The sequence below is a fragment of the Brienomyrus brachyistius genome, chromosome 15 (genome assembly GCF_023856365.1).
Source record: "Brienomyrus brachyistius isolate T26 chromosome 15, BBRACH_0.4, whole genome shotgun sequence".
In the NCBI taxonomy this organism is placed as follows: Eukaryota; Metazoa; Chordata; class Actinopteri; order Osteoglossiformes; family Mormyridae; genus Brienomyrus; species Brienomyrus brachyistius.
Window position 1 is genome coordinate 10742003 of NC_064547.1, and position 144179 is coordinate 10886181.

The 144179-nt window shown below is 42.3% G+C and overlaps 4 protein-coding genes and 1 long non-coding RNA gene across 13 annotated transcripts; 2 read left to right on the forward strand and 3 right to left on the reverse strand.

Annotated features, from left to right (window-relative positions):
• Positions 1–11615: 11615 nt before the first annotated feature.
• Positions 11616–48359, reverse strand: LOC125709222 (arf-GAP with coiled-coil, ANK repeat and PH domain-containing protein 2-like). 4 transcript variants are annotated; one of them, XM_048977472.1, is made up of 24 exons: positions 47802–48357; positions 37459–37516; positions 36714–36833; positions 36438–36491; positions 36141–36199; positions 35511–35694; positions 33771–33815; positions 33540–33635; positions 29532–29606; positions 27671–27783; positions 26859–26910; positions 25089–25189; positions 24369–24474; positions 24059–24267; positions 23441–23510; positions 22689–22783; positions 22402–22595; positions 22093–22188; positions 21629–21721; positions 20469–20671; positions 20002–20111; positions 19767–19877; positions 16526–16587; positions 11616–13922 (listed from the first exon to the last, which is right to left on the reverse strand). In XM_048977472.1, exons 1-24 carry the CDS (start codon positions 47849–47851, stop codon positions 13819–13821), a joined length of 2460 nt encoding a protein of 819 aa, XP_048833429.1. In that variant the 5' UTR covers positions 47852–48357; the 3' UTR covers positions 11616–13818. The 4 variants fall into 4 exon arrangements, 3 of the variants coding, with proteins under 3 accessions (XP_048833429.1, XP_048833428.1, XP_048833430.1); XM_048977471.1 differs by having other exon boundaries at positions 22093–22194; XM_048977473.1 differs by lacking the exon at positions 22093–22188 and having other exon boundaries at positions 47802–48356.
• LOC125709225 (uncharacterized) lies at positions 38792–41227 on the forward strand. Of its 6 annotated transcripts, XM_048977479.1 has the most exons (4): positions 38792–39110; positions 39615–39992; positions 40182–40335; positions 40399–41227. In XM_048977479.1, exons 1-4 carry the CDS (start codon positions 38822–38824, stop codon positions 40454–40456), a joined length of 879 nt encoding a protein of 292 aa, XP_048833436.1. In that variant the 5' UTR covers positions 38792–38821; the 3' UTR covers positions 40457–41227. The 6 variants fall into 6 exon arrangements, 5 of the variants coding, with proteins under 5 accessions (XP_048833436.1, XP_048833435.1, XP_048833437.1 ...); XM_048977478.1 differs by having other exon boundaries at positions 40182–41227; XM_048977480.1 differs by having other exon boundaries at positions 40245–41227.
• Positions 48360–49060: 701 nt separating the features above from the next.
• On the reverse strand, positions 49061–58586 carry ppp1r2 (protein phosphatase 1, regulatory (inhibitor) subunit 2). Its single transcript, XM_048977484.1, has 6 exons — positions 58323–58586; positions 54543–54650; positions 54001–54084; positions 52246–52352; positions 51796–51966; positions 49061–51444 (listed from the first exon to the last, which is right to left on the reverse strand). Exons 1-6 carry the CDS (start codon positions 58454–58456, stop codon positions 51425–51427), a joined length of 624 nt encoding a protein of 207 aa, XP_048833441.1. The 5' UTR covers positions 58457–58586; the 3' UTR covers positions 49061–51424.
• A 13785-nt stretch (positions 58587–72371) lies between these two features.
• alpi.1 (alkaline phosphatase, intestinal, tandem duplicate 1) lies at positions 72372–79659 on the reverse strand. The gene is made up of 11 exons (XM_048977485.1): positions 78741–79659; positions 78244–78363; positions 77409–77524; positions 76729–76903; positions 75979–76151; positions 75729–75863; positions 75458–75533; positions 73817–73955; positions 73431–73621; positions 73228–73344; positions 72372–73064 (listed from the first exon to the last, which is right to left on the reverse strand). The coding sequence occupies exons 1-11, from the start codon at positions 78823–78825 to the stop codon at positions 72793–72795; spliced, it is 1599 nt and encodes a 532-aa protein (XP_048833442.1). The 5' UTR covers positions 78826–79659; the 3' UTR covers positions 72372–72792.
• A 16429-nt stretch (positions 79660–96088) lies between these two features.
• On the forward strand, positions 96089–100226 carry LOC125709229 (uncharacterized). The gene is made up of 3 exons (XR_007382662.1): positions 96089–96211; positions 98851–98948; positions 99449–100226. It is a non-coding gene; the product is annotated as an uncharacterized LOC125709229 (long non-coding RNA).
• The last annotated feature ends 43953 nt before the right edge of the window (positions 100227–144179 follow it).

Genomic DNA, 144179 nt, shown 5'->3' on the forward strand with positions numbered 1-144179 from the left:
AAGTACCTTTGTCCAAAAGTTACAGGAAAAGTAAACGTGTATTGCACCAATATCATAAGTGGTTATATTGCACTTGTTTGTAAAACCAATTTAGACTTCAAACTATGAGAAATATCGAGGTATATTGCACCTAATCATGTATACGAGGAAATAAACACTGTCTGTCATATGTTTGTCATTTGAGAAGAGTAGTCAGCTTCATTACCAACCAACTGGAGAGTCCGGGACATCTTCATGGTTAAAGGGTGATGTTTGAAAGATGTTGGCTTAAAAAAATAAGAAAAAATAAGTCGTGATCTCGAGATAACGAAAAGGAAAAAAGTTAATGCATGTCCTCTACAGACTTCCGTACAAATATGTGAAGTAAAAATTGCACTTTTTAGTTTATTTGCTGTCTGCTGAAACCCAGATAAAATCAAACTGTCTATGCTGTACTGAATTGCATATCATCATGTTCTTTTGCATTGCATCATATGGTGTCGAATCGCATTTGTTGAATCAAATCGTATCGAATCTTTCCGTATCGCAATTGGGGTGAATGAGCGGACAAGTATAAAATCTTGCAACGGTGCAGGCCACTTCAGTAGGCTCAACACAGAAGTACAGATCTACCGTAAGTGCCAATGGCTGTATACGTAATTGTAAGGACATTTTGGTCAGTTTTCTGAGTTTGCAAGTTTAGAGTAAACAAACTGTATGTTAATTGTTGACTAAAGTAATCCTTCCAGACTGCTATGTCACAAAATTGCTTTTGTTCATTTAATTATTTGCATAAACGTAGATCATCATTTGATCTTGGCCTTTACGATTTATCGGTTTTACGTTATTGAATTGAACTTTGGAGTTAGCGGATTAGCGGTTATAAAAGAATTTTTTGGTTATCCGTGCCCAGCACTCTGAGGTAGGCTACACTAGGAACATGTCATTTGCAGTGTGCTCACTGTCATTCACAGATTTCTCGTAACATAGTAATCATGCTGTTTATGCTGTCAGTTAATTAAATTGCCCACAAAAGACTCTAGGAGACTTTCTCCGGAAGGACGAATAAGCAGCCTTTGCTTTATATCCAATCTGTTAAGGCCCTGCCCAGTGCATCCATTATAAGTAGGCTCAGTGCTTCCTCTGTAATTTTTTAGATCAAAGCAGTACAACCATATCTCCACACATACAGAAATACATGCTGGCATTAATCACACACTTGGCTTTCAGGGAGTGGAAAAAGGCAGCATTTTGAACTCCCTCATTTTAATCATTGTTTTATTTGTTCTTTTTTTCCTCTTAGATTTGGCTCTAGCAATGGGACATGCCATGATCCAGTTACTGCAATAACTTTGCTTGGCGGCAGACTGATGTTACATAGCGAATAATTCTGGGAACTGGGCTGCAGTGAGGATGTCATTCTCTCTCTGTCATTGTTAGGCTTCCAATTTAAGATAAAACCGGAAATGAGCCTTAGCGGGTCGCATTGTTTGAAATAACAATAAAAACGAACTAGACGGGCTGTGATCCCACCCATGTTCACTGCATCAACGAGCCCCCTGCATGAGTTAGGGTTCTGCTGTGGCTGGGCGCTGGTGTTTCAGACCTGTCCCTTCTCTGGATTATTTAAAGCTGGTGTTTAACACATCAGGCATAAATATCAATTTCCTGGTCCTCACCAACCGCTAAAATTGCACAAATAAATTTTCAGATAATTGACAGATAAGATAAGATTTCGCTATGTTGTTATTTATTCAACAATAAGAAAGCCAGAAGGCAGATATGAGGCCATTTGTATAATAGATAAAGCTTTGCCAAAATCAGGTCATGCCCCCCCGGACGATGTGCCTAAGCAGTCTTGCTACAAGCCTGGAAAAGACTCACACATTCAAGTTCAGTCCTCAGCCCCAGAGATGCTGTGGCAAGACCTTAAGAAAGCTATGTATAAATGATACTCTCAAACATCAACAAATCGGAGGGATGTACGGAAGGCTGGGCCAAAATTCCTCCAAAATGATGTAAGAGACTGATGCAGTCAGCCATGAAATGAAGAATTTGAATTACTGCTGCGAAAGAGTGGCATTACAAGTCACTGAATCATGAGCTGGACTTAGTGTTTCACACATGGCTTCTGCAAGTAATGACATAGTGTTTCCTGTTATGTGTTTTGTTTCGGGCCTGGTAAGGACCAGATGACTTTTTATGTTCTGACATGTAAACCACTATACATGCTATTCATGTTCTCATAAACATGCAAAATGTTCGTCCCCACAGAATTGTATCTCTGTGATTGGCTCGTAGGTTTAATATTTCTATTTGCTTTGATTACAGTCCTGGGTTGAGGGAAATATGTCTCATATGAACACCTTCCTGAAAATTTAGCATGCTAGGCCATGTACTTTGACTACTTGGCTGCATTTCACTCTTTAGCATTCCATTGTCATTGTCAAGTCTCCACTAGTCAAGTTCATCCATGGAGACCTTCAGGGCCTGTCCTGCTGTTTCTCTGCTTCCCTTCCATTGCATCAGCTCTGCTGTACTTACAGACAGAATCACTTTTTTTTCCCCATCTGCCCAATTTACTTCAGTTTCTGTCAGTTAATAGCTACATGTCCATCTATCAAATGAATATGTTGCACATGCATTTATGTAAATAAATAAACATGACAGGGAGGCACAGTGTCTATCCCTGTTACCTCCCACCTCGGGGACCAGGGTTCGAGTTTCCACCGTGGTTCTGTGTGTGGAGTTTGCATGTTCTCCCTGTGTCGTTGTGGGGTTTCCTCTGGGTACTCCAGGGTTTCCTACCCACACTCCAAAAACATGTGGAGGTTAATTGGAGTTATCAGACTGCCCTACGTGTGCATGTGTGAGTGGATGGTGTGGGAGTGTGCCTTGTGATAGGTTGGTGCCCCAGCCTGGGTCATTCCCTGCCTTGTACCCATAGCCTCTGAATAATAACTTGTGGCTACAGAAAAGAGAGAGTTGATTTGCTTTATCTAGGGAGGCCAGGTGCTTGTTCTTGGCTGACAAGTGAACTTTCATCCATTAGCACTTCTGTCCTGGTGAATCCAAGCCACCTCCCAGTGTGGGAACGTGTGTTTTCTTTGGATTAGTGTCGCATGCAGGAAAAACCCCACCTTTTGGCTGCGGATCTCCATCATGAGAGGAAGACACTAGTGGTGTGACGACTGAAAAAGATGACATTTAATTTAAAATATTTTGAACAAATTTTATCGTTTTCTTAAGGACCAGTGTGTGAGATCAAGGGTGATGTGAATATAATAGAAGCTTGTCAGAAATCAAGTGGGATTATGACGTTGTGGTTGGGTGCTACATTGCCACAGCTTGAGGGTGGCATCCACATCTGCTGTGTGTTAACACTCTCGGCCTCAGTGATGGAGAATGTGGGCTTCTCTGTGGTTCTGGAAACTGCATTACCTCTGCTCACACACACCATACGTTCCCCAACCAGAGGAGATTTCAGAGGCTTAACAGAAACACTGATTCATGCAAAACAAAGTGTGTAGAATAAAATAACCCTTGCTTCTGAGAGCTGTATTTGACCAGAAACATTTGTCCCAGTTGTGGAGCCAAAACATTTTCAATGTAGTAACCAGGGTGGGATCAGAGGTCACTTTGGGTGCCACATAAATCTAAAAATAAGGGAATACTTAAGGTATCTAAATGCTGTAACATTGTTTATAATTCAGGCAGTGGTGGAATTATAAAATCCACATGTAAAATATCAGTTTCTTGCAGCTAAGGTAATGAGCTTACAATAAGTACAAAATCCCCAAACGTCTGCATTACTGCAGTTCTGAGAACATGTGCGCAGCTCAGCAGCACTATGACCTCATTCTTTATCAGTATATCATCAGGTACACTGAGAAACAGTTACATAATAAGTTTAATTAAATAAATTGAGTTTAATCAAAACCAAAATGCAAATACAACGGGGGTGGCCAGTGATGTGGCCAGGATTCAGTCTAGGGGGGACCATGGCCAGCTGTTGCCATCCTCCAGATCCACTTATGATTTGTCCTAAACTGGTGCCCAGCATTTTACATTCCGCTCCAACAAAATGGACTTAAAATTATAATAATGAAACTGCAGGACTTAAAGAACAGAAAACACCTAGGATCAAATTAGTGCTTGATATAGCCACTACTGCTGCTGCATGTATGCGATGGGAGTTTGGCCCAATTTTCCTGTACAGTTGAATCATGGTTTTAATGACCAAGGGGATAAAATATTTTGGTTTTAACGCAAGACTAAAGACTCAGTTTCTCAAGGGTTTATCATAGGTTGATAATGTTTTATAGGTGCTGCCTTCATCCCTGTATGAAACGGCTGACATTCCTGAATGGAATTTAATTTAATGAGACTCGCTCTCTGCTGCCCATCCCCAGCAGCAGGTCATGCCTTTCCCGTATGCGGGAGGGTGGGGTGAAAAAATTCTGGAAATAAGGGAAAAAAATTCACTAGTAGCTTATTAATTCCTCACAGGGACCATTTGAACTTGGATTAATCATCTTATGGAAAAAAAACAAAAGGCTCCATGTAAGGCTTCCTAGAAGGCATGAGTAATGGCCTGAAGGGATGAAGGTCTTAGGGAGTTAACTTACTCATCAACTCTGGCTCAGTTGAAACTGGGTGTCTTCCAAAGGAACAAATCACTACTGCATTTCCATTTATTGTTTTTGTGTTTTATGGTTGGAATAATGTAGTAATGTGTTGAGATATCACTTCTCATCATGTATCAAAGCCTTTCATCTATGTCCACAGCTACTAAGATACTAAGAGCTTGTAGACCCAGTGTGACCACTATCTGCTGCCACTAACTCCTGAGACCAGCTGCACAGTATGGAGACAACAGATCCACTGTGAGACGTATGCTCATGTAGGGCACTACTGTACTCTACTGGGACCTTCCGAGATTGACCTTTGTTATTCCTGCCAGTGTACTGAGAATGGCAGTGCATAGACTTTACAAATATGAGCAATATCTCAGCTGGCGTTCCAGGTGGGCAGTGGTGGCTTAATGGTTAGGGACGTGCATTTGTAATTGAAAGATTGAAGGTTCGAATCCCCAACCAGCAAGGCACCACTGAGGTACCCTGAGCAAGGTACCGACCCCAAGCACTGCTCCCCGGGTGCTGTATTAGCTGCCCCCTGCTATGTCACATATGGGTTAAATGCAGAGAACACATTTCATTGTGGCGTGTCAACAATGACAATTAATCACTGAATTCTAAGATAGTAATAACCAGCAAAAGAACATACGGTGTGCAGTGTACTTTCCTGATTGGTTTAATGACAGACAAGCATCAGCTAGTGTGCTGTGGTTGACCCAAAGTGGATAAGGAGGTGTGGCTAGGACACAGGGCCTTGGCTTGATCAGCCATGAGTGACATGTAAGATTTTGGCAAGTATTTAAATGGGGGCTGACTGTTAGGACAATGCTGGATTTAGATAGGTCAGGAGATTTAGGGACTGTGGAGTTTGGCTAATGTCAAACATTCTTCATAAATCTCCTTACAGCACAGAATAAAAGGACCATTTCCCAAGACCTCCACGAAGGCTTGATTTCACCAGGCTGTGAAAGGTTTTTGTAATGTTTCTGCAAAACTGCTGTTATAACATTAAGTAAACATTAAAAGAATGTTATGTCATGTTTTCCCATTCTATATAAGTACCACAGAGATTAGCTTAGGGCTACTCCTGGACCTTCATATATGGAGAATTCAGGGATGGGAACAAGTCATTTCTAGTCTGAGTCAAATCTCGAGTCAAAACAATGCAGGTCGAGTCTAGTCTTGAGTCCTGTGCCCTGAAGTCTAAGTCGTCTTTCCACAATTTTTGCTGTCAAGTCACAAGTCATCAAATTTGTAACTTTTTGAGTTCCAGTCATGTAACTTGAGTTCCTACTTATGTCAGTTTTTTTTGTGATTAAAACATGCTCCAGCAAAAGCCTGTATAGTACGTCACAGGACACGTTCCTGAGATGAGTTGGAAAGAGTGTCTGCAGACAGTTGTTCTCACACAGCTATTCCATCCGTGTATATGAATGGAGTGATGCATCTTTCCAACGAACTATCTCAGGAGACCTTGCATTCACCCAATTAAAAATACAGACAGCAGAGAATGAATATACGCAGAAATGATAAAATTAACGTTATGGTATCCAGAAGGGGGGGACTAACCTTATGTCTTCTCAAGTCATAGGGTCCAAGTCAGGTCCAAGTTGTTGAGTCTCGAGTCAGGGACTCAGGTCCCCTCCTGTGAGAGAATCTAAAGAGCAGGTAACTATTTTGCTTTAAGTGTGAATTATGAACATAACACGTGGAAGACAATGTATGTACATTTACACCCAGCCAGCCAGCTGGGGCACATTCGGGATTTGATGCAGTCCATTGTAGAGCTCATACACACACACACACACACACACACACACACACATTATGATCCTATGGGCAACAGGGTTGTGCACCATTCAGAAGTGAATAGAGGATGATCTTTAAATTCCAATTCAGTTTGTGAATTTGAATTGAATTTGACTGTGCAGGTTATGTTCTGGCTTAATATTTTTATCCTTTCATTTTTAAGCGTAATTGCTGTAGAAACAAAGAAATAAATGTTTATTATAATAATTCTTAAGCAGTAAAATAGACTGTTAATACTAATTGTTTAATGTATATTTATACATGAGTATTTACTCTATACTGTACTTTGTTTTCTAAATGTACAAAATGGCCAGTTAAAGATGCTAAAATCAGACTTTAACATTCCCCCTAATACCTTTGCTCAGCTCTAGTCCCTGTCCAGCACCCATCTGGTGCATTTACATTTCCTACAAGAACTATGTGTAGTGCTGGGGCTCTTTGAGGAGACAGACAGGTGACAAACAGAGAAAGTGGTTTGAGGCTTAAAGCATGCCGTCAAAACCATGAAGATGACTGTGAACAGAAAGTTAGTGTCCATTCTTTAGAGCTCCATTGAGAAGCATCTTGCATAATTTGAAGACGTGAATTGCTTCCAAATGGTTACCACTCTAGACCGAAGATTCAAACTGTTTTGGTGTCTAGATGTTATCGCCATAAAGGATTTTCTGACAGGAAAACTAGCTGGTTATAATGACTGTCCCAAACTCTTTTCCTACATGGAAATTCCCTCACCTGTTGCTGAAGGTTGCCATGATGTTATTGTATACATCAGTCATCTGTGCATAGCAGAGGATGTTGACCTTTTGCCTACTGAAATGGAAACCCAAGCAGCTTTTCTGAGGTAACACAACTTGCCTGTAAGCACCTATACCAGCTTCCTCTGCACCCGCTGAGTCAATATTCAGTGTAGCAGGAAAGATTTTTAGGCCATAATAGTTCTAATCTAAATGAAAAAAACCTTTGAAGATCTTTTACTGATTGAATGTAACAATGCTGAACAACAATGGGTCATGTGTCGTACAATGAAGCATAATTGCATCTGCCTTTTGATATGGTGTTATGGCTGAACTTTAAGACAAATGTTATTGTTCTACATGTAAGAAAATAAGGAGGGACTACATGAAATACTGTGATTCTTTTTTTGCCGCACATCATTTAATGTTAAAATACACACAAACTATTAATCAGCAGACAATAACAAAAAGATTATATATGTGACACTTGACTCAAGTGCTACAGATTTGTGGGGTTACAGTCATACAAGTAACCCAGTCAGCACCCTATCCATCTGACAACCCACAGAGAGAGCAGGACTGGGATTCAAAGCCCCAGTACTGGAGGTGTGAGGTGGCAGTGCAGCTTCATACACACTGAAATGACATTTATTACAGTGCAACTTGTCAGCTCTAATTTGTGAAACGCTCATGTGGTGTTACTGCCTGCCTCAGTAATGAGTCCTTACTTCCCGCTTTCCCTCCTTATTAATGTGTGCTCTTTTTATTTTGACAGCAGTCTTGGGGTAGCTCTCCTCTCATGTTGGCCCTAAGGGTCTAATGACTTTTGTTTTAATTCGGCAGGCCGTCTCTCTTCCTCTCGATGTCTAATGAGGAGATACACTAATACACACACAAGGTGACCATCTCCACTCTAAGAGCTTATTAGGAGAACGTTGTCAGTGTTTCCTTAAGGAGAACTTCATATTTCTGCTTTTTATTTGCTGTTGCCATGGATGAAGACAATTGTGAAATTGAAAAGCTGTAAAGAGCTAACAGGCTCACTGCTGAAAAGGCAATTGATGTGTAAAAATTGGAATTTCACCATGTTGCTACCTGGCTTTATGCATTATCTGACAAAACCAGTGAATTTTACTGTATGCTGTTTTTCCAGCTCCTCTCATTGCGACACCTGGCCAGTATCAGCACTGGTTTAAACTGGTACAGATTTTCCACATAACCTGAGAGGCTTGAGGTTCTGTTGCATTCCAGATTTTGGGGGAAAAAAATCACTTTCCCCTTTAGACAAGCCTTGCATCTGTAAAGGTGGGGGGCAGGGGATGAGGGTGTTGAAGAAAGTTTGTTTTTCCATCCAAAAATTCTGAGCTAAAATTTCCCAGAAGCTCCATGTTTACCAAGCACGAGAGCACACCAGCCTGGGCCTGTGGAAAAGGTGTTAATGGACCAGCAGCTCACTGGGCTTCTCTAAGGTGCTGCTGTCCCAGGAATGAGAAAAACACACCGCAGAGTCTCACAGTGACATCTTCAGGCCAAACCACTAGCCACTAGGCTGTAAAATCCCCCAACACTCTAGGCTGCCTCTTAACTAGTAAGACATTTACTTTAGTGACTGAAAGAATGAGATCGTGAATACAAGCAGCCAAAATGAGTTTCAGGGTGTCTGACCTCAGCCTTAGAGATAGGGTGGGTAGCTTGGTCATTCTGGAGGAGCTCAACATAGAGCCGCTGCTCCTCTGCATCGAAACAAGCCAGTTGACGTGGTTTGGGCATCTCTCTAGGACACCACATGAGGAGGGGTTTCAGGCATGTCCCCTTGGGAGGGAGATTATACCTCTTGGCTGGCTTGGGAACGCATTGGTATTCCCCTGGTGGAGGTGGAGGAGGGGGCTGACGAGAGGAAGGTCTGGGCATTCCTGCTTAGACTGATTCCCTGCGACCCGACCCCAGATAAGCAGCAAATAATGAATGGATGGGACGGACATTTGCTTTGTCCCATTTGTCCCACATAAGGGCAAGTGCACCCTTGAATACTTGCAGTAATTGTGTGAATGCACATGTAAAGGAGGTACTGTGTAAGTGTGTGAACGCACATGCAATGGAGGTACTGTGTAAGTGTGTGAACGCACATGCAAAGGAGGTACTGTGTAAGTGTGTGAACGCACATGCAAAGGAGGTACTGTGTAAGTGTGTGAATATACATGCAAAGGAGGTACTGTGTAAGTGTGTGAATATACATGCAAAGGAGGTACTGTGTAAGTGTGTGAACGCACATGCAAAGGAGGTACTGTGTAAGTGTGTGAATATACATGCAAAGGAGGTACTGTGTAAGTGTGTGAATGCACATGCAAAGGAGGTACTGTGTGTGTGAATATACATGCAAAGGAGGCACTGTGTAAGTGTGTGAATATACATGCCAAATGAGGTAAAGTGGAAGTGTTGCCATAATTTACCTGGTACTTGGATCCTGGACCAGACCTGATCTTACTTGATCATCATTTTGTGGAGTATTAATCTTGGAATGCTGTTATAATTTTTTAAATATGTAAATAAATTTTAAATAGATGAAAAGATGTGCTGGCCTATGGACACTCTAGCTTTTGGGGACCTCAAAGCACCCCAAGCACATCTATACTCCATGGGATGTTCAAGCCTGGTTCTGATGTACAGCTTGTGGAGACCTAACCCAGGCCCATATTCTATAGGCCAATGGATGATCAAGTCTGGTTCTGATGGGGGGTTAGTGGGGTAGTTATTAGGAACTTTGCTCCACACTCAAGTAATGAGCTACGATATGCACATTTAGCTGAAATGGTGCATCCATTTGAAAGCAGGACGGTTTGACCCTTCTGTGTTCCTCTGCCTGCTGGTGCGCTCTGCTCACAGCCGTACTCCAGGAGTGTGGGCTCAGTGACTCATTTTTCATATTTTTCTTAGGAAAGCACAGCAGCTGATTCTGTACCCAAGGCTGGAATGAAGTGTCCCACAGAGGCCAGCTCATTCTGGGGATAAAAATGATTCCTGGTGTGAAGAGAAGAAGGACACAAACGGATACCATCCTGCCACGTTACCTTTTTGGCCACATTGACTAAGATCTCACGGCATTATGGGATGCTGTAGGCCTGCTTAATAGGGAGGGAGAGGATGATGATCACAGATCAGCCAGCCAGAATGGTGCTGGTTAACAAAAGGCAAGGCAGAATATCTTATGTGATTATGGTACCAGTTAAACATTTGACTTCACTTGTTGGAGAGCTGGTTGTTTTCACAAAATGTTTTAGATGCTTTTTTTGTAAATAGCTGAAGTATAAACACATAACAACAGAAAGATGTGCTTTAAGATTTACTGCTCAGGACAACTCATTTCATTGAATACTTCGTGTTGATTGCATTTTGCCGTACGTGACCAGTGAGGCTTTCTTCTGCTGTCTGTTCAGTTTGAAGGTCCAATTGATATGACTCATATCACAGGGAAGATGGGAAACAGAGCAGCTTTTGTTGGCAGCCCTGAAAACTATGGGATAGTCTGCAGAGCAGAAGGCCAGTCGGACATTTATTGTTTCATTTTGCCTGGAAGGTGACTTTTGTCCTTGAGGTTACAAAGAAAAACACTGAACCCCCTAAATATTAAGAGGTTGTGATGTGTTTACTGTTTTGGAGGGAGATGAAAAGTGTCTTGAATTCCATGGAAACATCATGGTTTACAGCAGCAGGGAAGGAGACGGCGTGTCGATTGGCCCCCACCAAGGCCGGCATTGCGCCAGCAGTCTGATGCCACTGCTATGGACAAGTGGTACTAATGGGTCTTGGCTGCCTTGTGTGGGGGGGGGGGGGGGGCGGGGGGGCTGCACGCACTTCTGCTTTGGTGGTTTTTCCCTCAGCTTGGTGCTTACCACAAACTTATATGAAATGTAGCCACAAATGTCCAGCAAGCAAGTGGTGGCGTGCCTGGCCTGTTCACTGCATTTTTTCCTCATTCGTTATGTGAAACTGCCCAGTTACCAACTGCCACAGCATGTGAATGTCACATCAACAACTGTAAAGGCATCAACAATTAATGACAGTTCCCTTGCACTGGCTTTGGAACTTAGTGTTTAACAGCAATCACCTCCTTCGCATTTTTCCCCACAACATTTGAGTATGAGCCCCTTTGTGGTTTTTAAATCTGTACAGCTAGCAATAAGCACTTAGACCCGTTATATGATGCCAGAGTACCCACAATGCCCTGGGCTGCGAGAGCTGCCATCCTAATGTCAGTAAATTAGATAAAGGGTCATTGTGCTGAGCTGTTTATATAGTGCATAGCCTTGAACTTGAAAATGATGATGCAATGCATGTCTAAGCCTGCTGCAGCCTGTCTGCAAAGGGAGCATGCCTAAAGTTACTAGAATAGCAAACATCTTCAGCTTTGCTCCGAGACCAATAGATTCAATGTCTGAAAGAAAACAAAATACTTGAATTTAAATTTACAGCCACTGAACTGTTTAATTGACTAGTACATTGTCAAGATCTTTTGTTGCACAACAAAAGGTTCAGAGTAATTACTACTGGAGTGTTTTTCCTGATAAATTAGACAAATCTCTTTTAAGGAGTGACACTGGATAAATGACATAATCACATATGATAAATAGATGATACATACTTGGAAAGGGATGAAAAAGATACCAGTACGATACCAATAAGAACTTTCAAAAACAGTATCAATGACCCCAATACCTCTAGTATTTATTTAAACAAAGCTTTCTTCACCACAGAGTAATATAAACATTATTTACACAATTTACATTAAAGAGAACATGCGCATTGGAAGACTACTCAGAACCACCCATGGAAGCAGATGAATGGGACTGATCTAGACCAGGAGCCAGCTGCTCTTTTTGAGGAAAATGAAGGCCTGACTTGCACCCGAGATCAGTGGTGGGATGAATTTCTTAGTGAATAAATCATGATCGACAAAGTGATTTTCAACAAAACTCCCAACATGGTACCTTATTCAACGCATACCAGGATTGCTACACTACACTAAAAGTCTACTGTGGATTACAATTTGACACGTACATACCTGTATCTTATTACAAAGATGGGTTGCAAGGGACCGAGATCACTCTAGCTAGCATTACTAGGTTACCCATATCAGCGTGTTAATATAATGAATAAATGTTGTTTTACGTGCACATTAAATGACAGGCTGGAAAAGAGGTGTCGAGTTGCCAAAGGGCTTCAAGCGAGAACTACATCAGACAGCAGGGTTTGGGCTCATGCCCCAGGAAGCAAGTGAAAACAAAACTATACGTGATGATCGGGAACGAGACACAGGTAAACCAAGCATTTGGGCTCTGCGCTTACCCTCGGCACGGCCATTTTGCATACATGCTGTTCATTTAGTCTTGCACTGTTCATTTAGCCTTGCACTGTTCATTTAGCCTTGCATATACGCTTTGGTTCCTTGATCCTGTGAAGGCGGGAACCTGCATGGGAATTCACCAGCGTTGAATTGTGCGTTTCTTATAGCAGAGACTGGGCTGTCAGCCTCTGGCTCCAAACGGTCTGGAAACTCTCAAAACCGCCTCCACAGCTCTGTCCCGCTACAGGTACAAAGCGTCGAGCCTGAAGACCACGTGCCTCTAATAATGACTAATGCACATACCACCAATTATTAAAATATCACGTACTACCATTTCAGGACTGTGTACTTAAACAAAAAGACTGTGATTACTTAAAAAGTACATGCATTTCACTCTTTAACCAGATACTGAAAATGTCAAAGCAATACTAACACTAACTATAAAAAAACACAAGATGGATTGTGTTTCTTCATAACACCTGAAAAATATCAGGAATGTCTAAAGAGAAGATTGGCAGTAACATCATATTAATATGTACACAAAATATTACTGACGTATGCAATTCGAAATTGCTGATCTCAGGCCCCTGCTGATCAGTCCTGTAACGGAGCCTTTTCACATAAAATATTGTACCTTTCTTTCAAAAAAATATGGAGATAATCCTATTAATATGAGTTATGTAAAAAAATGAATACTATAACACACATAAAAAAGCAAAATACTGGAATATGTCCATGCCCTGGAAACCACTGCATGGCTTATTGGAACCTGAAAGCGTGATTCAAAGGTGTAGATGGCTCCACATTTTTTAAGAGCACCTTTGCGTTCGTACACAGACACCATGGATACAACTGCGCTGGGAAAATGGGGTCAAGGATTTCATGACGTGTACCTGCAGTCCTCTGAATAACGAGCTTGAAAAAAAATAATCATCCTTCACTCTTCCAGTTATGTAAATGTTATAGATCATAATAAGCAAATGGAAACTGATTCATAGTTAATAGCTCACTGTAACAGACTTTGATGAGACCGTAAATGTTTAAACAATACAAAAGCAGTTAATTGTGCTGTAAAATGACAGAATAAGAGTTATCTTCTTAAACTGGTAGAATATAACTGGAATCCTGATTAGAAATTCGCCTTTGTGCAATGAATCAGTATCAGTTCCCTGTCCGTTTAAACTGGAAGGTCCTCGACCTTGTGCTGAAAAGCAGGCTTTCTGTCAGATGACATTAATTGCTGTGAAAGCGAGACACAATCCCTCAGGCTACCACTCCCTCTTCCCCCAGGGGGGCCCCGGGCACCTCCGGGCCCCACTCAGAGCCTCTGGGAATCATGCGGCTGGAAGCGGTTCAGTCGGCCAGGATCATTGGACGCTATGTGTGAAAAGTCTCGGAAGATATCCTGGTAGGTTTCATCCCCTGCAAAAAGGAATGAGAGGGACATCAGCAGAAGGTTCTATGCTGAAGCAGTTCAAAGTGTCACGGCATGCACACAGAGAACTAAACACAGACATTGCAATAACAATCAAGCCTAGGAAGGCAGATGCACGCAGACATGCATTTAACGCATTAAAAGCGACAGAGAAATCTGGCCGTACCTTTGAACAGGTGAAAGCAGCTCAGGAAAGAAAAGCAGAGTTAAACTGTGCAAAAGATAAACCTGGCAGCCAGTGTGAAGCCTGAGCAAAACAGTGCAGCAGTGTTCATGCACCAAATGCTGAAGAAGATGCAGGACAACGGAGAGAGACCCCCATGATTCAAAAAAGAGAACATGACAGCATCTATACGAGTTTAATCAGTGGCATTGCTTAGTGCACAGTAACAGCGAGAAGAGGGAAAGAACGACTCGCAAAAAGGTCACTTCTGTTATCAATCAAGTTGTATTTAAAGTGCATGTTCGACGTACAAAAATACAGGTGCAGTGGCCTAAGCATTCAGAAGGACAACAGGACAGAAAAGGCACAAAATCCCACAGAACAGATCGAGAAACAGAGCTGAAATGGAGAAATTGGAAACAATAAATCAACCGCAAACAAGGTCCGGCACTCAAGAGGGGTAGAATGAAAGCCTTTGTAACAAACATGTCACTGTATACGGATGTCATCCATGTTCACACTTCTGTTAAAAGGTGCTATTTTAACATGAATCGTCTTAGAAACACACACACACAGACAAGATGAGCATATGACGTCTACGTACTGCTGCTCTTTCTAAAGAACATTAACTGCTTAGCCCTGATTGCTACCAAGCTATCAATAATGCTTCGGCTTCGCGGTACTGCCTGCACTTGCCAAGTAGAGCCGGAATGTGTTGGTACCAGTCACTTGGGCAAATTACATACAGTGCTCATTATGACCGACATGTACACTCCCTGCTAACACTGCCTGCTTAACTTCAGGAGTGGCTGCATCTCCTGAGGGACACCTGCTTGTCACCAGACATCCTCAAAGCATTCATTTGTCGATATCTATTTAAAATATATTTATTTGCCTCTACGTATTTGTATTTTGGTAATTCAGAACAACATTCAAGAGTTCTAAACATGGCAGAAGTGTAACACCTCTTTTTTTCTATGGCTCAGCAAAGTGCAACATATTACATACCTATAACAAGAATCTCACCATTTTTCTTTATAACACTTTATATTTATGCTACATATGCTACATACACACAGATCACATAAGCATCTCTCTCTATACATATCCTTTCATTAATAACAGAATAAAAAGTAACCATTCTGAAAAGCTGTACACTTAAACAGTTCCAAACAATGAACTCTGTGATAAAAAAATCAAAGAAAAGGCTGCTATATTGTACACTGTTGCTACATCAACAAGAAGCCCGGACTTTGGGATCTGCTCGGTATCCTTGCGCTTCCTGTGGACCGTCATTCAAATCGCATACCTGCCACCTTGTGGTTATTGTTAGTATTACATGCTATTGTTCTGCGCTCCCTCTGTTCCGTATTTGAAATGGATTCTCCTTTTTTAATTATTACTAGCATAGAAACGATCTGACCCATTTTGGCAGTATTCACACTAGCAGATATAATCAATAATACAAGCAATCTGGACATAAAATGTAATGTGTCAATGTCATCCATCACTAGCCATGTGTACTAGTGAGGGTCTCGAGCCTATCCCAGGAGGTATAGGGCGCAAGGTAGGGGTGCTCGCTGTATGGGATGCTGGTCGGCACACGCACATATGCACGCCTGCACTCAGTGATGACAATGTCTGATGTCACAATTTGTATATCTTTGCATAAAAAAGCAAAAAAAGTTCTAATATACATCATATAAAAAATAAAGGATAGGAATTAAAGGAATAACCATCTCCTACCACTGTGCAAAGCAAAACCAGTATACAGTACTAATCATCATAAACTATATAAACTACTTATCATTTACTCTGAACGACTAGTTTCAGATTCCACTATAATCCTACCATATATTTCTTCAGAAAGAATGAATGTATGACTTATGTCTGCATTATTATAAAAAGTAAATTAGCTTTTAAGGCCTTCTTAAAATTTTAAGATATTTGTATTTAAAAGGAACAGAATTCAAACAGTAAAACTATAATTATTTAGAGTTAAGACGAGTCAAAAAGACTAGTGATATTACGATGTTGCATACGAGAACAGAAGAAATGTGTCTGAGATCTGGATTTACATTCCCACAATGCAATGCACCTGCACTTTCATGCCCAGAAACATGAAGGAGGGAATAATCTTTTGTTCTTGTGTCTGGTGATTCTTACTGGCTGTGGCCAGCTGACCTGAGAGACCTGACCCATTAGTACGAGGTGTGGATGAGGGACACGTTCCTGCTCGACTCGTTGATAGTGCAGCTACTACATACGCAGACTGAAAGCCAGCAGGTGGGCTTGGGGCCTGAGTGAAGGCTGCCGGCCAGCTGCCACATCCCTGCCTGGCTTAGGAGTCCTCCAGCTGCAGGCTAATGAACTCCTGCATGCACTTCCTGTATTGCACTTCCGTGGGGCTGTTACTGTTATATTGACCTGACTGTCCATAGGGACCCTCTGCCTCCCGCATCTCCTCATTCATCTTGGCCAGACGGAGCCTGTTGGGGGGAGAATAGAGTCCCAGGTCACGACAGCATGCAGCACAAAGACAACAACTTAAAAATCACTGAAAGCACACAGGAAAAGGCCTCATTCAATTACAGATGAGCAAAAGCTGTGCTATGTCATGTCAAACCTGGGCAAATGATGCATTTACATGTAGCCCATGACTACATATTACACTCATGGCCAGAAATATTGGCACCTCTGCATTTACGTTTGAAAACATAAGAACATAAATTTACAAATGAGAAGAGGCCATTCGGCCCATCGTTTGCGGAGAACTTAACTAATAGCTATTAACTAATAGCTCAGGTTGTTAAAATGTTATCTAGCTCTGATTTAAAGGAACCCAGGGTTTTAGCTTGCGCTGCACTAACAGGAAGACTATTCCATACTCCAACTACACGCTGTGTAAAGAAGTGTTTCCTCAAATTCGTTTTACAATGTTGTCCAAAATTTCCACTTACGGCCACCAGTGCTACTATTTAAAGTAATACTGAAACAGCCGTTTGGCTGAACAGCATCTCGACCCGTTAGAATCTTATACACCTGGATCATGTCCCCCCTTAGTCTCTTTTGCTCGAGGCTAAACAGATTCAGCTCAGCTAACCTCTCCTCATAAGACATTACTCTAAAACCAGGAATCATTCTCATCGCTCTACGTTGCACCCTTTCCACGGCAGCAATGTCCTTCTTAAGGTATGGTGATCAAACCTGCACACAATATTCTAGGTGGGGTCTCATCAAGGGATTATATAACTGTAAACGCACCACTTCTCCGAGAAAATTGTTGCAATTACCAATGCTTTGGTATTGTCATATTTATCTCTTTTTGGCACTGGAAGAAAACAAAAAAGCAGAGTAATAAAAATAAATCTCAGACATTCCACACAAAACGTCAAAAAAGGATGGGACAAAATTACTTATCAACTTAATACTTGGTAGCACACCCTTTGGAAGAAATATCTGATTTTAATCGATTTTAAATGACCACTCTTCCTTTGACAGCTGCTCCAGGTCTCTCAGATTTGAAGGGTTCCTTCTCTCAACTGCTGTTTTTATATCTCTCCACATGTGCTCTATGGGATTTAGATCTGCAATCATTGCTGGCCATTACTCTCGAGTGAATTGTCTTAAACCATTTCTGGGTGCTTTTTGAAGTATGCTTTGGGTCATTGTCCTGCTGTAAGACCCATAACCTCCGGCTGAGACCCAGGTTTTTGACACTGGGGCTTACATTGTGCGTCAGAATTCTTTGGTAGTCTTCAGATTTCATAATACCTTGCAAACAGTCAAGACTACCAGTGCCTGAAGCAGCAAAGCATCCCCACTGTGTCAGCAGTGAGGTCCTCCTGGGTCTCCTGCCATAGTGTCCTGTTCCATTCAGATGGCGACGGATAGCGTGAGCCGTACCCTGTGCCTGCAGGTCATCTTGAACTTGTTTGGAAGTTGATCTAGGTTCTTCATCCACCATTCCAACAATTCTTCGTTGTAACATTTCATCAATCTTTCTCTTTCATCCACGTCTAGAGAGATTAGCTACAGTGCCATGGGCTGTGAACTTTTGTACAATGTTGCACACAATGGACACAGGAACATTAAGATCTCTGAAGATTGACTTGTAGCCTTGGGATTGTTCATGCTTTTCTATAATTTTGGTTCTCAAATCATCAGAAAATTCTTTGCTTTTCTTTCTTTTCTCCATGTTCAGTGTGTTATACACAGACACTCAAAAACAAGACAAAAACGAGTCACTTTTTTCCATTTTAACTGGTTGCAAGATTTTCATCCCAGCTGCTTCGCACTCGGCTGCGAACTGCTCCAGTGAGAGCCAAAGGTCACGGTCCGATGAGGCCAACAGAACCACATCGTCTGCAAAAAGCGACCTAATCCTGAGGTCACCAAACCGGACACCCTCAACGCCCTGGCTGTGCCTAGAAATTCTGTCCATAAAAGTTCTAGAAAGAACTAGTAGAAATTCTGTCCATTGATGCTTCTGTCCCCACCTTCAGCCACTGCCCAGCTCGCATTGCACCCGACCCCTTTGGCCCCTCCTACAGGTGGTGAGCCCATTGGAGGGGGGACCCTCGTGCCTTCTTTGGGCTGTACCCGACCAGGCCCCATGGGTGCAGGCCTGGCCATCAAGCACTCGGCATCGAGCCTCAGCCCCAGGCCTGGCTCCAGGAGGGGGCCCCGGTGACCCGCGTCCGGGCGAGGGAAAACGTGCGTCCATGTTTTTGTACATCATAAGGGGTCTTTTGATGATTTCTTGCAATTCTGATAAGGTGCCAATAATTTTGTCCAGGCCATTTTTGACGTTTTGTGTGGAATGTCTCAGATCCGTTTTTGCTCCTCTGCTCTTTTGTATTCTTCCAGTGCCAGCAAAAGAAATAAACATGACAATACCAAAGCATTTGTAATTGCAACAATTTCTGGGAGAAGTGGTGCGTTTTCTGACATAAATGCAGGGGTGCCAATATTTTTGGCCATGAATGTATGTGATATCAATGCGTGAGGCTTGTCAGAGATACAAGACTAATATTCTGCATGTGTCTGATACCTCATGAAAAACTACACTTCAGGCTTCCCATAGATGTAATCAGGTTATTCCATATCAAATCACCCAGAGGGTCCCGGGTCACCCTCTCAGATTCCCAAATATCAGGCCCGTATCTCTAATAGCCCTGAAACTACAGCCCTCTGAAATTTTAATTGATTTTACATATTTTGCCTAACACGTCTATCGGTCCAGTTTCAGACATTCACAGCTCCTTCGATAGGGCATCTACAGCTTTGAAACTTTGTGACTAGGGCTAACTTTGAACTCAAAAATGTAATCAGATCAGCTGTTTGAGAATCAAATCAGCTGTATACTATGTACTATTTGGTTCTGGCTCCATGTTGATACCTAACAACATCATAACATTCTCCAACATCAACATTCTCCATAAGTTTTGTATAGGAGCAACTGTGAATTTTTTTAAGGGGATCTGAAAGGGGGACCTGGGTGTTTTTATACTTAATGATTCAATTTTGTTTTTTAATTTTTTTCTTCATTTATGACATAACCTTGTTCTAATTATATTAGATCGTGACACTAAAAAACTATGATAAAGAACCGATATACATCTTAATCACCGCGCTAAATAAAACTCAACCTAATTGATAAACTTACAGTGTCACTATGTCGGCATTGGCTGTGTCCACGGCGATGGACAGGGGACTCCTGTTATCCACATCCAGCGCGTTCTGACTGGCTCCCCTTTTCAGGAACAAGCACACCTGCCTGGTCCAGACACAGTTAAAGTGATTACTGTGTTCCCGTGTTACAACTGCATCAGCATAAATTTCTCTGCATGAGCAGAGAAGTTCATGACAGTGGGCACTGCGGTGTGGACCCGGCCGCTCACCCGGTGTGGCCCAGAATGGTGGCGTGGTGTAGGGGCCCTCTGCTGTAGGCGTCCGGCTGGTTCACATTGGCCGCGTTCTGGAGCAGGAACTCACAGGTGACCATGGAGCCCTGGTGAAGTGAAAGAGGAATCATGGTACATACGCACAGTGCGTGAGCACATGGACAAACACGCACAGCTCACCATGATGCAGGGTTTGGGAACAGACTGACACAGCTAAAGGCCACTTTGATTCAGGGCATCTCAGAGGATCTCAGTATTTATGATCCGTCGACTGTACTCATCACTGTGTAAGCCTGTGTCACTGTGTAATATATGCTTTATGTATTATGTGCGGGCACACACACACACACGCACTCGCGCACACACACAAACGCACTTGCGCACAAACACACACAGGCACGCGCACACACACATGCACTCACGCACACACACACAAACGCACTTGCGCACACACACACACTCACCCCCTGCACCGCCATGATTAGCGGCGTCTTCCTGTCCTCCTCTGCGTTGACCCAGTTGACCTCGGCGCCATGCGCTATAGCCTCAGTCATGTCTGGCAGGCTGCAGGCGTAGGCGGCCCAGTAAAGCTGCAGGCCTGGGGAGCATGCCTTGGGTTCCTGGGGGACAGCAAGCCCTCTCCCAGGCTGCACTGGGCATGCAGGCTCTGGCAGACACACAGGGAGCAGCAGAATGGCTGCGTTTCAGTGTCCGAGGGAAAGACGACCTACCACAGACCAGGAGGTTTCCTTCACTCTGCACCAACTGCCCCTTCATCAAGGTGCACTTCGTGAATGTTCACTCGAGAGATTTTTAAACTGGACCACACACAAATTTCATCTTTCCAGTTAAAGATTACTAGATCAGTTTTCTATACCTTACGTATACACTTACTGTATATGGATCTTAACATGACTATACCATAACTTGAGTATTTATGTTCTGACTTGTTAAATGACAATGACAAAGTTAAAGAGGACAGGTATTACACAGACTATAAGACTAGTGTCATTCAGGGTACAACACATGGTATTGGTTCCATGGTATTGGTACATGGTAATGCCTTGATAATCCTATGTAACCCTCTCCGATACTGTTCCCCAGAGATCCCATAAATGCTCTGCAAGCTCTTGGCTTCAGCAGTCCGATGCGACCAAACCGATGGACCAGAAACAGCTCATGCTTTTTTGGGGTTAATCAGAGTCATATCACTGGTGACGCGTGTATGATAATTACTTTTGATTATGAGCTTGAATGTGATGGATTCATTCTGGACAGAGCCACCTGTCCCATTATAAATGGATGTGCACACTTACAGAACTAGGTTATTTTGTGTTTTATTCCCCACCCCCCCCTCACAAAGTGTTTTTCACTGGAATTCTGCAGGCCACAATATTATACTAAAGGTTGGAAAAATATGTGACATGATTCATTTCATTTTCTGACATCATAAAAGCCTACAGGTTTAAAAGCGGAGTGTAGGCTTTTTTAGATACATTGTAAACTGAATATTGACAAATCAGAAGCTCTTTACTCCACAAGCAGTGTTTGCCAGACATCCATGTGGTTCATGATGCCTGATTATGTTTAAAAATCAGGGCACTGAGAAGGACAGAACCGGCACCTGCATCAGGCAGACTGGTCGTGGACGCAGTGCAGGCCCACATCTCCCTGCTCCTCTCCGTGCTGTTCTGGGTGCCGCAGTCTGCACTTTTAACTGTGACACAGGAGAGAGGTTGGCCCCATCAGATGGCTGTACAGGCTGCATGACAGCGATACCCTGGCTTCCCAATCCAGGAAACCGGGAAATCTTCACACAAGGGGAACAGGACACATCTCTTACCCACTCGAAACCTTGCATTTCAGAAATGCCCCCTTTCCTCGTGGCTAGCCAGCTGTCCGCGTGACATGGACGGCCATTTTACAGGCACGCCACGTTAACAGGATTTTGGTCATAGGAGGATGAGAGATGAGCAATGAAAGCAAGAAGCAGGAGGACGCAGCACCCTCATGGCTGCTTGGTACGAGCCGCACTAGGGCCCTGAGTGGAGAGGGTGGGGGGGAGGGTCACATCCCTCCAGTACTTACTACTGCGCAGCTTGGAGGATGCGTCAAAGTAGGAGAAGAGAGAGTCTAGCTCATCAGGACAGAAGAGAGCCTTTTTGCTGGATTCTTCACTGTTGGCTGCAGCTACGCAGGGGTCGCAGATCAGGGGGCACGGAGCGAAAGCAGGGTTAGTAAAGACGCAAGAAGCGGGCTAATGGGGGGGGGGGGCACTGGTGTGGGCTACAGTCTCAGAAAGCTGCTAATTAAGGACAAGGAGCCGGCACAGAGAGAGGCTTTCTGAGAGGGACACACAGGGAAGGACCTTCATTAGTGACAATTAAAGGGGCTCACCTGAGAGGTGGGAAGCCGGACGCAGGATTGGCGTGGGGGGAGGCGGCCGGGGGGGCAGATGCTCCGAGCTGCTGCCCAGACTCTTCTCCCGCCTGCTCAGAGCGATGATCTTGGACCTCTGCGCTGCGATCGATGGTTTCAGGACAAACCTCTTGTCAACGTACTTTGCTTGGATGTAGGCCTCGACCTCCGGCCTTAGAGTGACGGGGAAAAGGGAGGAGTGAAGCGCGAGAGAGAGACAGAAAGGCGGTGGTGAGGTTACCTGGAGTGAGCCCCTGTGAGGTTACCTGCAGTCGCCGCTCGTGGGCTTGCGGGCCCCCAGCTCTTCCCGCCGGGCCTCGTATATGTTATTGATGACATCGTTCCCCAGCTCACACATCACCTGCAATGGATATCCACCTTTGTTGAGTGAGTGTGTATATATGTCTATACAGTAAGAGCAATAACTGTTAACAATCACAATAACTGACAGAGAACCTGTAATAAACAGGCTTGTTTTGTTAATGAGTGCAGCCATTATGCAGCACGGACTGAAGTACATTGTAGAGGGCGACTGCTTTGCCAAGGACGATGTCCAGCTGGGCAGCAGCACGAGTGTGGAGGGCGGCCAAAACTGCCCCTGCCGGGGACCCATCTGTCAGCACTACACTGCTGGGGGCCCATGTGTCACCTCTAAGCTGCCAGGGGCCCATGTGTCACCCCTATTTTACCAGGGGCCCATGTGTCACCCCTACATTACCAAGGGCCCATGTGTCACCCCTACATTACCAGGGGCCCATGTGTCACCCCTACATTACCAGGGGCCCATGTGTCACCCCTACATTACCAAGGGCCCATGTGTCACCCCTACATTACCAAGGGCCCATGTGTCACCCCTACATTACTAGGGGCCCATGTGTCACCCCTACATTACCAGGGGCCCATGTGTCACCCCTACATTACCAGGGCCCATGTGTCACCCCTACATTACCAGGGGCCCATGTGTCACCCCTACATTACCAGGGCCCCGGGTGTCACTCCTGCTCTCCCGCCTGCTCACCTTCAGCAGCTCGGGCTCCCACGTGTCCAGCGTCAGGGACCTCACCTTGGAGAAATGGACACCCAGGCTCCTGGCAGACATGGGGGCGGGGGGGAGGGGGGAGGTGGTGGTTGGAGTGTCAGACAGCTTGAGGTGAAGGGGACGGTGGCAGCAGATCATCGGTCAAGTGACACTGCACTACAGTGTAGCCGTCCCTAGAACATTCATTATTACTGGAAAAGGAAATTCGATATTCACCAATACTGTGAAATGTGAATTAGCTATTGGGTGATGAGAAAGGCTTTAGCCAATCATGATTCTGTGATTACAGCACCTCAGCTGTTTACATTTTTTTTTATTCTTTACTGACCACCAGCCAATGATCCATCAGCTTAATGGCAGAATGGCACCCTCTGAATTATCATGCTGCATTGTAGAAATATACATTTTTGAAACAATTTTTCTCATCACAAAAAAATGAAATTAACACAATTGCTGATTTGTGGTATTCTGACTGTTCCACACATGAGGATATAGGGTACTATTTTTAAACTGCATAAAATGTGTTAAATGAGATCTACTCCCCCATGGACACTGGACAGTCCCGAGTTGCCCCTCCCTGCCCCAAGCGCAGCGTACCGGTGGATGCCGGAGCACTGGATGCACAGTGTGATGCCCAGGTTGATGCTGGCCCAGCGTGGTTCAGCTGTGCCACAGTCGCAGCAATGGCTGTTGCCGGCAATGGTGAGGACCTTCTGCAGGGCGCCATCCCCCTTCAGGCTCTTCTCCCGGGGTTCGCTGCTTGAGTCCAGGCTGCCCGTTGATGCTGAAGACCTGCTGTCCAGCTTCTGCGCAGATAAAGCACCTCGGAGGTCAGGTGAGCGGGGAGGTCATACAGTAAGGGCAATGGGGTTAAGTATGGGTGCGGTGCCCCTGCCTCCTCACTCACATCCACATCGTCCCCCTTCTCCCGGTATGCTGTGGCAATGCTGTTCTGCACGGCTTTGATCCAGGCCTGCCGAAGCTTCTCTGAATCTGCCTGCATCATGCAGCTCCTGGGAGATGGGGAGGACCAGCAGAGCTCGCATTAAGGGGGCTAACCATCGCCCTCAATAACACTCTTATTCTGCACAATTCTGAACATCTCATATTTTAATTGAAGTGCTTTTAATTTATAGTACTACTGAATAATTAAACACTTAAAATACAGTACTGTGCAAAAGTTTTAGGCAATCAAAACTCACATTTCACATAAATCCTGGTCCCATATATAGATGAGGACAGAGACAGGACTGAGACTGGCCACTGTTCACATATCACTCAAACCCTGGTCCCATGTATAGATAAGGACAGAGACAGGACTAAAACCAGCAACTGCTCACATTTCACACAAATCCTGGTCCCATATATAGATGAGGACAGAGACAGGACTGAGACTGGCCACTGTTCACATATCACTCAAACCCTGGTCCCATGTATAGATAAGGACAGAGACAGGACTAAAACCAGCAACTGCTCACATTTCACACAAATCCTGGTCCCATATATGGATCAGGACAGAGAGAGAACTGAGACTGGCCACTGCTCACATTTCATTCAAACCTCGGTCCCAAGTACAGTTGAGACTGGCCACAGCTCCCTGGTCCCACATATTGCGGATGCCACTCACTTGGTCGGGGACACCACCTCGAAGCAGAAGCGCCTCTCAACGTCCTCGCAGTACTTGACAGTACATAGCCGCAGGTCCTCTACCACCACCGTGGGGTTATCCTGCGGAAGAGGGCCAAACCTTCATAAGTACTGGCACAAATATGAGCAAGCTCCAATAAATACTGTTTTTTTGTTATCTTGAAATTAGCCAGTAAACATGGGTAGTGTATATTTAACTAAATAAATGAGTAGTACAAAAGTTACTAATAAAAATGAAGACATAATACCTATGTTCTGTGGCAGTCTGTTACTATACTTTATTACTACACCATTCAGCCAAAACATTATGACCTCCTGCCTAATATGCTTTTAGTCTTCCGCGTGCAGCCAAATTAAAACAGTTCAAACTCGCCAAGGCACAGATTCCACAAGACCTCTGAAGGTGTCCTGTGGTATTTGGCACTAAGATATTAGCAGCAGATCCTTTAAGTACTGTAAGTTACAAGGTGAGCTGTTGCGGATCAGAGATCTAGCACATCCCATCGATACTTGATCGGGGTGAAATCTGGGCAATTTGGAGGCTATAAATACACCTTGACCTCTTCATCATATTCCTCAAACCATTCCTGAACAATTCATGTAATGTTGCAGAGTACACTATGCTGCTGAAAGAGGGCACTGCCATACTGTTGCCACGAAGAGGTGTACCTCATCCACAATGTCATCTCGATAGGCAACAAGTGTCAAACTGAATGACAACCTATTCCCAGATGGTTTGACCACCTCCATCTAATCACTACTCCTCCCAGACCACCAAGCTCCACAAACCTTCAAACTCTACCCACCTCTCCACAAAAATCTTTATTAAATGCTCAACTTTATCCAACTTGTCTCAATTTAATAAGGCACACCAGATCTGTGTCTGTGGCTTTCCTTTCATGTGCCACTGGTAAGTGATACTGCTTCAATTTTGGTGCAATTTGCCTCAAAATTATTGCCAATTACTTTTTGAGTTATTGCAAAAACAAGATATGTGTTCATGGAGAGGGTGGTCTGGTTCCAAAACCACACGTATTCAATACACATTGGCTACAATTAACATCGAGTACAATTAACATTCACATGAATGTCCAGACCTCGGGTTTCCAAGCAGAACATTTCCCAAGCATCAAACTGCTGGTGCATTTCCTTGCCATCTCTTCCCCAGGCAAAGAGTGCACATGTTCCCAGCCGTCCACATGATGTAAAAAAGGATTCATTGCACTAGGGTGCCATTCTTCCATTGATCCAAGGTCCAGTTCAGACACTCACGTGCCCATTGTAGGCACTTCAGATGGCGGACAAGGGTCAGCATGGTGATTGTGACCAGCCTGTGGCTACGCTGCCCCATATGCAGCAGGGCGCCATGCACTGTGTCGTAACACATTCCTCCAGTGACCATCACTAAAATTACCTATAATTTGCGCCACAGTAGACCTTCTGTTAGCCACCCAACACCCTTTGTCTGGTTCATGGTTCTCGCCTCTATGGACAACAGTCAATAGATTCTCACTGTGCCAGACCAACAGCACCGCACAAGCCATGCCATTTCAGAGATGCTCCGACCTAATCATCTGGATAAAAGTATTTGGCCCTTGTTAGTCACTCTACTACGAGTAATGACTGTTTGCTTACAGTCATATATTCCAAAACAAGTGCTGTCTATACGAGATCATCTGCGAGTGTAATGTTTTAGCAGTGCAACACCATTTCAAAATTACAGAATGAGGAAAGAAAGCATTCTGCATACCCTGTATTTCTTCTGGTAAACTAGCTGATTGTTCTGAATGGAGAACCAGCGCCTAAGAAGAGAAACATTACTGATGAAAATAAAAAATCATACCATTGGCATTCAACATTCAGAAAACAGCCTCAACGGACCAAGTCAATGAAATCAGAAACATCAAGGTTAAAATAACCTGCAAGTCAAGGGAGAGATAATTTCATATACGTCTCAATTTAATGTATATCTTTGACCACATACCTTTGTTTTGGGCAATCAAACAGGTGGTCCTTAAATGACAGAGGATTATGCAGCGTTCTCATGTTCAATAACTACTTAAGACCTGTTAAGACCACACTGACCTGCAGTATATTAAGCGACTGTTGCTAGGCAGGATCTCTCTCTCTCTCTCTCTCTCTCTCTCTCAGTTTTTTCATAGCAGTCACTGATTATTATAAAATGGAGATTTCCCTTATGGGGACCGGGTAACATGGAGAACATGTGACAAAAAGCTACAGCTGCAAGCTTATAATCCAAAACTTGTAATGATACATGATTACAGCTCCTTGTTGATTTAAGGGGACATGTTGGGCTGTCAACAGCAACAGTAAAACTCCGCTCTGTTGCTATGTTTTAGTGTGGCCCATCCCTGCTCTGGCCAGGCCACCAAGATGGATCTCTGTGACTCAGCCACTATATCGGCACCAGTGCTGCTTGGAGGACATTAGGAGGAGGTCTACCAGTGGCATGTAGTAAAGACCTCAGCGGTAGTCCATCTGACATGGCTCTCTCCAGGGCAGAAGTGTGGTGGCCCAGGGCAGACTGCAGCGTCCTCCTACCTGTTCCATGTTTTGAACGCGTTGCTGGCCCTCTTGAAGAGGTAGCCCTCCATGGCAATTCCATTGTCTGCATCCACATTGTACTCCAGTTTGGTGTCGTCATTCGAAAAGTCCTGGGCGCCAGAGAGATTGTGCTCAGGATGGATTCAAATGTGTAACAAAAGCTATATATAAGAGTCGACCTCCACACACAGAAGCAGTACGTGCCAGTCATCTCCATTAAGAGAGTGACTAACTTCACTAACTAACAGATCACACCACAGGCAGGGCCAAAACTCGAATGAGTGCATGCCCTCCACATGCCACCTGCAGCCTCTCCCTACTGATCAAGCCACCCCACACAGGGATAAAAATGGCGTGGACGTTCTAGCCGAACCCTGGGCACGACGTGGACGTGTCGCCTGAACCCCGGAGGCACTCTGTTGTAGCCGAGCAAACACGTGTGAAGGTCACCGCTGAAGGTGCCTGACAGCAGGCGGCTGCCTCAATGGCTGCTTGCTGTCAGCTGGGGACCTTCACTGCTTGGTGACCAGTAACCGCTCCTGCCTTCCTCTACTCTTATTTTAAGCTAAACCTGCGTTAATACACTGACTATTTAAATAGGAACCCAGTTAAAGCTAAATCAGTAAAAAACATTAACTGGTCAAATAGCAGATGAATGACCAGGGCATGACCAGCAGTGCAGGGCCCAGTTATAGCTCAAAACACAGGCTGCAGCTTTTTAATACAGCCCTCTATGTGCTGGGCCTCTCTCAGTGCACAGGATATGAGGACGAGTGGGGTGCGTCATATGACAAGCATGAGGGGAACAGGAACGCCATCGCCCCCCCTATGCCACTGCCAAGCCCGACCAGAGAGCAGAAATCGAGAGAGAGAGTGAGAGATAAAGGGAGAGAAGGAAAGTCTTACCTGCAGAGCAGCCTGAGCGAAAGTGGAGAGGAAGGAAGGAAGATCAGTTAAAGACTGCAGATATGGGGAAAGAGAGACAGAAGGTGGGGGGGGGGAACAACACCAAAATAGCATCTTACAGGAAGGGGAGGGCAGGAGAGAGACTGCATGTGTGGTGAAGGGCAGCAGGGGCCAGTCAGCCAATGAGGAGGAGCAAGCAGCATGCAATCGGCCAATCTGTGCCAAGGGCCTAACTCGGCGCCGCCCCCATGGGACATCCCTCCCCCTTAAGCGCTGGGTAAAGCTCACGGGTTTCAGCCAGACCACCTCCACCTCGGCATGTCTCCGACTGGTACCGGCTTGCGTTCGCCGAAGGTCACCGGAAGGTCAAGGCCGCAACTTGACCCTCCCACTTTAAATGGACCTCTCTGGCTCTGCGTATCAGTTACTACAGGCAAAATCTGACTCATAGGTGAGAGTAAAGCAGGGTAAATAGCTCTAAAAGTCAATTCCTGCATCTGGAATCAAAATCATTCAACACCACAAAGCTTCACTCTGTGCTTCCATGCAGTATATTAACAGGTGTCATACTGCAGACTGCAGCTTTCACTTAATCCATGCTTAAAACTGATAATTCGGTCTGTGGTTATTGGGTGGGCTTTGACAGGAGGTCAGGTAATTCAGATGATGCTGAGACAAAGGTCACATGGCCCACCAACCACATAAAGCCCCGGCACGTCATCATGCTTTCTGGAAAATACTGCAGAGCACGTGAGGAAGCAGAGCTGGGCTGTGTCTGTGTTATTCCAGCGCCCAGTCGGTGATTAATGGGCAGCGAGGCGCAGAAGAGTCACTCCACCGGGGGCTATTTTTAGGCCCTAGGCTAAGCCGGCATCTCACCCCCAGCCCCTGCAGCCCTGCTCCTGCACCAGCATAACGGCAGTGTGATCCCCGGCCAGCGGCAGGACAGTACCTTCTGCTGGATGGTGGAATGTTTCAACTCCATGTCGAGCTTCTCCTTGGCTATGCTGATCACCAGCTGGTCCAGCTGAAAGAGGATTTTGATAAAAAAATAGAACGGGGCTGCTGGAGAGAACGAGGGCACCTGCTGTCCATCACCGGGTAACATGAGCACACATCCTGGCCAGCTAGTGTAGATAAGGGGTATGGCGATCTTTGAGGATTATTGATCTGCGGACCTCATACTGTCTGATGAACATGCCCACTGCAGCAAGTGATTTAGAGTGAGTAAAACTTGTGAACGATGCGAGGCTCCCATCTAGCCAATGTTGGACTTGGAAGTCAGAACGCTGGAGGTTACAGACACTTAAAACATGTTTTACAAAGCAAAAGAGTTCATGTGGTGATAGATATGGAGAGGCTAAGAGGTACACTGGTTTTCACATAAACACACAGATGCTTCCCAACAGAAAGCAGAAATAGCATCTGTTTACAAAGCAGGCTGATTCTGATGCCAGACGTGAAGAACAGCAGAGCAGGAAGGTTGTCACCCACGTCCTGCACCATTTTGGTCACCCCAAAGAAAGAAACAGACTCAAGTCAGTTTAATGACGCACGCAAAGCCCGTTAGTAGCAAGTCAAATCACTCTGCGCACGTGGATCTTTAGTAGAAGCTTCAGGAAGCAGGAAGAGTGGCGATAACATCTGCTGGGAAAATGTTTCCCCTCTTTCCAGTAACAGCTGAGCAAAATATGAATATGAATAGCAGAGAATCAGTTTCATGATGCCTGTGAGTCTGCCGGGAATTACCACTCTGAACGCGCCAAACATGAATAAAACATGACAGAGAAGCACATACACTGAGTATGACCCCATGAGCAGCCCAATCAGGCAGGTACTCCTCACTAACCAAACTTATCTACCTTCAGCACACAGCGCTGATACACACCAGGGCAGGGGTGGTATAACAGGACAGTTTCCTATTCCAGCTTAGTCAAGTATTTAACTCAAATAAATAAATAAATAAATAAACAAACATTTTACCAAAAAATGTCACCAATTTAAAAGGTAAATCGTTGAATATATTTATGTTGGATATATATAAATGTCAGCAAACACTAACGTTCAGCATGTTAGAATGCAGCTGAATCCCTACTCAGATGTACTCAAAGCTATTTCCAGGTTCATTACAGACGACGTCAGAATGATCCAGAAGGTCGAGTCACAGGACTGTCTGGCCCCCAGCTCCACCAGTGCTAACGCTGAGCCCCTCTGGGGGCAGACACCCACCTGCTGACAGCTCCTCAGCATCTCTGTGTACACTCGCCGCACCTTCTTCAGCTTCATGGTGAGGGCGTCTGTACGTGCCGATGGGTAACACTCGTGCTCTTGGGCCGTTCTGTGACAGTCACCCATGCCAACAGCCTTAAAGCCAAGCACTGGCTTTAAGTCCACCCCTCCTCACACACCAGCCCTCCGTGACATCACTTCCCTTCGCGATACGAATGCATGCACGTCATAGTTACCCACGACTCCGGATACTCATTTCCTACTGTTCCTGAAATAATGACCACAGGCAGTCTGTGACTGATATGCTAAGCAGTCCTTGGCAGAGCGTACGCTGGGGGGGGGGGGTCCATGACACCCACTCCCAGGGATCATTAGCACAGCAGGAGCCCTCGCAGTCGGGGGTTTAAATCGGAGAGACACACACTCTGAGTGCTGAGGGGTCCCCTCTCCCCTCAGGTGTTACTGTACCTAATAACAGGTGTTTTTGGGGTTTCCCAAACAGATCGATGAGGTAGTTGTGTGAACAGCTCGGTTGCTCAGTATAGGAAACACCAGCGCTCATCGCTGACAGGGCCCTCATTAGATGAGTAACTCCCATCACCCTTTACCCTGACACATCCATGGCAACCAAAAGAAAGCATCTATCCTTCATACACTATGGCCTGAACAGAGTGCAGCATTAACTGCAGCATAAACCCTTAACCCAGCATAAAATCACCAGTATTTTGCTAGCCTACGAAACAGCACTCAAAGCACATGACCCTGTTATCTATGAAAATGATCAATGGTTCTACTTACAGTAAGACCAAGGCTACTCCCTCCCTGCAGTAAGACCCCCCCATTTTACTTATATCATTAATCACAATACGATGAAATTACAGGGTGGTCTAAATCCAAGAACAGTTTACCTACAGAGTTCATCATCATACCAGGCACGTAATGATGAAAAGCTTGTTTTACGACCTCTGGAAACCTTAAACGTAAGTTATAAATTAGGAACATAAAAGAATAGACTGAGTGCCTTATGGTACATTTAACCCTTCAACAGGGTACAGCGTGAGCATAAAGAAGAACTGAAAAACTGTGATGACAGAGTACAACATTGCACAGTTCTGTAAACCAGGGATTTTCAACCCACGGGTCACAAATTTGTGATTTCCTTCTGAGATCAAATGTTACTGATACCTACATAGTTTCTGACTGTATATACACACAAGCTCCAGTTCACTGTCAAAAAAACTGCCCCATAGGCACAGTGGGGTGCATATAAAATTTCTAAAATGAACCTGATACCGAATTTAATAAAACTAAACACTATCCTAGCATTTTAGCTTTAGTCATAAACAGATATTTATCACAACGCTAGACTAGTTATGATCATGCATTCAAATGACAAAGAAGCTGACAAAAAATGACAGTGATCTTTTCCCCCGGACAGCCCTCTCATCACCCCCACCCATGTCAGCACTCCTCCCACACCACCCAGCCTCAATCTCCAGCAGGACTGGCCAGTATCTAATTTTCTGTCAAGTCTCAGAGGGTAGCTGGTTATTAGTATTGGTGATATTACACAAAAATACATTGGCTATTGGTATATTGGTATCTGCGATATTAGACAAAAATATATCGGTTATCAGCATCAGTCGAAATTCCCACATTAATGCACCACTAAGAATATGATGGCTACTGAACTGGGACTGTCACATCAACTTTGCCAAACATAAAGGGGCAGGTTCCTGGTTTTAAACAAACAACCTATTTACAGATGCAAGATATACTAAACGCAGATTTAAACCACGTCTACATTTTATGATAACATGCGTTTTTCTGAGCCATCTTTCTGTCACGTGGTGTAACACAGTTGTGTCACAACAGACAGGTGTGTGTGTGTGTGTGTGTGTGTGTGTGTGTGTGTGTGTGTGTGTGTGTGTGGGGGACACTCTGTGTGGCTGGATCAGGGTGTGCTGTGTGGTACAGAGGTGCTGCCTACCTGCTAATTGGATATAATTTGAGCTGTGCTGCTGTGTGGCACAGAGGTGCCGCCTACCTGCTAATTGGATATAATCTGAGCTGTGCCGCTGTGTGGCACAGAGGTACCGCCTACCTGCTAATTGGATATAATCTGAGCTGTGCTGCTGTGAGGCACAGCGGTCCCGCTTACCTGCTAATTGGATATAATCTGAGCTGTGCTGCTGTGTGGCACAGAGGTGCCGCCTACCTGCTAATTGGATATAATCTGAGCTGTGCTGCTGTGTGGCACAGAGGTGCCGCCTACCTGCTAATTGGATATAATCTGAGCTGTGCAGCTGTGTGGCACAGCGATCCCGCTTACCTGCTAATTGGATATAATCTGAGCTGTGCTGCTGTGTGGCACAGCGGTGCCACCTACCTGCTAATTGGATATAATCTGAGCTGTGCTGCTGTGTGGCACAGCGGTGCCACCTACCTGCTAATTGGATATAATCTGAGCTGTGCTGCTGTGTGGCACAGCGGTCCCGCTTACCTGCTAATTGGATATAATCTGAGCTGTGCTGCTGTGTGGCACAGCTGTCCCGCTTACCTGCTAATTGGATATAATCTGAGCTGTGCTGCTGTGTGGCACAGCGGTCCCGCTTACCTGCTAATTGGATATAATCTGAGCTGTGCTGCTGTGTGGCACAGCGGTCCCGCTTACCTGCTAATTGGATATAATCTGAGCTGTGCTGCTGTGTGGCACAGCGGTCCCGCTTACCTGCCCCCCCAGCTGCTTCATGAGTGGCTGGAGTTCGCTGAACAGGTCGTAGCCTTGATGGAAGAAGGTCAGGTGGGCGTACATGAAGGACAGCATCTGAAAGGCAGAGGACATATTGCCGCAGGCTGGACTGCGCTGGAAAGGGATGGGCCAAGCCTCTGGTGACTTACAGGGTGTCCTGCGTCTTCAGTTGATTGAGCACAGACTTGGAAGGCAAATTTGCCTACTCACCGATTTGAGGATTTCAGACCGCTTCTTAGACTGCAGGACATTGATCTGGGAAGGAAGGTCAGACATGGGTGAAATCCATCTTTTGTTCACTTCACAATGACACTGCCGTAACAATATGCAGAGGTACCAGAGAAAAGTAACCACATGTGAGGACAGCCACCTGCTAACCTCATGCACCTCAAACGAGTGGCATCACACATGGCATGAAGAACAGGAAGAGGAAGCTCTGATTACTGCTACTCTACATTATTGCCATAATTCACAGAATATGTCACCAGCCACACTGTGTGACTGCATGTTAAATCCAGCATGGTTTCTAATAAAGGGTGTGCCAGACCTGCAGGAGCACAGCAGGAGGTCTGCAGCACTCAGCTGGAGAATGGCATGATGCAAGAACTTTAAACTGGTCCATTTCCTGTTTAAAATATTTATCCATCTTGCCAGTCAGGTTAACAAAAGGTGTAATAAATTTCAGCGAGGGGAACTCCGTCCATGACACTCCCTCTATGCGGCATGTGCATATTCCACCACCAGGGGGTGCAAACAACCAGCTCTTTTTGGACAGTCACAGGCAGAAATGTTCCCCCCGTCCCACACACTAAACTTGTGACTGCTGGAATTATAAAAACGTTATACAGGAGGCTGCAGGCAACGTGCACTCCAGGGCCATATAATCTGTTGGATATTGTACCATGTCAGTTATTCAGATCAAACTAGGGTAATCCATTCATTTCTTACCTCACTATTAATAGCTATCCTTATTTTCATTGCTAAAAAGGAAAACATTGGGGTAGCCCAGCCCCTTAAAGACATTTAAATACACATGAGGGTTGGAGAGCCAGGAGCAAACACGAGCAGTAATAGACATTAATCAACAATCACACTTCCTCTTTCAATGTGCGTGTCACTTTTTTCACTCTATTATTAAGAACAGTACAGTCTTAGTCACAATGCTGCTGTGCAAAAGAGGATCCTTTACTTATAAACACTTTGCTGTTTATTTCCAATGTAGTTTTTTCTTCTCTTTAGACATTTTCCGAAAGGCAGAAAAAGCTCTTCCTGGCCGAACTGTATACAACTCTTCAAAAGGTCACCGGGACGACCAGCCAGACATCACCCTCTGCCCGGCGTGATCCGGCTGAGCGTAAACCCCTCCGCTGGGGCTGCAGCCGGAATGACTCATCAAATCGGATGCTGAAATGCGACGCAGGACTGGCTGGAACTGTAACTGCGACTACAGGCTAAAGCCCTAGTGCAGAGCTGGCCAGGTCAAAGGGAAACTTTACTGTATCACAGAGAACTGGGTTAAATTCAAAAGTAGACTGAGCAGGCAGCCAGCATTTTCACAGCAAAGCAGCAGACAGGAGAGACACGGGGAGCAGGGGAACAGGGCAGGGCCCTGGGGGGGAGGGGGCTGCAGCACCTATGTGAACGGCAAACATTACGCTGTCACAGACAGCCCCAATGCTCATCTAAGCTACACCAAGCGGAGGAAATATGCATGCAGCTCTACTTGCTCTTAAACAGGTTTACTGCCAGCAACCTGACACAGGGATACTTATTTACCCCATGTCTAATTATTGGAGTTTCCGCATTGGATTCAGTTAAAACTGCTTTTTAGCTCTAGGGAGAAGAATTTCTAAGGAAAGGGCTCCCAGCCAGGGGGGCGAAAACAGACCCGAGGCAGGACATCCACCTCCCCCAGTGGTGGAAAGGCTGTGTGGCCCGGCGCGATGGCACCTGCAGGACGTAGTCCAGGACCACGTGGCGGAAGCACTTGCGGGTGGCAGTCAGGATGTTGGTGGCCTCGTCCACCTCATGCTGCTTGTTGCGTGCGGCCTGCGCGTTCCTGGCCAGAGCTGCCTCCTTCTCCTCGCTCACCTTGTCAAACTGCTTCTTCGACTCCTTGAACTTCCTGAGGTCCCTGCAATGGAACCGATGTGCTCTGGTCAAGGCAGGACGCACCTGTTTCGGGAACGTGCTGTGCACCCATGGAGAATAAGCACTAAACTGTGAATTTATTCAGCCGCAAAATACTGCCAGCAGAATTCAGCCAGCAGCACTTAGCCATCAGCATGGTGTGGTGTGAGATGAAGCACTATGGCTTGTTTGCTCAAATGAGAAGTGACAGTGGTTAAAGGATCAAGGAAGCTTCCCCCTTATTTGAGAGACTACTGGTTCAGACATGTGACGCATCTCCACAAGCAAACCTACGTGGGCTTTACTTTCCATTTAATATGCCAACAAAATCTGTTTGGTTCAGCTGGATTCCAGCCATTACAATCAAAACAGACCTGCTACCTAAAAGATGTCTGAGAAAGAAAGAAAGAGCTACTTAAGCTGACAGGTAGACATAGTTATTTTACTCACTCTTTTATAAATATCTGAAGTTGGGACTTCACAGACCTCTGGGCTTGGTCGAATAAAATCTGAGGAAGGACATACATTCATGTGAGCCAATTTATTCATTCCTGTCCTCTAGAGCAGATGTACTGGATACAGGATGGCGCTGCTCAGGTAAGCATCATCCCACAGGCTGATGAGATTCTCACATTCTTTCCCAGAATGCACCTCCACATTGACAACTGACAAGCCCTGCTAAGACCACATCAAACAAGCCAAGATCAGCTTTTGGGGGGGGGGGGGGGAGACGTGACATTTACTTACCGTGTAGTAGTTGATCATCTCTTGCAGGCTTTCCGCAAACTTGATCAGACTTGACTTGGGGGGGGGGGGGGGAAGAACAGAATGTTTCAGAATGTTTGAGAAAATAACAACAAATCCCAAATGAAACCTGTGACACATGGGCTGGCGAACTATAACACCACATGTGCAAAGAGGGTTCAAAGTAAAAAAACCAAGGCTTTCCCTTAAATACAGAACATAAACGTCATATTTCTATGAAGGGTCACCAGTAGAGGCCGGAGCGCAGTGCTGTCTCACCTCGATGACATCGTCTTTGGAGGACTGCTGGGCCAGCTCCCGGATGCCATTAACAAACTGCTTGTTTGCCGTATTGTAGACCTTACCAGCGTCGATCATTCCGATGCACAACTTCACCAGCTGACAAAAGCAAAAAGAAGACGGGCTTTTGACATTCCGCTCTTGTCCCAGTACCATGTTAAGAAACTGAAAAATAGTTTGCGGTTAATCATGAGCTTCCTCTGACATTCTGGGACATCAATTTTTAGACATGACGTGAATTTTACATCTCAATTCCGATTTCCTTGCACATAATCACTAATTCCGACTAATCGGACCCCCTGAAGATCTGAAGAACATACTGCCCAAGGACATGACTGCCTTTCATTCTCTTCTTATGTGGGAAAAACACTCTGCTAACTTTTACAAGACTGTCTGTAATACTCTGCTATTTTGCCTCACGTTTGGATTTCAATCTTTAAATCAGTTCATACGAGGCCAAACGAAATGGTGCAATACAATCTTAGATAACTTAACGGCCTGTGGTATATTTGCTTGATTTGTGAGTAGAGACGTAATACTAGTTTAATAAAACAATGCTTCCTGAACAGGGCCTCACACTTCAAGGCAAATGATCCTGGGCTGTTGGCGCATACAGCCTCTTTCTTGGTCAGAGCTTGGAATGTGGGGGGGGGGGGAGGGGGGCCTCAATAATTTGTCCCAGTTGACTTTCCTCCCACCACCAGTGATTCATCTGTGAACTCACCTTGTCCAGCTTAGATTCCAGCTCACAGACATCCCCCTCCACCTCTTCTATACTGGCCCTGTAAGACGAGAAACGGCCAACATTGTCATGATAACAGGAAGTTTTCTCAGAGATGAAAGCCTCACTGTGCTTGGGTGTGGGAACCCTGGCCTGCTTTCTCACGGTCACGCTGGCTAAGCGATGTCCTCAGAGCCTTTATGGAAAGAACCAGCCTGCAGCCCGTCTGCATTCTCACCCAACCAGAGTACAGTGCAAAGATCAGCATGGATCTTGCTGAAGATACACTTGCAGACTTGTTCCCGCCCAGCTTGGTGACCAAAATGCTGTATTGTGGAGTCACAGCAAAGACAAGACAAGACAAAAACTGAACAGAGGCAAAACTGCGTCTAAAAGAAGATGCTGGCCCAAGGATCTCCCTCGAACAGACAACAGAGGGAGTGTGAGGATTCAGGATTAGTGAGCTGTCAGTAGGATCATGACAAAACAGCTGATGGCTGAATGGATCAGCACAGGCTTTCACTGAGTTACTAAGAGTGAATTCCAGCTGGGAATTATAAGCAAATAGTCCCATCAATATCCAGTCCCAATTCAAATTAATTTCTTTTCTTTTCAAATTAAGACTAATTCAAAAAGACAAATAATCAGTAATAGATATACTGAAACAAAGCTGAAAATACAACATGACAAATTGCTTCAGTTTGACTATAATCTAGAATAGCAAGAACAATACACTGAAAGCAGAACTGTCCGTCTTTGTTATGCAGCTTATTCATATGTCAATCTTTTAAAGCGGTACCTGTTCTCCGTGAATGTAAATAGTCAAATTCTGTCCATACTAGCAACTCTACAATCCAACAAAGAGATGAGAGTAGCTTGGACGTGAGCATTAGCTACATTGTAGATATTGAAAAGAAGCTGTCAACCCATATAAACAAAAAGCATGACGATCTAACTGAGCTAACATAAATCTGAGATTTAACATGCAGAACCCAAAAGTAGGCTGATGGCTTAATGACTCCAGGCACCTGCAGGGCATCAGGGGTTGGCAAAGGAAACCATTTGCTGTCACCTGCTACATTGGAAAGGCAGTCTGACCCAGAGCAGGGCCCTCATGTCCACATCCATTCAGCCAGAGTTTACAGGGAAAGGTGGTCTGACCCAGAACAGGGCCCTCATGTCCACATCCACTCAGTCAGAGCTTACAGGGAAAGGCGGTCTGACCCAGAACAGGGCCCTCATGTGCACATCCACTCAGCCAGAGCTTACAGGGAAAGGTGGTCTGACCCAGAACAGGGCCCTCATGTCCACATCTACTCAGCCAGAGTTTACAGGGAAAGGTGGTCTGACCCAGAACAGGGCCCTCATGTCCACATCCACTCAGTCAGAGCTTACAGGGAAAGGCGGTCTGACCCAGAGCGGGGCCCTCAGGGCCACATCCGCTCAGCCAGAGCTTACAGGGAAAGGTGGTCTGACCCAGAACAGGGCCCTCATGTCCACATCTACTCAGCCAGAGTTTACAGGGAAAGGTGGTCTGACCCAGAACAGGGCCCTCATGTCCACATCCACTCAGTCAGAGCTTACAGGGAAAGGCGGTCTGACCCAGAGCGGGGCCCTCAGGGCCACATCCGCTCAGTCAGAGCTTACAGGGAAAGGTGGTCTGACCCAGAACAGGGCCCTCATGTCCACATCTACTCAGCCAGAGTTTACAGGGAAAGGTGGTCTGACCCAGAACAGGGCCCTCATGTCCACATCCACTCAGTCAGAGCTTACAGGGAAAGGCGGTCTGACCCAGAGCGGGGCCCTCAGGGCCACATCCGCTCAGTCAGAGCTTACAGGGAAAGGTGGTCTGACCCAGAACAGGGCCCTCATGTCCACATCTACTCAGCCAGAGTTTACAGGGAAAGGTGGTCTGACCCAGAACAGGGCCCTCATGTCCACATCCACTCAGTCAGAGCTTACAGGGAAAGGCGGTCTGACCCAGAGCGGGGCCCTCAGGGCCACATCCGCTCAGTCAGAGCTTACAGGGAAAGGTGGTCTGACCCAGAACAGGGCCCTCATGTCCACATTTACTCAGCCAGAGTTTACAGGGAAAGGTGGTCTGACCCAGAACAGGGCCCTCATGTCCACATCCACTCAGTCAGAGCTTACAGGGAAAGGTGGTCTGACCCAGGCCAGAGCCCTCAGGTCCACATCCACTCAGCCAGAGCTTACAGGTAAAGGTGGTCTGACCCAGAACAGGGCCCTCATGTCCACATCCACTCAGTCAGAGCTTACAGGTAAAGGTGGTCTGACCCAGAACAGGGCCCTCATGTCCACATCCACTCAGTCAGAGCTTACAGGGAAAGGTGGTCTGACCCAGAACAGGGCCCTCATGTCCACATCCACTCAGTCAGAGCTTACAGGGAAAGGCGGTCTGACCCAGAGCGGGGCCCTCAGGGCCACATCCGCTCAGTCAGAGCTTACAGGGAAAGGTGGTCTGACCCAGGCCAGAGCCCTCAGGTCCACATCCATTCAGCCAGAGCTTACAGGGAAAGGTGGTCTGACACAGGACAGGGCCCTCAGGTCCACATCCACTCAGCCAGAGCTTACAGGGAAAGGCGGTCTGACCCAGAGCAGGGCCCTCAGGTCCACATCCACTCAGCCAGAGCTTACAGGGAAAGGCGGTCTGACCCAGAGCAGGGCCCTCAGGTCCACATCCACTCAGCCAGAGCTTACAGGGAAAGGTGGTCTGACCCAGGACAGGGCCCTCAGGTCCACATCCACTCAGCCAGAGCTTACAGGGAAAGGTGGTCTGACCCAGGACAGGGCCCTCAGGTCCACATCCACTCAGCCAGAGCTTACAGGGAAAGGTGGTCTGACCCAGGACAGGGCCCTCAGGTCCACATCCATTCAGCCAGAGCTTACAGGGAAAGGTGGTCTGACACAGGACAGGGCCCTCAGGTCCACATCCACTCAGCCAGAGCTTACAAGGAAAGGGGATCTGACTCATTTGTGGTAGGACTCTTTATGCCCTTTCCTCTGTGACTCAGAGTAGGAGCTCAGCAGTAGAACTCCTTTTCTCCAAATGCTTTCCCCCTTGACTCTGCCTCAGTGGTAGGACTTCTCCTCTTCATAGACTGTTCCTTGTGGCTCTGCCTCAGTGACAGGGCCGCTCCTCTCTGCACCCTTTTCCCTGTGACACTGTCCCAGCTGCATGACTCATCTCTGCAACCGTTCTCCCATAACTCTGCCTCAGTAGTACTACTACTCTACTAGGGGTGTAAACATGGATTGACGCATCATGATGAATTAAATATTACAGTGGCAAATGAATGCATCAATCTGTAATGTTAGTCAGTTTTTTTGGGAAACGTAAAGATGCACCTACTTCCAGGTCGTCCGCTCTCAAATTCACCTTTTACAGGTAGACACACAAAGTAGGAAAGTCAGCACAATTAAGAACATTCCTCAGGATACTTGGTTAATAATATTGGATAATTAAGAACCTGAATTTGAGACAAAGCCCTTATAGTATAGCTGACCACATCCGTCCATCCATCCATCCATCCATCCATCCATCCATCCATCCATCCATCCATCCATCCATCCAAACACTTACCCTAGTCAGGGTCACGGGGACCTGGAGCCTGTCCCAGGCTGCTTTAGGCACAGAACAGGGGCACATCTTGTATGAGATGCCAGCTTTTTTTAGTCACAGGGCAGGGGACACCCTGGATGGCATGCCAGTCCCATCACAGGGCACAAACACACAGCCTTACTCACAATCATGCGATACAGGCAATTTGGAGATGCACATTAGTTTAATTAGTCTTTGGGCTGCAGCAGAAAACCCACACAACATGAGAACATGTATGCAAACTCACACGGAAACACCTGGAATGCTCTCCTCCAAAGACCCCACTCCTCCAGGACATTCGACATAAGAAAGCTGACCAGCGTCGACCAGGACACTGGAGCCCTGGTAATCTAATAAAGAAATTCCCAATGTCAGCACTCCTCAGAGCCTGGGAATGGGAACAAGGCACCAGTACGGGTGTGTCTGCACTGTCCCACTATGGCGTGTGTGTTTAGGCTGGGAAGCAGAGTTATTCTGAAACCTCTTCCTTGACTTTGATTGTTCTGCATGAATGATGTTTGTATAGTTTCAGTTTTCAATGCAGAGGTGGTGCATTTTGCTGAACTGTACTATAGAAAAAGTGTCAAAACCACAAATCTAACGTATCGTGACATCCACATTACCACAGCTGAGATTCACAGTTACCACAAAGGCAGAAGAAACAGGAACCCATTCAAGGAACCATGTAACCTGGAATTATGTCTGAGCCATAATTTATCTAATCTGGCTACAAGCAGATGACTCGAGATGGCTGATGTAAAGCTTGACCTTCAACTCAAGTCCTGGATGAATAAAAAGAATTAGCCTATTGTGAGAATAAGAAAAAATACAAACAGTGAAACTGAAGACCTAGCATGAATTTCTCAGCCAGGTCTGTGATCATTTGTCAGAAACAAAACAGACGCTTTCCTAATTTCATGGTACATGCTGGGGCTTTGGATACAATCGACACTGTGGTTTTATGAAAGAACAAAACACGTGTTCTCTGAAGAACAGCCTTACAGGAACCTCCAGTTTAGTGTGCGCAGCTTCCAAAAAATGCCTTTACTCACTGAATGTCAGCTTCTCAGCTTCCATAAATACCTTTCCTCATTAAAACCAGCACAATAACTTGCCACCTCCCACTCACATGCAAGTCAAATATGATAGAGTACACACAGGTGGGTGGGGTGTAATTTGATTCTAATTCTGCAGAATCGCATTAATTTAATTATTTGTAAACGGAGTCCCAGTAAACCTCTATGAATGGTCATTCCACTCCCCCGTGTACTCAAGCATGTCCTCTGTCTTACTGCTCACAGACTGGAGCAGCATCCTGTAAGATCAGCACACACCCAGAAATGTGAAATTCACAAAGAACTGGTAACTCCAGTTGACGCCATAATGAATTCCATGTTCTCAAAGCATTTTATTGGCAGGAATAAAAAAAAAAAAAACAAAACCATAAATTAAATTTAAGTTTAAAGCTGATCTTCCTGCGTCAACAACTGGTAATTAAAACAGCTGTTCACCTGCCCCTACCAGGCGTGGCAATTGTTAAGCAAGGTAAGCATTGTCTGGTAGACAATACTGAAGCCTGTTGAATATGATCACTCTCCGAAGAAGCCCTGACATTGCACCTCATAAGCCGCAGGTAACTTCCAAATGCAAGCATGACATCATAAATCACTGAGCCACCACTAACAGGGATGACAGCATCAATGTTTGACAGCATAGATTCTCCTATGGATAAGAAACAAAAACTACCACTAGAACCTGTGTTGTTGAAGATTTCGGCCGATAATGATATACTGAATTTTTGACTAAAATCACTGACACCAATACCAGAATTAACCAGTGATCTTCACATTCATCAACATTCATGTCCCCACCCATGCCCTGTGGATGGAGGCATGCTCATCCTGAAAGGCTCCCTCCCCATGAAGGGAAAAACGCTTGACCATGCTAAATCAGGATTACTCTGTATTCAGTGATGTCCGTCCACCGCACTCACTTAGACGTGCTACGTAAACCTTGCCAGAAGATGCACCCAAAGCCCCGATAGCTGCCAGAAGCCTTCCCCTAGGGAGAGGAGCACTCCAGCCTGCACGGTACCTTGGGCTCAAGCCTCCATGCACTTGCCTGCAGGTTTATAACAGCGTGAGTCATCTGACCATATGACATTTTTACACTTGCCCGACCTCTTAGCAGTACTTCACACACAGAAGTGCATTTTTAGAAGGAGGGTAACCCAAGAGCACCCAAAACTGCCCTAGGTTAACATTCTCAGCTTCTCGCCTGTTTTTCCTGGCACACTGAACCAATCACAGCAGTGTATGAGGAGTTTGCGCTTTGTTTTTTTTTGCAAGCTGGGCAGTCTGTCACTGAAGCTCCTGGTAAACACACTCCAACAAGCAGCCTCCCCTCAGCACCATGACTTCTACTAAGTATCTGGCCCAGCAGTATCACGAAATATTATAAGTGTATTCTTCATTTCATGTTAAGGCGATAATTCAAAAACTGTTTCAAGGATCATTTTCAAACTTTGTGAAGGGATTGTATGGGTGACGAACTGGAAATATGAGGGGAAAAAAGAGAGAGAGATTGCCCCAAAACTGAAACCAAACACAGTGATAGCAAAAGCAGTTTTGACACTATTTGGGGTTTTTTTTTTCTCAAACCTTGCAGTGGCATTGTATGGGGGCCAAACGTCAAACCCATCAAATTTTGAGACAGATCACCCCAAAACTGAAGCAATACTACTTAGTAGCAGCAAAGGGAAGAGTGAAAGCAGACGGCGTTTGACCATGTGAATGTGATAAGTTATAAGGTATTTGATGGATCTTATCACCACTTGAAAAAACATCATATGAAGATCTATAGAAATAATGTAATTTTCAGACAAATTGCCCCAAAAATGAAGCAGCAGTGCTCTGTGGCAGTATAGCAAGGAAGCAGTAGCTGCAGAAGACACTTGGTTGGTTGTCTGGCTGGTACCTAATTTGTCAGGTCATCACACCATCCAACCTTTGTGTGACTAGTCTTAATGTAATCAGGTTCACCAGATCTGTGCCTGTTCGATTAAATTCCCTCAAGATAAATTTTACCAAATGCCAATATACCCCACTCTACATACTCTTAAAAATCTAACTTTTATTAAGTTCCCCCATGATAAATGTCATGATTTCCTCATGACTGCTATCAAAACAATTTGAAATTGAATTTTTCTTGAATATTCAGAAAATCATCTTATGCCCCACAGTTTGAGAACCACTGACATGTCAAATACTTTTTGAGTCATTGCAGCAACAAAATCAAGTGTCTGAGGCTGCTTTTCTCTCTGTATCACTATGCAGAACTGCTTTAAATTTGATGCACTTTGTCTGAAGATTTGATCAGGTACACATCTGCAAGGTCTGAAAAAGGTCTGTCAGTATATTTAATCATGCTAGCAAGATCAAATGTCTGAAACTACCCCTTTTTTGCTATCACTATCAAGTCCAGATCGTCACTCATAGGACGTGTCTGCAAAGTTTGTAAAAGATACATAAAATACTTTTGAGTTATTGTGTTCACAAGACCAAGCGTCTTCTACAGCTGTGCCATCCTAAGCTGCCACACAGTGATGCCGCTTCATTTCTGGAGAAAATTGTTTCAAAATTAAATCAGATGAAGATCTTAATCAATAATAATAGTGAAGCAGTGATTAGATCCATCAAACACTTCTTATCACCTTTACAAGGTCCAATGTTGTCTGCTTTCACCCTTCTCTTTCCTATTTCCCATTCAGGGAACACAAACATGAGTCAGCTAAACTAGGTATTTTTCCCCATTTGCAGCTTCAGACACATGAAAACAACATGGGGAAAAATGCCGTAGACAGCATTCTATCAATACAGTAATATAATGAAACATAATACAAGTCATAGGATTAACAAGGTGGGTCACACTGCAACCTCACACCTCCACAGCTGGGGTTCCTGGCTACGTCTGTGGAATTTGCATGTTTCATTTTTCTTGGTCCATGATATTAGAGTATTTGGTGTCTCTACATTACTAAATCTGTACCAATAATGCAATTTACAATTAATTGCTACATCGCAATTCTTTTTGTCACGATTTTTCGCCAGTATGTTTAACCTTTGCACTGAATTATTTATGGCATCACCATTTAATACCAGCAGATGTAGAGGAGAACATTTTCTTTTACAAGCTTTTTTCCAACATCTGCTGATTAAAAAATAGTGGGGTAAGGGATTGTAGTAGATCCGAGATCCATAAGGATTATTAGATTTGTTATTAAAATGATTTGATTACTGAATGTTCATCTGAAACTTTGGCTATATGAATCCATTCATCTTCCTTAGGCACTTATTCAGTGCAGGTCAACAATGAGCCTACCTTAAGAAGCACAGGACAGGAGGCAGGGGATATTAGGACACACACATACACACACACACTCTAAAACATGCTTTGGGCAATGCAGAGATGGTAGCCTACTTCATCCAGATAGCTGTAGGAGACCGAGAAAATCTGCACAGGGTGAAAATTTCCAAGAATATACCACCAACCACAGGATTGTAGCTGACTCTGTAGGGACCACACCTGTCTGTCTCAGACATGTGTGGGTGGCAGCCCTCCACATAATGGAAGAGCACTGTGTGTGGTCACTCTGTCACTTTAAAGCATGTAGTACATTTCACATTGATTACTCAGGTTTGTCTTCATTCGTGGTTTCATGATGCAGAATGTTTTCCAGCTCTCACTACTGTATTATGAGCTGAGAAAGAAAGCTACATTTATTCCATCAAGACAATTCAACTGACTGGAGTGAAAGCCTACCAGGACTGGTCCTGAACACATTTTTCTTGATAGAGATGTAAACTCCAGATACTGTACTAGTCATTTCAATTAGCCAATGGCAAGCCCAGCTATTACAACATTTGGATTAATGGTTTGTAATATTTCTAGGTATCCCATGCAACATCTCATAAAATGCTGTATAAATTTAAACATCACAGGAATAACTGCACCTTCAAGAATTTAATGACAAGTTACCCCAAACGTGGATTGTCAAACAAACAAACAAACAAATTAAACCCTAAAAACAGACCTGTAGATGTTATGTATTTCATATAAATACTTCATTATACAATGGAGGTTTGACTAACAGCCCTTCGTCCACGATTCTTGCTCTTTCTGGGTTTCTAACATTTGTTCCTGCTTTTCTGAGACAGGATGTTGCAGTTGGATATGCTACTGGAGTTTTGGGCCCAGGAGAGCCAGTACTTAGTCATGCACTGAGAAGAAGAAACTCTGAATTCATGTGCCTGAAGATGAGGCACATAAAACTCACCCACCACTGCAGTTTATCAGATGCCGGAACCTTGAAATGAATCCCAATTAGGCCGGCACAATGTGTGATGTTAATATTGACACTGCATGTTCTGCACGTGGACATTCGCAATTATTCTTGTGTTCCCTCGTAATTCCTTTGCAATTGTTTTTGTTCCATCTATAAGTTTTGCACTTGGAAGTTGCTGTATGACACATGAGATGCACAGAAAGACAGCGTGCTTGTGTTGTTATTGGGGCGGGGGGGGGGGGGGGCAGTTTAATAATTCAATTATGCAAAACAATTGAGAAGGAACATGAAACTGTACATAATAGTATTTTCCAACCCTGTCCCTTTAGGGCCTCTGTAGATTTAGACTACAAAAAAATCAGATATTAAAGAAATATTTAAGACCATCTAAATAGAACTGACACTAGGCAGGCATTTTCAAGCTAGTTAGTGACTTATCAGACAGGGTTTAATAAGACTAGACATGCAGGAAATGTATACTGCTTTCCCAGCTGTATCACCCATTACTTATGTAGCAGTTTGAAGACAAATTAGCTAACTAACAACCTTAAAGCTGCATTTGCCTATTCTGATGTGCTGTCTTGCTTGTGGTAGATGTCACACTGAGTCACGTACAGAAAAAAACTGTGACACACAGCACTACACACAGAGCTGCAGAGTTACACAGTATTATATAGTGTCACACAGCTCACACGGCATCACACAGTCACGGACTTGCATACGTACAAAGCACACAGCATGTCAAACATGGAGTTACACAAGGAGTCACACAAAGTACCACCCAAAGTCACATATGGTGTCATACAAGGAGCCATACATAGTACCACACACACAGTGTTCCACATAGAGTCACACACAGAGTTATACATGGTGTCATACACATAGTACCACATAGAGTCACACATGGTGTCATACACAGAATCACACATAAGACCACACATGGTGTCACACATAGTACAACATAGTACAACACCCAGAGTCATACATGGAGTCACACATAGAGTCACACACAGAGTTATACATGGTGTCATACACATAGTACCACAAAGAGAGTCACACGTGGTGTCATACACAGAATCACACATAAGACCACACATGGTGTCACACATAGTACAACATAGTACAACATCCAGAGTCATACATGGAGTCACACATAGAGTCACACACGGAGTTACACATAGCAGCATACACAGTGTCACACACGGCCATGATCCCGCAGCAGTACCCCGCCTCTCCCTCCTCCTACCCCGGATTGTCACAGCACCCAGCTGGACACGCAATCCTTCCCCAAGGAAGCACCGGCCATTTAGCGGCGGCCCGATTCGTCACGACCGACACCACGACGCAAATCCGCCCCCGAGAACATGGAAAGCAGCGGCCTACCTGAACCGAGGGGAATCCTTAAGGCACTCCTCAAAATCCACCGTCACCATCTTTTAAGAGAAATGTTAAATGAAGCAGAGGAAGGCGGGACGCTCTTGCGCCGCCGAATGTGGAGCGTATGTGGCGGAGAGGCTGAGGGGAGCTACGGGGTTATCGGCCGCTAGTGCCACTGCGACTCAGCCATCCTTAGGGAAAACCGGTATGTGGATATTTCATCAAATAAAGCCGCTTGTTCCTTTACGGAGGGCCAGTGCGCTGCATTTACCCCGTGTATCAGCTAGACACCGCAATCCAAGCGGAGAAACAGCCCTCGCTGACAGAAACAGCTAGCTAGCCTGCAGAGCTGCGGGCGGTCCCGTCCACGCCAGGGCCGGGCTCTGGATCCCCCGCCCCCTGTGCCAAATAGCCCAGTCACGTTCACACAGAAACACGGCAAAGCGCCGTGTTAACACTGTGACAGCCTTTAGAAGTGTCACGTTTGCCAGATTCTTTATTATTTAAATTGGGAAGTGGTCTTAAGCTTTGTCATTCAACTTTTAATTTTGCATTCCTTCCAGCTTGAAGTCAAGGCTCCACATGTTCGTTAAAACACCACCACCTACTGGGCGATCGAGCACTCTGCTAGCAATCATAACCAGTACCTTTTCAAGAGGGGCCTTTCCTCTACCGAGAGGGACCACCACCCTGGTCGGCGAAATCTCCAGAGGTGGATTCCCCGCCCCAGTCGGCCAAATCTATAGAGTACGACCTATAAATAGTAACCAGATTCTCCTAGTTACAAATATCTTCACAGGGGGAGTCATTCCTCTAGTAATCAGTACTTTCACAAGAGGAGTCTGGCATCTAATAGCCAGTAACTTCACAAAAGTTGTACCCCTAGTAACCAGTACCTTCACAGGAAGAGTCCTAAGAAACATCTGACCTTTATTCATTCATCATTCATTTTCCCATTGAGGTAGACAAGTAGGTGTGTGACACTGCAGGTTAGGAGTCTATGTGAATGTCCGGAATGTTGCTGGATTGAATCCCATGGCTGGCAGTTAGGTTACTGAGCAAAGTCCTTAGCCAGAAAAACTGCTCTGCAACACCGTTCTAATTGCTGATCTTGAGTTCTGACTTGAAGCTTCACTCTCTCTGAATATATGTATGTGCCTGATAGTAGAGCAAGGTGTGATATATGAAAATTCAAGACATGCTTATGTGCTTGTACATTAGTGAATAAAGGATCCACTGCATCAAATCCCCTGCCCAACCAGGAGGAAACCATTTCATGACACTTTTATTAATGAAGACAAAAAACACACATCCTATAGTTTAGGAACATGCCAAATTAACAAGCGAAAATAGCGGTAAATGGTAAATCTCAATCATTTTGGAAAACAGGACCACAAGGTAATCGTTCTTAAACTTTCTTCTAGAGAGAAAAAAACATCCTGGGGTCAAACAAGCAAGGCAAACTTATGAATACTGCCTGGGGGGGGGGTTAAATATTCTATTGTTAACTTTTTGATAATTATGTCTATTGCACTTGATGGTCAGGGATATAAAATTTAATAAAAAAAAAAAATGAATTTATGGATTCATCATTGTCTTGAGGTTGCTGTTCAAGGTACGACTTTGATAACATGCAATGGCTGCACCACTCCAGAAGTTCTGGTAGCGATGTGTAAGGGTACATGTATATCAGCCTTAAAAAAACCCATCTGCCTTAAGCAGGTTCATTCCCAAATTACACATACACATCTTTCAGATTTATGTAGCAAATGTGACATTAACTACACAATGATCGAAAGCATTTTTATGTTCCATCTATGTAACATTACTTAGGATTTTAACCTAAAGATATCCTCTTCAAGACTAACAAACAAATTCAAAATTCCTTCCATCTGCACACAGCCATTGCAGCATTCTAAACTCCAAATTGTATGAGGTCCTTCTCCTGGTCTTTGGGTACATAAAAGTGTTCAGTCACTGACTTTGAAAGACGAGAACTTAAAATTGCTGCATGTTTTATCTTTTGCTAGGTATACAGTTGGCCCTCCATATCCACGGGTTCTGCATCCATGGATTCATCCAACTGCAAACTGAAAATATTCAGAAAAAAAAATTCCAGGGAATTTGAAAGGAAAACTTGAATTTGCGATGCGGAGAGCGCTACGCTGAATCCACGCAAATGAAGCGATGTGTACTTTTGGGTGTTGTTTGTGAGTGATAAGACATTTGTGTCTGGGTGTGCATGTGTGTGTCTGTGTGAGAGAGAGACATAGAACAAATTTATATTTCCTATTTATATTTCCTATATGTATTACAGTAGTATAACTGTTTATATTGTGCTAAGCATTACAAGTATTCTAGGGATGATTCAAAGTGTATGAGAAGATGTGTGTAGGTTATATGCAAAGACTACACTATTTTATATAAGAAACTTGAAAAAGATTTTGTTATCCGGAGGAGAACTCGGAACTAATCCCCCGTGGATACCTACAGCCAACTGCACCTTCATAATTTCTGTTGATCTGTGAAAAAACTGAACTTTGGCTACAAAATAAGAAAGGGCATGAAGACTCCAAAAGGAGACCATTTATAAAACAAATGTATCCCGAACAAGGACAATGGCATTCTACGCAAACTACCCTTAAGCAAATACAATCTTTCATTGAAAATAATCATTAAAGTAAACAATTTACAGAAAAACAATATTAGTAGCATTTCATCATTTCACAAAATTCTGTCTCATCAGTAGTTCAAGCAATTTCGGGGTGCAAGTCCCTAATGCCTTCTCATAAATTTGGAAAGCTAACATAGCATTGATTCAGTGTAAAACACTGGAAATTATGGCCACCCTTTGGGGGGGATGATGCAAGTCACAGGGTTTCTACAGGGCATTTTTAAATGGAACACAGCTTTTTTTGTAGCAATGGCCAATTTGTATTTAAAGTACATTTACGAAAACGTAAATATTCAAACGTAGATCAAGCCTACGTAATTTATGAAAAACTGCAGAATAGCGGTTCTTTGTACTTCAGTGTATCAAGCTAGTTTTAAAAAAGCGCATTAAATGGAGAAATAAAATGATTTATTACTTTTCCAAGAGGTTTTGGCCTGCAAAGTTTAAGAAGTGGCCTGTTTACAATGAAAAAGAATAGAAATGAATCTCATTAAAGAAAGAGTAATGAAGAAAGCTTATCTAAACACACAAAGAAGATCTCAGGTGGAAAAAGAATCACAAATGGTGGTTCTGATGGTTTTAGAGTAGGCATCAAGAAAAGAAAAGAAAAGAAAAAAAATTAAATAATGAACACCCAACTCCCCAGTTCGTTGGTTTGCTTGGCCTTACCAAGCAGCTCTAGGACCAGGTCTTCAGAAGGCAAGGAGAAACAACTGCTGATGAAGTCCACTATAGGCCATCAGGTCTCACATTTCCTGACAATACGGGAATCACTCTTGGCAACAGAATAAATACCAGTCAGGTCAATATACTTTCACTTGACGGTTATTCATGAAAACAAAACGCAGATGGCAGGGTTGTGAGGCGTTGTGTTCTTTGACCAGCTCTGAAGCAACTACTGGTGTCTTAATGTTTCACAAAGCTGAGTTCAGGACACAGCAGAGCAAGCCATCTTCTAGGACTCTAGACTTTCAGCTGTAACACATTGGGGGAAGAGTGAGTCAAACAATTTAAACTCTACGGTATACAACAAGAACACATTTCTCTGAAGTATACATATCAGTCCTGTCTTCTGTCAATCATACAACAAAATCTAATACCTGATTCTTCAGCTCCAATACTTATGTGAACTGGAATACCTACTTAATTACCAGTATAAAAGTACAGACAGGTGTACAGTCATTTACATCTGAGTTATACGATTCAGGACTTGTACTTTGAGATAGCATGCCACACAGAACAGCCAGCTAGTCTTATCTGAAATTTGAAGACATTATATGGAAAAGCCAGGTATAGTTCCTTAACACATATTTGGGTTCAACTTACCATCTTGTGGGGGGTCTACATTGATGTCTTCAGGCTCCGTGTCATCTTTCATTTCCTCATCTTCATCCTCCTCTTCTTCTAACTCGTTGGCGATAAGTTGCCTGGCCAGTTTAATGTTCAGGCCTTCATTATAGTGCATTTTCCTCATCATCCGAAATTGCTTCTTTTTTTCTGAAGAGCAAACACTGATTTAGTTGGTAAGCTCTGAAGCGGATTCAAAGGAAGAAAGCCCACACACCACACCAGTCTGACATTCACTGCAGTGTTTCCCCTACCATTATATTAGGGGGGGGGGGTGGTTAGCACTGTTGCCACACACCTCTGGGACCCATGTTCAGGTCTCTGCCTGGGCCACATGTGTGTGGAGTTTGCATGTTCTCCCCATGTCGTCGTGGGGTTAGGGTCTGCTCTTCTAGTGTGACCATAAGGGGTCGTGAGGTCATATGCTACCTTGCTCCTCCGGGGTAAGCTCTTCCTCCTCCTCCTCACTGCTCTCCTCCTCCTCCTCTTCCTTCTCTCTCAGGAAGCGTGGTTCTGATCCCTCTGCCGCTGCCAGCCTGGGAGAAATGGAAAGCAGACGCACAAAGCTCTGAGAGTGACGTGCGACCCACCAGATAGGATCCCGATTCGGAATAAAAGCAGGTCAGATATTTCTGCGCGACCCTTCGCCCGTTTGCTCTCTGCTGCTGGGTAGAGTGTACACCACAGAGGCGCTTCTGCACCAGCACCTCTTCTCCATAGAGGGAGAGCGGTTCTGTGTGCCATTCAGTATGACATTCGCGACCGTCAGGGCTGCCAAAAAGATAAAGGAAAGAGGAAGAAAAAAAAAAACACTATTCCAAAATCCCTGATGGATCACAAATCTTAGACCAAACCAACTTTTGGACAAGCCAACCAGCTGACACCCCCACCCTGCAAGCCAGGTCTTAATTTCTCTAAACGTCCAACCCAAATGGAACACCATAGAAGACACTGGACCCAGCAGAAGCACCCACTTATCTGAGAAGCAGAGCAGGAAGTTGGAGGAAAGGAGAATGAGGCCCTAAATGGTAATGTCTTACAGTAGCCTATAGTCAACTCAGCCTGTTTAACTGGCCGAGAAGAAAACAAGCTGTGCATCAGGAAGACGCAACGTTACGATTGAGCTAGATTGCTGTGCTATGTTTGGCAAAAAAAAACAAGACAAAAAGGGACAGTCCAAAACCCCAAACATCTAAGATGGTCATTTTTGAAGCTATGAGTTAAGATGACTACCTAAACTAATAGTGAAAAGCAATCAAAAAATACTGCATCATAGTAAGCTGGCTACACTAAGCCAGAACACAAAAAGTGGGTCAACATCTTATCTGTGACCATACTTTTATAAATTGATGAAGAAACACATACACACACGCACTTTGTTTAAAGAAAAACAGATGTGAAGAATAACCCTTTCTGGCCAGACTAAGAAGCTGGACGAACCTGGCAGCCTTAGGGCTGTAGCACACAGCACCCGTCTGAAACATGGATCTGCCGAGGCCTATCTGAGCATATCGGTGCATCACAAGCTCCTGCAGCCGATCCATAAGCGCACACACAAACAAACACTGTTGGTTACTATTTATACGAGCAGTTCAGGACAACCAGTCAACATGATGTCTACAAATCCGCAGTGCCCCTAGTCAAATATCACAATTTGTACTGACGTTCACAGGACACAGACAAGGAGAACTTTAATGTACATTTTTAGATCTCCAAAGCACTTTTCCTACAAATGAACAGAATGGTACATTTCTAAAACATTACCACCTTCTGCATCACTCTCATTTTGGCCTAAAAAACAGATGATTCCTCTTCTGTTATTGATCAATAAATGCTGCTGCTGTTAATTTTGACAGTGGTGTGTGGATCAGCTGGTTAGGACTCACTGGAAGGTCGCTGGTTCAAATTCCTTGGCTGGCAGAGTGATGCCATCATTGGCCCCTTGATCAAGGCCCCTAACCCCAAATGCTCCAGTGACTGGATGACCTTGCTTTCTCAATTATATGTTGTTTTGATGAAAACATCTACTAAATACATTTTTTTTATGTAATGAGAGGTCCCATGATTGCATTTGATCTGTACAACATCGACATAAATATTTATCCATGAGATCATTGCAAGCTACTGTCATTCTCCTCCTGCTAATCTGAGATCACAAAGACAGCCCATATTTAAAGCACTTACTTCTTAACTAGGTCATCTGCTTGGAGTGCTGCGTTTGTTTCAGAGTCGCTCAGTGCTCCGTCGTCATCCTCTTCCCCCACCATCCTGGAAGAGAGGGATCATGGGGAAGGTTCCCATAAATAATTAACAATGTCCCCTCTGCAAGCCCTGCAATGCCAGCAGGGACAACCTTCACAATGGGATTTGCCCTTGGATTTAGTTACATGTTTGTGGATACTTTCTTGCTGGGGGCAGACGGAAAGGGATATGCAATATCCAGGGGACTATTCACAAGATCCTAACGTCAGGCAGCTTTCAGGCTCCAGGAGGGCGACAGGTTAAGATGGCCTCTGCATCTTAGTTGAACTAAATAGCCAAGGTTATGAGTCAGCTGATCTGCATTACTACATATATTGCGTTATCTTGAAATTACTAAAGAAAATAACTTTTAAAGAATCTCCCCAATAAATCATTTCTTAGCAGAAAGGAACCATCAAAACAAATACAACAGAAAACATCCGCCTAACAGCATAACGTAATGGCTGGGTTTGCTGTCCACTCACCTGTTATATGGTGTGCTGGGCTCATCAATCTTCATTAACCCATAGTCCTTATCCGCAGGGTGATAGGTTGCCAGAATATTCATTTCGTCCCATTTCTGTGACTTCTTTCTGAAATAATGGGTCAGCAAAAAAGTCAGGAATAATTAGGGTAGTTATTTCAATATTTACTTCTATCACTGAAGCTGATTTGTATAACCCTCAGTTCTACTCAGAGACTTTGAAGAACTCTCTCTCTATTAAAGCTTAAAACAGAGAAAGCAGGGCACATAAAACAATACTGGGATAAATCATGGGATGATCATAGTCATAGTCCTGTTATATGCAGTGCCAGTGTCTCGGCGCATGACCCCTGGTGTTCCACCTAGCACAGACGCGTCCTCACACTGATGTGCCAAGACTCGAACACCTGCTACTCCTGTTCTCACCCTCGCACTTTGTCAATACCATCACAGACCCCACCTTCCAAGGGCTCCGCACACAGCCCGATCCACTTCAGGAGAGTGCCCACTCGGGTCTTGAATCATCCCAGCCGCTGCCCCCTGCACTTGTCAAGAGTGAATAAATCTAATCGCCGGCACCATAATCCGTCTCGTTCCCTGCCATCGTCAGCCACCTTCACATTGATCATAGACAGATAAGGTGTCAGCTAGCAGGACGTGGTGATTCGATGGATCACAGCTTGCCACAGACTGCTATGACCCTTCCAGGTGATCGAGGGAAACCAAACTTTTGCCCTTGGCTTTGCTGTAAGAGACACAACTGAGACAGGTTTTCGTGCAGAATTCACAGCAGTAGGGTCACAAGGGAAATATGTCTGTTAAACTGTATTGTCTGAATAGAGCTTAAATGTCGAGCTGGTATCAGGTCCCAGCTTAGAAGTGCGTCTGAGCTGGGCTCAGAAGCGGCCCTCTGCATGTTCCTGGAGACAGGCAGCCAATGCAGAGCCCAACACAGCTGGTCATAACACAGTCAGCCACCACAGGAAAGGGACCTTTATGAAACCTGGTGTGGCTTCATTTAGTGGAACAGTACAGATCTTTTCAGGGCTGGTTCCTCCTCTCAGTGTAGGCCAGACCAATCAAAAGAAGAATGTGTACACACACACACACACACACACACACTTTTTTCTAATTACTTAGACATTGACACTACAGGGGAACAAAGAATCTTCTGCACTGTAATCATTATGGTACTAATGTATCTCAGTGAAACCTAAGTTTGGGTGGCGTGCGGCTCTGTGGGTTAGAACTGGGTGCCTATGATAAGAAGGCTGCCAGTTCAAATCCCCTGGCTGGCAGAGTGAGGTCACCACTGGTCCCTTGAACAAGGCCCTTAACCCCAATTATTCCAGGAGAATTTTCTGACCATGAATATTGCTCTGGATAAACGCATCTGCTAAATAAATGTGGATGCATCATCCATAGCCATATTAAAGCATCAACAGTGTAAATAATATTACTTATCCTTAATATATATGTATTAAACATTATAAGATGAATTACTGAATTTCAGGGTTGAACCACAGAGATCATTTTGACTCAGGAGTTTTAACACTGAAAACGTAAACCAAAGCTGAAAGTCAACAAAAGCAATGTAACCGTAGGCCTCAACAATGTGATGGTAATGTTTCAATGGAGAGAGGGTAGGCATCATTTATGAAGCAAACGCCTGACTGCCACTTCTGAATGCCCCAGCCAGACTGAAGGCTTAGCTGTACAGTAGTAGAGTCTCAAAATTTCTTTGGCGTGCTGCCAGGACACAAACAATCCCAGTAATCAAAGTGCTGGAGCATCTTAACAAGGAATCATACTCCTGTATGCATGAATTCTGGGAAATGCAGATTCAGGAAATCATTTGCCAAAAAACAAGGCTTCTGGAGAATGCTCTAGAAACAGGTCAGAAAACAAGCAGGACAAGAAATTCTCTGCAAAGAGAAAGGCTGTAAAAAATATAATCAATATTCAGAAAAGTCAGCATCTTGACCCAGATGCATGCAAAGAGGGTCTTGGGAGGTCATGAATTTGAACTTGAAACTATGAACTGTGTCCAGCTAAAGTGGCAGACAGTAGGGACTCAGCACCCTTTAGTGTTCATCATAAGTACTGAGGGCACAACAAGCCAAAAATCACCTCACGGGTCCAGAGTATAGGTATATTGCACCTGCCACTGCTATATGCAAAGAGTAAACAGTAAACCTCACTCCCGTGGTCATGTCAGGAAGGTGCTCAGTAGAAAAAAAAAACATTACGGTAAATTCCATATACCAAGCAACCATCCCCCTCCCCCAAGAAAAAAACAGCTAAACAGATCAATCAGCCCATGAGGCTGACATTACTGTACCATTGTGTATAAAGTTCCTTGCTTTTCCTTCCTGGTCATGCTGCAGTAATGTGGTTTATGATTTACCATCGGCCCAACCTAACAGATGCAGGTCCAAATCCTATACAAAAACTCCCAAAGTAAAGGTTAAACAATGCATTTTGAGATACTGCAATGTGTGAGGCATCCAGTTAAACTCTGTTCTCAACTCCCCAAACAATCTGAACTGAGCCAAAAACTAAAGCCCAGGGGTACTTTGATAGCCATTACATTCCCATGTCTAACTGTTTAGAGAATCCTCAGAGACCGACCCCCCGTCCCCTACACACACACACTGTCTATTTTAATATCAGATAGGGCAGTTGGGAAAAAGGTGTCACCGCAGATCTCTATTAAGGCAGGCATCTCACTAACACATTTTTGCTGTAATAGTTGTGGTGGAAGCCAGAAGAGGGGCTTGCACACACAACAACCCAGTTTAGCAGTGCCTCCGGGAGCTGTGCACCTCCACTGCTCGGGGTGGCGAGTGCCTCAGCAGGCTAAGTCTCTGTAACTATAATCGAAAGATCTCTGGTTTGCTCCATTGGCCCTTCAGCAAGGCCCTTAACCCCCAACAACAAGGGTGCCACACATTGGCTGACTCTGCCAGATGGGGTAGGCAAAGAACAATTTCGATATACTGGTACTTGTGCAAATGGCAAATAAATTATTATTTCTCCATATTGCCCATTCATTAAAGATAGGGCGTCATTAGCTTAATAGAATTGTCTCTAAAAAATGCGAAAAGCTGTCGGAACAAAATCAACCGCAAGAGTTTGCACAAAGAGCTTGGACGCTGGACTGGTCTGAGTGACACCAGTGCAGGCTAGGATCTTGAACTTCATCGCAGATGGGATCCAAAGATCGCTACAGCAGAAATGCGCAGCGACAGATCGACAGAAGTCAAGAGGGCTGCTGGAAACCGCCTTTACTGCACACACCCAAGGTAAAAAATCGCGACGGCATGTCCCCAGCGGCGGATTATAAGAATTAAGCACAAATGGACAACAAGTTAAACGACCATATTTTATAACTGGAGCTATGGTTTATGGGTCTGGTTGTTGAAAAATACAAATCACAGTACCAATGGTGCTAAAGTTCCCTGCGTTAGCTTGGCAGCCGTCGACCTTGTTAGATTTACGTCTCGTATACGACGAGAAAGAAAAACGACAAGCCCGTGTTGCAAAAGCTTGCAAACGTGAGTAGTAAATGACTCTCCACCCTCCCACACTACGGGCCACCGTGCAGCTTTTAATGACCATATACAGGAAGCTTATGACTACTGACGGCTACGTAGCTGGGGAGCTAACTGGCCAAGTTACCGATACAACATATAATCGTAATCTGGCTAAAAGTGTATCATTTTCTTGTTATTTTCTTAAATAGCCGATCGACTACTTAAACCTATGTAAGGATACTCACTGCTGATCATCTTCGAGTGGACCGAGTGCCACCCGCTCCGGGCTATCCAGTGGCGGCACTTCGGGTCCCGTTTTGACGTTAGTCGAGCTGTTTTTGTTTTTCAAAATGCCTTTAATTGGTCGCGGAGCTGCCATTCCGTCTCCGAAGGCGTCCTGTCCTAAGTTTACAAGCCGCGTCGCTGGTTTAGGCTGTCTGACACATCCCGGTTACCCAGCCGTATGAACGGCGCCCGTTTGAGGCTACACCCCGCGTACCTAACATCGCGAGAGTACGAACGAAAGTTGTAGTGTCGCTATGACGACGCGCCATGCTGTAGATAACACGAATTTGCAGCCATGTTGGTTGTGGCTAAAATGGGAAGTGCTTGGTGAAAAGTGTGAGAAAACCACTGCGTTTGTTCCGGACTGTTACTTAACTGGCAAAAATGTTAGCGCACACTTCTATGGATGTAATTACGTTTTGCCAAAATTGACCAAATAATAGGCAGGGCATTTTAATTAAATTTTATCGATGTTTTATCTGCAATCCCGAATTTGCAGTATTTTTTCAAAAACTCTCAAATGTTGTGCCATGTGTTTGTTTTTATTTTATTTTGTAAAAATAACTACGTACTGGTGTAATAATGAAACCCCCATTGTGCCTCCGTCACAGTGCACTTTTTTAAAGTGATGTATGCAAGGATAACGATCAGCGAACTCATTAAGCTACATCGCAAGAATGTTAATGTGCTTCCATTCAGACAAAAAAATTTGTTCGTTAAGAGCATGCCCTGCTAAATAAAAATTTGCACGTCACTAAAAATAAAAGCAAAACTGGAAATATTGAGGGTTCTTTCATTTTGACAATTAAAATAATTTTCATTGTTCAAAACCATGTGACAGCAGTGCTTAAGGGAATCGGTGGTTGGTTGGGAGTCTGTGTGCCTGTGATTAGAAGATCGTTGGTCCGATGCTGGCCTTGGCAGAAAAGTCATGGCCCTTACCCCCCAGCTCCAGGGGCACCATATACTGGTTGACTGTGTACGTAGTGATAGGAACAGCTCTTTGAAGGATGCCAGATCTTTTGGCTCCATTCTTTTCATCAGGTCATCATTCTTTTTTCTTTGGGGGCAAGGTTTACTATAGTTATCTGTGAAGTAATTACTAAGATAACAGGGTAAGATTTAGATCAGATTCAGAGTTAGACATCCTACCAATATAATTTTGTTTCACATCTGTGGAATAGGTTTATCGGCACTATATTACTGGTCTTGCCAGACCTAATGTCAATGACCTGCATCGTAAACATTATACAAAGTGATGCCATATCCTCCTGCTTTGTCAGTGAATTTGCTGCTTCATATGAACTGTGTTGTGTAAATAAAGTTGCCTTGAGTGCAATTCATTCAGCTCTCAGTATTAGAAAGCTATTTTTTTGGCACAAGAACCTTGGCACCATTCTGCAATCAAGAAACCTAATGCGAGGACTACCTCATCGTCTGTTCTCATCGTTCACATGAAAGGGAGCCACTGAAAAGAAACAGTTTGTTTGCAAATGTTATGTCACTATGACCCAGTGCTGTAACCCCCAAGCTTGGACAATAAAATGTTGTAGGCAAAGAGAAGGATTCCAGTGTAGCTGTGCTCATACCTGTGTAAACAGCAAATAAATGGTTTTCGTTCTTTCTTCAAAGGTTTCTGTGTTGTGTAACTGCATTGATTTTTTTCTTTATGTCATTTCAATTCAAATCTTAATTCAGCATTCTGTGGGGTGTGGCCAGTTCTAGTCAAATTCCAATTAATAAATTAAATAGGGATAATTCAGGAATTCTGAACAACCCTGGTACATAATGAGCTAACCGATCAATCTTGCCATGTATTCAGTCACATTCTTTAAGGTGGGATGGTGAATCGCCCCTTACTACCAGCAAAGACAATAGCATCTATCTAGAGAATTGAACCACTCAAGCAGCAACAACATTTGAGACTGTGCCATCCAAGAAGTTGTTGGTTTAAATGCTTGTTTTCTGGTGGGAGACATCTGGTATCCTCTGAGTGAACACCTGCTGATTCCAGTGTGGTATCCCCAAGCCATGGCTGAGGAGAGATATAACATCACACACCAAAGAACACATACTGCTGCAGAGCTGGCTCTGAGCATGTGGAAGATGTGATGCTTGCAAGTCCTCGGGGGGGGGGTCTAACATTTTTCCCTTAATGATGCTGTGCTGAACATTCTAGTAATTATTTTATTATAATTTATTTCTGGCCACCTCCTCCTCTTGTTTGAATGCTTCTTTTAAGAAGTGTTGCTACTGTACCATATATTTAAAATAACAGGTTATTTTTTATTGTTCTTAATTACATTTCTTAATTTTGTGTGTTGTGATTTTATGTGTATATTTTTTACATTTGCTTATGTCTCATGTGACACTAATGTAACATATTTCACCACTGAAATGCATGGAATCAAAGTTCCTGTTATCTGCAGTCTGTGCTTTAAGTCCCTTTGTTAATTATCAAATAACCAAGGGTTTTGGGAAACACTTGCAAATCTCATTCATTCTTTACCTACATTATTTTGTCCATTATTCGCTAAGATTGTTCATTATCGGGAAAGACACTCCTGATCAACAATGCATTAGTAAAGTCAGAAGACAGGCAAGATTCTAGAAATCAGTGGTACTCAAAAATAGGCACACGGAAGACATCACCATTATTATAATTAGGGGATAAACAGCAGGTTTAGATAATGATGTATAAATCCATGTAACAATTTCATCTCATATTGTTTTGAGGCTGAGTCCCAGTAAGGGTCCCATCAGAGACTGGTTCCTCATGTGTAGTTCCTCATGTGACAGGGGCATCGGAGGGTTGAGGAAACCCCGGCACTTTGTAGGGGCTCCAAACCTTACTGTCAAGAGCCCTGCCAGGAATTTCTAGTTACACCCTTGGTAATACATCGAGTGCATTTGAAATGTTTTTCTCAGTGGGTCTCTACAAGCACCTGGTGTTCTTAAATTGTAATAATGATCCCATAGTGATAACTCATAACACACCTCTGTTAAACTATCAACGATGCACCGAGAGTGAATTAAACTGTCAGAATTCAGTTCCATCAACTACTGAAACAATAAAGAACAGTTATATTTTATATTTTGTACAGTTTTATTTTGTGTTGTGCAATTTACAACGTACTCATGGATCATAAGTAGATAAATATAATGCATCAACATTCAGAATAAAAATAGATGTACAGAAATTCTTTAAAGCACACATCTTAAGAAGGAAGCACAAAGTGGTAGACAGACTCGTTTATGGATTAGTGGAAGAATCAGTTAGTGTACATACTGCATTTCCTCTGAAAAGAGGGGATTAAGACTACAGGTGGATTTTTCATTACATAGGTTATACAACAGGCAGAAGTCAAATTCACAAAATGCATTTACCCCAGTCCTGTAACGTGAAAAAAATCAACTACATGACTGAGTTGTAGTGTTGATGCTGGTAAAATAACAGAAACAAAACATACTTGTGTTTATGCATTAATTTTGAACGGACAATCAATTTGAGGCATTGAAGCAGATTCATATCTTCAGTGTAATACACATAGTTGTATCCGGATTGGTGTCAATCAATTGCTTATTTTATGTGTGTGAGTGTTCCTTGAGATGGACGATACCCTATGTGGGATTTCCCCTTCTCTCTGTGCCGTACATCTTTCACATACGCTTAGGACAACCTCGCACTATATAAGTGATTTGGGAAGATGGACTGAGAGATAGATGGGTGAGATGAAAAGTGAGGCTGGAGAAGTTTCTATCTGGAGAGTAAGCAGTGTTGCCAGAAGTTGCCAATGGTAAAAGGCAGGGGTGCGAGGAACATAAAAACAATTTCAGCTAATTTCTGGTTTTACACAGAGCCGGACAGGGAAAGCATGAATTATAACAAGCCAGTAAGGCTCCCTATGCTATTGCGATAGATAATTTCAAATGTTCTTTACAGTGAAACACTTTCAGGTGTTACCTTACAGGTGCGCTGGCAACTGGAATACAACAAAAATGTGGGTCCATCCAGTGTGCTCCGAGGACTGCTTTGAGAAACACTGGCTTAAAATATACTTGAAGTGTACCTAAAGTGTAGCCTAAAGTGTTTAAAGTGTTTTGGGGGCATTTCAGAATACTGTTCAAGTACTCTGTTCACATTTCATTACAAAAAAAGAACTTGTTACTCCAAGCACTGCAGTTTGACATCAGAAAAAGTCTAATTCTTCTGAGGTTTCCAATGAGCTATAGGTGAGCCATGTAGCCGTAACAGTTAAAAAAAAGTAGAGCTCACTTTAACATTTGTTGCTACCTACAGTGCCGAACAGGCATTATATCTGAAATGGATTGTTTGTTTTTTTAAATAAACACAATATATTTCTGAACTCTGGAAGGTAAATGTAATTCACAAATCAAAATTAATCAAAATAAAACAACGGTGATGCAAACATTTCTGGAATTTTTCTTGGAATAAAATGGAATGATCCATTATTAATCTATGCAGGTTTATCTAAAAAACAGTTTAATATTTAACAAGGGTAGTCGATGTGTTCTGAAGTCCGTGACCGCCTGTTGTTAGAATGTTTTTTTTATTCTTGATCATAGGCAGAGTCCCTGTCCTGACCAGCGGCGGCATTGTTTTCTACGCGTTATATGAAAAGCCTATAGAGATATTCATTCGTGAATCACTAATGATGACTGTAACAATAAGTATGAATAATAATTTCCGTTTCACTGTTCATTTTCCATATCGTTTGCGATGCAAAAAAACGAGTCTAATTCATGCAACAGCAACGCACCACACGGTGGTGGTATTGCACTATTTATTTTCTCAAACCAGTTCGCCATTAACATCCATCCATCCATCCATTTTCCAAACCGCTTATCCTATTGGGTCGCGGGGGGTCCGGAGCCTATCCCGGAAGCAATGGGCACGAGACAGGGAACAACCCAGGATGGGGGGCCAGCCCATCGCAGGGCACACTCATACACCATTCATGCATCCTACGGGCAATTTAGCAAGTCCAATCAGCCTCAGCATGTTTTTGGACTGTGGGGGGAAACCGGAGTACCCGGAGGAAACCCCACGACGACATGGGGAGAACATGCAAACTCCGCACACGTGTAACCCAGGCGGAGACTCGAACCCGGGTCCCAGAGGTGTGAGGCAACAGTGCTAACCACTGCACCACCATGCCGCCTTCGCCATTAACAAACTTTTGCAATTAGGTAATCGCGTGGAGCTATTTATCTAGCTAACAGAAAGACTGCTTCTTGAGTAGTACATTGGGTGAAATGGAACTTAATAAAATACACAGAAATTTCTTGTGTTAAATGTTTATTTAGTATCTTTAAAGATATACTTATTCAATAACGCTAGAAATTCAGAAATACGTGTTTCCAAAATTGCTTTCGCCTTGTGTATTTAGCCCCTGAAAGATCTAGGCTGATGGTACCAGGTCTTCACCTGCATTCACCTTGAAGCTTGTACTATTCACTTTGCATCCGAGTATGTTTCCATGCGGAGTAGAAATGTTTTGAGTTATTGAAACAAACACCCCCCATCTCGCACAAAAATAACGAATGTGTTTCATTTTACAGCCTGACTGGCAGTTTTCCCCGGAGACTTTCTCTAATCATTGCATAATACGCCTCAGTGTAATAGGATTTCCTCTGGCAGAGGGGGCTCAGTTAGAGAAAGTGTCAACAGTAACTGCTGATAGTGTAGTTCACCGCCTCTCTTGGGGCAAATTTGCCCTTTCTGTCAGTCCGTAAATCCCTTCTACTCGTGCAGTCCAAAGTAAACAGATGAGTGCCTGAGGTTGTAATCTCTGCAATCTATGCTTGGATTTCTGCTCAGTAGAGAGTTTCCAGGAAATGCTGATTTGTTTCTTGAATGCTTTGGAGAAATCTCTTGACGTGAATGTGGTTACATTTGTCTTGTGCTTTCAAGCCTGATCTGCTGGACAAGACTAATGACCGACACTTCATACATTCCTATCAGGAAATACAGGTGGAAAAGGGCAGAGGGGAAAATCTGTAAACTGTTTGGATTAGACTCAGGATTTTTATGCTTATGAATAAAACCAATTTAGCTTTAACTGATTCTCCCTGAAGGTTTTGCAGAAAACATGATCGTTCTAGTCTAATCTTTTGGGTGGCTGTAATTAAACTTATAACTTGTAAACTATTAGAATGAAATGAAGTTAAAACATCTGAATATGAATTTCTGTTATATTCAGCACAGGGGTGGGCGATATGGCAAAAATATCATATCACAATTTTTTTATTAGAATCACAATCCATGATATAGATCACATTTTTTTTATTACAAACCAACTAAACTGAAATGCATGTAGTAGTAATTGACAATTTTACCAATTAACAAGTAATTCTACCCTTACAAGAAACACCGCTTGTGGCATTATAATTAGGGATGTAAAGATACCAAAACTCACGGTACAATAATAACGCAATAAAAAGTTCACGATAGGATACTTAATAGAGAAAAAAACTCTTAATATTTAATAATAAACATGTTTATTTATATCAAATTAGTTCTTCCTTTTAACATAAAATGTTTCTGCTTTTCTTCATTAGTGAAATATCCAGCTATAACCTTAAGCCTTTGCCAGAACTTAGCAGTAATTTACTAAACAATGCATGTAATTATAAAACAAAAACAAGCAGTTAGTAGTTCCTTTATAAAATATTAATTATTACTGCAACAGCTAGATCTTTTAATCAAAGCACAATCTGCAATCCAGAAGTAGTGTTTTCTGCCATTTTTCCGCCTGGTCTGTTTTCACTGCGTGAAATATAGGCCACGCCCATACACACTAACACGCTAAATAATGCGTAAAAACAGTGCACGTGTAACACTTATGAACCTACTTTGGGTCCACTTAGTAGTGCTACTGGCCAGTTCTATGTTCGATGGAAGTGGTGGGGGAAGAAATAATGACACCTCAAAATTTAGAACAGCAATCTTTAGTAAATATTAATCGTACAACATGAAGAATCGTGAATACATTTACATTTAAATGGAAAAAGTAAATCTACCTCTTTATAAAGCATGGATTTAAATATTGTTTCTTTTGGGTTCGGAGTGCAGTGGTTAAATCAGTTATTCCTAGTTAATCCTAAATGTAAATCTAGTTATATCCTGGTTCAGTTCTGCTAATTTTTGACTACGCACAGATCGTATAAAATAATTATTTTATATCTTTTTATAAAAGTCCTTATTTAAATTCTCTATCCAGTATCTTTAGCACCTGTTTATCTTTCTAGTAATAATAATCGATCCTTTATTGTGCCCGTGGGGAAATTCTTTTTTACGCCTCCATCAACTTGCTCTTTGTAGAGCAAGCAGTCCGCGAAGGGCAGCCACCTGTTGGGGCTCCTAGGAAGCTGGGGTTAAGGGCCATATTCAAGCACCCACAAACGTGCTGAGGCTGGGTTTGAATGGGCAAACTCAAAATTCAACGCGTATAAAGGGTGAAGTAGAGCCATTTTTTCTTTGGAACTAATTTTTCCTATTCAGCCGCACTGCACACTTTTTTTTCCACAGCGCAGCTGACCTGGGACCTGTATCACAAAGTAGGATTTATTGCTCATATATCTTATTGGATTTCAGGTTATTTGGGCTAAATGTACGTGAATGAAGATACAATATAAACAGGGGTACTTTAAATCTGCTCAATGTCTATAGCCTGGGTTTTTCTCTGATACCATATGTTTGCCAGTTCTTCAGTTGTGGATTTTCAGTAGTTGATGTATGTGAACATTTACAAAATGTAATATCAACTGATGTTTATCAAGGATCGGATTCCACATTTATACCCATAAAGGCAGGAATCAGTTTGTCTTTCATTGGTCGTTTTTTTTTTCTTAAAGTGCTGCAAACAGAATAAAATGCATTACAAAGATATTGCGTGACGAAAAAAAACTCCGAGCCATGGGGTCTGGTGAATAAAGCAAGCAAGGAAAGAAAGAGTTCAGCTCTGTAAATTTTATAGCTAAATTTAAGAGTTGCCAGTTTGGCTGTTTCTTTTTTTATTGATTCACATCAGCCTGCAAAAACTCACCCAAGGGAAACTTTTCTATGTAATAACAAAATTGAGAAGGGACACTTTACGATGAAAAGCCTATTTGTTTGTGAACAAAAAAATTTTATGGTTTTCTAGACCTTTCATGCTGTTGACTGAATTTTTGTGCAGGTTGTAAAATGGTAATATGGGTAATACCTTTTTTTATTTAATACCTTTATTTTCCATACTATGATCTAGCTGTGCCAATACAAAACTTGAAATTGTTAATAAGATGGTGGGTTTTATTGTACGTTTTGTGCTTTCTAACTTTGAAACTTTGAAGGACTTTGTCTTTAACTGGTATGTTTTTTTTGTATCGACAGCAGTCTCAGTTCCTGTAATGCAGTGGTGTTTTGTGTGTTGTGAATCTCCTTGTCCATAAAAATGAAAATCAATGCTTGTGAATAGAATACCACCACGACTGGAGCCACTGCAGATCCGCTGAGGTGTTTCAATATATATCACTTTTCTAGAACCATGTTTGAAAACCGCATGGTGACATCGATGTCAGTGCGACATGTGTTCTGAAGCTTGGAAACAATGCCCTGGGGTGTCATTGTAGACCTTGTCCACATAAGCGAAAATATCTGAGACAGACCCACCCACACAATTCAGATCAAGCTGATCAGACTAGACAAGCACATTCAATCTCTTCCAGCATTTTTTGATGCTGACTATTCTATTGAACACAGATACTGTGTCTGTTTCAGTGACACTTAGTTGATTGCCCTTGCAAAAGAAAGAACATGTGCGGAGCATAAATGTCTCTTCTACCAGTTGCCAGATGTTCTGTTTTGTCTTTTTCTTTCTATTGATGTCAGCAGTCACAGGGCACATATTTCTCGCGATGCTGACGTCATGACGAAATTGCTCCAACGTTTATGACATTCAAAATGCATGGGATTTGGTGGTCCATTTTTCAAGAGGAAAACCTCTGTTTATTATTGTCTGAAGTAAATTGTAAATTACATAAAATAATTCATTCCATTTCTCTCTGCTGTCACAATCTGTATGCCTTTGAACTGACATACCTTTGGATGTATCAGTTTAAGTTGTTTCTTTGTGTTTGTAATTCTAACCATCAATCTATTGTAGTATGAGTAAAAAAATGTGCATTATTTTCATGTGTTTTCTGGCAAAATGGCTAAAAGTGTTGATTTGAGAACAAACTGCAATGTCAAACATGCTCTTCTGTACAACTCCGAATGCTGTAAAGGGAGGTATGAACAAGATCGATGCCTTTCACAATGGATGCCTCAAGAAGATCTGTTGTATCGTCTGGCCCGACTAACTATTCCAAGAAAGCAAAGAGACAGAGTGTGGTGCTGGAGATCAAACGCTGACGCTTAAGATGGCTTGGCCACGTTCTCAGACTGGATCAGAACCGTATACCGAAAGTTGCTCTGAGATGAACACCACCTGGAAAGGGCAAACAAGGCCGGCCTAAAACAACCTGGTGGCGATAAAAGACCCGAAGGAGATGGACCAAACATAGGGTAAAGCAGAACATGAGCTGATGGAGGCAAATCACCCATGCCCTATGCTCCTTTAGGCCTGAAGAGAGGTAAGGATAATGTACTGATTAGAGTGTGTTGCTGCACCAACCACATGACAATCCACACCAGGGATGAGAACCTGTGCATATGAGTGCAGCCATGTGGCAGGTGATACCTCAGCACCGCACTAGTCCAAATGGACCAGTGTGAGGTTTTTTTTTCAGTGGCTGGAGTGCCAGTCTTTCCATCAACCCCAAAATTTTCCTGTAAATTGGAGGACCGCTTTATAGGGCTGGATGTAGCTTGTAGATTAGCATACCCATGATGGTTAAGGGCCTTGCTCAAGGGCCCAATGGAGTAGAATCACTCTGTGCATTCATGAGATTTGAACCATCAACCTTGCAGTTACTGGTACAGATCCCTAGCCTCAGAGACACCACTCCATCCACTGAGTCTATATGAAGAGGATTAATAATAATATAATTACTGCTGGTGCCCTCTGTCTGGGGCAAAGTAAGATTGGCTGGCAAGTTGGCCCCCCCTCAGAAGCTGGTGCTGAAGGCCACCACCCATGTTGCCAGTAGGATTGACCGGTCCTGCTTCTATGAATATTCTTGTGTCCTTGCTCTTTAACAAAGAATTTTCCTACAGAGACACCTAGAGGAAAACTACTGCGTTATGGGCCTAAGTCTTATTCAAGTTCTTTTATAAAAATGTGTTTGCATTCTTGTGGAAAAATTTACATAGGTACGAAAACTGAAATGTTCATGCAAACAGTAAAATTCACATTTATAAAACATTGCTTAAATGCATCTTGCAATTTTGTAAGTCCTACTTATTACCAAATTAGCCCCAAGTATCATGTGCATATACTGTGTTCGTTACACCATTTCATAGACAATGGAGCCACCGGCATGAGGAAACAAAGGAATTTCTCAGAATGAGAAGTGCAGACTTTATAGTGTCTGAGGTAGAGGAACGCCAAAACATTTTACTTGGTAGTACATCTACCAGTGTGACAAAAAAAAGCTGAATGGCAAAATTTGACAATGATGGAAATATTTAAAAGTGGACTGATTTAAAATCAGGCACCAAAAACTGCATTGCAGCACACCGGCGCAGTGTGTTGGATGAAGGAGGGGGACCCTTGACAGGAACTCTCTCTGCTTTGGACAACCGATTATGCACTATAATTGGAGAGACATCCCTTTCAGGAATCATCCCCCATAGAGATACGGATGTGACATGTGACACAGACATGATGGGAAAGACCTCTGCCATATCAGATTTATATTATAAATGTCTCATCATGGGGAGCCACCATTCATTGCGGGACACGCCTAGTAAGGGCTCCCACATTTGACCTCAGTATTTTAAAAACCCTGGATCCAGCCCTGGTTATATATAAATTCATTCATGTAAAACAGTATGTCGCTTACTCAGCCCAAATGTTCAATATTGGTTGTTTATCAGATATAATAAAAATATCTCCGTATTAAAACGTATTTCACCAAGCGCTAAAACTAACCATTAATGACAATTCGACGCACATTTCTATCTGAACTCTAGATGTCGCTTTTTTCATTTCCTCCAAAAACGTTTGCGCTTCCCGGTAACATTAGTAAATGAGCGAACTTTTTCAGGATACGTTTTTCTTTGTAACTCCCAAAATCCTTGTGCAAATGTGCGCACAAATATTTCTCGTCTTTTTCGTTCCTAATCAGCTCCATGGTCCAAATCCGAAGACATACAGTTAGGTGAACTAGCATTTCTAAATTGCTTCATTGTGACTCTGTACTGGATAAACAATTATGGAAAATGAATGGTATAATAGATCATTAATCAAATTACTATTTTTTTTTTGCTTATTTCTAAGCAAAATGACTAAATTAAAATGAGGGACTTTGCATCTTGGAGGTACAGAAAGTATTGCTAATATTTCCAGGAGCTCATTGATAGAGTGAACAAAGCCTCTGTTGACAACCAGCAAATGTAACAACTCACCGTGACTCTACTCCGTGATCTAACATTCAGCATGTGTACTAGGAGAACTCCTTTTCTAATTAAGCCATTTGGTGAACACATTGGAATGAAATTCCATTTGCCTCCTGACATGTAATGATGATGTAATTTCTGTATGCTATATCACCAGTATTCCCCAGGGTGCAGGGGCTAGTTTTGCATAGTTCTACTCAACATAGATGCCCTCTGTGACCTGTGAGCGGACCAGGACCTGCTGCAGGCTCTCTGGGCTATATAAACATCCTAGCTCCAGAGTCAGAGGTGTGGAGATTACAGGTTCTGTAGCCCCAATCTGTCAGCATTGTGGCTGAAAGGTTAGAGCAGTTGCAGCTCATGGTGACCATGACCCCTAATTCCAGCACTTTTTGGACTTGTCATAGCTTTGGCTACATGACCAGGTCTGGTAACAAATCTACTGCCTCTCTCAGTGTTACTTGTTAAAGACGTCAAGGAAGGAGGGGCAAGTGACCTACAGCAGCATGGGTGTAAGTTTGATTTTAACATTGGCAGGCACCACATCAACCCCAACCCCCCCCCCCCCCTCCAAAACACATATCCTCCCCCAGTCTTGGTAGGGACATGTCACTACTGATTATACCCAAATGTACTCCCTAGTACTGGCTGCCCATGTTTCACCCCGGAAGCCGTTGTGTCCATAAATATCCTGCCACACACCTGTAGAGGTGGGGACACTCTGTTTGGGATGGGGGGGGGGGGGCATACATTCTCCTTGTATTGTGTGGATTTACTCTTTACTCTTGTTTTCCCCTACAGTGCAAAGTAATTTTTAAATTGCTCAGTGTGTGTGCGTGTGTGTTTGTGTGTGGTGTAGATTATGTTTATGTTACATTGTGGGGACCAAATGTTCCCCACAATATAATAACAACCTGTTATTTTGACTTTGTGTTATTTTTTTAAGGTCCCCACAAAGATCCGTGAATTTAATCAAAAAACTAAAAATGCCAAATGTCTCGTGTTTTGCTTGTAAACATATGGTCACGGTTAGGGCTGGGTAGGGGTTAGGGTCATCATGTTGAGATTAGAGTTTTCCCCATAGAAATTAATGGAGAGTCCTAACAAAGATATAATTACAAACCTGTGTGTGTGTGTGTGTGTGTGTGTGTGTGTGTGTGTGCCCTGTGATGGACTGATATCTTCTCCAAGGTGTTCCCTTGTCTGGTGCTCTACACTGTGCTGGATAAGCAGGTATGGAAAATGGATGGGTTAATTAATACAATGAAACGACTAATCTTTATCTTAATTCCAAGAAAATTAAATCATGTCATTTAATAGAACAAAACATTGGATCTTGATACAAAATTATATATTTTTTGTTATTGAAGACCGTTTTCTGCCTGACAACTTTTCCTAAAAAAAATTCCAACCACACCGTTGGTGTTGGTGTTTACTCATTCAAGTTCAAACCTCACATCTGTTCAAGGAATTGCAGCTTTAAAATAAGCCCTTCATTAACTGGTATGTAGAGGTAGAAGAATCATTGAGTTATAATGGGGTTTACAGCTCTATTACAGGCAGTTAAAGGCTCCGGAAAATCCATGATCAGAACCATATTTGCAAGATTCCATAAAGCCTGTGTACCATCAAGTTGTACTCAGGATAAATTTAAACCGGCAACTATATTTAAGTTATTCTTTTGACACAAAGGCACCACAAACTGTACTATTCAAGCAGAATTTTGTCAAAGAGACTCTATTGAATATAAACATTAAAAAACAAGCCAGAAGGATATGGAACTCTCTGCACAATATGACAATATTAAACACAAATACATCACAAATACATATGTCAAAAATTAATTTGTTAATTAATTTGTACAATGGAACTGGGCATTCCCACTGTTGCTGATAATATTCAATTACAGATATTTTGCAAGCTATATCTAGTGCAGAGGAGGCATGGTGGTGCAGTGGTCTCTGCTAGCATTCCATGTGTGTGTGGAGTTTGTATTTTCTCCCCGTGTTGTTGTGGGGTAGCGTCTGGGTACTCCCCACAATCCAAAAACATACTGAAGCTAGTCGGAGTTGCAACATTGCCCGTATGTGCGTGTGTATGGTATTGTGAGTCTGCCCTGTGATAGGTTAGTTCCCCATCCTTGGATGTTCCCTGCCTTGCACCCATAGGCTCCAGGATAGACTACAGCCCCCCCAAACCTGTATAGGACAAGTGGTTCCAGAAAATGGATGGATGGATGGATGGATGGATATCCAGTGTAAGTCATTTCAAATACAAACACATCCTTACTGCTTTACAATAAAGAACTGCTGTAAAGAAAGAAATAATACCAAGAGACACAAAAACTTTTATTATTCAAAACATAATATTGTACATCAAATGGGCATAAAAGGAAATTATATATATATATATATATATATATATATATATATATATTGTATCCCTTTTTGTAATCATGTTTATGAATTATTTAAAAAGTAAGTTACCAAAACAGATCCAAAAAATTATACTAGTTTCAGTCTAGATTACATTCTGATGTACAGGTTGTGTTTCAATATCTATTAAAGTGATATTTATAAATTTCAACAACTTAAACATTCATTATTTCTTAAACATTCATTATTATTAATGTCTGTATGTCTCCCATGTGATAACGTTGGTCTGAAAAATATCATAAACATCATGTAACTATAAAAATGCTTGGTATCTTGCAGAAATCAGAACAATTCAAGAGTTATGAGGAAACAGAATGGATCAAGTCACTTTCCTGAGTAATACTCTCCATCGAGTATGTTGATTACCTCCAGGAGTTTTTGGATGGTGCGCTGAAGGCACTGTCTCTGGGAGGGGGACGATGGTAGCCGATGTCATGTAGGCACAAGCCACATTATGGCAGCTAAGCACAAGAGCAACTTGGGGTGTAAAGGTTCAGCCCCGCTGGGGCTCACCGAGTCAGAGGGGCAGTCAGCATAGGGCTCCAGGCAGGCTGCGTAGGCCAGCACGTGGGCAATGTAGTTTTGCTCCTTCACCCCATGGATGAGATGGGCCATGGGGCCCTTGGCGTATATGGTCACATCCTCTCCACCATGTGTCTCGGAGTCCAAGGGGACCGCAGCCTGCTGCATGTACTCCTCATCCACTGGTGGACAGATAGACAGACAGAAAGAGGATGAGTGTGTTGTGGGAAAGACAGGCCAGCAACAAATATCTGCACATGAAAAGCTAAAGGCTAATACCTGCATATGAAAAGCTAATAGCTAAAACCCTCACAGATCCGTGTGCAGAATCAAGCACAAACTCACAGTAATCCACTGCTGTGATGTTCGCTCGTGTCCCATTGATGTGCGTGTACCCTGGTCCATTAGCATACAGTATGCTGGTGAAGGGCATCATGTCATCTGCGTTCTTGGGTGCAAGACCTGATTGACGTAAGAGTAATACAAATTAAGCTTAAGGAAAGCAAAACACAGATACAACTCTGTACACTTAAAACTAGGAGCTCTACCAAATATTGGATTTCCACGGGGGGTATTTCCTCCAAATGTGAAGACATGAGAGTGGTCAGCAGTGACAATGGTCAGGGTGTTGGACTCGTCTGTCAGCTGGGAGGCGATCTTCACTGCACGGTCGAACATCACCACCTCAGTCAAGGCTAGCTTAGCGATACCGTCATGATGCCCATGGTCGATTCTCCCTCTTAATTCACAGAAAATAAAACCTTTTACATTTACCCATTTATGATCTTCCCCTTTCAATTCATACATCACAATTGAAATGTTTTAAAACCTCTCCTGTGTTTTTGTACGATTTTAACAGCTATATCACATGATACCTTACCTAGTTGAACAGCCATTTGTACTGGTTCCTACCGTCATATCATCCGTAAGATACTTATCTTCCACAAAGAGGAAGAAGCCTTTCGGGTTCTTGCGGAGGATCTGAATGGCTTTCTCTGTCATATCGACAATGGACGGGTCTCGTGTGCTGTTTCGGAACAGCTCAAACTTCATGTCCTTAGGCTCAAACAAGCCTGAAGCAGAAACATGATCACTGTGTAAAGAGGACCATCGAGGCCAGGGACTGGCACGTCACCCAATTCACGCACCACTGGTAGTGTGCAAGCTGGAGAACAAATTAACTGACTGTCGACAAAGGCAGTGCACAGGCCACAGGAATTCTATAAGCTGTAATTATCTATACATAACATGCGACCAATTTTGCCCAGATATGAGAAATATAGTGCAGCTCATTTACCAAATTAATACTGTCATATTAATATTAATACTGTGTGTAAGACTCTTATCTTTGTATCGCATGTGTAACAGGACTGAGTCAGTACACATGCTATCTAACTGGACACCGTTCAGACTAATTAACTTCGCCTAACATGGCTACTGATCAGTGTTTACTTTAAACAATTTGTGGTCTTTCACATCCGCGGTAGAGGTGTACTTTTGGTGAAGGACCTGAAAATGTGGGATCAGCTAAATGTTTATAAAAGATGAAGGAAAAAAAGCATTTACGAAGCATTTCCTTTCTGCACAAAGACTGCCTTGTGAACTGTGATATATAACACTGATTTAACATACACTGCTTCATGTATCACCTGTATTTGGATTATGGGTAACCAATCCAAAATATTTGCACAATCCAGAAATGTAACTTGGATTGACATATATATATATATATGGATTATTAGGTACACCTGCTTGCAAATGCAAACAGGCTGCTTCTCCAAATAGTAATCAAGTGACTGCAGCTGAATACATAAGGCACACAGACAGGGTCATTAAGTTGAGGTGCTGTTTGGCTGAGCATTAGAATGGCTTGCATGCCTGATATAAGCATTTTTGAATATGATATGATTGGCGGTGGCTGACGTGGTGCTTCCAGCATCCCAGCAACAGCCACCTCCCTATGATTTACAGTGTCTAGAGTTTGCAAAAAAATCATCTAATGAATAAAAAACATCCAGTCACTGGCATTTCTGCGGTTGAAAACACCTCATTAAAGAAAGAGATCAGACGCGAATGGCCAGACTTGTTACAGCAAACACAAATGCAAAAACAATAGTTCTGTACCACAGTGCTGTATAGAGAGACTGATCTGCTCTTGAAGTAGTTCTGGAAGATCCAACCCAGTGCTAGCTAGGTCCACCTAATATGGTGGCCAATGAGGGCATATGCCACAGCAAAGTGTTCAGGGAATGTTCAGAGAATGTTCAGAGCCTGCATTTTGCCCCCAAGCTTTATTCACACATCAATATACTGTATGTGTCTTTAAAAAGCAAGAGGAGATGAATGAATTCCTATGCCTTTCATTATTTACTGCATTATTGTAAATTTGCACAAAGATATCAAGATACTTATGTATTATGTAAAGTCATGTTTTTTTTTATTCTATATTGTATCATATTGTCCTTTACTGTCATTTGTCCTATGCCCACATCCATCCCCATTTCAGAATTTCATTGTGCTCCCTGAACACGTGACATCATTTCATTTCAGAATGTGTCATGCTGCATGACTTTACCCATGAGGTTGTCCGTGGATGTCACATCCACGGCATCAAACTGCTCCTTGTGCCAAACATACTGTGCATTCCTTGACTGAAATCCAGAACAAAGTATTATTAAAACATAAAACAGGACAAACTGAACATTAATTTGCAAATCACTTTGGCCTCAATAAATAACTCATTCATTCATTCATTCATTCATTCATATGTTCTGATTCAGTACTGGGTTCTATTGTCCCTAAACACACCATTGAAATGAATTAATTCAAAATTGTTGCCGAGTTACCTGTCTGGCCTTCAGCCAAGCATCTATCAGGTCCTTTTTGTCCTTTCGGTCCCCTTGGCGGGAGGTGGAGGTAGGGTACTCAGGGTCAGGTGTCCCCTTTGGGGTCATGTACATGCGACCCCCACCCAGGATCACCTAAGGGAGACGGGAAGTGAGCTCTGGGATTGTCCTCTCGCACTCAGTGACTGTGTCAAATAGAGTTCAGGTTAGAGTTAGGCTTAGCAGACCACAGCGCTATGCATCTTCCTACATCAATGTCAGTATTGGTGACCAGCTGCGTGGCGATGTCCGTGCAGCCTTGCCGCCGGGCGCTGGAGGGCATGTCGGAGTCGCTGTACCAGCTGCGGCTCACTGAGTGGGCGTAGGCAGCCGCCGGCGAGGCGTGCTGGACGCGCGTGGTGGTCACGATGCCCACCGATTTGCCTGGAGGCAGCAGCCACGTGGAGACAAACAGATGTCTCAGAGACTCCCCGACTGTGGCCATATGATCCTGTGCAGCTACAGCAGCGCATGACGTAATACACTCAATACCGTCAGCTGAAAGTTTATTCAAAGCAGCTCTGAGCAGCTGGCGAACCTCTTACTGCAGATGCAAAGTACCAAAACTCAATTAATTGCTACGCTAAATATGCAAGTGGTTTAAAATAGCTAAAATCCAACCATGCATCTACCACCTGTTTATCCAGCACAGGGCTGTGATCTAGCAAAAAAACTGTTAAAACTTATGTGCTAATTTACAGTGTCTTTTATGCAAGTAGGTAATATAAACAAAAGGATGGGAGAATTACTGTAGGGCATCATATCCCAGGTATCATATGTAGTATGATTTCCAGAAATCATATGATCTTAAATAAGTTTGACTTTGGCCGCCTATAGATCACTACATATACACACTGGTGTTGGATGCATATGTGCATACATGTATACACCTGTGAGAATATACTGTATCACTGCAGAGCAGTATGCAGAGAGTAGGGTAAGCGAATGCGAATGGGATTACCTTGCGCTTTGGCGCGGTGCAGCACGGACTGCACCTCATTGCCGAAGGTCGAGTTGCACTGGTATGGCACAGCGGCAGCGCTGAGACCCACTGTCTTGGCGTTGGCCTTGATGCCACAGTGGTAGGCAGTGGCTGTGCTCGCGCTGTCCGCTACCTGCTTGTCCACGCTGTATGTCTGCATGTACGGCAGCATTAACAACGCAATATATAAAATCATAAGAATCCACTGTGGCGCCGTGGCTGAGCCACTCTCCTTTAACTGCGTATAAATTATCCATCCGTTCATCCATCCATCATCTTCCAACCACTTATTCAGTACAAGGTCATGGTTAGCTTGGAGCCGGTCCCAGGAATCACAGGGCATAAGGTTGGGAAGCATCCTGGATGAGATCCCAGGTTTTTTAAATCAGTGCAATTTATATATTATCCAAGTTGTAATTTATAAGGGCCAAGCTTTCATTTCTTAAACTTACATCTCTTTAATTTCTCATTGAATAATACAATTGTAGTGTTTTCATGACAAAGAGCCTGTGTTAAAGTGACAGGAGACATGAATCAGGTTACTGTGAAAGCAGGATAAACACACATGTACAGGCACACAGAGAAACACTCATGTACTGATTTACACTCAAAGTCAAAGCGCACTTGTGAGCGTCTGAGGATCGGCCCGGCCGGCTGACCTTGGACAGGGCGAGGTACGGAAAGGTATCCATGGCCAGCAACGTCTCCTCCCCTGAGTGACCCTCCATCTGCCCCCGCAGAATGCGTGCCGCTGACACGGTAGACACCCCCATCCCTGCAGCAGAGAGGGGTAGCAGGGGCTCAGCCACAGGCCATGCTAGTGGCCTGAGGCTGCCGCTCATATGCAATGGAGTGGCACTCTGCCCTCCTACGGAAAGACGCATCACCGGACTTCTAAGTTCCGACATCCAAATGAGTTCATTCAAAACCGCTCAAAGCATACAAAACATAAACACTGGAATAAGGACTAAGAAGTTCCAGGTCTGTAACCATTTTCAGTTCAATACATCATTTCTAATTATAGACTCAACAGAAATTCTTTCTAGATAATTCTCAATAAAAGCAAAGATCCCATTAAGGAGTGCCTTTACAGCATGGTCTAAGAACTGATGGCACGGGTAGTATGATAGTGCTGAGAGACTGGATGCTACATTCAGGCTCAGTGGCACAGCAATCCTATCCCTGTGCGGCTGATGGTCTAGGTTGAGTTTTGGTTTAGTGTTCAACAAGAATAGCTCTACGGTTTCGTAAAGGTTGTGTGACTCAAGGGTCTGATCACCCCATTGAAAGGAAGTGAATCAGAATCTTTGTTCTGATTCAAATTTAGTTATCTGTTAACAGTGGAAGCCCCTGTTGTTCCAGAATATCAGGTAGCTAGCTATTTTTCGGTTAGATAGATAGCTTGAGTACTTTCATCAGTGTTGCAAAGGATATCAAATAGAACTTTAGACTGGTCTAGTATTTCTATGTATATGGCCGCTGGTGCATGGTTACCATCCCCCAAGAATAAGATGATGTTCTTAGCGCGATGGTCCAGTGGACGCAACTTCAGCGCAGCCTGTAGGGTCTCCCTGGCCTGGGCATTCCAGTAAGCTGGTTCTCTCTCCTGGGTATCTGACAAGAGGGTAGGAAGCAGTCGTCACACACCCAGAGCAGGGTGACCCTAAGCAGCAACATAGCAGTGTCGGAAGCAGTCGTGAAGTACTGCCCCTACAGGCCACACCAGAGCCCAGCAGCAGATTCCGGAAGGTGACCATACTGAAGTGAATACTCTGAATAACATGCTGCAGAGCTTAACTTAAAAAGTGACAAAAAAACTCCAATAAAAGACAAGCTTAGCTACCTGATTATATCCTAATGTTTCACAGAAGCAGGATGAGAAACAGACACCCAGCCCGCAGCTGGGCAACGTCACAGGGATACCTGGGAGTCCGGCACGTGCCCTGACAAAACACGCCCTACCCCTACACACCACCTGACGCTCTCCTCACCTGTGAGCTGCACGTTGCTGGGGACAACGAGCAGGACGCAAAGCAGGAGAAGCCGATCGGGGCGGCAGCTCTGCGCCGACTGCATCGCTTCTGAGAGCCCTCCTACAGCTGCGCAGGACACGAGTGCCTCCACAGACCTCCAGCCTGGCCCTTTTAAAGCCCGGGGTGTGTTGAAAGAGAGGCCCCCAGCCAGCTCATAGGCTCAGGACAGGGGAAGGGGAAGCCGGCCGGGACCACACAGCACTGAGACACTACATGCTTGGAGGCCTTTTGTCTTTTAGCACCGCTTTCCTTCCTCCGCGTGTATATTGTTGAAATTTGCATGAGGCTTTGATGTGGTTAATACTCTAACGTGTGTTTCCATGCTTCAGTTAATTTCAGTGCAAAAAGACTGGCTTGTATTGGCATGTGCCTAAACTTTGGCACAAGTCTCTTTTACGATTTTTTCTTAAAAAAAAACAGTATTATATGTCGGCAAAGGCAACTATTTTATCTCTGTATTTTTAAGACTGAATCAACATTACTGAAATGCTCTCATTTCTCTGTATTTTGTTAGAAATATATTTCAGATCACCTCTGTGTATTTCATGCAGTAAACTCACATTTGTTTGCTGGGAAGCTCATTGTTTTGCATTCTTTTCTCCTGAGATAATACAGACTGAGTGGCTATTAAACTAATTTACGCAAGAACAGCCTTTTATGTGTGAAAGTAGTGGGCTGGGGCCAGCAGGTCCTAACTGGAGCCGGAGAGTCGCGCGTGAGCCGAGATGGTAGCTCTGCGTCTCTCCTGGGGAGGACGTCAGCGCCACTGCCTGTGAGTCAGAAAGCTGAACCGTGGCCCACGAGTCGTTTGGAGGCATATGTGGTCAATCATGCCGTTAGGGTAAGAAGGAAAGTCCCCCACGGGGGGAGGCCTCACATGATGTGGCCTCCCTGCACGAATCCAAACACAAAAAAGGGAAACTTAACACCCAGCGAACTGTCCTGCCAGCCTGATGTTTTTTCACAGGATAAATTTAGTAGGATGTAGCTAAAGTGAGACACACAGAGAATACAAGACCCCATTTAGTTTATGAATTCCAAGCATTACTTGACACATTTACAAAAACGTGGAGCAACTTTAAGGCACAAAAAAAAATGTGGCATTACACATAAGGGAACCTAGCTTACCGTGTGAATTAATATGCCACTTGGGAAATCCCATCAAGAACATATAATATAATTATATTATATATAACATATAATAGATTTAAGGTGCCCCTTTACAATAAGGCTACCCTTATCAAGGGATTATGAATGGTTTATTACCAGGATATTAATTATGTTGTAACATTTTGTAAATCATTACTAGACAATTAGAAACAAGTTATACCACAGTTTTTTTCTTATTAATGAGTCACTACCATTTATAAGTGGCAAAGCGTAGCCTTATTGCAAAACTGGTACCTAGATTTAATATCTTTGACTATATTCTTTATCTTTTATGCCAAGTTCAATGCTGAATGAAAGATTGTAGGCTCGCTTCAGAACATGAAAAATATGTAGAATACTACCCTTATGTTTTTTATTTATTATAAGTATTTTACTACAATCACATTTCATATGAAAGTTCAGTATTGGGTATAAGTGGAAAAGTTTAGTCTAAAACTGTTCCCTTCAGCCATAAAGATAACTTGTGTACATTATTAAAGGTTCAGGCTAGGTCTACCTGTGCCGAAGAGGCATAAAGAACATGTAGTCCGGCAACTCAGTTAAGAGCAAGACCTTGTGAGAAGTCAAATGGAGAGGAGCGCTCAGCAAACACACACAGATGTCTATAGTTTTATGGCTCTCTGGCATAAAACACTAAGCAGCGAGTTGTGAAGAATCCAGATAAAGCTTAATACAAAGAGGAACTGGAGTTAAATTTAAAACATTTTGTGTGCTGAGCACTTGCTCACATCTGACAGAAGCGGGCAGATGCCAGAGCAACTGCTCAGTAGACGTGTGACACTGTCGCTCCTGCAGGTGATAACAGTGACGGGGAGACCCTCACGGACTCAGGGCAAACGGCACAAGCGGAGGAAGTGTGAACTTCACTGTGTGTCCTTTTCAATCTACATACTGCTGTAGGACAAGAAGGTTTGCTAGACGGTAGACAACTGTGTGTGATGACATTAATGTAGACCTCTACTCAGCTGACAAGTTCAATTTTGTTCATTACCTGTGGACATTTCATGTACTGACTAGATAAAACAGCAGAATCGATTATCTTTCAGTTTATATTTCATGCCTACAAAGAGACTGCGGAATGGACGTCAATCTTTAGTAACCTAATACCTTCAGTTGAACTTGCTGCTTTGAAAAACTTAGGATTAGTACAGATTATGGCAAAAATTTCCAAAGGCATATTGTAAACCACATACCAAGAAACAAAACACAAAATACCCACGTTTTATTACTTAGAAAACAACATAATTGCTGTTTGAAGTGGATTCCTGCTAATATAACGAGCAGAATTCCCTGAATAAGTGACATGCAGATTACTGTTCTGTGAGATGTGGTGCACTGGTATTTATAAGATTAATTCACAGATCAGGATGACTTACCTAAAGCTACTGTGCCAGGACTGATCTCAGCAACCACAATGAGAAAAAGTCTTAGTCCAACGTGCATCCTCATTTTTTTCCTTGGTAGAGAGTCATAGATGTGTCAGTCTTGCGTCTCTTAATCCTCTTGTTTGAATGCTGGTTCTGCCTGTTTTTAAATGTCAGTACGATAGCTGCCAATGTCTTTTACTTCTGGGGATTACAAAAGAAATTAACGACAAATGCAAAGCTGCTTTTTGCTTTCTCGCTTGTCCTTGGGAGTGAGATGGGAGCAGGAACTAAAAACACTCGCCCATGACATTCCCCACATCTGTGTCAAAACTGACCCTGTAGCCTCAACGTGCGTGACTAGCCACTGAAGCTGTTTTCTTTGCATTCTGAAGGTTAGAGATGTATGTTTTTTTGGGTACGGGTGTCTCAGGGCACTGTTATGGCAGCTCACGTTAGAATGGGTGGGCAGAAGGCTTACCTGGAAACAGGGATGGGGAAAACCTGGCCCATGGGAGCTTTGTAGGAAAGCAAGTTTTCAGAGATGATTTTTCTGAAAAGAAAGTAGATGCCCCTCCCCCCAGGACACTGCATAATTTTATCATTCCATAATGATTTTGAGTATTACATCTCTTTTATCATACATATATATCACTTGCGGAAAGACTTATGGTGTTTATATATTAATGATTAAAGCTGGTAATTTGATGCATCAGTCTGTTTTCTGAACCTGCAGCTACTTGTTCTATTTAGGGTCATGGGGGGGGGGGGGGGGGGTCCAGAGCCTATCCTGGAAGGTACAGGCACAAGGTAGGGAACAGCCCAGGATGGGGTACCAACCCACTGCGGAGCACACATACCAGTCACACCTACTGGAAATTTAATAACTTCAATTCATCTTAACATGTTTTTGCACTTAAGGAGACCCCACAATGACACGGGGAGAACATGGAAACTCCAACCATAGGACCCTGGCAGAGATTCAAACCAGAGATATAAGGCAACAGTGTTAAACACTGTGTCGTCACACCAGCTCTAACTTGATGCAAATTTTACTATATATTACTTTGTAGATAAGACTGAGATAAATAAATCATTGACTTATTTGTCATAAAGAAAAGGCAAAGGTGGTGTGTGACCTAGTGGATTAGGATGTTGTGTTTATGATTGGAAAATCACTGGCTCTAATCTCAGAGACGTCTGAGTGCTTTCACCTTTGGACCTTTGAGCTTCAGAGAAGTGGATCTGATCTCTAAGTACTGTATATGTCGAGCAGACTTCCATCTCTTTCCTTACTGCTTTTCCTGATGAGTTGTACACTGCTTTGCTCAACATTACATGTGCAACACAAACGCACCAACAAAAGTCAAAACATCATTGCAACTCCCTATAGTTTCCTGTATTTTCCTGTATCCTGAGTTTTCACTCTCATTGCGTCCCCTCGGTCCAGAAATCTGGGACAAATTGCATCCCATATTCATTCAAAACAGGACACAGTATTTATTTTTCAATACGGGATCATGTAATATACAGGACGGGTGCAAATTCTAATCGTCACATTTCCCAAAGACTTAATTGCATGATTACATGTTCCTTTTACATAATACAAAACAAATAAAACAGATGTTCTTATTTACAGCACATGCACAGGATTACCTGCAGTCAGTAAGAACAGTATTTACAAATCAAAGTGTTTTTAAATCTTGGCCCATTCACTCACAGCATACCAATTCTTTGTCCACAAAACAACAAGAAACACGAATGGGTTTTTCCTGTCTGATGGCTCATGTTTTGAGTAGTTAAACGTGTATCAATCATCCTTGTTTTGAGCACACACGAGAGCGCACATAATTGGAAAGACTAGGTGAGGCACTGCTTCTCTGGGGGGGTTTAAAAGCATGTCATATTCCGTAACTATCCAATCAGCTACTAAAGAGAGGGTGATGAGACATATATTGAAGTCTATTAGCTTAGTGAGGCAGAATTGTTTCGCTTCACTGAAGTTCCTATTACTAACCTTAAGGTGGTGCTGTTTTGCACAGTACTTTGGCAGATATTCTTTGAACAGCTGCAATCTTTCAGCATCATATGGAAATGGTCACTGTGATTATACCTTGGCATTAAAATGATATTTTAAGTGGTCTCCAACCTTTTTTACAATGATAGTTACTTTCACAAAGAAAATACTCTAGGGAGCTACTGAGTCGGTGTGGGGGGGTCACCCTTTGGTAGATTTTATCTATCGGGTGGGTTGGTCACCCTCATGGGTGGGGGGGTGTGAAGGTATTGTGATTGACTACGACTGGTTGGCAGTCACTGTATTATGGGATCATTATGTGAATGTTACATTTTCTTTTCTTGAGACTGCCACTGCACTGGACGCATACTGCCACTGCACTGGACGCATACTGCCACTGCACTGGACGCATACTGCCACTGCACTGGACACATACTGCCACACTAAGGCAATTTAAAGATACAGCTTCGCCTAACTGCATGATTTTGGATGATTTTGAACTGCAGCAGGAAATCAGAGAACCCAGAGGATACTTGCACAAACTCAGGATGAACATGCCCTAGATATAGCATTGCTTAAATTAATATTTATTTAAGTGTATTTTGAATGGAGAAAATGAATACAAGCCCACATGCGGTGCATAATTGTCCTAAATACTGAAGAATAAAAAAATACGGCAAAGAAGTTACAGGTAATTTTTTCTTCAATGTCACTCATGCATGTCAGGGTGATGTTCTTTCCTGTGACAATATTTGAGCTCCTCTGTGGGTGCAAACAGTGCAACTGGTCAAATAGTCAAAGGGCTTAAAAAAGCAGGCGCCTCCAGACCCATGTACTTCCCAGAATCAGTCTCAGGTCCAGGTTGGACCTGGCTGTCCAGCAGGTACGGAACGGAAACGGAGGCAAACTTTCATGCTTCGAAGGTTTATTTCTGGCTCTCTCTTTTATAAGACAAGAACTTCTGCAAAGCGATAAATGATATGTCATGGTCCATTAGCTTCTCCATAACAGTGTTCTGAATCATATGCCCAGGAATAGGAGGACGTCACTGGTAGGAAGGGGCTGCCTGTTGGCTGCCAGGGATAAGCGAGAAAAATAATAAACCTTCTCAGATAGGAGCAAGTAGGAATAATGCAAATCGGCCACACAAGTTTCAGGCTACAGTTTTCCAATTACCGGTGGCCTGCAATGACCCCTGATGTCAAATGGTTAAATATGTACAGAAACGTTTACAGTTCTCCAAAGCATTGGGATAAAAACAGATTCAGTCATCTCACAAAGATCTTCTTTGTTAGTCGTGGGCAGATGGAAAATCGTCAGTATGATCAAAGCATCTAAAACTGTCCCGCTCAACACAAAAAACATGAATGTCTTGAAGTTCCCTGCAGATGATCTTTTGAAGGATGGTTAGTGAAGTAATGCATTCCCTCCTCTGGGCATGCACTCTTATCAAATGATGAAAAAAAAATATACGTAAACTTCAAATAAATGCATTTAAAAATAAAAATGTTTGATGTGTGCCAAATGAAATTCAATATTTCGGAAACAGAGTAAATAATGCCCACAAGCAAGCAAAGAGCATATCTGCTGTGTATGTGGTGTTTTTAATAAGTGAGCTTTCACCATAATTATTCCATTACATGTTTGTATAGTTTGTATAATAAAGGTGGGGCAGGCTCAGAAAGGCTTTGATTCACCAGACCAGACATGTTTTTTGGTTCTAAATAAGGGACCAAATTTCTGAACTTCTTCTGACTTTGTAAACATAAGTGTGCATGGGAAGGCACTATCCCTCTGGGGAAGGGAGTCAGGTGACCATGATTATTTGGGGCAATTCGGTTCACTGGTGCATGTTCTTGATACTAACAGAGTAACATGGAATGGAAGTGCCTGTTTTTCATTTCTTTTGTCCTGATATGTTTTTTTGCTTGCTTTTTCCTTCTTTTCCTTCCTTTTCCCATTGAAGCACCACCTTAATATTTTCGTGTTTCCTATGTTGATTTCCCACTCCTATCTGGGGGGGGGGGGGGGGCTTGCTGTCTCAGGCAGCATCATGGACCCTGCCATTCCTATCCCGGAAGGGAGGGGGGGGGGGTATCTCATGCAGCACCACTGCCACTGCATTGCTGTGTAACTGCATTGCTGTATAACTGCATTACTGTGTAACATCCCACGATGATTCATTATAAGGAATTCCATTCTGTAGTTCTGAACAGTGAATGACTAGAATCCTTTCTGAGTTTGTCATAAATTACTTTATAAATTTATATTACTGGTAAACCTGTTTTGGGATTGTTGATGATCACCAAGAAGTGTTACGATTATATGCAAGAAGATATTACAATGTACAATTTATATTTTCAGCTTTGTTGCCTGCATGAACTAATTCTCATCAATAATTGAGCAATAAGCAAATTGTACAGTGCTTTAATAAATTTGATAGAGAAAAGGCAGTGTGCTCTCTCTGGGATGACGAGGTGACTCCATGGCACAGTGTCCCCAAGTGACCTGATTGTCATTCCTTGTTTTTAACTGAATGGGTTTCTTCTCTTGATGGAAACCTGATCCAGGTTCTTGTACGTCTGTTTGTTTTAATCAGCCCAAGTTCTTCAGCAAGTGTTTGTTTTATTTTGGATGACTTAATTGTACACCACGAAAGTTATAATACCTCCTGTTATTGTGTTATTATTACTTTTAAAGGTCTTTCAAAAACTTAATAGAAAACAAATATTAATACAGGCTTCTTTGATCATGATGGTTTTAAAAAACGTCTCATTATGCTCCTAAGTGAACATTATATGGGTAGAAAAGCCATAAAACTGGTCATTAGAAATCACATGGAAACTTCGCACGGTTTGTACAAATTAAGGAAAAAAGACAAAAAGTGACCTTTACCTAAAATGTAAGGACATGGGATGTTTTTGCACTGCCAGAAATAAAATCACAAATGCATTAGGGAAATAGGTTCCCAGCAAAATGAGGTCAAATCTAATAAGCTCTTTTAACACAAGGTTATGGAAGAACCAATCAGATTTGAAAGTCAACCAGTAGAAGAGAGAGGATCCCAGTTAGATATTTCCACACCTCCCAATAAGACACGCAAGAACACCTCAGCACAGAATGGAATGTATGCCAAAGTAGGCAACTGTACTTCACATTCGGGTCCCGGGGTAAATGCAGACAGGAGAGCAAAGCACTGCTTCATAGGAGAACTGCCAGGACTGACCCACCTCCACCCAAGTCGCTCATTTCTTTAATATCCAGAGGTACGAGAAAAAAAATCTTCAATAGAAAAGGGTGCCAAATGGTTTAAGAATACTTAAAAAAACCTTACATACTAATATGCTTACTGTGGTATTATCTTTGCTGAAGTCTTAAAACTTACATTTATGACACCAATAAATAATGGCCAGAATTTAGACTCATCTGAACTAATTCCTCATTATTAATTGGCAATTTTTTTCTACCGGCATAAGAAGTCAAACAAAAGCACCACACAGAAGCTTTTTTAAGGGGCTTTTGCTCAAGCTGCTAACACATACAGTAAAGGATCACTCAGTACCTTTAAAAAGAGGCACTTTAAGTAGTTTGGGCACAAGTGACAGGTGCTCCCAGCCTACCCCTCTGCACGTGGAAGCTTTGTAATAACAATAAAAACAATCCAAGATATTTGTTGTGGCTTGTGAATAAGCATAGCTCTCCTGATAGTTATCATTAGCCTGTCTTTATGTTCTTTCCAATAAGAGCTACATGAATGAACAATAATATTTACATTTTGTCAACACTTCTTAATTATAATGCAATGACCCTAATGTGGATATGCAAGGTTTTTTTTCCCCAAATCCAGATTGCGATCCAAAATCAGTAGATCAAGAGGCACCTCACTGGTCAAGCAAGGGCAACAGGGAGAAAAACACAGAATCTAATACCGGAGACAAAGAGCAAAAATGGCTAAATCTGGCAATAGTCAGGAACGGAAGAGCAAGGTAACAATGGCTCAGTGTAAACACACAGTACCTCACAGAGGTGAGTGAGAGCAGTGAACCAATACAGCCAACCAAGTAACAAGGTCATGAGCTGCAGGAAGGGTAATAATCCGGTAAGGCAGAGCGTAGCCAGGCTGGCTAACCAGGGACTTCAATGCATGTGGGTAAAGCTATGCAAGTCAGGTTTTCCACAGGCACAGTCCCACCAATGTCTCCCGAAACAACCCCTCTGTAGTGTGGGGCAGCCATTTTCAAGATTTACACACTTGAGAAGCTCATCTTGACCAAACTCTCCGAATTGTCCGTGCCTCCTGGTTCTGCACTTTAAGCAATGTTCGGTCCAACATAAACATGAGGTTTCACAGAACTGGGAATGGTGACTGTAGAACTGTCATTTATCAAAGATCCGTCACACTCTTTTGTGCATCATGGAAGGCCGCTAAAAAAATAATGGAACAAAGCTGAAAACTATGTAAACAACCATCAAGTAAACAAAAAAAAATGGGCAAACAAAAACTGCAGACGGTGAAACCCAGGATGTACACGAAATGCTAGAAACAGCAACTAAACGAAACCAAAAATCCTGTTAGATGTTGTTCTGCTTAAAGTTACTTTTAGTGAGGGTGACATCATCGCCTCCTTCACATTAGTACATTTGTCTTTCTTCAGTCCAGATAATTAGAAGGGGAATTAATCCTGACGCCATCTGATGATCATCTGTGTCATTAGCTAAGTAAATGTTCATGGAGATTTAACAATCTCCCTACCCAGGAACCAGCTATGTCTTGTGCCTGACAACAACCTAAACTCAGCATCTATCTGCAAAAAAGTTATTCCCCATCACTATCACTTATTATTCATTTTCTATTCTGGCCTAGAGTTCATATTATAGCCATATTGCACAAAATTACAATAAAAACAGCCATATAATAATATTATTATACTGACAATCGAATAAATGTTGCTTGAGGATCAGGGAGCCATACTACTGATTCATTCCAGTTTGTTCTGCTGCTGGGCAACTCCCAGCTACAATTAAATGGGAAATGCAGCTGAGATTCAGGTCATGGTCTGAGCTGCAGTGTGGGAGGTGTGATTTCACAGACGAACCTCATTAGAAATGCTTCAGCTTAAGTTAAATTGCGGGTTTGTATATAGGAGATCTTTGCTGCGTAGTTGGATGTAGACTCCTCTATGTAGGGGAAGTAGGCATCTGACTATTTACATAGAAGATTAAGCACCAAAATTCTGCAAGATTTAGTTATTAATAATCATGTTATGATCAATGATAAATGATAAACACATTTTGAGTTTCCACGTATTCTAATGACATTTACATAAACACGAACTAATGACTATATTTTTTAACCTATTATTATTGGATGGCCATATGAAGACTGGGGATGTTGCAATGGATTTCCGCATACTCGGATAAGCTATGAACCCCATACAGGGGTAAGTGAATGCAGAAAATGGTTGACTGGGCCTGTTGTGTATCTTCTAAAACCATCTACTACAGACAATGTGGGATGCATGCAGCTAATCAAAGCATGCATGTGAGAAAATGCCTTTATGAAAAAAATCTGCCTGGTATCAGAGACAAAAGCTGGGTTTAATGTTTGTATTCTAACTGTCATGCAACAAAAATCACACTAACAATGTTAACATTCCATGGTTGTCCCACAAAATACATTGGCAATGTTGTCTATAAACATGCTTATTCTTGTCAGACAAGTATTGTCACTCAAATTGGAGGAAGGAAATGGTTGTTCTCCTTGCCATTTATCTTCAGGTTTAATTTTTTTGTGAAATTTTAAGTGAGACAGAGATGGGCTGTTCATTGAATTTGAACAGAAAGAAAGTCTTGAATTTTACCTGCTGTTTCTTGTTGGACAAAGTCTGCAATATAATCATTGCAGCTCTGTTTAACTAAATACTTTTTGAATAAAAATGTTACAAAGTGCATGCATAGCACATTTATTTACAATGCATTAATTCTGTTATTATTGTTATAATTAAAAGTGCCGAATGAGCGTTGTCATCATGTGCTCTTATGGACAGCATGTTTCCAGAAAGTTCCCTCACCTTGTTTCTCTTTTGCTTATATTCTATTGCATTTTGCATTTAGTGTCCTACATAAATTATAACACATAAATTGTTTTGGCATTTTCTTTGTTGACAAAAAGAACTACTGACAAAGGAAGCATTTTAAAGTTCAAATTAACGTGGCAAGATTTTATAAAGAAAAATGGCTGGAGGATACTGGGCAGGAAGAGAACGATATGGAGCCATTCACACTTCAATCTTATTCGCAGCCATGTACTGTATGAATAGCAGATCATGCTGCTATGTAGTTTCTCACCCCAGGCATCTGCACAACATAGCAACCCAGTGCCCGGGCATGTAAACCGCACAGTGAGGAACAACCGCTCTTTGTGATGTAAATATGAACCGGAGCTTACATGCTTATCCAAGCATGACACACACTGTGTGAGACCCCAGAGAGGTTAATGGAGGAGGTGTGCGCTGCACCAGAACACAGGCTGATCACAGGACGGACAGAGGATCCCATTGGGAAGAGTTAGAAATCAGTGTTGGATAAATCATCTGGGGACAGATGTTAGTGGAGGAGTTTTAAGCTGCACTGAAAATGAATCCCGATCTTATGGATCCTGATCTTCATGGTTGTTCAGTAACAATTCAAACTAACATTACATGGTGCATGCTTCATTTTAGTTTATTGACTGGCTTTGAAACAAATTAAAAGACAAAATTGCTGGTTTCATTTTTCAGTGATCTGAATTTGAGTAATGGTAGATCTAAAGCCTAGCCCAGAAGATCCATTATCTTTAAAATCCAGCTCTGAAATTCTACTGAGAGAATCAGTTATCATTATATCCATCCATCTATCCATCCATCCATGCATAGTTCACTGCAAGTAAGAAAAATTCTGTAAGACAAGTAAGTTTTTTAAATGATCTTTTTCACTTCCATGCAAAACTGGGATGTCCAGGAAAAAGCTGATAAAACACTGAGCTATAGTTAGGTCCATATATATTTGGATACTGCCAAAGGTGTTACTATTTTACCTGTTTACTGAAATATATTCCAACTGAAGTTATACAATGGGTATGGACATAAATTGCAGACTCTCAAATTTAATTTTAGGGTATCCGCATTCAAACTGGATGAAGGGTTTAGGAGTTTCAGCTCGTTAACATGTGCCACCCTCTTTTTAAAGGGGACAAAAGTAATTGCACAATTCACTTAAAAGCTATTTCATGGACAGGTGTGGGCAATTCCTTCGTTCTTTCATTATGAATTAAGCAGATTAAAGGCCTGGAGTTGATTTGAGGTGTGTTGTTTGCATTTGGAAGATTGAGGTCTGAACATATAACATGCGGTCAAAGGAACTCAGTATGCAAGTGAAACAGGCCATCCTTAGGCTACAGAAACAGAAAAAAAAAACAATTCGAGAAATTGCCGCAACATTAGCAGTGGCAAAACCTACAATTTGGTACATCCTGAGAAAGAAAGCTTTGGTGAACTCAGCAATGCAAAAAGGCCTGGACGTCCACAGAGGACAACTGTGGTGGATGATCGCAGAATCATTTCCATGGTGAAGAGAAACCCCTTCATAACAGCCAAGCAAGTGAACAACACTCTCCTGGAGGTCGGCGTATCAATATCCAAGTGTACCATAAAGAGAAGACTGCATGAAAGCAAATACAGAGGCTTCACTGCAAGATGCAAGCCACTCATAAGCCTTATAAGCAAAAAAACATCTAAAAAACCCAGCACAGTTCTGGAACAGCATTCTTTGGACAGATGAAACTAAGATCAAGAAAAAATTATGGAGAAGGGCTGGAACAGCTTATGATCCAAAGAACACCACATCATCTGAAAAACATGGTGGAGGCAGTGCGATGGCCTGGGCGTGCATGGCTGCCAGTGGCACTGGGTCTTTAGTGTTTCTTGATGATGTGACACAAGATGGAAGCAGCTGAATGAATGTTGAGGTGCTCAGAGACATCATGTCTGCTCAAATCCAGCCAAACTGATTGGGCGGTATTTCATAATACAAATGGACAATGACCCAAAACACACAGCAAAAGCAACCCAGGACTCTATTAAAACAAAGTGGAATATTCTCTAATGGCCAAGTCAGTCACCTGATCTCAACCCCACTGAGCATGTATTTCACTCGCTAAAGACTAAACTACAGACAGAAAGACCCTCAAACAGCAACTGAAAGCTGCTGCAGTAAAGGCCTGGCAGAGCATTAAAAAGGAGGAAACCCAGGGTCTGGTCATGTCCATGAGTTCAAGACTTCAGGCATTGCCTGAGTATTAGTATTAGAACTGAACATTTTATTTGCAGTTATTTTAATTTGTCCAATTACTTATGAGCCCCTGAAAGGAGGGGATTGTGATTTCTATGCAGTTATTGTTCTACCCACCAAATTAAAGCTGAAAGTCTGCACTTCAACTGCATCTGACTTGGTTCTTTTAAAATGTATTCTGTTAATGTGCAGAAATTAAACATTGAAAAACTTGGTCTCTGTCCAAATATTTATGGTCCTGACTGTATGATAAGAAAGTAGCAATTAAAAATATAAAAATAATAAAAATTTGAAAAAATTTGAATCTGGTTAAAATCCAAAGAGGACGACATGAAGATACAGCAGGCACTTTACACGCCTGTGGATGATCAGGCCCAGCTGAGATATCAAACGCAGGGTAAAATGAGGGAGATTTCACTGTGGGTCAATAGCTTAGGACATGTTACTGTGTGCAAAATCAGTTACTTTTAAAAGTAACGCTGGCAAAGCCTTCGGTAGTGGTTGCTCATTTAAACCTTATTTAAAGCAAAACATGAGATTTGTAGAGCAAGACATTATTTTATACGAAATGTGTGTTCTGTACCATTTCATATTCATACCCAATAATTATATGCAATGAAAAGTTGCACCAAATTATGACCTGTTAGTATAAAGGACTTTTATGTGTCACCTTTACTGCTTGTAGCTGGCAGTTTAATACAAGTTCACCATATAGCATCAACGGCTTGTGGGATGGAGTACTCAAGCAGTATGGAGAAATCCTCTGAATGCACAACATTATTAGTATTATATAAAACAAAATTAACAAAATGCCATCCTTTGGAAAGAAAGAATCAAAAAACACAGTTATGGGTGCCTAAAATGAATGAATTCCAAACCTCATACCTTTGGGCTCTCATAACAAAACAATGTTTTTATACAGATCAGGGGTCCTTCATCCAAAATTAGACAGCTGACGATCTTTACTTGGGTGTCTGCAGGAATGCTTCCTACACTGAGCCACACTTGTCAAGTGGCATTTCCCTCCCACTGAATTCCTGTACTTCGTTGGATCCAAGCATCTCTGCGGACTCGCTTGTGTTCACTGTGAACCCTTAAGAATAAAGTGCCAATCAATAGGAATTTTGTACAGTAAGTATGAATCAAAGTATGAATCACAGAATTCACTGTAATATAGTCAATATATCACATTACAACACATATACAAAAAAACTGAATTTTAAGTAATTTTATCTCGTGATATCATCATAAAAACCACAGTAAATGAATCAGATAAGCAGACAAGCTGCATGTTAAACCACATGCTTATTTGCCTGACCCTTGCTCAGGGCCCAGCACATCCTTATCAAGCCTTTGACAGGAAACACAGGATTCGCTTATAAGAGATTATTGTAGCAATGGATTCACATGCAAGCAGTGCTAAACTCTTTGGTGTTGAAGCCACACCCCATCTGTAACTTTCCACATGAATGTGTTCATCTGCTGCTCACTGGAAACTCATCCATGTCCTGCAGATTTGCTCTTTATGTTTCTGACAAAATGCATTAAGTTAGTGCCATGCCAATATCCCCCTCTGGTGTTGCAAAGCAGCAGATTATTATGACTGGTTTCTCGCTGACTTTTCTGGTCATGTGGCCATGCAGGAAGTCAGAATAACCACATTATTATTCTCTACTTTATGCAACAGCGGCCCCTGCAGGGCAAGAAAACAGCAGTCATTTAATCCATCCATCCATCCATCCATCCATCCATTTTCCAAACCGCTTATCCTACTGGGTCGCGGGGGGTCCAGAGCCTATCCTGGAAGCAATGGACACGAGGCTGGGAACAACCCAGGATGGGGGGCCAGCCCATCACTGGGCACACTCACACATCATTCACTCATACACCTATGGGCAATTTAGCAACTCCAATTAGCCTCAACATGTTTTTGGACTGTGGGGGGAAACCGGAGTACCCGGAGGAAACCCCACGACGACATGGGGAGAACATGCAAACTCCACACATATGTGACCCAGGTGAGACTAGAACTCAGGTCTCACAGGTGTGAGGCAACAGTGCTAACCACTGCACCACCATGCTTCCCCCACATTAAATCCTTATATAATAAAAGTCTATTGCCTCATCCATCCATACATCCATCCATCCATCCTTGACCACCCCAGGATCATAGTTAGCCTGGTACCTATTCCAGAAACCAGACGGCTCCTATATGAATGGGTGCCAAATTTATTTTCTTTAATTTCGTTAATTCTTCTTTGTATTTTATTGAAATAAATAAAAGTGATTTTAAGCAGAAACCAATTTCTAATAATAGCTTATACTTTTATTACTGCAGCATTATTGCATTATAACAGTAATAATACACAATAATTATCTGTAAATTCATTTGAATTTATAACATTAATTCATTTAGTTAATAACCAGGCTCCTAGTTTACCAGAACACTAAACAGATAATGGAGGTGGGAAATAATGTTATTCTGATGATAGTGACGTAGTTAGGGGTTCCTCCCCTCTTACATCAATTGAAGTGCCTAGGCTTGTGTTACAGAGCCTCTATCTTGCTTAGCAAAACAATCTACTTGTGAATGACTAAATCCACCCATACAGCGCTAATACCCCCTTGTGGACACACAGTGCACCAGCAGGTATGACTCTTTAAGGACCCTTCAACAACACATCGCTGCAACCACCAGACGTTTTGCTACAACAGAAAATCATGAAGTGATTGAATATATTGTTATTCCTGGTATTGTAAATTGTGGGTATACCTGGCTTTCCCTGTGTATGACCAGCTGGTTTTCAGAGGGCGTGGCCTCACACCCCCAGGTTTGTGGGTTGATTCCCACCCCTGTTTCTGGTAAGTGGTTTTGGAATAAAAGGCACCGTCAGTGCAAGCAGCAGGGGGTGGGGTCATATACTCCAGCAGCATGACATGTATTCACTGCCAGCTAAAACAGCTGAACGACTCAAAACCAGCTCACTTGAAATTCACAGCTGATGCATCTGCTCTGTGGGTGAGGACAATATCAGTGTCAGGCTGTGACACACAAACGGGTTCTTACACCTTCGCAGGTTTGCTACAGTAAATCCAGCCAATGGACGACTGGACAGTAGAAACCTATGAGGAGGCTTAACAGAGACACTGGGGGTGTGAGACACCAGCTAAGGATCTTATTTGCTTTTGTTCCTGTAGCATGGTGGGTTTTCTAGCTTTGGCAGCTGACGCTCGTCTTACATTTAACCGCAAGGTGACGTTCATCTTCCCTCTTTCAAACATTCTTCCTGGACTTATAGTGACACACCCCCCATCCCCAGAATTCCAGGTGCCGTGTCCCTCAGACACACATGCTGCACATGCAGCGTTTCTCATCATCCTAAGTACCTCTGCCTACAAGAAATGAGACAGCGGCGGTGACAGAATTCAGCAAGGTGTCAGTAGCACTCTGTTACCATTGTCTCTGTTACCATGGTCTCTCTTACCATTGTCTAGAATGTGATACAGCACATGAGGCTGGTGACAAAGAGTAAAAGAAAAACAGAACTAAGACTTTTACTTCAGGGCACCAGCACATATACTAATAATCACTTGAACATATAAACTTAGATCTTTGGGGTGAAAACTCAACTATTTTTCAGCAAGACATGACATGACATGAACAGGGGCGGCATGGTGGTGCAGTGGTTAGCACTGCTGCCTGGGTCACATGTGTGTGGAGTTTGCATGTTCTCCCCATATCATCGTGGGGTTTTCTCCAGGTACTCTGGTTTCCCCCCACAGTCCAAAAACACGCTGAGGCTAATTGGAGTTGCCAAATTGCCCGTAGGTGTGCATGTTGTGAGTGAATGGTGTGTGAGTGTGCCCTGCGATGGGCTGGCCCCCCATCCTGGGATGTTCCCTGCTTCGTGCCCATTGCTTCCGGGATAGTCTCCGGACCCCCCGCAACCCAGTAGGATAAGCAGTTGGGAAAATGGATGGATGGATGATGACATAAACAATGAAATATAATCGATGTATTAAACTTAATGGTATTATCAGTGGTGCCTGGCCAGTGTCATCAAAGGCATATTTATGTATGTGAAGCATTATTCTGTTAGAATTTTTTTCTTGAAGTGAAATAACTAAAATGTAGATACATCAGGTCAAACAAACAGTCTGTTCTTTCTGCAGGGTGCATCACAGGTGAACAGGGTAACCGGTCCAACACATCAAAGTACCATGCAGGAAACTGTCAGTGGTGCACAGTTTTACTGGGCCCTTCCAACTCCCACTCCTCCACCCGCCCCAGTGGCTCAGTTGACTCTGTCCCCCAGGGTTTGAGGAAGTCCATGGCCCAGGCAAGCGGTGGCAGGCCAACAAGCTCAGGGATGATCAGGAGAGGCTTCAACTTAATTATCCTCCACACCCCAGACTTACTGCAGAGGCTGGTGCCCGACTCCCACGCCAAACTCCTTGAGGAACACTGCAACAAAGCGTTTGAGGACAGGAACTTTGCTCTGAAAAGCCAGCCGCTTCATCAAAACTGGGCTGTGGAACAGATGTTTATAGTAAGCCATTAATTTTTTAAGACCTGGGGGAGATAGGGGAAGTAAATAAATTTCTGTCCTCTTTTACACCGTTACACCCGTGGTGAGACTCTGAAATACAATACACAGTGTTTCTCTCGGAAGCACTGTACGACTCCAAAGAGCTTTGCGACAGCCCAGTGTTCCAGATAATAGACAAAGACTATCCTCTGAGTCCTTCAAGGAAGCTAAATGAGCTACTAGGCGTTACGTTTTAAAGCAAGAGTACTCTGCGGTAAGGCGTGCGAATCTAAAGGCAATTTCAGACAAAGCATATTAATTCTGCAGCCATGAATATGACGGAAATGTTTCTGAATTCTATTTAAATAGGTGTCTGTTTTGGCACTTTTAAAAATAAGAGATGAAACATTAAAGCTCATTTCTGTTTTTTTTGAGGCAATGCAGACTGTCAGGGAGGTTACACATATGTAGGCTGCTCATATATGGTGACAAAGTTTGTTCTTTGTTTCGCTAATTGGTTTTATTTGCACATTTGGTCTGCAGGCAAATGCCGAGCAAATACACCTCTTTAAAAGAAAACAAGACTATTAAAGCCTTTAGAGAACAATTAATGGCTGCAGAGTGCTGATTCGGCTTTACCGTTTGCATGCTAACACTGTGAGCCGTGTCTAGTCATCTTCCAGGTACAAGGCCCTCACTGTTCATGACAAAGTTACCGCAGCACAAAGCTGGCAGCTGACTCGGCGCGGGGTGATGCCACCGTTACTATCGTTACTTTGCTTCTGTATGGGAAAATAAACACCTTATGTCTTCTCAGGGTAACATATGAAACCCTCTGGGAAGCAGGAAGTGCACCCTTTTGCATTCTGTAAACCGCCGGCGGGCACGCCACCTTCCAAGAAATGGAACCAAAAACACCGCTGTGCATTTTCTAGGAAATGGAAGGAGATGAGAAAAGGATCGCTCACATCCATAACCACTGTTCAAATATTATTTCAGAAAAAGCCCGGGCATCTTGGAGCACGCCACTTGCTTCCAGTGCGCAAGGCTAATAGTCCGGCTAAAGGCTATACATTTGCTACCAATTTAAATCCAACATCTGGAATTTCAGCTCCGTCATTCTCTATCCTAAAATGAATTGGCTGCATGGGGTACGATCTCCAGGACAAACACCTATTGAGGCGCTTGACCCTGATGATCCGAATACTGGAGGTAGTAAATAAACACAAAGCCGGGATGATGTTTAAAGATACATGAAACCTGAAGGAGATCTTGGAAGGAGGAGGTTTCTCCAACCATTCTTTGAACTCTGCGTCGCTCTGCTAGACTTTTTAGAGAAGCCTATCATTATCAAGCTGTTTTTCTGGATTTCCATTAAAATAGAGCTTGTTCATACAAACTTTGAGGTTTGAGGATTTTGCTCGACTGACTGGGTGGCTTTCGTGGGGGAACCAGTGAGGGACATGCTGGAGAGAGACCAGTAGCCACTTTCTAACCTGCATTGGCCTGGAGCGCATGTCAGTGAAGACATATTTCCTGGCATTGAGTACAGGTCAGTGGCCAGAGTGCTACTCTGAAGGAAAAACATGCTCATCTTTACATTCGATTTTAGAAATCGGCAATATAAAGATATGGATTTTTGTTGCACTAACAAAAACATACCCCTTAAAAATACCTCTTATTTCTAAATGCAATAGCACAGGGAGAGATTTAGCATTTAAGAGGGGATTCTAGGCTTAAAGAGCTTCAGGGAAAGTCCTCTTTTATACCTTCAGATTACTTCAGTGAATATGTTTAACCTGCACATCTCTCTCAGTTCCATCACTGAAATGATCCAATTCTATTTTATTATAATGCTTTCATGTATTTCTATATTATCAGTGACTGTGGAAATACTTTGCCAAAAAAAATTATGGCTAGCCAATGTTTCTGATGCTTACTGACACATATGTGTTGAATCTGTGGAATTAGAAAAGATCTTGCATATTAAAATACATACAAGGGATTGAGGGGCCTGGGTTTCAGCTGTTTCGCTACACTGCTACCTCAAATCCAGCTTTGAGACACCTGTTGAATTAAAGGAAAGATACAGCAACCACTTCTAAAGGAGCAGGTGATTTTGGGCGTATTGCTGAGGTGATTTTGGATTTTCCACCCATCGACTTTATTTCAGTGCCCATCACCTTCTTTCTCCGTTATGCTGGACGACTATCACACTTTTATCACACGCAGCTTAAGTCGGCACATTAAGCTAAACCTGTTGCACTGCAGTCAAAGATTTAAAAATAAATGAGACGTTTTCCCTCACACTGGTTACACAACAAAACAGACCTGCTTGTTCTGGAATGTGTCAGTTTGCCTAACTTTGGTCTCTCCACATGAATGTCTGTAGTGCCCATGTTGCCTTTTTGCTGTGGTCTGTCAAGCCGCAGCATAATTGGTGATGTCATTCTTGGTCTAACTGGTTTTTTTTTCTGAGACTGTGTGAGAGACATTAGGGAATTTTGCATATTTTCTCCCAGCATGACCATACTAGTGACACCTGGGTGTTTACAAGCAGTGCCCTTGCATCCTCAGCGTGCCGTGTTCCGTCCAGCTGAGCCGCCATGAATGGGCGCACATGGCTGACCAGAAAGCTCACCCAGGGGCTCTTCCCACAGGCCTTCCAGGACCTCTCTCAGGCCTTGCACAAGAGCTCCAGAAGATGGCAGGAGCGGCATTGCCTCAGACAGCAGTGGAAAAACATTTAACACCCGAGGTTGGTGCGTCACGCCGTGGCATGACAGCTGTTTTGTGTCAAATGCCCTTAATATGGCAATAAACATCCACAAATTGTCTACTTATGGCAGGCAAAGGTGAGAGGGGAAGCCAAAATTGGTAGCATTGTGTCATTTCCCTGCCATCTCGGTGTACTTTCCCAATGTGATTTTTTTTACAGACATATTAGCCTACAGACAATTTCCCAAAGAGTTGTTAATATCCTTCATGTTAATGCGGTTTCGTTGCACACAATGATATCTTAAAGTCAGGCGAGTACAATATCATGTTTTTTTCCTTTAGCTGAAGAGAAGCACAAACGTCTGGAATATTCAGTTTTGAATTTCGGATTAATGATGAATTGTTGTGTACTAAGACATGTTTATATCAAACATTGCACTAAGGATGTTAAGAACTTTTTTGTTCATTATTAAAATTGCTTGATTTGTTCTTGTAAAGTGCCACTTGCATCCACTTATGAGAAAATATCTCTGTTCACAGCTGAAAAATGTAGTGAAGCCTGGCAGCATGTGAGCTGAAGAACCAAATGGGCCTTTCGTGCTCATTTGCCTTGATGAGGACGCTGAACACATCTAGACAAGCCTTATGTTCATGCTTTCGCGGTCGGAGCCACAACACTGAGCTTAATCCATTCCAATTTCCCTTCGCTTTTCCCCAGCTTGGGGTAATCACCAGGGAATGGCCTTCAATGCAGCTAACGCTTGATGAGGGAGAAGCAGCTTTGGGGGTCCGATGCTTAACACTGGATAAGAGCGCTTATCGTGTTCTTAGCTCCACAGGGCTATTATTCACGGTCCCAAGATTTTATGGCACCGGGGAATGGTTCCAATTACGACGTCGTCATCCAGGTGAGAGTAAAGACCAATTCTAAGGCTTTATTATTATAACTTTCATCTGAAAAAGATTTGAAGAAATGAAGATACCAAGAATAATGAAAAAAATTCAAACTCTATTACTGGGACTGTAAACTGTATGCGTATTTTTCAAGTTAAAGGTGACTGCCCCGGGAAACCCCGGGGGGGCATGCTGCCATTTTATTGTTGCCCTCTCTGCACTGTCAAAGCCTCACTAAATTGTTTTTTTTGGCATAATAAATGGGCCGCCATTCCAAAGCTGCATCACTTCCAAATTACAGGCAAACCCCTGTTACCTAGTAGGACGAAGGTGCCTTTTGCCAGCCAGGGTAGCTAAGATGCCACAAATGCTGTTCTGGACACTTGTGAAGCTTTCAAAAATGTTCCACCCACATTTTGATGCTTTCAAATCCAAATGAATGCTGTAATAAAAAAAGAATATGAAGTATGTCATTTGTTGAAAGCTTCTGAATTCTGCTAATAGTTTTTTTTTTCTGCAGCCTAATCACCTCAGGGCTTAAATAGGCCTCTTGGTAAAGTGTGAAGTGTTTATCACCAGCTACCAGAGTGTGAGCTTCGGGAAATTTTGAGTCTAAACCCTTTGGGTTTGTGAATTTTAATTTTTAGCAGACAATACAGACAAAGAAGACTCTTTCAAACCAAATAAATACCTGGTTATATCTTGTAAATACATAGCTATGCGTTCATATTCCTGGAAGAAAAAAATATGATTCATTTTATTAACCCAAAAGGCAGAATAAAATGGTCCATTCTGTATTTAACCAAAGAAACACTGAAAATAGTGAATTATTTTCTCAATTATAGCCCCACTGAGGAGTATGCTGTTTTCATATCCTCCTGTGGTTTGCAATTGCAAGTAAATTCCTTAATTACACTTCTGGGTACCGTATAGTGCGTTGTCGCTTTTCATTCACAACTTCAAACCCTCCAATCGTAAAATCAGTTTGAACCATAAATGCAAAGACATTACTCAGCATATTCTCACAGTATTTCCCCAAAGTTTGTTGTACCTCTGTGGATCCTTGTCATGCGTGCATGGGAAAGCACAGTGAAATCCAAAGAATCAAGGTTATTTTTGATGAAAACCTAGCGCTTGAAGATGACCAGTCGTAATAAGTCTGAGGGGTCTCATTTGTTCAAATGCTACAGGCCAATGTAATGGTTTCGTCCCAAACAGCAAGTCACGAAAGAAGCTTGTGAATTACATTATTTAGCCTTTAGGTAATTCTGCTAATGTTGGCTTAAGCATGAATTTTTTTGTTCTTTATATATGATTGACAGTCCTGGATGGGTATGTGCATGACTGCTGCAGACTTAATGAACTTAATATCTGATTCCTCCAATTAGTAGAGGATGGAGAAGTTCATTTCCTTGCAGAAGCACTGAGTTCCTATCCTATTACTGGCCTTTCAGTACTTTCATTCTGTCCTGTTCTTTTTTATCACTAAGAGGACTGACTTAAATATCATACAATGTTTCTACAGCATAATTTTTTTAATATGAGCTTTGTAAGAACAAGATGTCCTATTTTTTACATACCAAGGTGTTTTTGTCTTTGAATTCTACATAAAAATGTTTTAAAGGCCTTTTAAATTACACAATTGTTCTCATAGGAACAAGAAATAAAAAAAAACTTACTCTGAATCATGCTGTAATGCTGCATTTTTTAAGTTGGGAGGAAAAATGAATGGAGAATTGGATTTGAATGGCTCTCTGTGGATATTCATACGTTTTGCAGCATTTAAATGTTCCTATTCTGCATGCTGTTGGAACTGATGCATATCCCTTTATGACAGATGCAACATCCATGTGTGTTGTAAATGTATGATTTCAGTGCACTGAATTTGGTGTCCTGCAATGGCTGGCATCCCATCCAGGGTGTCCCCTACTATGTCCCATCCACAGTGTCCCATCTACAGTGTCCCCTGCTTTGTCCCATCCAGGGTGTCCCATCCAGAGTGTCCCCTGCTACTTCCCATCCAGGGTGTCCCCTACTATGTCCCATCCACAGTGTCCCATCCACAGTGTCCCATCTACAGTGTCCCCTGCTACTTCCCATCCAGGGTGTCCCCTACTATGTCCCATCTGGAGTGTCCCCTACTATGTTCCATCCAGGGTGTCCCCTACTATGTCCCATCCAGGGTGTCCCATCCAGAGTGTCCCCTACTATGTCCCATCCAGAGTGTCCCCTGCTACTTCCCATCCAGGGTGTCCCATCCAAGGTGCCCCCTAACATGTCCCCAACCATGTCTCCTGTGCTTCCAAATACAGGTTCCAGGCTCATCAATGGATGTATGGTTGAGACCCAAAGCACAACCGAATTGAATACTACAATGAACATGCAATGAAAATTGAAAGGGTTCCAAGCACTCGAGATTATACGTTTTCAAGATGATAACATGCGGAAAAAACAAATATTTTCCTACATAAGACATTATCAACATTATATCATCTCTCCATGTGCTAAATAATACTTCCAAGATCACAAGTGATTTTTTTAATGAAACAATTTTAACTTCTATTAGCAATTCAGTATCTAAACAATTTGTTGTACAGGAGTTGTTTTATTTTGTGAGGACTGTGTAGATAATTGACTATAGTCTCATTATCATTACAGTTAACCATGGGGATAACAGAATTTTCTCAATAACAAATACAGTCCTTGGTGCGGCATACTGTAACATTAGGAATCCTGGGTAGGATATTGCCATGGTTCCTTCTCTTAGTACTACAGTAGTGAAGAAACCATCTGGCGTTTTGTATGTACGTAATACTTTATTGTATTAATTGTTATGGTATTATGTAGATAATAGGTGCGGTGAATCTACAGTATGCTGGTCATTTCAAGCTAATAGTCACTCAGTGCTTTCTATGCCCACACCCATCTCAGAAAATGACAAAAAAATATGCCAATGCAAATTACATTAGCAACCAAAGTGAGCCGAACCCAAACATCATAAATATAAATGATGAATTTGGTCATTTTTATGTACAGTATTGCCGTACAATGATGCTATACAAAGGCTCTACGGGCCTATGGAGGGCTTTGAATGGAAATGAGGTGTAAAATCCATTACGATGGGCAGGGCTGTCACAGCAATGGGTGTCTGTGTCCCTAACCCATGAGCTCTGAAACCACATAAATGCCTTGGCTATTAACCGCTTGAACTATGTATGTCCTGTATAGATTATAAACATTTAATAGTCATTCAATAGGCTGGGATCATTTTTGGTGGGAATTTGGTTTGGTGTGAATCGAAATGGTTGCTTGGTTCGAGAACCTGGAGTTGGAAAATATGACAGCATTTTGCCCCAGTATACTTAACTCATAATCTCCTTTCCAGTCTGCCAAAGGCTGCAGTTTTTCTCAAGGATTTTTTAATCAAATTTGGTGTGAACTAAACGGAAACCAAGAACTCGCTAAAAGACACCAACGGCTGTGGTGAAACATAAGGAACAGAAAAGAACTGCAAGAATGAGGCAATGACATAAATTAAACAAAAAATACTGAATTAGCTGCTGATTTGTTCAAAATAATAAACTGAATTCTTTGTGGGAGTTAAAACTGAATATTTATGAAGTGTTTATTGTTTGGAAAGAGAAAGCAGTGCTTGTGCAGGACAAACTAAGTTAGCTTGCTGTGTGGGTGTGTGTATGTGTCTATTTAGTAGGCAGATAAAGCAAGCAAACAGGACCTGGATAAATAAATGTGAATGGCTGTGTTAGACGCCATCAAATGCTTAGCGAGCTGATTGGTCAGTGAGATGTGGACCCACCCACAGCTAACGTTTTGTGCTCAGGTGATTGATTTGTGCAGGAGATTGGTCATGGGTGTGGGGCTTATGGGGGTTTCAATGGGTCTAAGGCCATGCTTTCCAAATTACACAAGTATAGTTGGGGGGGGGGGGGGTGACGGAGATTGTCTGCCTTCTTTCCCTGGGAAAGTTAGGGAAGGATCAACAATACAGGGCAGATTTCATACTAAACGTTAGCTTTATTGGTTTAACACGGCTCCAACGGAACACCGCGCCGCAAGAATTCAATGATGAAGCCTGTCTCTTGTTTGGCTGCCAACTTGGCAAAACTGTATCTCTGACTGAGACTACACCCATTTAATAGGATGATATGTCAATGAGTTCAAAACCTTCATAATCGCTTGTACAGAGGGTCTGAAAGTCGGGAAGCTCGGAGTATTTTAGGTTCACCGTTTCCGAGGTTTATTTTCATACGCGATTTCCTTTCTCACATGAGAATCTTCTATTATGAGCAGGATAATATATGACATCTTGTATGTCCAGCTGCTCTCTCCTCACGTCGCTGGTAGCATGGCGCTAACCTTTAGCCAGCAGGGCCAGCGCAGCGCTCTCCGCACAGCGTCGCGCCCATCACTGCCCCTGAGCCGGCCTTGCAGGCTGGAGGGCCCCTGCATTGTCACGCTGCCCCATGTATCAGCATTCGGCTCCCGCTCTGCGTGACGTTTGCCCTTTGGCTTTGTTTAAAAAGAAGGAGCTGTGACAGGGTGCTTTTCTCCATGACATCTCATGTAAACCGATGCTTTTCCTTTTAAAAGGTCACTTTCCAGGTAAGTGCAAAGTAAAAAGCCAATGTTTATTTCCAATCCAGGAAGAATACAACACTTTTCCAGCACGACACCCGCTCGACTCCCAGGCCAGCCTGCTGCATTCACCATTAAGATGACATCAATAAACAGATTACAGCAGATGTAACTGACACAATGGGGTTTCATGACATTACACGGCAACTAACAGCTTATTCCATACAGCAACATAATCAATGACCGGATCTGGCCACTGATTCAAATATAAACCCTCCTCAGGGGAGGAATGATAGGAAATTCTTTATCCAAACTCCGCATCAGGGCCCATTACTTAGCTTCAGTGAATAAAGCTGGTGTCATATTCAATTAAATCATCTGCCTCAACTTAACGGTAAGTGTTTAACAAAAGAGGATTAGTACTTCAACAGCAAAATATAGCAAACATGGAATGTTCTTCTCAGCTTCTCCTAGCTCCAATTTCTGTTATGTTGCATGTTGCAAGTACATAAATACATGTTCTAATTAAGGCAAAATTCATATTTGCCTTGCAACAGTATAAGATTTTGTGAAAAACCGTTTGTAAATGAAAATGTGCCTCTTGTCATTGGTTTTTGGCAAAGGGCTGCATTGCAATATACGTAATGTAGAATGCATGTGGTATACAGCTGACAGGTAAGGTACAGGACAGATGGGGACAGGCCATTGGTCAGTAGAGCCAGGGTATCTGCTCATTTGCCCTGATGACTGTCAGAGCAGCTGGGTGACTGAGAGTATGAATGGATAAAAGGGAAATGTTTTTCATGGAGAGTCACATTCATAAAGGGTTTAGGAGCAGTGTGGCCGGACTGCGAGTGCTGGTAGGAATTCTACTTCCCAGATGCATTCTGGGACAAGCCCATAAGCTTGGCCGAGCATTAAGGGAGATAGCAGGACAGTGGAAGCCAGGGTTAGTAGTGGGGCACTGATTTCCTGACACCCTTCCTTGATCTTCAGGGAATCAGTTCATTGTTGTCAACTATCTTAAATGTTTGTAGGCTGACAGTGTAAGGAATGGATTGCATAGGTTTTTATTTTGTGTGTTTGCACACAACAAATGGTCCATGCAACATCTTTTTGGGGGGAGTGGTCTCTGGTAGGAACCTCCTTTTGGGGGGAGTAGTCTCCGGTAGGAACCTCTTTTTGTGGAGGGGGGTGTGGCTGGTAGAGACTTCTGTTTGGGGGCGGGGTGGTGTGGCTGGTTGGAATCCCTATTTTGGGGGGTGTGGCTGGTAAGAACCTCTGGGGGGGGTGATTGATAGGAACATCTTTTTGGGGTGGCGGGTTTGACTGGTAGGAACCTCTTTTTGTGGAGGGGGTTGTGGCTGGTAGTGACTTCTGTTTGGGGGGGGGGTGGTGTGGCTGGTTAGAATCCCTATTTTTGGGGGTGTGGCTGGTAAGAACCTCTGGGGGGGGGTGATTGATAGGAACATCTTTTTGGGGTGGCGGGTTTGACTGGTAGGAACCTCTTTTTGTGGAGGGGGAGAGGTGGCTGGTGGGAAGCTTTTTTTTGATGGTAGTGGGGTGGGCTGGTTGAAAGATACACAAGCGACTTAAATTATTGTTACCCATGTAACACACCACTAAATCCTAGGAAAGATGTATTCACTTGTATCCACATAACGTACACCTGTCTACAAGGGCACCCTGTGGGTGTGGCAGAGGAATCTACAAACCAACTGGAATGTAACTTTCAGTGTTGTGAGTCTTTGGATCTTTTTACTTGTAGTTTTAAGAATTTACGATACATTTAGAATAGGCAGTGTTAAACTATGTTATTAAGGCTGCACTGCAGAAACATTGGCAACTGGAACCTGCATAGTTTTAACACTTTTAATGCTTTGAGATTCTCTTGCCAGTTCTGTGTGTGCATGTAACAGTTCATCCAGTTAAACTCTTTAGAACTTTTGTTCTTAAAATGGTAACGCAGTGCCCTCAGAAGAAGACTCTGAAGGGGAGAAATTCTTCAGTCATCACATGTGTCAGAACAAAAACTGTTATAATCAACAGGTATCTGCTGTTTAATTGCTTTTTCAGTTTACCATCGACGAAATGTGTGATTATTTCGAGATTACAAGTTGAAACCAGACAAACATAAACTGCAAGCCCACACACATGCAAAACTAGGTGAGAAACGTTTTAATAAACACACTTATGTCGAAGTAAAGATCTTTTATTTCCCTTTAAAGCGTTGTGACTGCCAAGAAAGCTTTAACAATTAATTGCTGAATGTCTGTCGAATGTCAAGTTTACTGTCTTTTATGTTTGGTAAAATGTCTTTGTGCCTCAAGTGGAGACCTGAGTAGTGCTGAAGGACAGCACCTGTAACTACTGAGAGCAGAGGGACACAAAGAGGCGTGTGTAAGCCGCTGATTGTCATCACCACTGTGCGGGTTACTACACAAATATGTGGGGAAATTCCTCTTTGGAATCCATAATCATAGTGAGGAGGCTGGCATTTAGTCAGCCTAGGTAATTCTTAATATATGTTGCCGCATGTTATTCTTGCATGGGCTGTTTCCCTGTTGCAGGAAATTCAGTTCACTGACAGTCCATTAAGGTCATCAGAACCAGTAGTTCAGCTGGACACAATGATTCAGTTGTACTCCAGAACCAATGCATTCCAGAGTTTTCCAGCGCCAGTGGTTTCAGTAGTTCACAAACATCAATCAATTCAAGACTTCACTAGGACCAGTGAATTCTGGACCTTCCTAACACCTACAATTTCTGGTGGCATCAGCACCATAGATTCTGTACCTTTACCGCACTCTGGAGTTTACCAACACTAGTTTCTACCAATCACCTCCATCCCCCCCCCCCACACACCCCCGAAATAAAGAGGTTCTTACTAGATCTTACCCCATGAGAGCACAAGAAACTAGAAACTATACGTAAGAAACTAGTTCTGTAGAGAACCAGATGCAAATCAGCCCATTCCTTTTGTAAGTCTTATTTATACGTTTCTATAACCTTTTATATTTATATTTCTTTATAGTTTTATTCTTGCTGTTTTGCGCTAATTGGTTGGCATTCAATTTTGATTCAATTCAATTTCAGCACTTCACAAACCTCAATCGAATCAGTACACCAGAACCTATGGACTGTGGAGTTGCCAGCAGCAGCAGGTTGTTGGGTTTGCCAGCACAACTCTATTTAGGAGTTCACAAACATCTGCCGCTTGAGTTCACCAACAGTACTGTTTCAGATTAATTTTAAGATTGGTGACACAAGTGGAATTGTAAAGAGGCCCATCCTGCAGATAAATAAGGCAAAGCTTGTGGAAAGTTTAAGCGCTTGAACCTTGCATCTTTTCACAAGTTTATATGACACAAAGCTGCCAAACAAAAAACAGCAGCTTGCTAAATTTACAGGATGAAAATTGAAAAGGTGGATCCCACCGTTTGATTTTCATGTGTCCATTTATGAATTTAATATATTATATTTAAATGTAGATTTTGAGGTTTTTCAGGTACTCTGTTCATCATATGTTTCACCTGAAACCCTATTCTGGAAAAGTCATTGGGGAAAATGTTTACATATGAACAAGTAATATACAATAGCAGAGTATGTTAAGGTCCACTCATTCAAGGTGTCTGGCACTTTAAACTGTTTGTCAACTTCTGTACGAGTGAGAAAATAATGAGTTCTGCTGAGGGCCAGATGTAAATGAACCCATTCTTCAACCTGAGCAACATTTATACCCCCGAAAAACAATATACTATAAACTATATGAAATGCAGTACCTTAATGACTATTCACCCCTTCAATGGACGGATCCATCAACAGGCATGAAGAGGGGCCATTAGGGATGCAGTTAATTTAGGGGGCCTGGGCAAGTACACATTCCAGGAATCCCCCTCCCCCTCCCCAAAGTACTCGTTTCACAGCAGGTATGATCATAAAAAGCACATGTCTTTCAGCATTTCGACGGGACCGTACTGTTCAACAAAACAGTTGCGCATTTCACATTTCCATGTTTACTGCCAACAACAAAGGATTTCCACTGCCACCCTGGGAAACTAAATCATTATTTCGGCATTAGTGATATGAGCACTTGAACAATTTTCTAAACATCTGTGGTCTTGGAAAGCTTACATTCACTTTATGTTTTCAGCTCTTTGTGTGAAAGGGAATGCCCTTACAAAACTTTATATTTATGCCATATACATATATACTATTTTAATTATATTAGTGTTGCAGTTAAGCTAATTTAGTAGGCACTGAAAAATAAATGATACTGGTCTTGTGTGATATAAAATGAACAGGAGTTCAGTGGTCTTCTCCCCCAAGGCCTAGATCAACAAAAACAGCTCTAGTGGTCTCTCGGTTGAAATCTTGGAGTAGACAAACGGCCAATTGACCCTGGATAACTTGGAGGAGGCAAAAACCTTTGCAGTCAGCCTTGAGGTTAGACGCAAGAGTTTGGAACACGGCGGAATCCGAGCTATGATGTTCACCTCAACACTAACTCTTAGCTGGGCTTGGGTTCAGAGAGGCTGGATTTAGGTGGGCATGTGGTCGCTTTGACGTGTAGCTTTTCAGCCCCGAGCACTTTCCAGGGCAGGACGAAAGGGATCCTAGCCCCTGAGAGCAGGAGACTTCGTAAAACATGCCCCGGAGTATGTGTGCATGTGCGGTTTGCACTCTCTGGGCGAATCCAGTGTGATGTACACAGAAGTCGCTAACTCCAGAGGATGGTGATCGCTCTGGGTGCAGGGTGACAAAGATGCTGTCCCGTGTTACCATACTAAAGCCATTAAAGGGTTCACGGTCTAATGATAGCCCTCTATTACCAAAGTGCCTATCATGAGTCAGGGCTGGGCAGATCTCTGATCGTTAACAGCTGGGAAGAGCCCACAGCAGGACATAAATTTCCCTTTGTGGAGCAAAACTCAACAAGAGCAGATCCAAGCTAATTTCCCTAGACAGCAGTGCCGCGATTACTGGATTCCCCCACCCATCCCAAATTCTCAGCCTTTTATCACCTGCTTTCAAGCTGTGGTCTCGCCAGTAAAATTCCCTGCCTTCTCCTTTAAATGCACACTGTATACATTTTTAGGGCAAACTTTAAAAATACTCCTCCAGGCAGAAATCTCACATACCTAAGGTATGATTGACCCTGAAATCCGACTATACCCTCTACGGAACTTACTGGCACCCACATACACGCTTGGCTCGGCGCCATCGTTTCTCTTTGAGCTACAACTCAGTGGAATATCCCGGGGAATCCCGTCATTACCTGCCCAACATCCACGCTTCCCGCTGAGATTTTACCATGAGCGCTAATATAATTTCTCATGCAAGGTAACTGCACATCTCTATTTTTAGGGCCAAATAGCACTCAGCATCAGGACCTGCAACAAAAATAACTCAATAAATGTTAACAGGGAAACTTTAATACGTAGAGGGCTCTTGTGTGGTCTCTGTTTCAATAAAAGTCTAATTTTCCACTCAAACACTGGAAATTATTTCCATAGCAATGGGTTTAGAGTTCCCCAAGCCTCTTGAGGGCAAATCCTTCCCCTCAGTCATTTCCAGAGTCTCCCAGGAGAACCCCACCACCGATGACAGAGCCAAGTACTCACTCACCTTCACAAAACCCTGAGTTATCCTTCACGCCGTGAAGAGACCAGGAGGGTCACTGTCAGCTCTTGCCGAGGCCTTACTTAGCCTACACATGAGACAGTATTTATGCAAATTAGGCAGCAAATGGGGCATGAGATTCAATCAGAGCTTAACATGAATAATGGAAAGTCAAACAAAGGTACTGCATTTATGCTTTACATTTTCTCTTGACTCTCAAGTCATACGTGAAAATTTCAGTGATATACCAGTACAGTGTAGTGCTGCCAATGACAAAACCTTGAACTTTTTTTTTGTCTAAAACTAGAGTCACTTATTTAATCGTTCAGGGGAAAAAGAGTACAGTACATGTTCACGATAATTTTTAGCAAGTTGCACTGATTACTTGAGAAGAGCATTAAGCGCTCAGAGCCGAGTTCCAAATCTGTAAAGACTTTCAGTTTCATTCCAGGCCAGGCAATGCAGATCACCAGCCAACATGGGAACTGAACGGTGGAAATATGAATACAAAATCACACTTGAGGAGGGGGGATGAAATCCCGCCCATGCTGCTCCTCTGATTACTTTATTACTGACTCATTGCTGCGTGACTTACTTTGGGACCGTTGTGAATCATCTCTGCTCCGACTTGTGGCTGATCCTGTAGCTGACCCGCGTGACCCAGTTGGCTCCCGTAATTGGTTGTTATTAATTCTGAAGCGAAAAACTGACTCATGATGAAACTGAAATTGGAAAAACAGCTAATTAAATATGAGACATGCTGGATGATAATTATGAAGCATCGTACTGTAGTACTGCAGTACACTGCAAAGAATTCTCTGAAATCGAATCCTACTGCATAAACCACCTATGGATATGGAGCAGAAAGAAACTGGAACACGTTTTGAGAGAGATCTGTATCTCATTAAAACATTGCATGGTTTGTTGACTTAAATGTATTCAAATTAATTAAAATAAAGCAATATTGTGTGAAAGAGCAACAAAAGAGATCAGATGTATTGCTACTGAAACCAAGCAAAATTATTAATTTATGAGCTGCATTTTCACATGGGTATAGTAGGCGGGTCGACTAGGCATAAAATAACTTTCTGAGCTTCCTAAAATGATCAATGTTTTGATTAAAGTCAGCTTTCTCCAAATGAACTTGCTAAATGTGGCTTGACAAGACACAAATGCCCAAATACATTTTTGCATGAGGTGCCATTGCCACTTGGATGATAAGAACTTAAACCTTTAGCTTTCATATGAGTCAGTTACCCTACATTGAACATCTCCATTAGCATTGTTAGGAAGTGCTATCGTTAGAGTGGTAATGAGCTTAGCAAGTAGTCTTGCACCACATTCCAAGGCCAGTAGTTACTCAAGAAAGACATGTTGCCACTATACACGTTTTTGCACACCAGCTTTAGAGTGGTATAGCTTTACTAGCACTACTAACAAATTACACTAACAAATTCACAGACACAAACAGGAGTACAAACAGGTTCTCACAGACACAAACAGGAGTACAAACAGGTTCTCACAGACACACGCAGGTGTACAAACAGGTTCTCACAGACACACGCAGGTGTACAAACAGGTTCTCACAGACACACGCAGGTGTACAAACAGGTTCTCACAGACGCACACTGTCTTGATCGGCTGTTGCTCCTTAACATGCTCATTGTGATTCGTACAGATGATCATCAGCAGGTATTGAAGCAGATTATCTGTGGTTTTCTTTCTTCTTTTTTCCCCCTCTTTTTTTCTCTTTTCCCTCCCTCTCTATTTCCCTTCTTCTCCCTTTTCGTTCTTCTGTCCCCCTCTCTCTCCCTCTCCCTCTCTTGAGGAAATAAATAAAAATAAATAATTAAATAGAAATAAAGTAGTCCTCCACAGAGGGGGGGTGGTGGAGGGAATATATTAAAAAAATAATAATTGTAGGTAGGTCAGAACAGGTACATACAGTCATTATTTAGGGTCAGTTACTGTTTGTCTTGGTATATAGTATGTATTTACTGTACTATTCTGTACCTCGAGCAGGAAAACTGCTGAAGCCTAAAAAAAAAAAAACTAACAAATTAAATCCAGACAACATGGAGTAGACAGTCCCTGGACAATATGCAGCTTGCAGATTACAGTTGTTAAGCTCTGAGACACTAGTTTGACTCGTTGAACAAGCTGAGCCAGCAATTCATCTTCATGAAATCAGCTGTACAAATCACTGTTTTATTTCTATCAAGACAGAAGAACAGTTTGAACTGTGGTTGGGAACACATGCAAACACAATACAAAGAGTTGGAGACCGAAATCGAACCCATCCATGGTACCTTTGGGGGGAGCATAATGCAAGAGCCTAAGCTAATGTGTTAGTGACCAATCAATCCTCAATGACCTCAAATTCACATGAAAGCTACTGAGCCACAGTACTACTGTAGGACAGCAATTATAAACCCTGTTTTGAGACTGCTTGCTTTTACTAATGTATTAAGCTATAAATGAGTATTATATAACAGATTAAAAACAGAGCTGATAGCCAGATTAGCAAACAGCTTGTGGGAATGTGACACACCTGCTTTTCTGATTCCATATCCGGATCCATGTCTGTTATATATCACTCGGCTCTGTTGATCTTACTTGACATGTTTAAGACAGCCCAAGGACAGCGTTATTAAAAAGAATAAAAAGGGTGGGGCAGCTACAGCAATTATATCTCTGTGGTTGTAGGTCCTTCACTAAAAGAGTTTTCTGCACATTTACTCTACCACAACATCTTGTGATGAAAACCACTTTTCATGTATTGGGAACAAACACTGTGCTCTAAGAAAGTGAGGGGAATTTGTCCCCTTTGATCCCCAGCCAGGAATTTTCCTCAAACGGATGTCTTGGAAAATCACAGATAACTCATTGACCGCATCAACTCTAGTAGCTATCCTGTAGTTTGGATACCTGCAAATTTATGGTCACCCGTGCGCAGCCAAAGCAAGGTCAGGATGTGCAACTTTCTCCATTACGATGAAAGCTTAAACCGTCGCATGAAAGAAAACATCCAATTGGGGATCAAGTGACAGAAAATGAGGTTTATGTGGAAGTTATTCTTCCTACATTCCAAACTTCGCAGTATATTTGCTCCGATGCCCATCACACAAACCCTACCAGTGGAGAGGCAAATAGAAATATGACTCTTGTATGTTTTCAAGCTGAAATTTCATTTGATTTTAAAAATCATGAGCAGTGCCATTTTGAAATATGCATACAAGTCGTACTTGTTGCTCTTCCAGGGCTGACAGATATAACAGCTTTGAGGCAGCATGGTCTGTTGAATTTGGATTAAAGCAGCTCAGATATTAAGCAACGGAGCACCGCTTATTCGAATTTTGCAATTAATTGTCACTGTTGACACACCACAGCACACAGTGCTGGGCAGCTAATTCAGCACCTGTGGAACAGTCCCTTGCCCAGGGTACCTCAACGAGGCCTTGCTGGTCGGGGATTCAAACCAGCAATCTTTCAATTATCTTTCAATTACAAGTGCGCGCCCCTAACCATTAAGCCACCACTGCCCACCTCCACTTTAGTTTATGTTTATATAGTGTCTTTCACAGCGCAGTTGCCCCAAGGCACTTCACAAAAATGTGTGAGAACACATTGTCATATAACCACTAAATGATACAGGGGAAAAAGTAAAGAGGAAAAGAAAATGGATGAGAGGATGCACAAACTCTGCAGGAATGGGAAAAACACCTCGGGGTCAAGGCAGTCACGTAACCAACCAGTGCTGATGTCAAATATTACTTAAATGCTGCTGCTACTTAAAAAATATTTTCTTTTCAAAGATAAACTTTCAAATAAAGCCTTAGTTTATTAAACAATAAAAGCAAAAACTCTACCTTAGCATTCCAGCATTGTTATGATGACCAAATTGTCTCCTGTACACCACCGGCAATGTGAGACGAGTTTGATTTGGAACATGTGACCCACCAACATCATTTCCTCCCCCACTCATCAGACCACTAAGGGTACCCCTAAGGTGCTGATCTTCAGGTGTCTCCATGAGCGATTTTTCATGGGGGGTACAAATATATATATATGGGGTACTAAAATGGCATTTATGTCAATTTTTTAGAATTGTATCTATCCAGTAAAGGTGACTCATAGCATGACAAAAATACTTCCATAGAAAAGTATATAGAGAAACTATTATTCTAAAACCCAAATATACAATATGCTGGATATTTCTGCAGATGTGTTTCATAGTCATGCAAATATATTGATATATGTTTTATGAACAGAGGATAAACTGAGTCAAATCCTATTTCCAGAAACATTTTTCAATCAAGAGTGAAATGGGTAGAGGGATCGTTAGAGGGATCTTACATTCGAAAAGCAATATTGAATGATGTATATGTAATGCTGCCACATGGTTAACCTGCCGGATCTCTGACCAGAATTAGCAGTTTGAGGATGGATGGATGGATGGATGGATAGATGGATGAATGGATGGATGGATGGGTGGATGGATGGAAGCTTCTTCTTACCTGAAAAAAACTTCTTACCTGAAAAAAAAACTACATTGTTAGAGTCAGAGGCTGAAAAATCCAGACCAAGATTTTGTTTCAATTAACCAGTTGAGTTTTCTGTGTGTATGACTTTTCATACTAAAGTGGTTGGTTGATACAAATTCTTGGTCTGGATTTTTACTTTGTGAGCTTGAAATATCCATCTCTGATCACAGAATACTCACAGAATAGCAGCATTTACTTCTCACAATCAGCCTGAAGCCATTCAGTAATTCACTGTGATAGGCATTCTTTATCCTGTATTCCTGAAGTGTTTTTTAAACTTAATTAATAATTAGTTTGTCATTACTCTGAAATGATTGTCATTTTCAAGCTTTCAGAATTATTTGCAGTTGCATCATTTCTCAAAGTTCCAACATGAACGATTAATTTCCTCTAGAGCGGGATCTGACTTTTTGTTAGATATTTGACAGAATATGAGCATCTAGTCTTTGCACTTTAATGCAATTGATCTTATTCAAATAAGTGGTGCTAAACTCATGAAGAACTCTTCCATTTCCTGAGCTCCAAAGGACACAAAGTGCCATTTAACAGCTATAACACAGTTAACAATTACCTGTTGTTATGATTTTGAGAACACCCCCCACACAGACAAACCACCAGTCCTGTACAGAATTCCGAGGACATTCTAAGAAGTAAACAAGCTTTTCTGTGACCACCAGTTGCCATCATTATAATCAGTTTGGTCAATTGAAGTCAGAGCCAATTACACGACCAAAACGTAAGGTACCAATGCATGACTCAGCGGTTTCTTTGCACAAGCAAACAGCATTTTGTTCTTTAAACTTGATTGTTTTTGTATCCTGAGTAAATTAAATGTGCTAAAATCTCACCATTCAGCCATTTTATCAATGAGCAGATAATGACTCTCAAAATGAAATCGTGTACAGTATCAGTTCTGACAACAGAGTGAAGATGATTCACTAGCTAGAAAATGGGGAAACTGATGTAGCCCTAGGTTCAACATACAGGCATTCGAGAAATGGAAAAGGAAGCATAATCCGGGGTGGGGGGGGGGGTGTTCTGTATATTTTATAATGGTGTGGCCGTCTTATGACAGGATGTGGGCTGAGATGGTAACACATGACATATAGATACACAGAGAACGCCATAGCGCATGCTAGCCTGAATGACAAAAGGGCAGGCAGGGGGGCACTTTCTCACACCTTCCAAGTGCTCCCATCCTAACACGGCCCCGCACGCTGCGTCGAGTCGGGCCGGCAGATTAAATTAGCCATTGCGTGAATAAGTCTCAATGTCTTGGTACAAAACAAAGCTGAAAGACCATTAGCTTGGGAGCCGGGAACAGAGATGCCTTGATATGATTAGCTGTGGAAATCGGCGACACGTCCTGAAAAGTCACCGTCTCTTTATCGTCAGATTTCGGGCTGGGGGGGGGGGGGGGAGGGGGGGTCTTTTGAAGCGATACTGGGAACCCATCTAAAAGTGAGCAGTGACTAATAAAACTAGATGAAGAAACAGCCGTGGGCACAGAAACAAAAATGGCCATTGAAAGGCATTCCAGGCTCGGTGAAAGTGACATTGTTCCGGCCCTTTCGTGGGCACCAGCAGGGGGACACTTCCGAAAGGCTCGCGGTGACGGCTGGGTCAGGTCACGTGCTGCTCCAGGCCACTGGGAGAGTGGGGACTTGGGGGGGGGGGGACTAAGGCTGCACAGAAAATACCACTCAGGAGCTTTGAAGTGAAAGAAAGCCACCTCATCGATCACTGATTTCAAAGGTCTTTCTCTGCCCATTATTGCAAACGGACCAAACCTTCTCGCTTTCTTTATAGTCCAGATGAATCTCTTACAAGCCACCCCCACTCTTAAAAATGTGAATATACCAGCTTGGGGCAGTCAGAAGGAGTAAATAGCGGGGGGCAATAACAGGGAGGTTATTAAAGCTTTAACATGCTTCATGAGAGCAAAATGAGAATATTATAATCATATATCAGCAGGAAAAACATGCATCTTCAGGTTAATACAAAGTTAGTTTCACACTAGACTGGGGTTCTCTGCGGTACTCCTGCCATGCAGCAGCACAGCATGCGGACTCCCTGCATCCTAGTTCTTTGTACTTGCGTATACCGTTAATATGATATTAAATAGCGACTTACAACTTGTATTTCAAGTTATGAACGGCCGTTTGGAACGTAACTCATTCGTAAGTAGAGGATCGTCTGTATTTGTAGAGAAGAAAACTATGGGATAGTATGTGTCTTTACTTCAGGGTAGCAGGGAACAGGAGTGTTCTTTCATACTTTTCATTGCACATCGAGACCCTCCTCAGAAATTACGACCAGCAGCATCATTTAAATCGCACATGAACTGGAGCCTTGCTGCCTGGTCTACGCTTCCTGGTCCCCTCACTACCTGGTCAGTAACACTTCCTAGAATTCCTCAGGAGACAAAGGTGCCATTGATCGGATAAAGTATGTTTTTAAACTCTTGTTCCAGTTACCAGATCCCACCAACACTGCACAGCAGCCTTACAGGTCCCCACACTCTTTGTAACATGAGCATCACCCAAATACATATGATCCTGTTGAGGTTGGTGCCTCTGTACTATCTTGGACAGCTTAACTCTCCATCACTCTCATGAACACTGAAAAGTCTAGTTTCCAATGGCTCCAGTGGACAGGTTCATAGTTCATGGACCTTCTACCTTCACTAGCTTCACAGGTTCAGCTCAGTCCTTAGCCAACTGTCCCTCTCCTCACCTGGAGTTATGGGTCACCTGCTGTTCAACTTGTGCCCCTCGCTTCACCTTAATCATTTTTATCCATCCATCCATCCATCCATCCATCCATCCATCCATCCATCCATCCATCCATCCATCCATCCATCCATTTGCTGTAACTACTTATCCTGTTCAGGATCACAGGAGGTCTTGAGCTAATCCCAGAGGCTACAGGCGAAAGGCAGGGAACAACTCCAGATGGGCCACCAACCTATCACAGGGCACACTCACACCCCATTCACTCATACACACTGACAGGCTCCCATGAGCCTCAGCGTGTTTTTTGTACTGCGGAGTGAAACTAGAGCACCTGGAAAAAAAGCCTCAGAACAACAGAGGGAGAACATGCAAACACCACACCAACAGAACCCTGGCACAGACTCAAACCCAGATCCCAGAGGTGTGAAGCAACAGTGTTAACCACTGTGCCACTGTGCCTCAGGGAAAAATCCAAAATTATACAAAAAAAAAAAAAAATCACAAAAAAATGAAACCTGGGAAAGCTAAGAGAACCGTTTCCCGCATTCCCGACTAACTGTGGGAAACTGCGTGGTGGTAGTGCACCGCATAAGCGGGAAAGATTGAAATGTTGATTGAGGTATCAAAGCGCAGTTTATGCAGACAGTTGTGTAAGCTGGCATGAAACTCTGTGGAACTGAAGGATCTGAACATGACTTATATGCTTAAATGATTAATTGGGGATAAAGTCATTTGGTTAAAAACAGTTTGGGCCTTGCTTTCGTAAAACAATCCCCCCTTTCAAGTATGATTAGTAGGAAAATAATTGCTAAAAAAACTTCTGTAAACACTGAAAACCTGAAAATGTGCGTGGTGTTTTTCACCAGAAGCAAGAACAAAATCCCAAATATCTCACAAAGTACAGACAAAGGTGTAGTAATGGCTCTCTTAATTGTTAATTAGCAGAGTAATTTGACAGGTAATTTGCAAATCCCATGTGTAAGAATTACAATGCATTTCCAGTGAGACATTGTTAATTAAAGAGGTGTCCATGTGCAACTGACATCATTGCTATTTAAAATGTTTACCAACTTGCAGATAAATCAAATCCTCGTAATACACCAATACATTTTTTTAATTCATATGTGGAACCCATGTTCTTGAGGATTGTGTGCATACAATACAAAAATTACATATTTGCACAATAATTATGAAGAATAACCTCCTCCCTCCATTTTCCAAAATGCTTACCCTACTGGGTCGCGGGGGGCCCGGAGCCTATTCCGGAATCAATGGGCACGAGGCAGGGAACAACCCAGGATGGGGGGCCAGCCCATCGCAGGGCACACTCACACACCATTCACTCACACATGCATTCCTATGGGCAATTTAGCAAGTCCAATTAGCCTCAGCATGTTTGTGGACTGTGGGGGGGAAACCGGAGTACCCAGAGGAAACCCCACGACGACATGGGGAGAACATGCAAACTCCACACACATGTGACCCAGGCGGAGACTCGAACCCGGGTCCCAGAGGTGTGAGGCGACAGTGCTAACCAGTGCACCACCATGCCACCCCTTTAAGAATAACCTACGAAATCATTTTTCATTTAATGGTGAAGAAGAATAGCACAGGGAGCCAAGTACATGTGAGTTTGCAGAGGAGTGTCTTGTAAGAAGCTCCCTTGCGCCAACAAAATCCAAGCTCAATATCCTATTCTTTGTGGTTTGGAGCAGGTTATGACTCCTGAACTTCGGTCACTCTCTATAGTGTGGTCTAATTTTCTTGTGATTACGATTTAGTGCTTTGTTAAAAATCAGCACAGCCGAGATGAACGTTTACAGAGGCTGCAATTACTTAAGGTCCCAGGGTATCTCCCAGTAGGATCTTAGTTCATTTCCCCTCAATCAGGTAACACTGGGGCTCAACAGCATAATGACCCCAGGAATATAGTTATTCATACAAACTGTGCTGAGGTCTAAATTTCCACATGTCAAAAAATGAATAAAACCTGACTACCCGTGTGAAACTTCCATTCACTCATTAGGCATTTAAGTAATGGGTGAGGCTGGATTTTACGACCAGATGAGATGCCGAGCTATTGGTAGAGTCTCCAGACATACTTTACTAAATGGAAGACAATCTTAAGAATACTGTGTTTAAGTAGAATGGACAACATGAAATCAGGAAACATGGGACATAAAAGTAATAGATATAAGCTACTTGTGTTTTTTAATACCTCAGAATGCTCTCCATGTACCCACATAGATAGATAGATAGATAGATAGATAGATAGATAGATAGATAGATAGATAGATTCACACACATAGGGCAGTGTGCTATACAGGACTAAACACTTAAGTCCATCACACTCCTCCGCTTCCATGTGATGCTGAACAGCTGTATGGCCCTAAGGACAATGGACCTTCTGATTCTGTCTGTTCTGCATGACAGAGACGCTGAACATGCTCTTCTGTTTGGAGAAGGTGGTGTGCAGAGGGTGACGGTCATTGTCCATCATTGAGAGCAGTCTGCTGAGGGTCCTCCTATCTGCACCTGATGTCAGTGACTCCAGCTCCATGCCCACCACAGCCATGCCCACATGTCCAGTCATCCAGTATTCCTCTTCCTAGTGCTGCCTCCCCAACATACCACAGCATAGACAAGGACACTGACCATGACAGACTGGTAGAACATGAGCAGGAGTTTGCTGCAGACATTGAAGGACCCCAGCCTCCTAAGGAAGTACAGCCTACTCTGCCCATTCTTGTAAAGTGCTTCAGTATTGGCAGACCAGTCCAGTTTACTGTCAAAGTGGACCCCTGTGAGTTCTAAACAAATTTCGTTGTATTTCTGATAGAATGACAATAAAGTCTCTTTATTATTATTATTATTATTATTATTTATTGATTTTTTATTTTTATTATTATTATTTATCGTATTGCCAAACTTCAGATGTGAAATAATTTTCCTCTTAAAATAAGGGATTTCACATATCGGCCTATTTTTTACTTTAAAATGCTTTTTAGTTGTTATATAAGTTCTCGTGCCACATAATATTTTTTAACCATTCAATAAACCAATGTTACCTACCTCAGGAAATGAAATAAAATGGAGAATCGTGAAATTATTGATGACATAGGACATCTCCATCTTATGGGTCGTAAAAGGTGAATGTACAGTTATCACATTAAAAGGCCCCACTTACTGTAGGAAACATTAAAGTGACAGGATTGGACAGAACATCCAGTTTTCAGAGCATGTTGTTGTGCCAGGAGTACTGAGGTTATATAAGACAAACATTAAAATGCATGTAAATACTGTGTTACAATTAAAATCTGATAATCAAGTATTTACCAGTTATTTATAACTCTTCTTTTATGGCATAGTACTTGCAACATAATGATGGGGTTTTTTTAGTACGATAGGAGTATAAGCATTAACATTGTCATGACCCATTGTCTTTCCCAGTTGCTGTAAAGGAAGTATTTAAAAGCAAAATCCATTTTTGTAACAAATCCATAGTCACCTATCTGTGATCTGTTTAAAAATGGGGTTTTCTTCTTGGAGCTGTGTAATGTGTTTGGACTGAGTGAAAGTCACCCATATCCAATATGGTCTTTTCATGAACACAAAGTAGTTTGGGGGCTCCGGGGGCAATCAGCGTACAATGTGTCCATAATGACTAGCATCTGTGTGAGGCCAAAGTGATACAAATATGATGGGTAGGAGTGCTCAATTTCTGCACGTATTTCATACTGATTATTGAAATGACCTGTTGAATTAAACTTGGAGATTGTCCCTGATATGCATCTTTCGGGCTGTGCGGTACGTACTTGTGTGAGCACTTGTATGTGTGGGAGCTGGCCAGATGCTAAGTTGCTCCATGGGGCGATCTGTCTCTTAACCAGGGTACGCGGCTTTCGGACCAAGGTGGCTGGAGTCAGTTCAACAATGATTTCATACTAATTGGCATGAAAACAAACACACGCTGTATTTACTGATACCAATCAACTGATAGTCGATCTAACACTGCAGAGGGGATAAGTACCTTGATGTTTTGAAACTGTGGTACGTGCTTTATCAGGCATCTTCTGGGCCACCCCACCCGACAAAGCGAGCAAACTGACGGGGGCCCAGCTGATCTCCTAATGGGACTATGATGTGGCCGAAGCAATGCCTGTACAGGAGTGGGGGCTGCTGTCCATATTCCTATAAAATCTGCTTTGCCTTGTGGATCAGTAAAATTGCTACTGCAGATGGACAATTTCACAGTAAGTAAAGGCCACTCTGAGTGGAGTCACAGTGCCTATCGAATACTTCATAAACATTCAAACAACAAACTTCACAAAATAAAACAGAGAATCGTGGACCTCTGTACTATGAAATCTAACATTACACTACAGTAAGTTCTGTATTAGTGTTTAATTTCAATATTTGAATTTGGCACATATTCACAATGCTTCAGAGCACTGTGTGGGTAGTAAGAACACTATACAGTGGTTCTTTGGTTTCATAATTCATAATTCGCATAATTCGTTCCCGGAAACGTGCTGGTAATCTACAGTAAAGCACTCGTATATCAAAGCAAATTTTCCCATAAGAAATAATGGAAACTCAGATGATTCGTTCCACAGCCTAAAAATATTCATACAAAAATGATTAATACAAAATATAAAGTAAAAATACATAAAACAAATTAACCTGCACTTTACCTTTGAAAAGAATCGTGGATGATGTGAGGGAGACGAGAGTGAGAAGGAAAGGAGGGTTATTTTGTAGGACGACTTTCACTGTAACTAATAGAATCACTGCTGTCTGTTGGCTCACTGGAATCTTTTTGTTTTTGTGCAACTTTAACAAGGAACCTATCCAATGACAGCCGCTTTTGCCTCCTTTTTGATTTTGCGGAAATGTGGACATTGCATTGTCATTAAACAGATTCATCACTCGCACTGCTACATCCTTATTCTGGTGGTGCTTTTATGCAAAATTTTGACTATATGAGTGAGGCATGCCGACTGAGACCGAGCATGGGAAACGATTACCCACAATCCCGCAGCAAGAGAGAGAGAGAGAGAGAAGAACCATTGGCTGAGCCGTGATCACATGACGCTAGGCAGACAAAGCGTATACGTAATACACGTATTGCGAGGCCTCGCTCGTTTATAAAGTTAGAATTTATTACAATTTTTTGATCATCTTGCAAAACACTCGCAGATGAAGTTACTCGCAATCCAAGGTTTTACTATACTAAAGTAAATATGCAAGTACACTCCACAGTCTGTGACAACCTACAGTCATTCTCTTCATACACTTCATAGGCTACAGTTGTAGTTACAGATACAGTTATAACTGAGACAAAAAAGAGAAAAGGTTTACATTTATATGTATTTGTGCCAGTATTAAGGATGAGAACTCCCAAGAGCGAGATATTTGAATATTTTTGCAGTCATATTCAGAGAAATAGCTGACAGGTCAACGTGTTGGTGAATGCAATTAAAATCCAATTGAGTTCTTTTTTTTCCCCCAGTAATTGTGTGGGACTTAGATGCTGTAATATTAAAACACAGCAAAACTGTAAAATCACAAGAATCCTTGCAATGACACATGAAATTTGTGCGTGACCCTGACTTTGACCCTTTCTCCTGTCCACGCAAACATACCAGGTTAATCCAAAACCTGTTGGCAGCTGCTTCAGCCTGTCATACAATTAGCTAATTATCATACAGAGCAGTACAGCCTTGATAAACGGAAGCGAAACGCATAACTTAGCTTCTCATTTCACTGGCACTGCTGTCGGGAGCCTCGGAGCCCCAAATGCGTCTGAGAATGTCAGCTGATTAATGAAGACGGGGGGAGGGCGACAAAGCCACCAGCGGCATACAGCCGTTAGCAACGCGGGCACATGAGCCCCGGAGGACACCTGTCACAGGTCCGAGACATTGCGGCGCTGCTGCTCCGCTCTCCCAGCAACTCTGACGTCAGCACTGGGGCACTGATTAATGCTGCCCCCCGTCCCTTAGCATGGAGGATACCGAGCAGAGCGTCCGTCCTTGCCAGAGCTTTCATTAGTCTTCCTGTTGTTATTAATGACAGTGAAGTACATCCAAATGTCTTTTGAAAGGAACTTAAAGTTCATACAATCCTTATGCTATGGCTGTATTTCTACAAATATGTGCTGCACAGGTTTTTTTTTTTTTCTCTTTTTTTCCTTTTTTTCTTTTTTTTCCCTTTTTTTCTTTTTTTTTCTGCACAGGTTAAATGGCCACCAAATTTAAATACTAAATCACAAAAGGATAGGAGTGGCATCCATGGACAGAGAACCCAGAACTGGATCACAAGATATCCCATCTGTTACCGTGGATAGTGTTCAGTGATGTCCTTGTGGCCATTTCTTTCATTATTTTCCGTGAGAACGGTAAATGAGACACTGGATTTATGTTGCCGGATCAGCATGGGTCATGATTCTTCATCGAAAACCGGTCACCAATTAAAAGTCATTGTGCTTGCTAATCGCTGCCCCTCTCTAACTTACGTCAGCCTGTGGGAACACGTCATACAGAAGTTGAACGACAAACCTTTTAAGCTTCCTTAGTGATGCCATATAACTTCAGAAAGGGCATTGAACACCAAAGAAACCAGGGATGTAAGAACTGGGTGATTGGGAATGTGCCTCCTGTGTAATTTGGCTCATGAGTCATTCTGAAGAATTACTAAAATAAGTATTTGGGGTGGCATGGTGGTTATCTCACAGCCCCAGGGCTGAAGAGTTCTGTCTCCATTATGTATGTTTTCTTCCCATTGTCAAGAGACATGATGTGAGTTTGTGAATTCTGACATGGAATCAATATAAGACAACATTCTTTACTGTTCACTGGAGGAAATTCGTTTGCATGCAGCAGTGAGGTACATAAAGTGTGCAGAAACAAACATACAGTGCAAAGCAAAATGCAAAGATAGTACATATAATGCAGACACGTAAACGTGCAAACAAACAATTTTTCACTGTAGGAACATTTACTGAATATTACGATTAAGGTATGGAAATGTTCAGAGTGTTCAGTGCTCCTGATGCTCCCAGAACGTTAGCCCGCTACTACAACTACAACTAATAATTTCAAAGCAAATGAAGGGCATGGTAGGACAGCAAATACCTCTGTCGCGTTACATATCGGAGTTCACAGTATACACATATACTGTAGCACTTTTATAAAACAATATTTTATTATAAAACAATATTATTCAACTTTAATTGCATTAAGAGGATTTTAAGGTAGTAATTTTATTATGCTAATATTGACAGAACCTTTGTTTAAGTGTAAAATGTGGAAATAATGTTTTGTTAATGGTACAGTGAGAATGTTCTTGAGATGACCTTCACATAATGGCTAAAGTTCTGGGAATGCTTCCTGTTACCTGGGAAAATACAGAGTACACAAACCACATTCCTGAAAACACAATATTATGGAAAGGAGTGTAAATAAAAATAAATGAATGGATGGTGTATTTGCTATTAAATACAGACTGCACCAGGCTGTTACTGCTAGCTATCTAGCTTAAGGTCTATTGCAGTATATGCTCACGTACCCTGTGATGACTTGGCATCCCATCTTGGGTATCCCCAGCCCTCCAGACCCAGTGCAGGTTAGGCAGTTTGAAGATAGAAGTTTTCCAGTCCATAGAAACCAGTCAGGACCTTTGTCACACACCAAACCATTAACTTGCTGCAAAGGATTAAATATGGACAACAAATTGTATATTTGTGTTTCTGGTTGCTGAGCCATTCATTACCATTATAAGATGTGCTGTGTTGGGGTGATCTGAGGTAACAAGAACATTGGTTCCACACGTTTGAATTCGCTGCATCTGTTGTCTTGAAACATCTCCTTTCCTGTTCCCAGAGGCTTAAATTGCCTTCTTTAAAATCTAATGGGTGTTTGAGCATTTTATTTTATAGGGAGTTTTATTGTTTTCTCTATGTGACAGTCTGGGTGCTTGTTTGATATTTTATCATTATAAAATATCACAAGATAAAATGTTAAAGTCAATGAAAAGACTTGGAACAGGTTTGAATCCATCTCTGTCTGTATGGATTTCATACCACAATTTAAAGATGTGGTTTTTTGGTGACTCTCATCTGACCTTAAGAAAAATATACTCAATAATGCATTTGTCTTGAAAAAAAAAACCTATATGACTTCAGAGAAGGACCTGTTTATACAGAAATGCAGGGTCACATCTACAGACCATTACAAAAGTCAGCATATTGAACATTTTCAAAGATGTAATCTTTTAAAAATCCAACAGTAACTATATCTTAGTGATATTTCAAAGGTTTCCGGGTCAGGGCAAAAAATAATCATGTACCAAGATTTTAAAAAATATTTTGCCTACAAACCGATGGAATTGAAAATCAGCGTTTTCTCAGGCTACAGGAACAGGATGTCAGAGATAGAGAAAACCCAATTATTCCTTTAAATTTAAAAACAAAAACAAATAAATTATGTTTACACTTATGAAACGCTCAGAAACAAAGTGGATAAGATTACGGGTGTTGTGTTTGTGCAACTGGCTTGTGTGGGTGGCATGTAACGTATGCTCTGCGACACACCTACAGCTTTTGCGTATACTGGCAAGCATATCAGCGATGTCATCAGATCACCTATTCCACATTAATGCAGCTCTGATGGGAAAAAGCGCAACGGGCCTGAGAATATCTGGGGGAGATGTGTGTGGTGGGGAGGGTCTAATGTATCATTTATTAAAGAAATGGCATTTTGTGTATATGCAAATAAGAATCCTTTATGATGCGATTTCCTTATTTTTCGTTCAGCTGGGATTGAAAGCACCAGTTGATGAGGCCCATTAAAAGTCTGGATTCCATTAGTTCTGCCAGAGTTGTTCTTACTTGATATATTATTCTTACATTCACAGTGTTGAATAACCAGGATAGGTAGCCAACTACCTAAGACTCCAATGATGCGAAATTGCTGAAAGAGAAAACGCATGTGCTTTCATAAATGTAAACATTACTCACGTTTCACTGCAACAATAAAAGCCACCACAGTCAAGCATAACATTTAATAAACTTGGGCTTTGAAAGGTTCACATCCTGCTGTATAAGATCCCCAGAGCCTATAGAAACACCAACACACTAAAGCTATTGAGATGAGCACAGCTGGAACTTTCACACTGCAAGAGTGATGGGGGGAAATATTTTTGTAGGAGCCCAGGTAACAACAGGGTGTATTAAAGGAGAGGATGGGAGCCGTCGCCCATCTGATGACCATGGGCGGTCTTCAGAGTACGTCAGCGTGCTGTCAGTTAGGGGGATTTGCCTCTGCATATGAGCAGACAGTGTGATGCAAGGATCTCTTTGTTTTGTTGCCCCAGTGTTCACCTCAAGATAGTCATCAGCAGTGCTGTACTTTACTCTATGGTCTGCAATGGCCACCACACCCACCAGAATGCCTCAGAGATGGGAAAGGGATGAAGACACATCCCCCATATTTTTCATACAGTGCAGAATGCTTATGGTGTTTCCTCACGTGCACAATGAGGCAAAAATAATAACTATTAAAATAATAACAAAATGCTTATGTGTCAGTTCGATACTGTTATAAGTTCAAAATCTTGGCTACAACTGGGCGTTGTTTTTGTCTTTGTAAAAAATTTGTCTTTATTAAGTTATAAAGGATCAAACACTTTGGCAACATGTAATAACCAACTGAGTTACGAGCTTGGTTGTCATGACAGCTCTGGAAAAAATTAAGAGACCACTCCATATTTTTCATAAACTTCATATATTTTTTAATTCTTGGTTTAATCATGGTTCTGCTGGCAGAAGGCTACACTGCGCGGCAGGCTGCTTCCAGGCTCAAAGTTTCAAAGACAGCAGCAACAACAAGGAGAAGCAGGAGACACTGGGAACGACCAGAAACCAAAAACCAGCCAGGCAGAGATGCCAGAGATGACCGTCGACTAACCCATTAATCGGAGCATGGCCTCAAGTGACCTTCAGAAAGAATAGCGAAACATTAAGTGGTGTGAAGTGCACTGCTATGACAATAAACAACAGGCTTCTAGAAGCAGGACTGAAGACCCATAAAGCAAAGAAGAAGCTTTTTATCAATAAGAAGCAGGGAAGAGCCAGATTGCAGTGTGAAAAAAAAAACCTATAAACTGTGAAATGAGTGAAACTGAAAACTTTGCTGTGGTCTCTTAATTTTTTCCAGAGTCTTATATTATTCAGTGTGTTTTTGGTGAAAAATGATTAAACAACAATTGATAAACACATCTTATTATGCATTATTTATTGATGAACACTTAAAATAGGCTAATTAATGCAATCAGATATGTGCTGACAATTTGTAGTTGTAACTTAAATATACTTTTAAAATGCTCTGGGCTCCTTGCTCCCTCCAGAAGTATTGTTACGTTATTGATTGAGCAATACAAAAAGCATATATTACAAAATGATACAAATTTTAAAATTTTACTGCAGGTAGGAAATTCGGAATCCTTGTTCAGGCAGGCTAGAAGTACTCAGACACAGGAAATCAGAAATGTTAAGAAGAGGTCTTCTCATAAGCTGAAAAATAAGTTACATCGACAACACATTTAACATATTTAGTGTAACTCTTTCATCTAAAACGACATAGAAGTGGGACAAATAGCATATTACAAACATGATGTTTTCAGCCAACAACTTTGCGTCAGTGTGGAGAGGTCTGCAAGACATCACCAGCTACAAGAGTCATGCATGAGGCAGTCTTTGGACAATCACAGATGTCAAAGTGAGCCCTCCAGTTACAGATGACAATACCACGGCATCAGCGAGCAAACTGAACACTTTTTATGCGTGCTTTGAAGCAAACCATAATATATTGCTATCCAGCAGATTAGCGGATCAGATAGATGGACGATCACCACATTCTTGGGAAATGAGGTGAGATGGACATTCAAGAAAGGCAGCGGGACCAGATGGTGTCCCCAGGCGCAGAAGCATCGCTAGAGATTTTGGATCCAGTGAAACTCATAGGCAGTGGTGGCTTAATGGTTAGAGAAGTTCTTTTGTAATTGAAAGATTGCAGGTTCGAATCCCCAACCAGCAAGGCCCCCCTGAGGGACCCTGAGCATGGTACTGTCCCCAAGAACTGCTCCCATTGTGACGTATGGGTTAAATGAAAGGGACACTTTTCTTTGTTGTGTGCTGTGGTGTGTCAACAATGACGCTTAATTCTAATATAATCATACTGGGCTTCCAACTCCGACCAATACGATTATGTTCCATGTTTTATAGGGTCCCTGAGTGGATCACCCCACCCCCACTAACCCTGTCCCCAGGAGCAGCCCCCTAACCCTCAGCATGTTCAAATGGTTGCATTCACCATTTATGAAGGGCTTTGAGATACTAGTCAAGGATCACATCTGCTTCAATTAGCTTATCATTGAAACACATTAGCTTGATGGTATTCTACACCTGCCCCTGGGAGAGCATCCTGACGGGGAGCATCACCACATGGTTTGAGTGCCGCATCAAGCAGTACAGCACAGCCCTACGCAGATGGGTGGAGCTTCCCGAGCCTGCAGGCCGCCCCCAGGAAGCAGTGCTGGGACAGAGCAGTGAAAATAATAAAAGACCCTGCCTACCTGCAAGAACAGCCACTACCACAGCCTGAAGGCCAAGATAGAGAGAGAGAGGAACAGCTTCTGCCCTCATGACGCTCATACCCTGAACAAGTGCTCCCATAGCTACCAAGGCACTTATCGCACTTCTCTTGACCCACTGTCATAGGTTCTCATTTTTTTCTTGTCTTGTTAAAATGTTTTGCTTTTTCTCTCTGAATTGCATATTTCGTTAAGCACGGTCCAGGCAGCAGGCGCAAAGGCGTTTCACTGCACAGCAGTACTAGCGTGTTTGTGAGAAATAAAACTTGAAACTTCCGGAAACCATCTCCTCACACTGCAGAGAACCATGACCTGTTTTTCTGCATATTCGATACCTCGATGCTCACGCCATCCACTCGCTCCAGTGCATCCAATACACAACCAACACCTGCTCATTCACTCACCCTGCCTGCCTCTTTACTTGCACTGGAGATCTGTGAATTGGACTGGCAATGGCACAAAAGACCAGGAAAGCATCAGGCCTACACTGTGCCTCATCCTCCAGCTGAAAACCCGTGCTGATAAACTGGCTCCTGCTTCAACCATTCCACCAATATTCCTAGTCCCAAAATATTCTGTTTAAATGGGTTAAATGACTACTGGCCTGTGGCTCTGACATCTATGGTCATGAAGAATTTGGATAGACTGGTCAAAAGACATCGCTATTCCTGTACTGCACCCGCTGCAGTGTCCCTGCCGAGTATTCAGTGGTGATGCAGTCAGCACGGGACTACACTAGGCTTGCGCAAAATCAGTTTTTTCATACCTTCATGACTTAGTTTCATTTTTATTTATTTATTATTTTTCACAACATTACATCGTGTCAAAGCGCTTCACAGCATCCCCACCCAATGCCCCCAGTGAGAAAGCCAGAGGCGACAGTGGCAAGGAAACACATCAAGTAACCAACCCTAGGCTGTATGTCTCCTGATTCAAATCAATCTTCATTTGCATCATCCAATATTGATTCATAAAAACTAAAGAATATTTTTTTATATATATACCTTTTACAGTTTATGGCCTTTTCCGATGTATGTGTGAAGCCTCAACCCAGTTAGTCTCATGTGGCCAGCCTCGCATTATTAGATCTACCCGACAAAAACAGATACAACAACACATTGGGAATCGCTTCACTGATGTCTTGACGCGCGGGGAAGCAGACACAGGACTCCAGAGATTTGGGGGAACGAGAGATTTATTTGCAGGAAACTCGCTTGGGAACACAGAACAACAGGCATGGATAGCTAACAGACGTCAATGACCGGACTGGGGAAACATTCACAGAAATTCACTTATATACACAACAACAATTAACACAACTAGAAACAGCTGATAACACGAAGAGTGCACATGGGGTAGATGAGGTGCCGTGGCACACAAGAAGATCAGAACGATTGGGGCATGACAACGGAAGGTAGCGCTGCACAATATAACATCACAATTTAAAAAAAATATTTGCACTTAATAATCTATAAAACAAAAGCGATTTACAAAACAGTATTTACAGTTTACAAAATAAACTATAGTTAAACAGAACTTGTTATTATCTACCAACAGCATGTGTCAGATAAGTTGCCGGTGTTGCCGCAAGTTGTGCAATCAAACACAAACCAGTGCTCACAGATGCAATGTAATTACAGGACTTCGGTTAACAGGCTTGTCTGGTCGCCGGCTTTTCGGTACGATACAGACATTTACGTATGTCCACAATTTGATAAGTAGATTAGTAGTATGTCTAAAATATTAATGAGAGGAATATTTTAATGACCAAAGACCAACATCTTAAAAGATGTTTGACTGCTAAAAGTTATCCCTTTTTTCACCGCCATTTCAGTGCATATCACTTCCATGATATACCAAAACAGTAGCATGTAGCATATTCCGCTAATTGAATTTAATAAACATTAGTACACAAAGAATTTATACAGATTACTAAGTATTGGGTGTCACAATTGATATTGACTCAAATAGAATGGAATCTGCAATTAAACTGATTCGAGACCATGTGAATCTGAACTGAATCAATTCAGAAAATCAGTAGAGATACCCAGCTCAAGGTGTATGGGAACTAACAGTAGTGTGCTAATTATATAAAATATTAGTCCTACATGGGAATGGTCAGCACAAGCAAGTTATTTCTTTCCAACTTCCAAATTATTTTTTGTTGGTGAAGTTCCCTTTTGTAATAAATCCATGTCATTTTAGATTTGTATTTTCCATACAAAAAAAAAAACTGAACCGATGCAACTAAGTGTCAGATCACTTTAGTCACACGCTCACCATTCAGAAATGCGGTAACCCCTTTACATCCATGTGAGTTATGTAAATTCTCAAATAATGCTGGTAGTATGTTAGACCGATCAATATAAAAAGTGTCTTTATTACCAATTTCTAAACAAACAGTACTATACATTTTGCAAGTTAAATTTGCTTTTGCCATTTCATAGGAAGAAATTTTCACATAATATACAAACCATATAAATTATTCCACTGTGTACACAAATTTACTACTGAACGCACTCAGAGCACTACGTTTTGGACTAATTATTACAAATACAAAATTACCGGCCCTGAAAAGCTTTAAAGTTACTGCAAAAAATGTGAAATTTCCTAGTCACAAAGACAGCTAACACATGAATGAGGCTGGCTGCTGAAACAAAGATGTGCGGGGAACCCAAAAAAAAGATTTATAATATTTATGCTATAGCATCCACTTACACTAACAAATATTTTGTATTACTAATATTTTTATATTACATGATTTTATGTCATCTGAATCATTTTCAGTATTGTTTTTGGCTTATGTGTGGTGTTTGACTTTCTGCGATCTTTCAGCAAGTTCCAAAAATATTCCCGTTTAATTGTTCACGGCCAACTCATGAATGTCTGCCCACAGATGGGAGGGTGAACAGCTGGCCCTCTGGTGTGGAGCTGAACACACTCAGAACTGCGGAGATAACAGTGGATTTCAAGAGGAGCCGCCAATACTACACCCTCCCTTCATACACAGTAGCAGTTTGTCTGCCAAGGAAACTTTTTCATTTCTGCGATCCACTGTCTTAGGACCTGCTATAGGAGCTACTGATCCATTTCTACAGAGCAATCATCGAGTCTGTTCTGAGCTCATCTGTGGCAGCCAGGTTCAACTAAAGCACTAAACAGACTATAATGCATTGTCAGCTCTGCAGACAAGATCGTCAGTGTTACCCAGCCCAACCCCCAGTACCTGTAGGGTAATTTAATTCTATTAGATTTTATTTACAAAGCACTTTTAAACAACACCTGAGTGTAGAACAAAGTGCTGAACAAACAAAGAAAAGCAAGAGTAAATAACAATAAAAATTAAGATCTGCCAGATCTGTCCAATTAGACATACTAAAACGTTGGGATGCTGTGTAAAATGTAAATGAAAAAGTAAATAAAAAGAGAATGCAATGATATAAAGACCACATACACCCATATTTAATTGAAAACAGAACAAAGACAACATACCAAATGTAAAAACTGAGAAATTTTATCATTTATTACAAATATATGCTCAGTTTGAATTTGATGCCAGCAAAAGGTTTAAAAAAACTGGAAAGGTTGTGTAATGCTAAAATAAAACAACTGGTTGAATTTCTCATAAGTAATTAGGTTAATTAGCAACAGGTCAGTAAGATGATTGGGTATAAAAAGAGCCTCCCAGAGAAGCAGAGTCTGTGTGGAGTGAAGATGGGGAGAGGTTCACCGCTCTGTGCAGTGAAGATGGGGAGAGGTTCACCGCTCTGTGCAGTGAAGATGTGGAGAGGTTCACCGCTCTGTGCAGTGAAGATGGGGAGAGGTTCACCGCTCTGTGCAGTGAAGATGGGGAGAGGTTCACCGCTCTGTGCAGTGAAGATGGGGAGAGGTTCACCGCTCTGTGCAGTGAAGATGGGGAGAGGTTCGCCGCTCTGTGCAGTGAAGATGGGGAGAGGTTCACCGCTCTGTGCAGTGAAGATGGGGAGAGGTTCACCACTCTGTGCAGTGAAGATGGGGAGAGGTTCACCACTCTGTGAAAGTGGCAGCAATTGAAGAAAAATGCTCCTCAGTGTAATATCGCAAATAATATGGGAATTTCATCATCTACGGTACATATCATTAAAAGATTAAGAGAATCCAGAGAAATCTCTGTACGAAAGGGACCAGGCTATGATCTTCAGGTTATCAGGCGACTCTGCATTAAAAACAGATACGATTCTATAGTCATGTCAAAAAAATGTACTTCATTACTGTTCACCCCTGGATATATCACTCCACTGATGTTTTTCTAGTCTATTAGTTAATCATTCAATAATTAACCAAATAATTCATAAAGAAGTACAATTAAAGAACTACAATAGATATTTAGAAATTAGTTTTTGTTCAAATAGTATGTAACTATTTGAAAAATAACATGGAGATATTACAGAAAGTATGGCTGTGAACTGTTCCATGCAGGGTGTTTCCCAATACGGATGGCCAGATAGGAGGGAACAGATCCCAGTGAGGGGTAGTCATTTAGGGGAGGGCTACACCTCCTAGTGGGGATTAACCCCTAATACAGAGAGAGTCACACCTCCCAGGAGAGATGAGTCCCAAGTGGGGATGGCCATACAGGAGAGGGATATATAAGTGTTGTGGAATATATACACCATTATTTTCTGTTCTAATAACTTAATTGTGCTATGATATATATGTCTATATTTAAAATATTATCAAATTTAGCTCATTGTACATAAATTGCATGGTATATGACAAATGTACAGTATATTAAAAACCAACCGGCATTTCACTCCTATCTCAAGTTTTGATATTCCACTATTTTTTACAAACACATTGAACTAACCTGTGATGTGTTTTGGCTATGATCCTAATTCTATTTATTGTTTCAGCCAAATAATATATTCAGCTTTGCTCCTAATTTGTGCTGCATGGTGTGCAATGCTTTATACTATACTATACTATACTATACTATACTATACTATACTATACATCCATCCTGCTATCCAGCACAGGGTCAGGGTGAGCCTGGAGCCTATGCTAGGAAACACACAGCACAAACCCTGGGATCACTCTGAAAGGGATTCCCATCCATCTCTGGGCACATACACTTACGGCCAATGTAGAAATGCCAATCTGACTGGCCCGTGTTCTGGAGGAATCACCACAATCAGCAGGAATCACCACAAACTGTACCCATATATGTAGGAATAATGCTACAGTGCTACACACTAATCCACCTTGCAGGGTACAGAAAATTAGTGATGATTTGCAAAGCTGCACAGTTGCAAAGTTGACTCCCCGGGGAGGGTTAATTTTTTGGTAAATGAAGGGCCAGTTTTCTGTTTAAAGCTTAAAGCAGGACCTAGCTTGGTTAATAATATGAAATTTGGGAGTTAATCCATAATTCATGTTAGGCGATACTTTTGATATGAGCTATGGCCCTGTTTCAGGAGATATTTGACTACATCATGTCAATTGATCTTCAAGGGACCTAACAGAAAGAAACAACTTAAATACTGCCCTGTGAAAATCACTATCTCACTGACAGCCTTTGCTTTGCACATCTGAAGCATAACAAGCCAAAAATCGCCCTGGAAGCCATTTGAGAAAGAATTCTTCATGGACGATTGCACCTCTGTCCAGACAGGTCGTTTAGTTGATGGTGGACTTGTTCCTTAGTACAAAATGTAGCCTGTAACAATGTGACATTGCCATTTTAAGGTTCATAAAAAGTTCTTTATATTTTGCAGGCAAAGAGCTTCACAGTCAGAAAGTCAAGATGACAGGTAAATATTTTAGTGCATGACATCAAACAACTTGACTACATGAATGTAAAACATTAAAACAAATTTTTGTCTCAAACAAATTATCCTCATGGTTATAAACTGGATGCCCTGTGATGGGCTGGCCCCTGGGTTATTCCCTGCCTCGTGCCCATTGCTTCTGGGATAGGCTCCGGACTCCCGCGACCCAGTAGGATAAGTGGTTTGGAAAATGGATGGATGGTTATAAACTGGCCTTAAAGCATAGCTATGTAACACTGCAGTAAACTCTTTGTTGTCCATGCTTATGATCTGGGAAATGGTTGAAATAAGAGTATCTGCTCTTAAAATAATGATGCTACACAATAAACAGGAATACATTCAGTTTTCCATATACTACATGTTAAATTACTGAACATGCAATTTCCAGGCAAGCTCACCCTATTCATTTATTGGAGTTTTTCTTCCTTTGTAAGCCATCTGCTCCCCTGTGCTGAATCCATTCATACTCTTGTTTAATCCACTGAGAGAGGGTGGTTGATAACATAGAGGATCAAGTCAGTGAGTAGATCTGAGCTCCACAGTTGAGCTTAATCATCACTCATTGAAAGCCACAAATAATCATCAGCAGGGCGATCATTCGGGAGATCACGTATTCTAGGATACATAACATTATTGCCGGGAACAGTAAGGAAGCAGGTAAATGTGTGGCGCAAGAGAGGGAACCACCCTGTCAAATAGGAAGTGTATATTACACTTACTGCTTGGGTGTTTGCAATACCAGAACAATCAAAAGGGGCAGAATGACAGGATCTCATTGGTGTGAATAATGTAAACCCACTATGAAATCAAAGATGAAACTTAGCATTTGAATGAAGTATTATTTTCTGGGGAGAGAGGGGGCAAACATAGCAGATGTCCATTTGGATCCCAGGAATGCACATACTGGCTATAGAAAACAAATTCATTTATATTTCCTGGCATTTCATACACTGGTGGATGGTTTAACACACCACTCCTTACATGGATTGCAAATGTAATTCTCTTGAATCGCTGTTAAAGCAATAAGGGATATGGACAACAGGAGCTGAGCTTATTGGCTAGCAGTTTTGTTTTGTGAGTAAAAATAAATTTGCAATATCTATCACAGGAAAAATTATGTTGTCTGGGACAAAAGAGTTGCCAGATATAGTAAATTTTCAGGCATTAGAACATTATACCCATGTTAATTTACTTAAGGACAGAAATAACCTGTTGATATTCTCTCCTGTTTTCCATGCATATCCAGAGCCTCTTCATCATTACTTGCATAACACAGGTGTAGGAAAGCTGGCGTAGTGCTAGGACCGAGCTGCTTGACTTGAGGAAGCCAGGCAGGCAGATCCAAACTATTTTCAGGAGGTTTCCTTTTGCTCTGTATTGATCCCTCTCATTTAATTTCTATATATAATATCTATATACTCCTGTTTATAAATCAATACTATGCAATACTGGCAGTGCTGTGATGCATTGAATAAACACATATGTGTTGCAAAAAAAAAGTAAAATCCATAACTTTTCTGTTACCAAAGCATCTCAAATGATGAAATAATGGGAACATGAATTCATTTTTTTGAGGAAATATACCTGTAACAGATTACAACTGGTCTATGCTCTGGTCTATGCTACAAGTGTAAGATATAGATAATTCACAGATATAGATCACATTTTTTACAATGTATTCCATCTATCCATCCATCCATTTTTGAGTCAATTAGTCTTTTAGGATAAAACTGCTCAAAATAAGGAGTACAAACAGACACAAAACACACACATACACTAGAAGGCAGGGACCACAGCGCTAACCGCTGCGCACCTGGAGATGCCTTTTACAATGCAATTTGGAAATAAAATGAAAGATAATAGCCAGTATTATAGCTGTACAAGGTTACATACAAAAGCAACCTTCTAAACTTGGCTTAGGAAACGTCTAGTGCTTTCCTCTTTTCCACAAAATAACTCACGTCAGCGATGTCTTATTTCAAAGTTTCCTGACTGAGAATAAGAAGGGCGGAAATTAAAAGATTTCATAGGCAGAACGCCTGTATCAGGTTCCATGAGAATACCACACAGTTCCTGCCCCTGCTGTTGTTGTTGGTCTCTTTTTGTTTTTGTTTTTAATGACCAAAACTCCGGACATGGGGTGTATCACTGCATGATACTGTATGCCCTACACTTGTTTAATTACTGCAATATTTGTCAATGAGACAGTTTTGTACTGTGTGTCTTGATATTTATCAGTATTTTGGCTAATGGTCAGGTGTGACAAATGAACGGTCAACAACTTTGAGTAGCTGTCACTGTAGCGAAACCAATACTTTCCTACTAACCTGTCAACTATTGCCGTCGCCGGCATTAAATCTCATTCTTTCATAATCATTCATTTGGACCCCCCCCCACATTTAATATAAAATATTAGTTTTATACCAATGTGTCCCCCCCACATTTAAAATGCTTCTGAAACCCCTGTTGTCAACTTACTTACCAGCCAGTCTGCTCTGCATTTCTGTCTAATAACGAAGATGGCTGCACTACCACTGTCAATCAGAACCCTGTGACAGTTTTACTAGTGCAATGACATTAAAGGTATTTTATTCTATTCTAAACACATCCATTGTTAGTTGATGTTTTTACCCGAAGTGATTTACAATTCTAGCTGTGATTTAGAGTTTAGATATTTTCCTGGAGTAGCTCTGGATATACACCAACCTAAAGCAGCCCAGGTTTAAATGGGACACTTCAGATAAGTCTCCTAATCTTCCACACTACCAAGTAACATAATTGTCAAAGAAGACCAACAAGTAGATCTAAGACAACACAATTTGATCCCAGGTGTCCACATCTCCTTTGATATTTTGTTACTTTTATCAGAAGAAGCCAGTTGATGTGTTGCATATGACACCAAATACGTCAATGACCTTCAAAACAGGCCATACAAAGCAGCATCTTCTTAGAGCACAGACAGCTAAGACATGTCTGACACCCATGGTACAAAACAGCTCCGATACGTGCGGTGTGACCTATGTGAGATATTGTTGGTGCTTGCCACAAAGTTCTTTTCTTAGCATTGAAAAATTTGGTGTTTATACTGCACAGATGGTTAATCTAGCAGGGCACTCTGCTCTCACAAAGAAAAGTTCCAAAACTAACATTATGAAATGAACAGCACAAATTACTACAAAAATAGAGGACTACTTTAAAATAAACCCAGCTGATTTCACATTCACTGAAATATTCATCTGAAGGGCTTCCTTTTTTCTCAATGAAAAATAAAATGTAAACACTGAACTGGGTCTGTATTTTTTCTTTCGTGAATGACTGGGGTAACATTTCCTTCCGTTGGACATCAAAGACCCAAATAAATATGTGGTGCATATGACACTAAGTACACCAAGGGAACACTTGAAATACATTTAATGATCAAGATGTAGCCCACAGCCCAACTTAACACGGTAAAAAAAATCACACTATGGGAAGTGACCTGTCTTCTCACCGCAACTTATTTGGTCCACGTCAAAAGGTCTATTGAGGTCATCCTTTGGTAATTCACCCAAGGAAAATGAAGGAGTGCCAACGTCCCCCTGCTTGGCTTCTATAAGCCCCTCTTCTCAATGGCTTTGCAGACCTTATTCCCATTCGCGGGGGTCGTTTCTGAGCCATTAAAACCTGCTGAGTGATGTACTGCTTAACACAACTCTATTGACTCACGTGACACTGCTTTCTTGTGATGTATTCTTGGGTGCCACACATCTAATACCTTAAGATCAACAATAAAAATAAAATCAATGTCGCTGAGATGTATGATGGGACAGAAGAATCAAAACAGCCCGTAACACCTTCCAGACCCAGTTTAACTTGGAGGAACATTTGTATTATAGCTATGAAAAGACAAAAATAAAACTATTTTCCTACTCTAAATAAATCTCAGACAATGAGTTAAGCATAAGAATATCATATTGCCCAGGGTCTGCTTTACTAATGAGTAAATGTTTGCATGTTGCTCAGTTACAGACCGATTACAAAGCACGACATCTTATAAGGTTAGTCGGAAATAGTTCAATCTGTCATTTTTTTTTTTTGCACGAGAAAGCTGGCAAATATTTTAAGAAATCACATTTCATTATTTTGAAACTAGCTGTAAGAAACAATTATAGAGTCAAAACAGCAAGCAATTTTGTAACAAACATTGGCATATGGAATAAAAGCCATTTTAAAATCAAGCATTGATTACATGCTAACTTTACAGAGGAATAGAAGTTTTAGAATAACTAGACAAATTTCTCTGGAAATATGGGCTTTTTCAATGGGAACAATAATACATCTGAACCAATGGGCCAGTGTTTGCCAAATTAATCATGTCATTTTGAAAATCTATTCATTTTCTATACCTGCTTGTCCTATGCAGGGTCGCAAGGGTCTGAATCCTATCCTGGAAACTCCGGGCACAAGGCAGGGATCAACCTAGTATGGGGCACCAACCTACCACAGGGCACACACACCATTCACACACATGGACAGTTTGGCAATTCTAATCAACCTTAGCATGCTTTTGGACTGGGGCGGCATGGTGGCACAGTGGTTAGCAGTCTTGCCTCACACATCTGAGACCAGGGTCTCTGCTATGGTTCCGTGTGTGGAGTTCACATGTTCTCCCCATGTTGTTGTGGGGTTTCCTTTATGTGCTCCGGTTACCCTCCACAGCCTAAAAATATGTAGAGTTGAATTTGAGTTACCAAATCACTCATTGGTGTGACTGTCCTGCCTTGCACCAAAACCTCCCCATTTGGCTCCAGATTCCCACCACCTTGCAGCTGCCGAAGATGGATGTTTTCAGACCATGGAGAGAAACCCAAGTACCCAGAGAAAAATCCCACAATGACACAGGGAGAACATACAAACTGCACACACACTGAGCTAGAGCATAGATTTGAACCCAGATCCCAGAGGTATGAAGTAAGCATGCTAGCCATTGTGCTTGCCCCATGCTGAAAATGTGAGCTAAATTTAATGGTAAATCAACAGCATGGTAATACTACTAAAAATTATGTCCATTACCAGTCCCAGTCCAGTCCAGTTTTGCTAGTTTTAACCTTACACTTAAATTAATCAGCTGTTCTTCGCCTAGGTTAGTCAGACTAACCTCAGACAAAACATTTCATGATGAAAACGGCTATATACCAGAACCAACACAAAGATTAGATAAGTTCATTCAAAGTCAGTCGAACATTAAAACTTTCATAACAAAACAAGTCCATAAAAAAATGATACCACATTTTAAATTATAGCATTACATTGAGAAATCAGTATTCACTACTGACATTTCAAGAGATTTGTTAGGTGCTAATGGAAACAATGATATGCACACATTCACACTAATAATATGTGGTGGAAAGACTCTACCTGGACATTTCAACGAGGCTGAATGTAGAATATTTCTGGCTTTTCCTCCTTAGAAAAGCCATGTGTGCTGAAATAGCATACAATCTGGTGACCATAAGGTCCAGGCTGTATTTGAGAGTTATAAAACTTTTAAGGGCCTCGGTTCAAGGTGCTAGTGTACGAAATTTAGAGTGGCACCAAACTACAACGGCAGTAAATCCATTCAACTGTGGTGGGATCATTTTTGTCTGGCAAGAGATTTGAATGTAAAAGGATTTTCTCTAGATCACATTGTTTATGAGTTATGAAACAAAGAGACACCGTTTTTCTTTTATGTGATGCAACGCCACCATCTGGCTCCTTTGATGACTTATGTCTCAAATTCTGTAGCTCCCCAGATACTATACCTGGCATTCCCAGGTAATTTATGGATTTCAGGGGCACACAGATGCAGCTCCATGGTTACCTTGACATCTTTGTTATGGCTTTTGATGAAGTTGTCTAGCTGTCCAACAGGTATTTTCAACTTGATGAGGGAATTCGCATACATAGCAGTCTAACCAGTTGTTCTAGTTTCAATTTTTTTTTAAGTTTAGACATTCCCGATTGCTTTGATTTAATGTGAGAGGACAAACATTTTTTTTCTAAAATTTTAATTTTCATTTTAATTTTCAATGAATAGGACAAATTGTTCAGGACACTAAGCATTTAGCTAAATTCATTATGACCAACATACTTATGTTTTTGTGTATTTTTTTCAAAGGGCATTTTAATTAGTACATTAATTCAACTCACCAGCATTACCACAGACTATGCATTAATGTTTTAGACAAAAGAGGATTTTTAAAAAAAACAAATTAGCAGCCATAGCAACCATATCATGTCATGGGGTCTTAATAAGCTAATTTTAATATTTATTAAATAATGCTATTACTACTACTACTGCTACTACTACTACTACTAATGACAATAATAAACAATTTTGCTGGTTTAACCCCAAAAAACATTGCAATACGAAGAAAACTAATTAAAAATCTTATAAAAAGTGGGTAAAATATCCATCCATCCTCTTACTCAGTACAGAGTCACAAGCAATGCTGGTTACCTAAGGCACCATCACAGGGGTCAACTTAGCAAACATCCCCCACCCCCACTCATAAGCCTCACCACCAGTAGCCCACGCCAGACACTCCAGTATGGGCTCTTGATTGGCAATGATTGAGTAATCAATGACTGAATGAATGGATAAATAACAAAAGGCTCAATTCATATCTGTATTCATACAGTAGCACACTGTTAAGGTTTGGCATGATGGAAGGAGAGATGATCCACATAGCAGCTCTAAACTAAGCAGGGTTTATTAAAAAAGTGTGGGGGGGGGGCAGGAAAATAAAGGAACCACACAGGGTGAAAACAAAACTGATGAAACAGAAATGAAGGCATGGAGCAACACCAGGAACATTGCAATACTTAACAGGGAATAAACTACAAAACATAACTTAGAAACCATAGAACAACACAGGGAACAACCATACAGGGAAAACAGCCACAATGAACTAACAGGTAATAGAACAAAGCAGGTACATAAATACAGCACTAGCAGAAAATGACGCTGGACAGGTGAAGCCCATAAAACAATTAACCTAGGGTGGATTACAGTTACACAGCACTAGAAACTAGGCGACATAAACACTAAGGGCTGGCTACACTAGGAAAGGCTAGGAAGAAATGAAAAAGCAGCACAAAATAAAACAAAACCAATCAGAGTGAACTAAAACAGGGACCAAAAAGCAGCAAAAGCAAGGCGTTACAAGCCTGTGGTGGGTTTGTTTACGGAGATGTGTGTTCCTGTTTTTGACCTGTAGGGGTCATCGTGGACAAGCCCCCATTTGAGGTTTGTCCCTTAGGGGCCTATTTGCTTAAATTTCCTAGCTGTACACAACACTGCATGTCTACCCAAACAGCTATTGGGCTGCAGCGGCAGTTTGGTAAATGCCTAAGATTATGCTAAATTAAACCTCTAATTATTACAAAAGCCAGACATTTTAACTAAACCATAATATTTTGGAGAAAACCTCCCAAAGATGACCTGACCATCTCTCAGATGAGATGGCGCCACCTGTCACCAGTTAACATGCTAAGAGGCCTTTGTACCTAACAAACATGAGGCATCCCCATTGTGGGGGGGGGCATGACATCAGCCTGACTTGGGGGGGAACTGACTCATTCTGACATCATGGCATTTTGCATTCACTTGATCGCAACCATCTCGCCCCATGCCATCCCTGTGCCTTTTCCCTTCAGCTGGGCCCATCTGATTGCAATCATCAGTACCCGAGCCAGCTGATTCTATTGTTCACCAAAGAGCTCCACCTGCCTGCAATCTTCCGACCCGTTCCATCGGATCAAATCTATCTCCATTTGCTCCCGCTGATGCTAATCACCTGTTTTCATGACCCTTCCAGTCCCTGCTACGTGTTCAACAACACCTCGAAAAACAGAATTCCTTAATTAAGCACAATGGTGATCCAATGACTCGGCCTGTTGTGTTTACACTTTGAGGAAAGTACAATAGACAGATAAAATGGCTATATAACATTAAGTTAATGTAATGTGTCTTCAGTTGTTTATGTCTCATTTGATGGAATAATCAGGCAGGCCTGATTCAGTCAAATACATTGTTTTTTGATAATGTGATACCATGTATGTTTTAATAGAGCAGGAAAATTAGCTTAGGGAATTTTAATAGTTTAATGTTGTTTAATTTGAAGATGACCTAGGTTCACCCAGGTTCTAAGCACATTTCCTGGTCAGGATTGCTTGGGGATCTGGAGCCTATCCCAGGCAGCACAGGGCACAAAAATGGGGACACCCTGGTGGGACCCCAGTTCAGCACTGGGCACATACACAAAAGTGTACTTTTAGTGGGAATTTCGAGACACAAGTACACTAAATGTCTTTGGGAGAAAGGCTGCACAAGACTGGCTAAACAAACAAATGTCTGTGGGATTCAAACCCACAAATCTCAAAGCTGCAAGTGAACAGTACCACTCACTGAGCCAGCCGACTGCTTCCTATGTGGGGCGGTAAGCTGCAACAAACAATATTAAAACGGTAAACACACACCTGTCTATATACAACAGGCAAATACCTACACGCATGCTTCCCAAAGAGAGTATATTACTAAACAAAAGGTTTTACACTGTGAATTTTCTCACATTTTGACCGTAAGCAATTTACTTTTATGCTTTTAAGAACAACAGAGGACAATTTAAGAAGGCGACTGCATGCCAAACATGTAAAGTCTGAAATAATGAGGAGGGCATATTCATAAAATCTGCACACCATCTGGGAGTGGTTTGCAAAGCAAGGAATCACCCGCAATTCTGGAGCTAGTCAGTTGTAAGTTGTAAGCACACATTCTTTCCAACAAGCCAAACAAAAATCAAAAGCAAAGAGGCTCTGGGCATTACTACAGGTTCATAAGGAGACACCGTCGTAAACAAATGACCGAAGGGATTCCAATGGAAAGTTCCTCCGTCATGGCTGGAACTGCGCGGAGGACTCCCCTTTCATGTGCACTAATGGTCCATGCCAACTCTCCCCAAGAACATACAGTTTTACAGGTACACTGTTTTTGGTTAGGCAATTACCACTGCAGAGGGGGAAACTCCTTAGAGAAATTAAGCGTGGTCAAGTTCAAATATTTTGGTAAATTAATTTCAACAGCTGAGTGCCAATGTTCTTGTTTTCGTGCCAAATACGGATCCGCTGGTTTGGGGAAGAATTAGTATATGAGGCAAAGTTAACATAAAGTAGGTACCTTGCATACATCTAAGACATGAAAGAAGGTTTTAGGTGGACTATTCGTGTACCTGTGTATAAAGGAAGTCGTGCAAAAAAGTCATGAAAGAGCAAGAATTTATAACTGTATAAAAGGCTAGAGAGATTTATATTTAAATATGACAAGAATGTATTGAAATTAAATACAAAATGAATAAGCTCTAAACATAAACTTCAACTGAGATGATTGTACATATATTTT

What these genes read in the sequence shown, in the direction of transcription:
- LOC125709222 (XM_048977471.1), bottom strand. Translation starts at nt 47,851, where the DNA reads ATGGTGACGGTGGATTTTGAGGAGTGCCTTAAGGATTCCCCTCGGTTC. An exon ending in CTTCAGATATTTATAAAAGA is followed by an intron (nt 35,695 to 36,140) that starts GTGAGTAAAATA and finishes GTTCCATTGCAG; the next exon opens with GGACCTCAGGAAGTTCAAGG. An exon ending in AGAAGGGGGACGATGTGGAT is followed by an intron (nt 24,268 to 24,368) that starts GTGAGTGAGGAG and finishes TTATCTGCGCAG; the next exon opens with AAGCTGGACAGCAGGTCTTC.
- alpi.1 (XM_048977485.1), bottom strand. Translation starts at nt 78,825, where the DNA reads ATGCAGTCGGCGCAGAGCTGCCGCCCCGATCGGCTTCTCCTGCTTTGC. An exon ending in TCACCAATACTGACATTGAT is followed by an intron (nt 75,864 to 75,978) that starts GTAGGAAGATGC and finishes CGTCTCCCTTAG; the next exon opens with GTGATCCTGGGTGGGGGTCG. An exon ending in CATCACAGCAGTGGATTACT is followed by an intron (nt 73,065 to 73,227) that starts GTGAGTTTGTGC and finishes TCTGTCCACCAG; the next exon opens with TGGATGAGGAGTACATGCAG.
- LOC125709225 (XM_048977478.1), top strand. Translation starts at nt 38,822, where the DNA reads ATGTCCACATCCACTCAGTCAGAGCTTACAGGGAAAGGCGGTCTGACC. An exon ending in GTCAGAGCTTACAGGGAAAG is followed by an intron (nt 39,111 to 39,614) that starts GTGGTCTGACCC and finishes TTACAGGGAAAG; the next exon opens with GTGGTCTGACCCAGGCCAGA. An exon ending in GCCAGAGCTTACAGGGAAAG is followed by an intron (nt 39,993 to 40,181) that starts GTGGTCTGACAC and finishes TTACAGGGAAAG; the next exon opens with GTGGTCTGACCCAGGACAGG.
- ppp1r2 (XM_048977484.1), bottom strand. Translation starts at nt 58,456, where the DNA reads ATGGCAGCTCCGCGACCAATTAAAGGCATTTTGAAAAACAAAAACAGC. An exon ending in CCACTCGAAGATGATCAGCA is followed by an intron (nt 54,651 to 58,322) that starts GTGAGTATCCTT and finishes CCATTATTTCAG; the next exon opens with AAAGAAGTCACAGAAATGGG. An exon ending in GCAGATGACCTAGTTAAGAA is followed by an intron (nt 52,353 to 54,000) that starts GTAAGTGCTTTA and finishes CATTTCTCCCAG; the next exon opens with GCTGGCAGCGGCAGAGGGAT.